The 144179-nt window shown below is 39.4% G+C and overlaps 1 protein-coding gene across 2 annotated transcripts; it reads left to right on the top strand.

Annotated features, from left to right (window-relative positions):
• The first annotated feature begins 42353 nt into the window (after positions 1–42353).
• Positions 42354–113924, top strand: LOC124545191. Of its 2 annotated transcripts, none has more exons than XM_047124054.1 (4): positions 42354–42516; positions 92022–92104; positions 107606–107764; positions 113172–113924. In XM_047124054.1, exons 1-4 carry the CDS (start codon positions 42441–42443, stop codon positions 113388–113390), a joined length of 537 nt encoding a protein of 178 aa, XP_046980010.1. In that variant the 5' UTR covers positions 42354–42440; the 3' UTR covers positions 113391–113924. The 2 variants fall into 2 exon arrangements, with proteins under 2 accessions (XP_046980010.1, XP_046980009.1); XM_047124053.1 differs by having other exon boundaries at positions 42354–42522.
• Positions 113925–144179: the final 30255 nt, after the last annotated feature.

The raw sequence follows: 144179 nt of genomic DNA, 5'->3' as shown, positions 1-144179 counted from the left end.
CTAATACCAGTTTTGATGTGGACATCCTCAAAGACATCAGGTCTACTTGCCATTAGACCCAGCATATTTCCATCATGAGTGGGTTTCCTAACTATACGATGCAGATAGTTTCCAGAGAAGGCATTTAGTAATGTTTATCAGGATGTCTTATTGTGCCCATGACTGACTAGACTGTAATTTTCCCAATTGCTGGTTGCATGAATGAAGTTTTCACCAATGATTACCGTATAACTGGCAACCTACATACAAGTGAACTGAGGTTTTCTCTAAAACTTTTGGTTACGTCAGGAGATGAGTCCAATAGGCAATAGCTGGATCCATTACCATCTTATGACCACCCCGATACTGAATCTTGTCCAAAAAATCTCACATGAAGCTTCAATTTCTATTTTGGTGAATTTGAGTTTCTTGTCTACTGCGACAAATACACCACCTCCATTTTCCATTTGCCTATCCTTTTGGTATACACTTAAATTTTCATCACATATCTCACTGCTATCAGTCTCAGGCTTCAACCAACAGACTCATACAGTAGAGATAAACCGAATGAGGTTGATCTTTTGTTAAAAGACTGGCCTGGTACTTGAAAGTACTCTAATGCTTATCAGGTTGTCCTGATTTAAATTTTCTACTTGTTCCCTAAATTTCTTCAGAAAATGTTGGGAAGACTCATACTGTAAGGCCATGATAAACTAGCGCTATTAATATGTAAATACTTGTATGTATTATTTATGTCTTTCTGTTTAATCTATAAAATCTTGACAAATCTGATAAAAGTAATCCATATATGAATAAAACTACAAAATAACAACTCTATTACTGTGACTTGAGCCATCTTTGTAATCAGTCAGTACTTGTACCCTATTTCCTTACAGACTTAAATACACTATAGTAATACCAGTCTATAAAACTGGAGATAAGCCACCATTAATTACAGACCAACAATACTTCTTCTTCCTGAGCAGAAGTTTTAACTGCTTCTCATTTTAACTTTTCAGATGATTCCCCACAAAAAAGTAGTGCAAAACCTCATCATCATCATAATCATCATCATTGTTTAAGACTGATTATGCCTTTCAGCGCTCAGTCTGGAGCATAGCCCCCTTATAAAATTCCTCCATGATCCCCTACTCAGTGCTAACATTGGTGCCTCTTCTGATGTTAAACCTATTACTTCAAAATCATTCTTAACCGAATCCAGGTACCTTCTCCTTGGTCTGCCCCGACTCCTCCTACCCTCTACTGCTGAACCCATGAGTCTCTTGGGTAACCTTGCTTCTCCCATGCGTGTAACATGACCCCACCATCTAAGCCTGTTCACGCTGACTGTTACATCTATAGAGTTCATTCTCAGTGTTTCTTTGATTTCTTCATTGTGGACACCCTCCTGCCATTGTTCCCATCTACTAGTACCTGCAATCATCCTAGCTACTTTCATATCCGTAACCTCAACCTTGTTGATAAGGTAACCTGAATCCACCCAGCTTTCGCTCCCATACAACAAAGTTGGTCGAAAGATTGAAAGGTGCACAGATAACTTAGTCTTGGTACTGACTTCCTTCTTGCAGAAGAGAGTAGATCATAGCTGAGTGCTCACTGCATTAGCTTTGCTACACCTCACTTCCAGTTCTTTCACTATGTTGCCATCCTGTGAGAATATGCATCGTAAGTACTTGAAACCATCCACCTGTTCTAACTTTGATCCTCCTATTTGGCACTCAATCCGTTTATATTTCTTTCCCACTGACATTACTTTCGTTTTGGAGATGCTAATCTTCATACCATAGTCCTTACATTTCTGATCTAGCTCTGAAATATTACTTTGCAAACTTTCAATCGAATCTGCCATCACAACTAAGTCATCCGCATATGTGAGACTGCTTATTTTGTGTTCACATATCTTAATCTCACCCAGCCAGTCTTTTGTTTTCAACATATGATCCATAAATAATATGAACAACAGTGGAGACAGGTTGCAGCCTTGTCTTACCCCTGAAACTACTCTGAACCATGAACTCAATTTACCGACAACTCTAACTGCTGCCTGACTATCCATGTAAAGACCTTTAATTGCTTGCAAAAGTTTGCCTCCTATTCCATACTCTTGTAGAACAGACAATAACTTCCTCCTAGGAACCAGGTCATATGCCTTTTCTAGATCTATAAAGCATAGATACAATTCCCTGTTCCATTCATAACACTTCTCCATTATTTGCCATAAGCTAAAGATCTGGTTCTGACAACCTCTAAGAGGTCTAAACCCACACTGATTTTCATCCTATTGGTCCTCAACTAATACTCGCACTTTCCTTTCAACAATACCTGAGAAGATTTTACCCACAACGCTGATTAAAGAGATACCTCTGTAGTTGTTACAATCTTTTCTGTTTCCATGTTTAAAGATTGGTGTGATAACTGCTTTTGTCCAGTCTGATGGAACCTGTCCGACTCCCAGGCCATTTCAATTATCCTGTGTAGCCATTTAAGACCTGACGTTCCACTGTATTTGATGAGTTCCGACTTAATTTCATCCACCCCAGCTGCTTTATTGCACTGCAATCTATTGACCATTTTCTCCACTTCCTCAAATGTGATCCTATTTCCATCATCATTCCTATTCCATTCTACCTCGAAATCTGAAACATTACTGATCGTATTTTCACCTACATTGAGCAACTCTTCAAAATATTCCCTCCACCTGCCCAAGGCATCCACAGGATTCACCAGCAGTTTTCCTGACCTGTCCAAAATAATTGTCATTTCTTTCTTATCTCCCTTTCGAAGGCTGCTAATTACACTCCAGAATGGTTTTCCAGCAGCTTGACCCATAGTCTCCAACCCATTTCCAAAGTCTTCCCAAGATTTCTTCTTGGATGCTGCAATTATCTGTTTGGCTTTGTTTATTTCTTCAACATAACTTTCTCTGTCTACCTGAGTTCTAGTATGTAGCCATTTTTGATACGCCTTCTTTTTCCTTTTACAGGCTGCCTTGACTATGTCATTCCACCAAGCTGTTTGCTTCATCCTACTTTTACACACTACTGTTCCAAGACATTCTTTAGCCACTTCTAGTACTGTGTCCCTGTACCTTGTCCATTCCTTTTCCAATGACTGTAATTGACTACATTCAACTAACTGGTACCTTTCTGAGATCACTGTTATGTACTTGTGCCTGATTTCCTTATCCTGAAGTTTCTCCACTCTTATCTTCCTACATATGCACCTGACCTCCTGCACTTTCGGCCTCACAATCTCACAATCCCAATTTCACTGCAGATTAAATAATGATCAGTGTCATCAAAGAATCCCCTGAATACACGTGTGTCCCTCACAGCCTTCCTGAATTCCTGATCTGTTATTATATAGTCAATGACAGATCTGGTTCCCCTGCCTTCCCAGGTATACCGGTGAATGTTCTTATGTTTAAAAAAGGAGTTTGTGATTACTAAGCCCATACTGGCACAGAAATCCAGGAGTTGTTTCCTGTTCCTGTTGGCCTCCATATCCTCTCCAAATTTACCCATAACCTTTTCATACCCTTCTGTTTGATTTCCAATCCTGGCGTTAAAATCACCCATGAGCAGAACCCTTTCCTTGTCCTTTACTCTAACAACTACATCCCTGAGTGCCTCATAAAAACTATCCATCTTATCTTGATCTGCCCCTTCACAATGCGAATATACTGACACAATCCTAATTTTCTTGCTAGACACTGTCAAATCTATCCACATCAGTCATTCGTTTACATACCTTATTGCAACTATGCTGGGTTCCATTTCTTTCCTGATGTAAAGCCCTACACCCCAATGTGCTATTCCTGCTTTGACTCTTGACAGGTAGACCTTGTATTCTCCCACTTCCTCTTCTTTCTCACCCCTTGCCCGAATGTCACTAACAGCTAAAACGTCCAGCCCCATCTTACTTGCAGCCTCTGCCAGCTCTACCTTCTTCCCAGAGTAGCCCCCATTGATATTAGTAACTCCCCATCTCATTACCATTTGTTAGCCAAGTCATATCTTAGGAGTCCCTGGTTTGTCAGTTAGAGGTGGGACTCCGTCACCTCCAAAGGTCCGAGCCATTTTGATCTGATTGTTGCCAGCATCATATTTAAAGTACCAGGGAAGCAGGTTGCTAGCCTTACTTGCCCCGAGTCCCATTGGGTTTTACCCCTAACGGTTGAGGGACTAACTAGTGGATTTGGTAGTCTTTGCCATATGAGCACAAAGGTGACCATGACTCAGAATACGTCTGAGATGCCCAGTCTTATTCCAAAGTAACTGGTATCCCGACTGTCGGGACCACTTACTTGGCCACTCATATGTTGCCCGTGGTTCATGAACTAGGACATGACTACAGGAACCCACACCATGAACCACAAGTACAAAACCTGAGATATTAAATTATGGCAGATTTAGAGAAGAAAAATTCTCCTTTTGGTGTATTCAGTAACTTTGCCAAATTGATTATAAGGACTAAAAAATGCTACTTGGCAATACAGAATGTTATTCCATTAATGACATCCCTTTTGCATGGATAGTCTTACTTTCATAATGAAAAACAGATATTTACATTGGCAGACTGTCCCAAAAAAAGTAGTCTCAGAGTGGGGGAGATGAAATGTGGGGTCTCTCTGATGTCAACTGCTGGACCTACTCTTATTCTGAAACTAGAGACATTATCTTCCATTGATTTAAAAGGATTATTCAAAAACTGTAACATTTAGTGCCAACACAAGTGAGCTAACCAAGAGCTCAAATACAGCCTTACTACATACACTTCAGGTGATAACTGAACAGATCAGTATATGTTTCACAGCTAACATTTAAGCCTCAAACTCATAAAGACTCTTGTTGTGTTACATGAGACAAGCATTGACACAAATGAGACAATATCTTCTGCACCAAAGAAAGATTCTTTATCCATTGCTGAGAACTGCACTATTTGAGGAGTTCTCTTGTAAAATATACCCGCTTAGCCGTCATCCAGATGATATGTCACCTTAGTGATGTAGAGACAGAATGTGGATTTAGTCTTCCCATAGACTTTAACCACAGCAAAGTCCACTGATAATCTCAGCACTTAGCACCCATAAGCTCCACGCACAGCGAAGTCACCACCCTGGAGATCTGTATGTATGTGCTGTCACTGCCCATATCATACTTGAATAGGTTTTCTGGATAGTCAATACTTTCACCTAGTGACAATCTGAAATCTGATTTGCTAGGGGACTCTCCTCTCTTTATTTGGTGTGGATGTGAGGACAGTAGATTTAAGACTCCAGCCAGTATGTTTACTTTTATCATATGCTGAAACTGCAGCTGTAGATTGTTGAATATCATTTGAAGGCCAAGATTGAGAATGTTCAAATTTATGATTGGAGGGCAAAGAGGCAGGTTCAGAGATTTCTGCAGTTGCTCATCCATATTACTTTCTGGATCAGAAGCTCTGGCTGTTTCTTTAAGGAGAGCATCGTTACCATTCTTGCTCAGCCTGTCTTAAAACACAATGAGTTGTTGTACATCAGGATCATTCATGTCAGCTACATCTATGTCCTCTTGGTCTGTCACTACAGCTGGCAAGAATACTTCTTTGATGAAAATACTGGCACCAACAGGGAAAATTTCTGTCACTCTGAACCCTTCAGTGGCCTTTTCCACAGTCACAGACTTCTGAAAAGCTTGATTTACCGGGTCAGCAATATGATACCCATTAAATGCCTGACCAGAGTGTAATACTATCCATTGATCACACAAGGCATCACAATAACTCTTAAAAGATGTGAAGAAGTTCTGGTCAACAGGCTGCAGTTTGTGACTTCCATGTGGTGGCAGAATGAGCATTTGAAGCTTGTTACATTTTTCTCAGGTGATTGCTTCTAGGGAAATGTGTGAGATATGGTTATCTAATATCAGCAAGACTGGGTTGTCTTGGTGTACTTCCTGAAGCACTTCACATACACAGGAAATATGTCTTTGTTCATGTAACCTAAGATGATTTCCTGTGGCACTCATACTGCACGTAACAGTCACTGTTTTGCCTTGCTCAGCTGAAACCTTTTTTGACAACTTTCTTTTGTCTACAGAAACAATATGTTTACTGTATTCTTTGGGACTATCTGAATACCTGTTTAATCCATATTATATATCCAGTTTGGTAGAAAATCATACTTTAAAATGGTTTATATCAAAGTGTGGAAATACGGAGGTATCTGTTATTTACTGAAAGGCATTGTCTGAGTGATACAGGTGGACATTTGACTGAATGAATCTCAGTATTCTCCTAGATAAATTGAAATTTTATGGTGTTTATGGTATAGCCAACCAGTAGATAATGTTATATATAACCAAAAGAATGCATAAGGTTATACTTAGTAAATGAACCACTGCAGTCTGGGGACGTATTATGACTGGGGGGAAATCACATACAGGGTTCCCCAAGGCTCAATCTTATGTCCACTTAGCCGAGCAGTCTAAGGTGCTGCAGTCACGGACTATGCAGCTGGTTCCGGTGGAGGTTCGAGTCCTCCCTTTGGCATGGGTGTGTGTGTTTGGCCTTAGGATACTTTAGGTTAAGTAGTGTGTAAGCTTAGGGACTGATGACCTTAGCAGTTAAGTCCCATAAGATTTCACACACATTTGAACATTTTATGTCCACTATTGTTCCTCATATATGTAAACAATCTTCCACCTGATATACAACAATCAGAATGAGTTCTTTTTGCAGATGACACTAATATTGTAATTAATCCAAGCACACATACGGAAACACAAGAAATGGTAAACAATGTTCTTAAAAGTATCATTGACTGGTTTTCTGTGAATGGTTTCACCCTCAATTTTAGAAAGACACTACATATTCAGTTTTGCACATCTAGGGGTACTACACCAATTATAAGTGTAACACATGCTGAAGAAATCATAAATAGGGCAAGGAAGTTTAGAGACTTTAAAGTCAGGCCATAAAACCTCCAATCTAGGTCTTTGTAGTGTTTGACCATTTCCCGTTCTTCCCCTGGTGTGAGTATGTGTTTGAAGTGACCTAGAGATGCAACACCTCTTCCACTTTCAATCACTTCTGAATTTTGGATTCATCATAACCAAGTGTGCAACCAATTTTCCTGAAAGACATGCCATTTTCCTTCATCAGTTACTCCTCGATGCCCATATCAGTAGCTTCAGCCTCAGATTCTTTTGTTTCTAGTTCCTAAAATGGACAGAAAAAAGTGTTAGAATCATGTCCACAAAGACCTTTGCCCCATTAACTCTGAGGGCTTTTGCCCCAAATGCAACAGTTAATTTTCATTACAAATTCTCACAAAACACCAATAGAAACTGACCTAGTGTCATGCCACAACTTTACCTCATAGTCCTACATTTTCCATGAAGTTTTGGGATTATAGACAGATTTCATAAACTTCTTGACATAGTATTTCAACTGACAACCATTCAACCATCTTCAGGCGAGTGTTTGGTAATGAAGATTGCTAGTTCAGATCACTAACAGAGACACATGTGCAAAGACAACTACTACATGAGCAACCTCTGTCAAGTTTTGTGCTCTCTTTGACTATTGCTCCATCTATGGTGTGAAAACAAATGGTTAATCGTGATCCCACATGAACACTCTTGTCAGAATGCACAATCACAGAGACAAAATTAATAAAATTAACTGGTGCAAGGCATGTCATTACTCGTAACATTTTTCCTTTCTGATGACATTAAAGACATCAGCGGTTCCTATATCTTATCCAGTTGAAAGCCACCATCATGATTAATAAGATCTTCTACCAAATGTATTTCCACTGATTCTTTAATAATTGAGTCCCAGAAGGATCTCAATGAGGCCAAGATTTCTGTGGCAGAATAATCCTTGGAATATGGAATGTTCTGTTGAGCAAGGACAAAGCCAGGATTGTATTAAAGCAATGGGAGGGGGGGTGTTGGGTCCGATTTGTGAAAGAGGATCTTAAAAAGACTCACGTTTTTCATTAACTCTGAAAATTTCCAGAAAGATGATGTACCATTTTACTTGACAATGAACTTGGGAGTTTTCAATAAGTGGTGATATAATCTCATTACTGGGGAGTGCTGTAGTTTGATAAACTGAGAAAAGTCATTTTCCTATCTGCTTTCACCTGCACGTGTAATTTAATGCTTGTCTTCTTTCAATCTGGAATTAAGGTGAGGAACTGATCAGGAGTGGATGAGTGCTAATTTTTGGGGCATTGGGATTATTAATGTTAGGACTTTAGAGTAAAGAGATCACTGTTCAACAGAAAGGCTAGAACAATTTCTGGTGGTGAAAATGCAAAGGATCTGCAATTATTCAAGCGTGCACTTTCCCAAATTTCCTCATTTAAGTATGCATTTATCACTTTTTGCAATGTAAGAAAGATCATTTTCTGCATTAAATAATGTCCCAACAGACAAAATCATGAGCCTAAAGGAGGAGAATTTGGATTATTATTTATTTATCACATGGCTTTTGTGTTGGCAGTCTCCAAATAGATGCTCGGCTTACCTTTGATGCAGCTCTTTCCAGTTACGCAGAGGGACTGCATCTTTAAAGGAATAGGAATATGCCATGAAAGAAAGGCATTTGGAAGGAACTGGCTGTGGCCTGTAGTAAGAGACCAAGTCTGGCATTTTCCTGAATTGAAAATGGGAAATCGCAGAAAACAATTTTCAAGGTTGCCGACTGATGGATCCAATCCACCTCACCTCCTGAACCCACGTATTGTTAGCACAGCAATTCAACATGCAGAGCTACTGCAAACTGGTGAATAATTTGGAAAAATAGGTTGTTGTACATTGTTTTAAAATCAAATAAGTAACGACAAAAGACAGAATTTTGACACTGCATGTTTTTCCTTTACTTGTGCATGTTTAGTCATTTATTTTATGATTTAATTGTGCAGGGAGTTGCCGGCTTCAGTTATTATAGTATTACAAGAGTGTAAACAGATTTTGGACAAAAGGCAGAGGGATGAGCATATAGTTGACTCTGCCAAATTCAAGCAGTCTGCTGAAAAAAATCTTTTAGTAACAAACAAACTATAGAACATGCTGTCCTCACATACTGCTTCCACACTCTACAAACACCTCCCCATTGTTCCATATCATAGCTGATTTTCATATCTGAGTACCATCCTGGTGACCAGATTGGTCAATATTTTGCCATCTGGGCTTCTAATAATAGGATATTGAACAAATTTTTAAAGGAAATACAACCATCACCATTTGGGCGATATTTCTGTTGATTGACCCAATCTTTTGGTCACACAGACAAATTCACTGATTTTAATTTAATCCTTTTTGTGATGAAATTTACCACTCCACTGCCATGTGAAAAACTGAAGTTCTACCAGCCCCCAAATAATGATTCCTGTGCTAACATTGAACTGCTGTAGATAGGCAAATAGGCTATTACAGTAGGGTGAACATATTTTTAACTTGCCATAACACCTGCTGTTGAATCAAAATTGGTTTTCCTCTTCTTTCTTGTTACAGACTTATCCATAATTAGAAACTATCCCAACAGCACAAAGCAATAAACATTAGCATTTACATTAGAGTCAACTACAAGTAAAAACTGAACTGATTAACAAAGCAACAACTGAGCTCAAGCAAGGCCAACAACTGGTCTTGGCTAAAAGAAGGATGGGCAATAGCTAATAGTGGTGTGGATGTATAGATAGTTTAAATATATCACTGGCCTTGTTGCCTATTGATAGTGTGTATTCCTTTTCCATTGTTTGCTTGAAAGTCAAAATATCTTCAAATTAAAAAAAAAAAAGGTTCAAATGGCTCTGAGCACTATGGGACTTAACTGCTGAGGTTATCAGTCCTCTAGAACTTAGAACTACTTAAACCTAACTAACCTAAGGACACGGCACACTTCCATGCCCGAGGCAGGATCCGAACCTACGACCGTAGCGGTCGTGTGGCTCCAGACTGTAGCGCCTAGAACCTCTCGGCCCCTCTGGCCGGCATTTAAATTCACTACATAGCAACTAGGTCATATGTAATTTCATTTAGGTGATTTGGGACAGATTTGGGGGGTGGGGGTGGAAAGGAGGTATTGAATAGGTATTGTAGGCAGGTGGAAAATGTAAATAATAATAATTGCTTGAATAATTCGAAAAATTGATTTAAAAGAATGGTTGAAAGAAATTTATAAGTAATTTATGTATCAGTACACAATCCTGGGTAAACTTTAACTGATACTAAAGTCGGCAGATCTTCAAAATTAGCAAATTCAAGGTCAATATTCATAATTTGCATTACATACTAATTCACATTAATTCCATTGTGTTTAGTCTTGATTATGACAATGTCAATGCAGAATCGCTCATCCAGAATATCGCGTAAAATTCTTCTTGTCTGCTCCGAAACTCTTGATGCAGGATCTCAGCAGTGAGTGAAATGATGAATAGATAGGAGTGGATGTCTTAAATGTGCAAATCAATTTTGCTTTTCTAATAAATTTATATAGCACTTTTAATGTATGGTTAAAATACACATTTTTTAATTATGCTGGTATGACGAATCCAAGCATACGTCGGTGCACTACCACTTATCGAAAGAAAAGGGTGAAGATACAGGAACTAATAAACTGAAGCGTGTATTTCTTATTCTGTTTCATACAGATCAAATCATTATACTTGTCAGAAAACAACTAGTTAATTTATATTTGGTGGGGTCTATAACCCAATCTGTTTACATGTAGTTTATATATAAGAAAGAAAAAAACGAAAAAAGGTGCCAGGCACAAATTATATGCTGCAACATGGCACTATGTGCCTGCGAGTTATAGATGCTGGTAAACAGCAAAGAGATGCACTTACATACATGCAGCATGTGGCGAAGGTGTACATATGTTCAATTTGCTTATCGATGTGTATTCAGTGGTAATAACACCATGACGACTTCTCTGCAGTTTAATTATCTCAAGAACTGGATTACATGCTTTGCCCAAATATAAAACCAGTATCTCCATTTATTAAATTGTTAGTTAATCTAATCTCTTGAAGACAGAATCCCAAAACAAAGAGGTGGATGTTAGAAACTTCACATCACTGAAGTTCATGGCTGACTTGTCTGGCTGTGATAACTGTGCGTATCTTCGATGTTTCACACATCTCTCATGAATGGTGCAAGTTGTTTGGCCAATGTATGACTTCTCACAATTTCCACAAGGAATCTGATACACACACACCTTACATAGCAGTAAATCATCCTTTACAGAACCAACCAAGAGATGCCAGAAGATCACCTTAACACAGTGTTTCTTGAGAGTAAAGCCTGCCTTTGAGGAAAGAGCACCCACATATGACAAAAATGCACTTGATCTATAGGAAATGCTATCTTCTTCCCCATCACATACCTGCACTCTAGGTTTTACATTGAATGCTCAATGAATTTGTTGTGGAGAAAATCCATTCACTTTAAAAATGCTCTTGAGGTATCTGAGCTCTTCTTGCAAACTATCTCTTTATTGGATAGACAATAGACAGTGTGCCCAAAGCAGTAAGGTTTTAAGGAAGCCTATGGTCTGCGAAGGGTGATGGCAGCCACTGGCCAGTAGATAAGGATTTGCATGTATAGGTGTACAATATACGGCATGTCCAAATGTACTGTCAACTTTACAGGGAATGACAACATCCAAAAAGGGGAGGCAGACATCTTTCTCAGTTTCCATAGTAAATTTGATACTAGCATGGATACAATTTATATTCTCAAGAAATCAATGTAATTCATCCATCGCGTGCAGCCATACTACAAATGTGTCATCCGAGTACCTCCAAAAGACCACTGGTTTAAAACCTGCTGAGTCCAATACCTTGTCCTCAAAGTCTTCCATTAATAAATTAGCTAACAGATGGGAGAGTGGGCTTCCCATAGCAGCTCCATCAATCTGCTCGTAAAATTCACCATTACATTGAAAATAAGATGACAAAAGTGGATGTTCAAATAAGACAGTGATGTTATTATCAAAATGTTGGCCAATAAGTGATAAAAGAGTCCTTTAAAAGTACCTTGGTATATGATGATATGAGAACATCTGCACTATTTAGCCTGACATTGCTGAGTCTCTGATTAGAATCCCTAGAATTATGAATGTGGTGACTACATTTTCCTACCAAAGGTTTTAATATGGAAGCTAAATATTTGGCAAAAAAATACATTGGTGAACTAATGGTGCTCATTATAGGCCTCATAGACAGATCCTCTAGACACTCATCCTTACCCATCTTGTGTACTTTAGGAAGACCGTAAAATGTCGGTGGTAACTGTACCTCACACTTTTAAACTTATGACATCCTTTGGTAGTGATGAATCATTCAGGAAGGCAGCATTCCTTATTGACACCTTGTTGGTAGGATCTTTGTTAGTCTTCTGGTATGCACCAGAACTAAGTAAACCACATATCTTTTCCTTAAAGACTTCTTCAGGCAAAAGGATGGTACCTTTACCTTCAACAACATGCAAGATGACTGTGTCAGTATCCTCACACAACTTGTGTATCACAAATCTCTCTTCTTTCGAAACATTACTCCTTTGTGGATGATATTTCATAATTGCTTGGTGGCTTTCATGTCTGATTTATTTAGCTGAATCCTCTGATAGCTGTCGGATAGCTTCTTCAATGGCACTGATGAAAGGCAATATCAGCAAAATCTGTGGAGTAGGGGCAAAATTTAGCCCTTCACTTAAGAAAGATAATGTAGATTAATCCAAATCCTTACCTGTCAAATTTATGACAGGACACTGAATAACAGAGACCATGTGAGAAGGCCGGTCTAATCAGCTGTACTTGGTAGTCTGTCTTTTTGTAGCCACTTCATGAACCCAGTCAGATTATCCCATGTCGTGCCATCAATCCAGTCCCATGAGTCAGGAGGTAAAGCAGCTGCTATCTTCAAATTAAGATGATACATGTGTTCAGAAACAATGTCTAACTTCTGATGAGTAAAATGAACTCTTTCTCTGACAATAGCAGAACCAGCCCTATGTAAAATTCTATTTACTGCAGTGTTCTTGACAAAGTGAACCAACCTTGCAAATTTTGGAATCATTCCATGGTCCCGGCACTTCAGCAAGAAACTCAAGGACCGCAATAATCTTACTCTCTGGTGTCATAATTTGTCCAAACTATGGACCCTTGAAACCATTTCCTCCCTGTAGAGGTACTTGATATGCATTTCCAACTTTTCGCTATGTAATGAAAACGAGATCGACAGGAAGTGCAAAATGGCTAAGCAGAGGTGACTAGAGGATAAATGGAAGGATGTAGAGGCATATACCACTAGGGATATGATGATACCACCTACAGGAAAATTAAAGAGATCTTTGGAGAAGAGAGAACCACCTGTGTGAATATCAAGAGCTCAGATGGGAAACCACTACTAAACAAAGAAGGAGAAGCAGAAAGGTGGAAGGAGTATATGGGAGACCTATTCAAGGGCAGTGTACTGGAGGGCATTATTATGGAAATGGAAAAAGGCATTGATGAAGATGAAATGGGAGATATTATACTTCATGAAGAATTTGACAGAGCAGTGAAAGACCTAAGTAGACACAAAGTCCCAGTAGTAGACAACATTCCATTAGAACTACTGATAGTCTTGGACAAGCCACTCATGACAAAACTCTTCCATCTGGAGAGTAAGATGTATGAGACAGGCAAAATACCTTTAGACTTCAAGAACAATATAATAATTCCAATCCGAAAGAATGCAGGTGTGGACAGGTGTAAAAATTACCGAACTATCAGTTTAATAAGTCATGGTTGCAAAATACTGACATTAATTCTTCACAAACGAATTGACAAACTGGTAGAAGCTGACATCAGGAAGGATCAGTTTAGATTCCATAGAAATGTTGGAACATGTGAGGCAATACTGACCTTACGACTTAACTTAGGAGATAGGTCAAGGAAAGGCAAACCTACATTTCGTACATTTGTAGACTTAGAAAAAGCTTTTGGCATTGTTGACTGAAATATTCTGTTTCAAATTCTGAATGTTGTGTGTGAAATACAGGGGGCAAGAGGCTATTTACAATTTGTACAAAAATCAGACGACAGTTATAGGAGTTGAGGGGCATTAGAGGCAAGCAGTGGTTGAGAAAAGAGTGAGACAGGGTTGTAGCCTGTCCTCAGTGTTATTCAATCAGTAATGTTGTTCAATCTGTACATTGAGCAAGCACTAAAGGAAATGAAAGAAAAATTTGGAGCTGGAATTAAAATCCATGCAGAAGAAATAAAAACTTTGGGGGTTGCCAATGACATTGTAATTCCGTCATGGATAGCAAAGGACCTGGAAGAGCAGCTGAATGGAATAGACAGTGTCCTGAAAGGAGGATATAAGATGAACATCAGCAAAAGCAAAACAAGGATAATGGAGTGTAGTCAAATTAAATCAGGTGACACTAAGGGCATTAGATTAGGAAATGAGACATTTAAAGTAGTAAATGAGTTTTGCTATTTGGGGAGCAAAATGTCTGATGATGTTCAAAGTAGAGAGTATATAAAATGTTGACTGGCTATGGCAAGGAAAGTGTTTTAAAAGAAGATAGATTTGTTAACATTGAGTATAGATTTAAGTGTCAGGAACTCTTTTCTGGAAGTATTTGTACCGAGTGTAGCCATGTTTTGCAGTATAACATGGATGATAACTGGTTAGACAAGAAGAGAATAGATGCTTTCAAAATATGGTGCTACAAAAGAATGCTGAAGATTGGATGAGTAGATCATAGAACTAATGAAGAGGTACTTAACAGAATTGGGGAAAAGAGGAATTTGTGGCACAACTTGACTAGAAGGAGGGATCGCTTGGTAGGACACATTCTGAGGCATGAAGGGATCACCAATTTAGTACTGGAGGGAAGTGTGGAGGGTAAATCTCATAGAGAGAGACCAAGAAATGAATACACTAAGCAGATTCAGAAGGATGTAGGTTGCAGTAGTTATTTGGAGATGAAGAGACTTGCACAGGATAGAGTAGCATGGTGAGCTGCATGAAACCAGTCCCTGGACCAAAGATGACAACAACAGCAACAATGAATAGTCCATTAAATTTCGGGCATGCATCCATCCAATTAAAACATATTCCACTGACATTTTGGCTGAGTACTGTCCAGCCATCCTCATAGTTAGCCACAGACTGAAGACAAGATGTCAAGTGTGGACTTATATGCTCCAACACAACTCCTCAGGAGCATTTTTAAAGCAAATAGATTTTCTCTGCAACAGATTCGTAGAGCATTCAATGTAAAACCTAGAATGCAGGTATGTGATGGGGAAGAAGATAGTAATTCCTTTAGATAAAGTGTGGTTTTGCCCTATATGGGTGCTCTTCCCTCAAAGGTAGGCTTTATTCTCAAGAAACACTGTGTTAAGGTGATTGTTTTCCCTCTCACAAAGATTGCAGCTTTACTTGGTTTTGTAAATGATGATTTATTGCTTCAAAAGGCGGGTTTGTATCAGACTCCTTGCGGGAATTGTGAGAAGTCATACATAGGTCAAACAACATGCACCACTCATGAGAGATGTGTGGAACATCAACGATACACACAGTTATCACAGCCTGACAAGTCAGACGTGGCCGAACCTTGTACTGACACAGAGCATTCCATGAACTACAGTGATATGAAGATTCTGACATCTACCTCTTTGTTTTGGAATTCTGTCTTCAAGGAAGCTATAGAGATTAGATTAGCTAATAATTTAATAACTAGAGATGTTGTTGTTGTTGTTGTTGTTGTTGTGGTCTTCAGTCCTGAGACTGGTTTGATGCAGCTCTCCATGCTACTCTATCCTGTGCAAGCTTTTTCATCTCCCAGTACCTACTGCAACCTACATCCTTCTGAATCTGCTTAGTGTATTCATCTCTTGGTCTCCCTCTACGATTTTTACCCTCCACGCTGCCCTCCAATACTAAATTGGTGATCCCTTGATGCCTCAGAACATGTCCTACCAACCGATCCCTTCTTCTGGTCAAGTTGTGCCACAAACTTCTCTTCTCCCCAATCCTATTCAAAACTTCCTCATTAGTTATGTGATCTACCCATCTAATCTTCAGCATTCTTCTGTAACACCACATTTCGAAAGCTTCTATTCTCTTCTTGTCCAAACTATTTATCGTCCATGTTTCACTTCCATACATGGCTACACTCCATACGAATACTTTCAGAAATGACTTCCTGACACTTAAATCAATACTGGATGTTAACAAATTTCTCTTCTTCAGAAACGCTTTCCTTGCCATTGCCAGCCTACATTTTATATCCTCTCTACTTCGACAATCATCAGTTATTTTGCTCCCTAAATAGCAAAACTCCTTTACTACTTTAAGTGCCTCATTTCCTAATCTAATTCCCTCAGCATCACCCGACTTAATTAGACTACATTCCATTATCCTTGTTTTGCTTTTGTTGATGTTCATCTTATATCCTCCTTTCAAGACACTGTCCATTCCATTCAACTGCTCTTCCAAGTCCTTTGCTGTCTCTGACAGAATTACAATGTCATCGGCGAACCTCAAAGTTTTTATTTCTTCTCCATGAATTTTAATACCTACTCCAAATTTTTCTTTTGTTTCCTTTACTGCTTGCTCAATATACAGATTGAACAACATCGGGGAGAGGCTACAACCCTGTCTTACTCCCTTCCCAACCACTGCTTCCCTTTCATGTCCCTCGACTCTTATAACTGCCATCTGGTTTCTGTACAAATTGTAAATACCCCTTCGCTCCCTGTATTTTACCCCTGCCACCTTTAGAATTTGAAAGAGAGTATTCCAGTCAACATTGTCAAAAGCTTTCTCTAAGTCTACAAATGCTAGAAACGTAGGTTTGCCTTTCCTTAATCATTCTTCTAAGATAAGTCGTAAGGTCAGTATTGCCTCACGTGTTCCAGTGTTTCTACGGAATCCAAACTGATCTTCCCCGAGGTTGGCTTCAACTAGTTTTTCCATTCGTCTGTAAAGAATTCGTGTTAGTATTTTGCAGCTCTGACTTATTAAGCTGATAGTTCAGTAATTTTCACATCTGTCAACACCTGCTTTCTTTGGGATTGGAATTATTATATTCTTCTTGACGTCTGAGGGTATTTTGCCTGTCTCATACATCTTCCTCACCAGATGGTAGAGTTTTGTCAGGACTGGCTCTCCCACGGCCGTCAGTAGTTGCAATGGAATATTGTCTACTCCGGGGGCTTTGTTTCGACTCAGGTCTTTCAGTGCTCTGTCAAACTCTTCACGCAGTATCATATCTCCCATTTCATCTTCATCTACATCCTCTTCCATTTCCATAATATTGTCCTCAAGTACATCACCCTTGTATAGACCCTCTATATACTCCTTCCACCTTTCTGCTTTCCCTTCTTTGCTTAGAACTGGGTTTCCATCTGAGCTCTTGATATTCATACAAGTCGTTCTCTTATCTCCAAAGGTCTCTTTAATTTTCCTGTAGGCAGTATCTATCTTACCCCTAGTGAGATAGGCCTCTACATCCTTACATTTGTCCTCTAGCCATCCCTGCTTAGCCATTTTGCACTTCCTGTCGATCTCATTTTTGAGACGTTTGTATTCCTTTTTGCCTGTTTCACTTACTGCATTTTTATATTTTCTCCTTTCATCAATTAAATTCAATATTTCTTCTGTTACCCAAGGATTTCTACTAGCCCTCGTCTTTTTACCTACTTGATCCTCTGCTGCCTTCACTACTTCATCGCTCAAAGCTACCCATTCTTCTTCTACTGTATTTATTTCCCCTATTCCTGTCAATTGATCCCTTATGCTCTCCCTGAATCTCTGTACAACCTCTGGTTCTTTTAGTTTATCCAGGTCCCATCTCCTTAAATTCCCACCTTTTTGCAGTTTCTTCAGTTTTAATCTACAGGTCATAACCAATAGATTGTGGTCAGAGTCCACATCTGCCCCTGGAAATGTCTTACAATTTAAAACTGGTTCCTAAATCTCTGTCTTACCATTATATAATCTATCTGATACCTTTTAGTATCTCCAGGGTTCTTCCATGTATACAACCTTCTTTCATGATTCTTAAACCAAGTGTTAGTTACGATTATGTTGTGCTCTGTGCAAAATTCTACCAGGCGGCTTCCTCTTTCATTTCTGTCCCCCAATCCATATTCACCTACTATGTTTCCTTCTCTCCCTTTTCCTACACTCGAATTCCAGTCACCCATGACTATTAAATTTTCGTCTCCCTTCACAATCTGAATAATTTCTTTTATTTCATCATACATTTCTTCAATTTCTTCGTCATCTGCAGAGCTAGTTGGCATATAAACTTGTACTACTGTAGTAGGTGTGGGCTTCGTATCTATCTTGGCCACAATAATGTGTTCACTATGCTGTTTGTAGTAGCTTACCCGCATTCCTATTTTCCTATTCATTATTAAACCTACTCCTGCATTACCCGTATTTGATTTTGTGTTTATAACACTGTAGTAACCTGACCAGAAGTCTTGTTCCTCCTGCCACCGAACTTCACTAATTCCCACTATATCTAACTTCAACCTATCCATTTCCCTTTTTAAATTTTCTAACCTACCTGCCCGATTAAGGGATCTGACATTCCACGCTCCGATCCGTAGAACGCCAGTTTTCTTTCTCCTGATAACGACATCCTCTTGAGTAGTCCCCACCCGGAGATCCGAATGGGGGACTATTTTACCTCTGGAATATTTTACCCAAGAGGACGCCATCATCATGTAATCATACAGTAAAGCTGCATGCCCTCGGGAAAAATTACGGCTGTAGTTTCCCCTTGCTTTCAGCCATTTGCAGTACCAGCACGGCAAGGCCGTTTTGGTTATTGTTACAAGGCCAGATCAGTCAATCAACCAGACTGTTGCCCTTGTAACTACTGAAAAGGCTGCTGCCCCTCTTCAGGAACCACACGTTCGTCTGGCCTCTCAACAGATACCCCTCCGTTGTGGTTGCACCTACGGTACGGCTATCTGTATCGCTGAGGCACGCAAGCCTCCCCACCAACGGCAAGGTCCATGATGGTTCATGGGGGGGGGGGGGGGGGGGGGGGGGAGTTAATTTGGACAAAGTATGGAATCTGGCTCTTATTTTATCATGATGATCATTTCTCATGATTGCAATGAAATGCCTTTGTTTTAATCATTGTCATTCCATTTCTTGTATCATGTTTGTGGCACTATCTTACCTATTTTGCGATAATACAAAAAGAGCTTCCCTTCTATGTACTTTTTCGATGTCATCCGTCAGTTCCATCTTATGCAGATCCCACACCACACAGAAATATATTTAAACTGCAGAGAAGTCATCATAGTATCATCACCACATTGATAAGTGAATCAAACATCTATATGCCTTCACCACATGCTGTGCATGTGTAAATGCATCTCTTTGCTGCTGACAAGCATCTGTAACTCACAGGCATGTACTGCCACGGTGGAGCTTAAAAAGCCACACTTGGCAATTTGTCATCAGTTTTGCAACTAACTCTGAGGATACCCAGACAATACGTGGCCTAAATATCAGTAGACAAAATTTTATTTGCACAGCTGCATGCCCAAAAATTAATTGACTGTTCATTACGCTGCATAAAGATGGAAATACATGTCAAGTACTTCTTTGGGGCAGCTAATATATTTTTGAATAGAGCCAAATAGATCCTCCAAATGTTTATAATTAGTACAGAATTTATATTTGTTTATACAACAACAATAGAATTTACATTAGAAAACAATTACTGATTTTGCTGTATAATGAAAGATACTAACTAGTAATAGTCAAAATAAATTAGAAAATCAATTTCATATGTAAAACTAAGCACAAAATTAGATATGGTGTTAAATTCTTTAAAACTGAGGGCCAACCTTTCTCTTCTTTGAAAATGCAGATTATACTTGCTTATGTTAATGGTAATCAGTTAAAATTGAAAAAATGAATTTTAAGAAGGCAGATGGCAAAACAAGAGGGGAAGTAGAAATATCCCAGCTTTCTTCACCACAAGATGTTTCACTGCCTGTCTTTTCCTGTCTATGATAGAGAGAGGACATGGATTTCTGTTCAGATCACTAATAATGTGAAATATATTAAATCTGATGGTACAAAGTCAATGTCACTTATTATTTCTTTATTTCACCTGGCCTTATCTCTCTGCATCACCAGCACCTTAATACTTTGGAGAAGCAAGAAATTTAAGCAGAACAAGCTGGCTGCCTTAACATTGTCTTTAAAGAAGAAGAATAGCTAAAAAATTTCAAGACTCAAAAAACTATCAAGTAGTAATACAATTATATGTTACAGGACTGGCTGGAATCTGCATCGCTGTGAGTAAATTAGCTGAGATGCATGCTCCTGAGTGAACTCACTGTTGTTGCACCTCTTGTGCAGTGCCAGTAAATTTCCATGATAATTATTATTTGACCGAGCGAGGTGATGCAGTGGTTAGCACACTGGACTCGCATTCGGGAGGACGACGGTTCAATCCCATCTCCGGACATCCTGATTTAGGTTTTCCGTGATTTCCCTAATTCGTTTCAGGCAAATGCTGGGATGGTTTCTTTGAAAGAGCACGGCCGATTTCCTTCCCAATCCTTCCCTAACCCAAGCTTGCGCTCCGTCTCTAATGACCTTGTTGTCGATGGGACATTAAACACTAACTACCACCAACTAATTATTATTTGTAAAATTATGAATTAATCAGTAGAAGATCTTTGTAAAATATTCAGCATACTGAGCAATGGAATTCTCATCATTGCAAATACACCATCTATGTGTGGCCAGGCAACATGAGAGTGTTGTTTTCACGTGGAAGGGTTGCCAGCTGTCGAAATACAGGTACTGTTGATGGTAAATGGGATTGATATGAACAGAAGTATGGATGAAGTCATCAGAAAGAAGGAGGTCAATGTGCAGGATGCTGACACATTGGATTGAGGAGGACCTGGTGAAGTTAATGGGAGAGAAGGCACTGAGGCTGTAAAGTAATGACCCTGGGGCCAGATCCTGAGGGTATCATCAGTGAACTTGAACCAGACAAGAAGTTTGGGTTTCAGTAAGGCTAGCAAGGTTCTATCCAGATAGGGAAGTAGCATCAGCAGTGATGAGAAGGGAGTCAGGTAGAAGCAGGGTGGTGATGGTTAAGAGTCAGCAAAGTAAGTGCTTTGTACTTTAATGCAGGAGGCTAGGCTGTGAGTAATTGGTTGAAGGTGTTGGTTAACAGTACCAGAGGTTCAATCAGTGGGTGCAAAGTTTACTGCCTATGGTTTGGCATACAGGATTGTTGAATTTATGGAAAGCATGTAGAAGATGAGTGTGCAAGGAGGACAGGAGTGGGGAGGAGGGTGTTGAGGTGAGGAGGGGAGATGGATTTGTAGGAGAGATTCTGGGATGGGCCAAAGGATTTGGATAATGATTGGAGGTTATGGTTAACTTCTGGGATGGGACCACTATGGCAGGTTTGCAGGTGGCAGTTGTCTTCTGTCAAGTAATTGCTGCCATTCACCACAACAGTGTTGGAGTCTTTGCCTGCAGGGGATATACTAAATTGGGATCTAACTTGAGGTTGCAGATTTCTTCTGCTGAGAGGGTTGTGTTTCTGGGAAAGGATCTGGAGATGCATGGTGAGACCAAGTTGGAAGTAAGGAATGTGTAAAAGATAACCAGGTGGTGATTAAGTGGGAGGGGTCATGATTGCATGGTGGTGTGAACTTGGAATTAGGTTGATCTTGGTTGATGGGACTGCTAGCAAAAAATTTGTTTCCACTGTAGGAATCACAAAGAGAAGAGTAGGTCTTTGACAAATCCAGCATAACTGAATAGGATATGGAACTGAATATAAAGCCTTCTGTCAGAACTAAAACTTTTGTGAGAATTAAATGTTTGGTGTATAGAGTAACCAACCCTGTGTGAGCCCTTATTTTATCATGATGATCATTTCTCATGATTGCAATGAAATGCCTTTGTTTTAATCATTGTCATTCCATTTCTTGTATCATGTTTGTGGCACTATCTTACCTATTTTGCGATAATACAAAAAGAGCTTCCCTTCTATGTACTTTTTCGATGTCATCCGTCAGTCCCATCTTATGCAGATCCCACACCACACAGAAATATTCCACAATAGATTGGACAAGTGTGATGTAAGCAGTCTCCTTAATAGACTTGTTGCACCTTCCAAGTGTTCTGCCAGTGAATCACAGTCTTTGGTTTGCTCTACCCACAACATTATGTGATCGTTCCAATTTAGGGTATTTGTAATTGTAGTCCCTAAGTATCTAATTGAATTTACAGCCTTCAGATTTGTATGACTTATCACATAATCGAAATTTAGTGGATTTCTTTTAGTACTCATGTGAATAACTTCACACTTTTCATTATACAGGGTCAATTGCCACTTTTTGCACCATACAGATATCTTGTGTAAATCATTTTGCAATTCTTTTTGGTCATCTCATGACTTTACAAGATGGTAAATGACAGAATCATCTGCAAACACTCTAAGACGGCTACTGAGATTGTCTCCTATGTTGTTAATATAGATCAGGAACAATAGAGGACCTATAACACTTCCTTGGGGAATGCCAAATATTATATATACAGTAATCCTCACCCATGAGGGCACCATATGTAGTGGCTCCACCTCCTTTATTTTCTTCATTTGCTGTCCTCGGTGTTGACGTACTGCATTGCTACACTGACTGAAAAATGGAGTTTGTAGATTCCAACACTGACTACTGTAAGTAATGTAGCCAACAGGTGCACAGTTGCATTTCACAGTACTTTAATTTCACTTTTCACAACCCCCTAACAATACACAGTAATATGGCCAGTGCACTATTGTTTAACTTTTGATAAGCCTCATTAATAGTTTGCAGGCAAACCTCCACATATGGCTACAATAGTTTCTTGTTGAACATCTACAAGCACTAAAACCTTACCACAAAGTTCACAGTTCTTGAAGAATAATCAGGAACATATGGAGCAGAAACTGTCACTGTTTTTACACATGGCCTAATTGTTTAACTCTTACTCCACAGTTAATTTGAAGCATTGTTGTTGTTCTAACCAGCACTGGTTACACATCTGAAACTCGGCCATGGACTGGCTGTCTTGTGTCCAACAACTGGGCGCATATATATCATCACAATAATAGGTGCTTAAACTACACATTGTTCAAAGTTTAATTTACAGAAATTACAATTAAAACTTAAGTCATTAACTCAACTGAATACATCGAAAAATTCTGCTTTTTTAAAAAAAATTTTTAAACAGTTTCTTCTGCTACAAGAGTTAAGCTGAATTATTTGTTTAAATCATGAAATTAACAAATATCATTACATAAACAATACTTTTGACAAAACTGTTAATTACTTTGGAATTAATTCAAGGCTAGTTTTGCTAACATGTTTTTGAATAGAGCCAAATAGATACTGTAAGATTACTAGTATTTCATCTTCCAAATGTTTATAATTAGTATAGAATTTATAGTCATTTATATGGCAACAATAGAATTCAAGTTTTAAAACAATTACTTATTTTGTCCTATAACATAAGATACAAACCAGGAATAGTTGAACTAAATTAGAAAATCGATTACATACATAAAACTAAGCACAAAATTAGATCTGATGTCATATTCTTTAAAACTGAGGGCCATCCTTTCTCTTTTATGAAAATGTAGATTATTTTCACATACACTAATGGTAAATAGTTAAAAGTACAAAAACAAATTTAAGGAGTTAGATAGCAAAACAAGAGGGAAATTAAAATTATCCCAGCTTGCTTCGTCACAGGCTCCGCTATCAACAGTACTCTACAGCAAAGCATTAAATATGTGAGAATAAAATTATATTTAAAAACAAAGATGATGTGACTTACCCATACGAAAGCGCTGGCAGGTCGATAGAAACACAAACAGACACATACGTACACACAAAATTCAAGCCCTCGCAACAAACTGCCGCCCCACCAGGAAAGAGGGAAGGAGAGGGAAAGACGAAAGGAAGCGGGTCCTAAGGGAGAGGGTAAGAAGTCACTCCAATCCCGGGAGCAGAAAGACCCACCTTAGGGGGAAAAAAGGACGGGCATACACTCGCACACACACATATCCATCCACACATATACAGACACAAGCAGACGTATTTAAAGACAAAGAGTTTGGGCAGAGATGTCAGTCGAGGTGGAAGTGCAGAGGCAAAGATGATGTTGAATGACAGGTGAGGTATGAGTGGCGGCAACTTGAAATTAGCGGAGATTGAGGCCTGGTGGGTAACGGGAAGAGAGGATATATTGAAGAGCAAGTTCCCATCTCTGGAGTTCGGATAGGTTGGTGTTGGTGGGAAGTATCCAGATAACCCAGACGGTGTAACACTGTGCCAAGATGTGCTGGCCGTGCACCAAGGCATGTTTAGCCACAGGGTGATCCTCATTACCAACAAAAACTGTCTGCCTGTGTCCATTCATGCGAATGGACAGTTTGTTGCTGGTCATTCCCACATAGAATGCAACACAGTGTAGGCAGGTCAGTTGGTAAATCACGTGGGTGCTTTCACACGTGGCTCTGCCTTTGATCGTGTACACCTTCTGGGTTACAGGACTGGAGTAGGTGGTGGTCGGAGGGTGCATGGGACAGGTTTTACACTGGGGGCGGTTACAAGGATAGGAGCCAGAGGGTAGGGAAGGTGGTTTGGGGATTTCATAGGGATGAACTAAGAGGTTACGAAGGTTAGGTGGACGGCGGAAAGACACTCTTGGTGGAGTGGGGAGGATTTCATGAAGGATGGATCTCATTTCAGGGCAGGATTTGAGGAAGTCGTATCCCCGCTGGAGAGCCACATTCAGAGCCTGGTCCAGTCCCGAAAAGTATCCTGTCACAACTGGGGCAGTTTTGTGGTTCTTCTGTGGGGGATTCTGGGTTTGAGGGGATGAGGAAGTGGCTCTGGTTATTTGCTTCTGTACCAGGTCGGGAGGGTAGTTGCGGGATGCGAAAGCTGTTGTCAGGTTGTTGGTGTAATGGTTCAGGGATTCCGGACTGGAGCAGATTCGTTTGCCACGAAGACCTAGGCTGTAGGGAAGGGACCGTTTGATGTGGAATGGGTGGCAGCTGTCATAATGGAGGTACTGTTGCTTGTTGGTGGGTTTGATGTGGACCGACGTGTGAAGCTGGCCATTGGACAGGTGGAGATCAATGTCAAGGAAAGTGGCATGGGATTTGGAGTAGGACCAGGTGAATCTGATGGAACCAAAGGAGTTGAGGTTGGAGAGGAAATTCTGGAGTTCTTCTTCACTGTGAGTCCAGATCATGAAGATGTCATCAATAAATCTGTACCAAACTTTGGGTTGGCAGGCCTGGGTAACCAAGAAGGCTTCCTGTAAGCGACCCATGATTTGGTTGGCGTACGAGGGGGCCGTCCTGGTACCCATGGCTGTTCCCTTTAGTTGTTAGTATGTCTGGTCTTCAAAAGTGAAGAAGTTGTGGGTCAGGATGAAGCTGGCTAAGGTGATGAGGAAAGAGGTTTTAGGTAGGGTGGCGGGTGATCGGCGTGAAAGGAAATGCTCCATCGCAGCGAGGCCCTGGATGTGCGGAATATTTGTGTATAAGGAAGTGGCATCAATGGTTACAAGGATGGTTTCCGGGGGTAACAGATTGGGTAAGGGGGTAAGGATTCCAGGCGTTCGAGAAAGTGGGGGGGTAAGGAGTCATTCCGGTCCCGGGAGTGGGGGGACATGCCTTGGGGGGGAGGAAGGGACGGGTGTGCCCTCGCACACACACACATGTCTGCTTGTGTCTGTGCGTGTGCGGATGGATGTGTGTGTGTGTGTGTGTGTGTGTGTGTGTGTGTGTGCGAGTGTGTACCTGTCCTTTTTTCCCCCTAGGGTGGGTCTTTCCGCTCCCGGGATTGAAATGACTCCTTACCCTCTCCCTTAAAACCCACATCCTTTTGTCTTTCCCTCTCCTTCCCTCTTTCCTGGTGAGGCAACAGTTTGTTGCGAAAGCTCGAATTTTGTGTGTATGTATGTGTCTGTTTGTGTTTCTATCGACCTGCCAGCGCTATCGTATGGAAGTCACATCATCTTTGTTTTTAAATATATTTTTCCCGTGTGGAATGTTTCCCTCTATTATATTGAGAATAAAATTATACGTTTTCCATCACTAATAAAGAACATAACAGAGCTAAGGGATTTTAGAATAAATCTAAGATCATTTCTGATAATCCACTGCTTATAAAAAAAAATACAGACATTCTCAGAAGCATTTGCACTTCACAGAAGAAATCAATATTCATTGCCAAGTGACAGACAGCATATGCTGACGTCAGAACATGAAAAATTTCATGTTCTGACTGCTTACAGTGTCATAGTTTCACCTGATGTCAGAAAGTGGTGTAACTATTTTTTTTTCTGATAGTTATTTACTGTCTTAGCTCTTTTGCATTCATTTCTTCTTAGAAAGTACATTATGATATCCAACAGGTCAGGGTGACTGATATGATTGTAGACAACAAAGAGCGCTGTGATGGCTACACTTAAGAATAAGAAACACTGTACAAGCTTCAATAGTGGGCCTTAATCTGTGAGAAAACACATACTAAAGAGCTCATAAAATATATTAACTAACGGATACCTTTAAAAAAATGGTTCTAAAGCTACATTGCTTCAGATAATTGGTTTTAATCTGAGAAGAGATGTGTACAAAGAAATTCAACTAACTAACAATATGTAAAGAAAGGAACATACACACACAAATAACTAAATAAAATCTGAACTCCAAAGACAGTATCATAATCATATTGTTCAGGTAGGTTACAGGCTTTAAGCTACTAAATTTGTATTCATTTGTTCATTTATACACACTCACATACACAAAATGAGTGGATGGGTTGACAGACATATGTCTCACATTGTTCAGACATGCTGCAGTTTCTAACAATTCCTGTCTTCTGTAAAAGCAGTAGTTTATTAGAAGTAGTATTTGATTTATTGTAAAATCCTTTAGCCCCATGATGTTCCTTGTTTGCACTGGAAAACTGCATAATTTTATTTTTATATATCTGATTCCTTTGCCTGGACAACCAGTGCATCAGAAATAATCTTCATTTAGTACCTTGTATCAAAGTGTAGAAGCCTGATAAATAAAAAGACCAAACTTATTATGTTGACACAGGAAAGTGAAAGGTCACACATACCAGAAGAGGAATCATGCTTATCAAGAAATCACTTGGAAAGTATTGAAACATTACAGGTATGTCAAAATAAATACAAGAAAATGGTATACTATTGCAGATCCCTCTCTCTGCTGCACCTTGTAAATCACTTTTTCTTCAAATTTGTTGATTGTATTTTTTAGCCCATTTATTGACATGGGGCCCTCTTTGTAGCTGTTTCTGTTGGGAACATTCCCACAATGCAGCAGTGCTATTGCTGTGTTGTGATAAAACAACATTACCAGCAGTGTGCAGTCTTTTTTCTGAACAGCATTGAATTTGTTATGTCAAACTTCAACCTGCAGTATGTCTGAACAACGTGAGCCACATGTGGCACATGTCTGTCAACTTATCCACTCATTTTGTGTGTGTGAGTGTGTCTAAATGGACAAATGGGTACGAATTTTGTGACTGTAAGTCTTAGAGCCTGTAACCTACATGAGTAATGTGATAATGATACTGTCTATATAGTTCAAATATTCTTTAGTTATTTATGTATGTATGCTCTTTATTCAGCATATTCAGTGAATGCATGGATTAATGAAGATACCTATGATGTTTCAGCATCCTGTGATGTACGTAGCTTACACTACAGCACTCAGAATACCATCAGTTTAATTATATCCACCTGGTATATTCTGTGAATATTAACCTGAATGTGCTATATGTGCCATTTACTCTAGAGAGAATATGACAACCAATGCATGTCTTATTTGTTTTTACACTTGTCTCTGTGTCTATGTAGACTACACAATACTGCCAAAATTACAATAAGAACTATACCTTAAAAACTGTATGATTCATTAAGACAGTTAAGTTGTGTATAGAATAAACTGGTCTGAACATCAGTTATCAATCAATACTTTAGTGGCAAACAACTTAAACTTAAAAAATGAGAATGTAATAAATATGCTCGACTTGAGATCAGGATGCAGTACTTCAACATTAACTACATTTGAAGTCATGGATGTGAATAGAAAAACTGTTGTGTATGACAAAACCTAGACATTACTGAAGTCATGGTGCCATTCATTTTGAGATGATTTCTACATCTATTGTATCGTGTGCCCATTGTGTTGTTATTTTATTGTTCTTCCTCAATCAAAACCAATAGCATGAAACAAAGAATATTTAAAAGTGATGTTTTTAAAAAAATCTGTTACTTAGTGTATTTTTTGAACTCTTTGGTATGTATTTTCTCTTAAGTTAGTACCCACTGTGTGAAGCACATATAGATCTCTTAAATGTAGCCATCACAGCACTCTCTGTCATCAGCCATCATATCATACAATCTCAGTTGTTGGATGTCATCAGTTGGCACCATAATGTAAAGTACATATCGTGCATACATGATCTTAGGCTTAATTTTTTGGGTATACAAGTTTTGAATTTTAATGTTAGTTTAACTACATTATGTTGCTATATTAATAGTATACATGTGTATTAGTGTTCCACATAAATTTAGTCACTTTTGTGATCTGTAGTTAGTAGAATATTACTGTTATTGCCTAGCTAAATTTTGTAAAAAAATATTGTAAACAACCATGTGTGAGAAGTGTTTGAGGTGCCATAGGAAAGTCAGTTCTGGGGTTCTGTGCAGCTGTTGTGGCAGATGGTTACATTGGGGGTGAACGTAATGGCATGGGAATCGGGGAGTAAATGGGTCTCTTCTGTGGTATTGCAGATTACGTTCAAGGGATAGCAAAATAGTGGAACAGGAAGGGAAGATTAGAACCTTCCAGGCTGAATTGGGTAGTGCTAGGAATGAAATGATGAGGTTAAGCTTAAGGTGAAGACAGGTGGGAAGTGGTAGCAAGGGGCAGGGGACACAGAAAGAGAACAGTATCAGACAGTTTCATCATTGGCACAAACAATATATTTGTCTTTCTACCTCAGTCAGCTAAGGAAGAGGCTCAAGTAGATGTAAGTGTAGTCATCACTCAACAGACTTTCACTAGGAAACCAACTGTTGAAAAAAAAGTAGAAAGTAGGAGGAAAGTTCTGTTGTTAGGTAGTAGCCTTGGAAGAGGTGTGGACCAGATTTTGCAGGAAAAGTTGGGTGACAGGTATCTGATCATAATTATTTTTGAGTCCAGTGCATGTCATAGCCAAATGATAGAGGATGTAGGATCATTGTGCAAGTGTTTTACAAAGCAGGATCATGTTGTGGTAGTGGGTGGAGCAGGATACAGTGCTGATAGGGATCAGGGCTACAATATTGAGTGTGACATGGTAAAAATAGCATCTGCAACAAACCACACAAATGTTGGCTTGGCTCTTGCTTTCATGTGGTAATACCGGCCACTATTGAACATCTCTGTCAGGAGGGTCAATATGGAGCTAGATCAGCTGCTTCAGGCAGCTGCTTTGTCAGGCATAGGTTTCGTTCCTGTTGAAGGTATTGGTAGGCGGGACCTCACAAGACATGGCCTGCATCTCAATAGGAAATGGAAGGGTAAATGGCTGGAATGATAGCAAAATCTTTAAGGGGGCACTGAAACTCATGGGAGTACTTTTTTAGGCTAAGATTAGTGTCCAATCACCCTACATTGATTGAAATTAAGCTTAATGAAAAGTTCAGACTGGCAGGTACTAGAGATGTGAAAATATCACAAGATTCTCATAAGTGAAAACTAATGTTAGTATCTCACAAGATTCACATAAAAGCACAGTGAAAAATGATGTTCTTATGTTGCACAAGAATGCCAGGGGATTAAAAACAAAGTAGATGAGCTTCTCGTTTCTTTAGAAGATTTAGAAGCTGAAGGTGGAACAGATGTACTATGTCTGTCTGAACACCATATAGTCACAGGTATGGAAATGGTAAATGTAGGTGGATATAAGCTGTCAGCACATGTAAGTAGAGAGACTATGGAGCGAGGAGGAGTTGCCATATATGTTAAAATCAGTCATAGGGTGAAAAATTTCGAAACTAAAAAATTTTGCGTAGAGCAACACATAGAAGCATGTGCATGTGAGCTTAAATTAAATAATGGCACTTTTATAATTGTAGCCATGTATAGGTCCCCACTGTGAAATTTTCAACTATTTTTAAAAAACTTGGCTTCTTAGTTGTGTTTCCTGTCAGACAAAAGAAAGCAAATTATTGTTTGTGGGGATTTCAATGTAGATTTTCTGAAAGAGTCTGATAGAAAGCTTTTCTTGAAGTATTACTTGGTTCTTTCAATTTGACATCAGTTATTGATTTTCCTACTCGGGTGGCACAGGAAAGCAGCACACTGATAGATAACGTTTTCATAGACCAAGATAAATTTAAGCAAATAAAAACTTTTCCTGTTAAGAATGGTCTGTCTGATCATGATGCACAACTAGTTACAGTATATGATATAGCTCCATACAGTAATGCAAAACAGTCCTCCAAAATAGTTCATTCCATTAACGACTTAACAAATCAAAATTTTAGGGAAAGCTTGCAACAGTTAGACTGGGATGATGCATACAGGGAACATGATGCTAATTTAAAATGTAACCTATTTCATGATCCCTTGTGAGTATATTTGAAAACAGTTTCTCTAAGAAAACAGTGAAATATAATTGTAAGAAACCTTATAAAAAGTGAGGGCTTAATAAAGGGATAAAAATATCTTGTAAACAGAAAAGGGAAATGTATCTTGTAGCTAGGAGGAGTAACGATCCCAAAAAATGAAACATTATAAAAACTACTGCACTATATTAAGAAAATTTATTAAAAAGTCCAGAAGTATGTGCATTATGTCTGAGATTAGCACATCTGATAATAAAATTAAAACAATTTGGAATATTGTGAAAAGGGAAACAGAGCAACTGAGAGCACAGGAAGACTGTATTTCTATCAAACACAATGAAAAGTTTGTTAACTAGCATTCAGAAGTAGAAAACATTTTTAATAATCATTTTTTAAGTGTTGTAGAAAAAATAGGACCTAGCTATTCATCAGAAAAAGCAAGGCTGTATGAGGCAGTAGCTATGCAATTTAATAAAATTAAAATTCAGCCCTCCTCTCCAACTGAAATAAGGTAAATTATAAATTCACTCAAAAGTAAAAGCTCACATGGAATTGATGGCATTTCCAACAGAGTACTAAAAGCTTGTTCCCAACAAATAAGTAGGATTCTCAGCCACTTATGTAGTAGCTCACTGAAACAGGGCATTTTTCCAGATGGACTGCAATACGCTATTGTTAAACCATTGCATAAAAAGAGAGGATAGATTTGATGCTAAAAACTACCGCCCAATCTCACTTCTGACAACTTTATCCAAAATTCTTGAAAAATTAATGTATTCAAGAGCAGCATCACATATTTGTAAAAATGAAGTACTAACAAAATGTCAGTTTGGTTTTCAGAAAGGCTTTTCAACAGAAAATGCTATATATGCTTTCACTGACAAATATTAAATGCAATGAATAACCATTGGATATTTTGTGATCTCTCAAAGCATTTGGTTGTGTAAATCATGAAATTCTTCTAGATAAGCTTAAGTATTGTGGTACGAGTGGGACAGTGCACAAATGGTTTGATTCATACTTATCTGGAAGAATGCAGAAGGTTGAAATTAACAGTACAGATAGTACTCTAACTGGGGAGGTATCAAGAATTGTGTCCCACAGGGTTCAGTCTTGGGTCCTTTATTGTTCTTAATATATATTAATGACTTGCCACTCTGTATTCATAAAGATGCGAAGTTAGTTCTTTTTGCTGATGATATAAGTATAGTAATCACACCCAAGAAGCAAGAATCAGCTGAGGAAATTGCAAATAATGTCTTTCAGAAAATTATTAAGTGGTTTTCTGCAAATGGACTCTCACTAAATTTTGAGAAAACACAGTTTATACAATCCCGTACAATAAATGACATAACATCATTGATAAATATAGACTATGAATGGAAATCTGTTGCTAAGGTAGAATACTCAAAATTTCTGGGTGTGTGCATTGATGAGAAATTGAATTGGAAGAAACACATCAATGATTTGTTGAAACAGTTAGGTTTAGTTACTTATGCTATTAGGGTTATTGCAAATTTTGTTGATAAACATATCAACAAATTAGCCTGCTATGCCTATTTTCATTCACTGCTTTCATATGACATCATATTTTGGGGCAATTCATCATTAAGAGAGAAAGTATTCATTGTGCAAAAGCTTGTAATCAGAATAATAGCTGGAGCCCACCCAAGATCACCTTGCAGACATTTATTTAAGGAACTTGGGACATTCACAGTACCTTTGCAATACATATATTTGCTTATGAAATTTGCCACTAATAACCCATCCCAATTTTCAAAAATAACATCGAAGAGCATAGCTACAACACTATAAGAAAGGATGATATTCACTATTTTGGATTAAATCTCACTTTGGCACAGAAAGGGATGAGTTATGCTGCCACAAAAATCTTTGGTCATTTTTCCCTGTACTATTAAAGTCTGACATATAGCCAACCAACATTTAAAAGTGAATTAAAAGAATTTTCTATTCATGATCTATGGACCAAGGATTAATGTATGTAACTTCAGAAATGACTGTGGTTTGTGTTACTTAACAGTATTTCTACTCAGTTCTTTGATTTCAAGTGCAGTTAATGTTGAAGTACTGCATCCTGCTACCATGTAGACTATATTTATTACAGTCTCATTTTTTAGTATTGTTAAGTTGTTTATCACTGCGTACTGATTGATTGCTGATATTCAAACCAGTTTATTCTACACACAATTTAACTGTCTTAATAAGTGATAGAGTTTTTAAAGTATACTTCTTATTGTAATTTTGTGGCATTTATAGATTGTATGGACTTGAAAATTGTCAAATGTAAAAGCAAATAATATAGGCATTTCTTATTATATTCTCTTTAAAGTAAATTACATGTATAGCACATTCAAGTTAATATTCCCAGAATATACAAGGTAGTTATTTTTAAACTGATGTCGTTGGAGTGCTCCAGTGTGGGCTGTATACATCATAGGATGCAGAAATAATATTTAGATTAGATTAGATTTACTTTCATTCCAATTGATCCATGGTGAGGAGGTCTTCAAGAATGTAGAACATGTCAGAAAAACAATAATACATGTCAGAAAAACAATAATACATGACAAATATTTACAACTGAAACAAATAAGCTAATGTACCTTCCACAGGTCCCAAGTGGAATGATCGTCATTTTTTTTAATGAGCACTACATGAAAGAATCATTTTACAAACTCTAATGCACTGAATTTAAAATAAAAAAAGGTTTTTTTATTTATAAGGTAATAAACATGTAATAGAACTACTATAATACTTATTTACAATGAACACATTACTGCACTGAAATGGTGCAGAAGTTAGATTGTACTTACACACACACACACACACACACACACACACACACACACACACACACACACCATAATGACAAATTTAATTAAGGAACAAATATATTGGAAAACAGTAGTTAGCATTCCTAGTTCCTAAACTGGCCTCTGCAAGATGTTCTTGAGTTCACACCACATATAACTCTTACTGCACGTTTTTGTGGCCAGAAAACTTTAGCTTGGCCTGATGAATAACCCCAAAAAATAATCCCATATGACGTTATGGAATGAAAGTAAGCATAGTATGCCAGCTTTTTCATTTGTATATCCCCTATATCAGACACAGTTCGCATTGCAAATAGAGATTTGTTAAGACACGTCAGCAGTTCTGTGGTGTGCTCCTCCCAGTTGAATTTATTATCAAGCTGTAATCCCAAGAATTTAACACTGTCCACTTCTTCTATCTGCTTGTCATCGTATGTTAGGCATATACTCGTGGGACATGCCTTACAAGTTCTGAACTGCTTGTAGTGTGTTTTTTCAAAGTTTAGTGACAAAGAATTGGCTAGGAATCAGTGATTAATGTCTACAAATATTTTATTAGCCAATCTTTCTAAGACTACATTTGATTTGCTATTTATTGCAATGTTTGTATCATCGGCAAAAAAAAACAAACTTGCTATTGCTATCTGGTAATGTTACTGATGAAAGGTCATTGATATACACAAGAAAAAGTAAGGGCGCTAAAATGGAACCTTGTGGGACCCAAAATGTAATTAGTTCCCGGTTGGATGATGCCTGATAGCTTAATAAATGTCTCTTTCCTAATAGCACAACTTTGTTTCCTGCCAAAGATATAAGATCTGAACCATTTTGCAGCATTTCCTGTTGCACCATAATATTCTAATTTACTTAAAAGTATATTGTGACTTACACAGTCAAATGCCTTTGACAGATCACAAAATATATCAGTTGCCTGCAATTTTTTGTCTAATGAATTAAGCACAACTTCATTGTAAGTGTAGCTAGCCTTCTCGATATCAGAACCCCTTACAAATCCAAACTGTGACTTTGACAGTATGTTATTCAAGATAAGATGGCTATAAAGCCAATTGTACATTTTTCTAAAATATTTGAGAATGCTGAGAAAAGTGGAATTGGATGGGCATTTGATGCTATTTCTGTATCTCCCTTTTTAAACAGTGGCTTAACTTCAGTATATTTCAACCATTTAGGAAATATTCCACTGATAAACACAGATAGCTTAATATGTTACTTAACTCAGAATCACATTCTTTAATTAACTTTGTTGATATTTCATCATACCCACTAGATGTTTTTGGTTTTAAAGATTTTATGATGGAAATTATTTCTGCTGGGGTAGTGAGGGTCAAATTAATATTATGGAAGTTACTTGAAATGTCTGGTCTGAGGTATTCCATAGCAGCTTCTACAGAACCTGACATCCCCATCTTTTCAGCAACAGTTACAAAATGTTTGTTAAAAGTTCTGCAACACTATATACATCTGTCACCAATGTATAATTACTCTTGATGCTATTTGTCCCTCTTCATGTGTAGTTCTACCAGTCTCCTCCTTCACTATATCCCATATTGTCTCTATTTTGTTATCTGATATGATAATCTTTCCCTTGTAATATATTTGCTTTGATGTCCATATTACAGTCTTTGATATTTTGCAGTAGTTCTTGTAATGTGCTATAGCACCAACATCAGAACTGTTTTGGATTGACAGATACAGGTTTCTTTTTGTTTTACAAGACACACCTATTCCTTGAGTAATCCATGGCTTCTTTGTAGACTTTGCTGTAACCTTGGTTAGTTTTGGGGGAAAGCAGTCTTCAAATAAGGTAAGCACATTATTAGCAAAAGTGTTATATTTTTCATTCATGCCATGAGCACTGTAAACATCATTCCAGTGAATGTCTCTGAGGGGTTTCCTAAAATAACCAATTTTTGGCTTATTGATTACCCTCTTCAGCTCAGATTTAACAGCTTTTATATCCTGTTCAGTATTAACATTTAACAGAAGGAACTGCATGTCATGGTCTGAGAGGCCATTGACTATTGGTTTTGTAATATAATTTTGTTCATTGGACTTTTCTATAAACATATTATCAATGGCTGTTTGTAAGCAATTGGCTACCCTAGTAGGGAACTTTACAGTGGGAATTAAGTTGAAAGATAGTGTTACTAACTCAGATAAGTTCTTATTGGGAGAGTCTTTAAGGAAATCTACATTTAAATCACCAGCAACCACTACTTCTTTGTTTTTGGTTGTTAAAACATAGACCACACCCTATTGCTGCAGAAGTTTGAAAGAGGTATGCCTAACAACTGGCTTAGATCATATCTTACTGACCACAAGCAAGTAGTAGAAATACATTTTCACAAAGAAAATAAATCAACAAGACACTATTCTGATTATAAATCAGTAAAATATGGAGTACTGCAGGGCTCGGTACTGGGTCCCATCCTATTTTTGATATATATAAATGACCTAACATCAACCAACCAGTACCATAGCACTATCCAGTTTGCAGATGACACAAGCATATTAGTCAGTGGGTAGACTGCAGAGATACTACAGACAAGACTGTCTGAGGCATTAACAAATGTTGTAAACTGGTTCAACCAAAACAAACTAATAATAAATAAAAGTAAAACAGTAGCATTAAATTTTCATGTCAAGAGAAACACTGAAGAGGATATAAAAATTCGGATGTCGGACACAGATATTGCAAGTGTGGCTAATACAAAATTTCTGGGGGTCTGGCTACAGGATAATCTTAGATGGGAAACTCACATTGACAACATATTAAAGAAGCTAATTACCATGTGTTATTTAATGAGAGTGCTAGAGAACTGCTGTCATAAGGACTGTCTAATGACAGTTTACTATTCTAATATACATTCTGTCCTAAAATATGGGATCACTTTCCGGGGTAACTCGCCATCCTGCCTAAAACTCTTCAGGATGCAAAAAAGAATAGTGAGAATCATGGCTGGAATAAAAAGGAACAAACCATGTAGACCATTATTTAAAAGGATGGGGATTCTTCCCCTTCCATGTATTTTCCTATTTGAAAGTGCAATGTTTATAAAGAAATATATAATAACAAATCCTAGTATCCTCCCCAAAAATGAAAATGTTCATCATCATAATACAAGACAGAAAACTGACTTTCATGTACTCCATACAAAAACCAGTTTGTGCCAAAAAGGAACATTACACCATGGAAAAATTATCTACAATAAATTGCCAAGAGAAATTAAAGTAAAGACTGATGTAAAAAATTTTAAAGCAGCATTAAAAGAATATCTGTTGACACATTGCTTTTATAGTGTGGAAGAGTTCCTCCAAAATTCTCAAGAGTCTAAGTGATGATTATGCAAAGACTGTAACCATTAATACTGGCCTATAAATACATTCAGATGTAATTCTCAAGTTTCTAATGGGGCTCAAGTATAAGTTGTATACTGACTTGCCCAGTATATGAAGTAAAATTCTATGAATGTAATTCTCTAGTATACATGTCAATTCATAGTGTAGAAGAGTTCCTCAAAAATCCTTAGAGCTTAAGTGTGGATCATACAAATACTGTAATCATTAATATTGGCTTATAAATGTATTCAGTTGTAAACTTCAAGTTTCTAATGTGGTTTAATTATAACTTACACATTGACTTGGCCAGTATATGAAGTGCTGTAAAATTTTGTGAACATAATTTTCTAGTTTCTAAAGTGTTTTAATTGTAAGATATACTTTGACCTGTCCAATATCTGATGTGCTGTACTGTACATGTAAGATTTACTGGACCAATAAATACAGTACAATATAAATGGGCCAGTACAGCTTCCAGGTGGTTTGTGAACAGATTAAAGTTACCTGCAGGTGCTCGATATACACTTAATATCATGAAGGACTTTTTGTGAAATTCTACTTCTGTTGAACATGCTTCCATATGCTGTTCTAGGCAAAATTTATGAATGTCTATGTTCTTAAATTTATGACAGCTCCTGATGAATGTGGCAACTCCTCCTTTATCCATTTCTGCGCTACAAAAGTAAGATGCTAACCTAAACCCTGTAACACTTAAAAGTTCTATACCAGTGGTCACATGATGTTCTGAGAGGCAAATTATGTCAGCTGGGTTTGAAGACTCTAATTCATCTGTGCAGATAATTAATTCATTAATTTTATTTCTCAGTCCTCAAATATTTTGATGCAATAAAGATAGCTGACATTTCACATGACTGAGTTAAAATTGGGTAGAGTTGAAATATCCACTGACTGTTGAAAATTCTTAACCAATATCTGTTTATGCTGATGCAATAAGCTATAATTATGTTTTTTGGTTTCTTTCTCAAACTGAAGGTTTGTCTCGGTCCTAACCTCTCTTAAAATTTGGTTTCTTTCTGTCCTCCTTACCCTAAAAAAAGGTCTTTTCTCAACCCAATAACCACTGGTATTTTATCACTCATGACAGTGCCTCCCCCTTCAACTTTCCTGCTATTTACCCAGACAGTTTATCCTTCCCTTTCCTGTTGAGGTGAATTTCATGCCTAATATAATCCCACCTATTGAAATAATCAACAGGAACCACACCAATGTGTGACCCTGCACCCAAAATAAGCAGCTGTTCCAACTCCAAATTAATTCTCTTGACAGAAGAGTTCAAATGAGGTCAGTCATGGCACTCAAGAAAAGACACAAACTCAACACTAGTATGCTTCCACTTCCTGCCACCACTGAAAATAGAGTGCATTAAGCAGTCAGAATGTGAAATTTTTCATGTTTTGATTCAGTATGCTGTTTGTCATGGGTAGTGATTTCTTTCGTGAAGTGACTGTGGGCGTAAAAGGTTATGGAGGTTGAATGCAATATCTAATGAGAAGAAAGACTGTGCACTGCTGGTAATGTTGTTTTATTAAAATAGCAGCTGTTGCATTGCTGCATTGTGGGACTCTCACAAACAGAAATAGCTACAAAGAGGCCCCATATCAATAAATGAACTAAGGAATATGCTGAAGAAATTTGAAGAATCAGGTGAAATAGTTGGTGCAGCAGGAAGAGAGGGTGTAGCAGTTCCACCTGCTTTAATTATCTCTTTGTTTGATGTACTTGGTGTTGACGTACAGCATTGCTACACTGGCTGAGAAATGGGTTGTGGATTCCAACACTGTCTACAGTAAATAATGTAGCCAACATATGCACAGTTGCATTTCACAGTCTTTTACTTTCACTTTGAACAGCCCCCCAATAATACACAGTTATATATATATGGTCACTGCATTAATGTGTAAACTTTCCATAAGCCTCATTAATAGTTTAAAGACAAACCTCCACATACCGCTACAGCAGTTTCCTGTTGAACATCTACAAGCAGTAAAACCTAACCACAAAGTTCACAGTTCTTGAAGAATAATTGGGTACATATGGAGCAGACATTATCATTGCTTTTACATGCAGCATAGTTGTTTAACACTTATTCCACAGTTAAGTTGAAGCATTGTTGTCGTTCTAACCAACACAGGTTACTTGTCTGAAACTCGGACGTGGACTAACTGTCTCGTGACAAAAAACTGGTCCCTTATAATCATATCCTCACAAAATTAGATCTGGTGTTACATTCTTTAAGACTAAGGGCCAACCTTCCTCTTTTATGAAAATGCAGATTCTATTGATGTGTGTTAATAGTAATCGGTTAAAATGGAAAAAATGAATTTTAAAGAGGCAGGTGGCAAAACAAGAAGGGAATTAAAATTATCCCTACATGCTTTGCCACAAGAGGCAGCCCATTCCCATGTGTAATGGGACATCCTCCTCTAACTTTATTTTCCCCCAACAGTAGTTGTCGATACCAGTATTATTTATCAAATTTTGTACAGGTCAATGTTCTCTCAGTTGATTTTCTGAAAACTTCCATATAATTTTATTCATAGTATGTTTATATTTCATGCTTAAATTTATGAAAAGGAACTTCTTTATAAAATATTTTGGTTTCAATGTCATAATTGATAAGTACTAGTTCTGCATGTACAATTAAAATATTTTTTTAGAAACATTTTGAAATTATGAATTATTGGCACATTTAAAATTTCTATTATTGAATGCGCAATCCTGTACTGTTTACTATGCTTATTTCTGGACTCATATATGAAATACTAATCAAAATTAATGATGTAACATAAAATAGTAGGAATTCATTTGTCAAGAAAAATTGTGAACCATTTGGAATATTGTTATTTCTGCAGAGTGTGAAAGTCATAAGCTTTCTTCTGATGTGATCAGATGTATCTTTGTATAACATGTTGAACAATGTAATTTCAGCTTTGTTAATGTGAAAAACCAAATTACTGTGTGATATAATTAAATGTGAGAAAGTATATTTATGTAAAAAAAAATGCTGCAACAACAGTCTTCAGATTTATTTAGTTCAAACCAACTGTGAGGACGTAATGTGAGATTTTCAGCTTCAAGAATTGGACCCCTAGACAATAAGAACTGGAGCCATCTCAACACAACAAGCTAAGTAAACTTGAAAGTTTATTGTAATCTTTGCTCCTCTCAAATCTTCATAAAAGACTTTGCTTATTAATTACTTAGACTGAGCATTATTTAATGTGGATGATAGATGGAAGAAGGAAGGTGTGGGGAGATTACACATGGCAGTTTATGCTGAAGTTGCTGTAGGTACAGCTGAACATACAAATTCTGCAATCCAGTGCTCGAGCTGTGTCATGAGAATTATCTCTGCCCTGGTCAACATTTCGTAAGATTTTGTAGTGCATTTTACTCTGGTAGCCCTACAAGATTCAGGATGTGCACCAAATGAAGCCCCAAGACAGGCTACAACACCATGACTTTGCTTTCATGTTTGGGCATGCATGGAAAAAGATGGCATGTAGCTGGGGAATATACTTTGGATAGAAAAGGCGTGTTTTACTCTGCATGGTGCTGTGAATACACACAATTGTTGTATATCAGATTCTACTCCACCACATGTTGTGCAGGAACATCTGCTGCACCCAGCTTATGTGACTACATGGTGTTGTTTCATGAGCACCTGCATTCTCAATGCACATTTCTTTAAGTAGGTGACACTTCATGGGCCTGTTAGGTGTACACTGACATGTGCATCTTATGAGGACCTCCTTGTGCAAATGTGATTCCAGCTCTGCAAGAATACAACTGTGTCCACATAACTATTTTCTTGCAAGATGGGGTGGCAGCACATGTTACTTGCCAGGTGCAAGATTTGCTTAAAAAAATGTTCAGTAAGATGCACACCATCTTTAACCAACTTCAACATATATGGCCTTTCAGATTCCCCCCCTCCCCACATAAACTGATGTGTCTTGTGGTTGTGGGGATGTCAGAAAGATGGTGTCTATCAGGACTGTATCTAGACTCTTACTGATCTGAAGGATAGCATACAGTGCTATATCACTCTAATTACACTGCATATGCTGCAAGCAGCTGTCAATCATGGTCTCATATGGATGCAGTATGTAGCTGACTCAAGAGATCATACTGGACACATTGTGTAACTTGTAATCAGATTCCAATAAATGTGCTAGAATCACCATCATCAGGTATTTGGTCAATACTCCCCATTTTCAGCTCCACACCACATTCTGACTGCTTACAGCATAATGATGGTTATTCCTCTTTTCCTGCACCCACACCGTATTGTGACTGCTTACAGCTTCATATTTTCACCTGTTGGCGGAAAGTGGGACAATTAGTTTTTCAGCATACTCCACATGTACACAGATTAATGAACATACTGATGATATTTGAACACTCTGTGATGTATACACTGCAGCAATCAGAACACTATCAGTTTAATCATTACCACCTGGAATAAACAGAAAGGAAGACTATGTTGTGACAAATTGTGCCAGACTTGGTCTCAAGCCCAGATTTCTTTCTTATTTCAACCAGTCCAAGTCCTAGTCTGGCACAAATTTGCAATTGGCTGCTACATACTCATTACTATAGGTTTAGCATATCAGAATGGTTTGTACTATCATAATACAACCAATATCATTGCATCACCGCTGATATCATCCCCAGCGCTTGATTCATTTTATTCAGTGCATTTAATTCATTACACAGAAGGAAAGAAGTTCAGTTGCAGTAAACAATAGTAAGGAAGGGAGTTCAGATCAATGAAGACAGAATATTTTTATATTGTAAGTGTATTAACACCGAAATAACCAGTAAAACATAATACTTATTTGAGAATCATGACTGCAGATTGTCTTCTAGTAATGTAACAATCTTGTCTTTTATACATAATATAGAGTGTACTACCATGGAAGAAAAGAAGATTGTCACATTTTTATATTACAGATTAGTTTATGTATGAAAATGTTCTGATAAGTCTGAGTGGGAGGTAGAAAATCAGTATGTGTCTTAACAATGAATTTGTTACAAAGTTTCTCATTATGCTATAATTTATATCAATAATTCTGGACTGCAGTATTTCACAACTTCAGCTTTGCATTCTTCCCATGTCATGGATGTTCCTCTCAGTGAGACCTAATGAATATGATTCATGGAAATGTAATTTTACCCAGTTTTCTTGTTATTCAGAACATTTTTCTTTGCTGTAGATAAATGCTGCACAAATCTCATATACAGTATTGGTTCCTAAACTGATAAGAACCTGTTATCAGCAATCTGTCTTCACAGCTGTGAAACATTCTTATCAGCCTGCATTAGTCAGAGCTGATGACAGGCTCGAACAACAGTGAGTCAGATGGAGAATCACGTATGTATATAGTGATTGTTTTATACATATACATATTATGTTCAGTTTGTATGGGATAATATCAATCTTGTATGTAGACTGATTCTGCACCCATGCAATATAATTAGCACACAGCTGGACAAATAAGTAAATGATAACCAACAAAATATTTCATTTACATTTACTTCAATACAACCCCTGTTGGAATATGCAAGAAACTCTTGTTGGTACTAGTAAGGATTTTATTTTTCTCATTTTTCACAAAAGATTGATCTAATTTGCCACAATGAAAATATGTATGAACTTTGTTCCTGAGTTTTTCATATAATTTTGTATAACTGATTCATATTAACCATAAAACAGATATTTATTATACAGGTAAACTTTTATAATTATTTTGAACTAATACAACGCATATACCATTAATGAAATGTTCTGTCCATTTCAAGTTAAAATACATGTTACATTTCAATTTCCCTCAGATTATGAAAGGTATTACTTTTTGTTTATTTGCTTGGTAAGACATATCTGCCTTTGCACAAGATTTCTTGCGTTGTCATTTTTATTGACATAATGCTATTCTAATCATATCATGTAACTTGAGAAAATACTTAAGTAGGTGAATAAAGTCTGTATGTATGTCTCTCTCTCTCTCTCTCTCTCTCTCTCTCTCTCTCTCTCCCTCTCTCTCTCTCTCACTCACTCTCTCTCTTCTCTCTCTGTGTTTTGTGTGTGTGTGTGTGTGTGTGTGTGTGTGTGTGTGTATTGGATTTGGATCTCAGGTGGCTAATGATGTGATACAATAGAACTGTCTTTTGATCCATGTAAATTTATTTCTAGTGGCTCTTAAGGATACAAAAGAGGCAGGAACTCAATAATTTGTAATAAAATATGTGGATAGAAAATGGACAGCAAATGCATGAATTATAAGCTATATTCCCTAATTATTGTACTTGTAACTGCTCATAAAATCCCACAGTCAAATATCATATCTCTATTTTTTATTTACATACACTACTCTCTCATTCTGTGGTCCTCAAAATTTAATAGCTGTAGTAATTTGCTAACATCACAGTTGGAGAATTCTTCTGATTAAAATATACCTTTACACAGACTTATTATAATTACTGTAAATAGGTGACAACTGTGAATGAAATAAGTGTGTGTGTGTGTGTGTCAGTCATCTATTTTTGACGAAGGCCTCACTGGCCGAAAGCTTATTTGTGATAGTCTTTTTGTTGTGCTCATCTGCTACTCTGCATCTCTGCTGTATGGTGAGAAGTAATTTTCCTTTCCATAATATTGTAACAGTAACCAACTGTATGTCATAAAAATAGTGAATGCAACTAATGAGAACATTCAATACAGAATATAGATAACTAGATAATATGTAGGGGTGACTAATAGTGTACATTCTTAATTTTCTTTTGAATTTACAAGCATCATCACTATCTTGCTTTATTTCAAATGGAAGCTTCCTTAATACCTCTGCACCAGACTACACAATTCCACTCTGAACCCACATCAAGAAGCCAGTGTCTAGATGAACATTATTTCGGGGCTTTGCATTGAGGTTGTAAATTCAAATTCAACTAAAGCTGACTAGGTAATGCTGCTTTCTTTTTCTGAATGAATGCTTCCTTTACTTGGGGAGCATTTCCCCAGAAGATGAAACAGTAAGTACTCAAAATAAGCTGACACCATAGTTTTTAAGTCAACAGATTGAGAAGCACTTTTAAGTGTAAATTACTTTGGACTGAGGTTCTTGATTTCAATTTATTATCATGTGTCTAGTTTTTTTCTTACATCTTGAAGAATATCATCATTTGTCTTATTGAGTTTATACATTTCATATCCAATCATCATTGTCATTGTACAGTTCCAGTTTCCCGGATACTGCTAATGAGCCTCATCCATTTCTGCCTGTCCATTTAAAACCTTGTCACAGAGAATATTATGCATTGTGCTTCCTCTGGCAGTGACAACATACTTGATCTTGTCCATTCATTCTATAGGACATTTTCTTTCGCTTCTCAGAGTTCTTGAGTCTGGCTTTCTTCCTCACCTCCTCTTCCTTAACTTATCCATCTTGGTCTTCTGGATTGTGGATCTAATGAATTTCGTTTCATTTCCGAAGCCCAATAATGATATAAATTGTTTTTGCTTTAGTCTTCAAAATTTTTGTGTGTAGTACATAGTTTTGCTTTTTTGATAACAACATGAAGAATTTTGCACTACCATTTGAAGCATATTTTTGACTAACACTAGTCCTCTGTATTAAATAAAGTTCTCTCTTCCCAGAACAAGATACTTTGATTCCTTTTTCCTCACTTCTATTACAGTTTTCCTTTATCTTCTGCAAATGACATTTGGTTTCATAATGTTGTAAGAATATTTTTTAGGAAATAATTAAATTTCTGATTTAGCAGCCTTCCCTTTAGTGAGGAATGTCTTCTGAGCCAGTGCTAGTTTTCTATTTATATCATCATTGTATCATACATCAGTCATTATTTTGTTTCCAAGATATCAGAATTCCTTCACTTCATCTAGCATATTCTTCCCAATTCAGATGTTGAGTTTAATGCTAAACTTGTTATTTTGCCATTTTTTTAGATTTACCCTGAGTCTATATTCCATACTCCTTATAGTGTTCACTCCATTCTGTAATTCTTCTTCTCTTTCACTAAGAAAAAAACTAGCACCTGCAAATTTTATCATTGATATACCTTCATCCTGAATTTTAATCCTGCTCCTGAAACTTTCGTTTATTTCCATTACACATTCTTTAATATGCAGGTTGAATAAGAAGTGAGAGCAGCTGTATACTTGTCTTATGCCCTCTTTAATCTGAGCACTTTCATCATGATTATTTTATTATTATTTAGGAATCAATTATAACAATAAATAAAATACACATTTAAACAAAAAACACATATGTGCAACTACTTACTTGGGATAAAAATTAAATGATCCAGACCATACACAAATATAGTAAATCCCTTCTTTCATATGTGTCTCCAAAACTGATATCCATTTCTTGTTCTGTTACACCAGCAGACACTTCTCTCCCCCCCCCCCCCCCCCCCCCCCCCCCCCTCCTCATAGAAGTTCTCAATGTACTCTTTCCACCTATCCATCCTCTACTCTGCACTTAACAGTGGCATTTATTTTGCAGTTTTAATGTTGACACCTATTTTTTTTTATTTCCCTGAAAACTATTTTTGCCTTTTCTGTATGCTGAATGACTTCTTCCAATGACCCTTTCCATTTCAATTTCACCATACATTTTTCTGTAGCTATTTTAATTTAGCTCCACTGTACATCTATTTGTATTGATTTCATTTCCATATGCTTTATACTGCAGTATTCCTTCTTTTCTGGGACATTTTTCTGCTTCCCTCTTTCATTGATCAACTGCAGTATTTCCACTGTCACTCAAGTTTTTTTGTTTTTTAATTACCTTCCTCATGCCCATATTTGTTTGTCCAAATTCCGTGATTTCAGTACTTCAACATTCCACCACCTTACACATAGATTTTTATTGACAATTCTCTTCTTCATTCTACTCTTCATCATCATTAAATTGTGATCTGTCTATATCTGGTCCTGAGTACACCTTGCAGTACAATATCTGATATTGGAATCTCTGTCTAATCATGATGTATCCACCTGGCATCTTCCTGTACCACCACACATCTTACTAGTATACATCCTTCTCTTATGATTCTTGAACAATATCTTTCTCCTCTCTCACATCTATTACTGAGCCCAGATTCTATCATAACTCCATCTTTTATCCCTTTCCCTAAAAATCTGTTCCCCAATATTATTAGATTTTCATCTTCCTTTACATAATGAGTTACTCATTCAGTTCTCATGAATTCCCTCTCTCTCTTCATGTGACACTTGCACATATAACTGAAAGATTTCTGTTGACACTGAGATTCTGGCAATTCAAATTAGAGTAATTCTATCACTGGATTGCTTAAAGTAACTCATTTTTCGCCCCGTCCTCCCACTTATAAAGGCGGCCGCGGTGGTCTAGCGGTTCTGGCACTCAGTCTGGAACCGCGCAACTGCTACAGTCACAGGTTCGAATCCTGCCTCGGGCATGGATGTGTGTGATGTCCTTAGGTTAGTTAGGTTTAAGTAGTTCTAAGTTCTAGGGGACTGATGACCACAGATGTTAAGTCCGATAGTGCTCAGAGCCATTTGAACCCACTTATAAAGAATCTCTCTCCCATTATACTGTTTTCTGTCAGTGTTTATATTACCTTGTACTCATTTGAATGGAAATTCTTATATTCTTTCTATTTTAACTCACTGATTTCTAGCATTTCTACATTCAGCCTTTGCATTTATTGCTGTGCTTTTTTGCTGCCATCTGACCATAGCAGTCATATAAACCTGTGGCGATGCAAACAGTCAGTCATTAAGACAAAAATTGTGGAATGGTTGATTTATTTACTTTGGAGTTCTTTCCAGTTCCCACCTTGTCTTTGTGTAACCTGTTTGCTTAATGTGTATGCTTTTGATGTGTTACATGTCTGTTATCAATAACATAATATAGCATTTTGTATTAACACAGTTCTTATTTAATTATGGATTATCGTATACACAACGACAGATGATAAAAACATTAAAAGTGATATTACCTTAATGGTAACTGTGGATACCACTGCTTGAGAAGAGCTATTGCATGCATCAGAGATAACACTACAGTTCCACTGCTGATGCTGAATTTCAGGCAAGTGACAGGCACTTTGGACGATATGGAGCCTGCAAACAATCCGCTAACAAGCTGCATTGTTTTTTACATTCTGCATGTAAAATTCATCACCCTGCCATGCCTCAACAACCCAATCTATTTTTACAGCTCCTAGAACTTTCTTTAGAAGACTAAACTGTTTTGGATAACATCGTGCAATTCGTTGTGACGATCAGAGTACTAGACAGTCATACGTTGTTATTATTGTGTGATGTCATGCACAACATGCTGAAAGTGAACAAATATACACACCTTAAGGATGATGTGCTTTGATGGTTGCGTAAACTGACAGACCTTCTTGTACAACAAGTTTTAAAGACTGAAGTTATCAGTGAAAAATCACCTTCTGTAACCTAGTGTCATCTCTGGGGTCCGATTTTTGAAGCTGAAGTGTTGCAGATTAGCTTGAAGCAAATGTGAATTTACCAGTTACCTTTAGCAGCTAAGAGTGCTGTGGTTGCAAGCAACTCCTCAAAATTTGATTTAATGTAGGCTTACAGTTACTTGTAGTTGATCAAATGCACAACCTGTTGCTATGTAATAAAGAAATCAGGGCCCCAAGAACTTGACACGGCACTGCAAGTGTAGTTACAGAAGATGCTGGTAGAGGAGGGCAGCTTCCACTTATAGAACTAGGCAGATCACTACAACATGACCTCAGTGGACTCACAAAACAACTCCGACAAACTCCTGCACCTCTCAACACAATCTGCATGCCAAGCAATACAGCGATCACTGTGTTGTCGCCCAGCACCTCATAGAGTGTTGGTATCACTTCTGTCTTGGTCAGCTAGCTCAAAAATGCACCCCTCTGTGTAATTACTCAAAGGCAGACAGCAATAAAAAAGGTATGATTGACTGTTTTGAAGTAAAATGCTGACACATGACTGCAAAGAGTTGTCCGTCATATGACCTGATGTGTGCAGTGAATCCTGCATCTTTAAAAAGAGGATCTCATCCATGTTATTGCCATTGACACAGCTGACAGATGCTGTGCTGTTCACATCTTTCCTATATCACACCACTTTATCTTCAGAACACCTGCAGTGCCCCAAAAGTATTTAATCAATGTAGGATTTGATATTAGTGTCCTACCAGCAATGTTCAAAGACCTGCAATGAGGCAGTGTATTTGGGTTTCATAAAAAAGTTCTGGTGGATCTTCCTGATTTGGATGTTGCCAAGCCTCTCCTTGGTGCAGACTTTCTATTTCATTTCCTCATTGGAGTGTCCACACGAACAGTACAACTCAGACTGAATGATGAGACTATTTTTGGACATTCTGCATATTCACATGACATGCACAAATGAGCACATACTTCTCCTGTTTGTGCCTCTGTTGGCATGAAATCACCATTATTAAATAGTCTTACCATATTGAACACCATTAATAACTTACTGGGAAAGTGGCAGCCATGGAAGAAGAGAAAACTTGCACTATTCCAGACAATAATGCGTTGCACACACACTAAAGACTGCATCACTGCAACTGAGACAGCCCAGTTTCACATAGGTAAGCTACAGAATGATATCACTCCTGCAGCAACCTTGGATAAAACAAAACAGCTGTCTGTGTTACTGCCTGGAATATGGCAACATTGCCCACCACATCACTACTATGCCGGGACAGCTGGTTGCTTGTAAAGCCAACCAGTTGACAGGTTCAAAACATACCACAGTGAAAAAGAAATTTGAAGAATTACTGGGTGAACAGATTATTCAACATTGAAATAGCCTGTAACCACCCCCCCCCCCACCCCCCCACCCCCCCCACCCCCGTCCCCACCCCGCCCCTTTGTTTAGCAAAGAAGAAAGGTGATTCCTGCCATGCTTGTGCGGAATAACATTTCTTAAACATGCAAATTATGGCTGACTGCTATTCCATTCTGCATCTCCAGGATTTTACACTTACATGAGCAGGTGATCAGTTGTTCAGCACATCCTCTCCCTTCTGCACCACTAGCTATTGTCGTTGATGCTTGCCCAACTACGACTAGAGCAACTCTACAACAGCAAGCGAATGATACATGGTAGCCACTAGGGTTCTTTTCCTATAACTTGACAGAAGCACAGACAAATTGGAGTTCCTATAATAGAGAACTTTTGGCTGTCTATGGAGTCATTAAACCTTTGATAGGGTATAGAGGCATGCTATTTCACGCTTTTTACTAATTATAAACCAGTTTTTCATGGTTTTCAAAACCTCTGAAGACTCTTCCTCATCAATTCTGCCATATAGAATTCATCACTCAATTTACTACCAACTTTCATCACTTGTGGGTGCTGCTGATGTTGTGGATGATTATTTCTTCCAAATAAATGCAGTTTCCACATACGTCAACTTCACCCAATTTGCTAAGGCACAAGAAACTATCACAGAGCTACAGGAGTTTACAAACAAATCAAACACAGGATTGCTCCTGCAGAAATTACCAATGGCTAACTTTCTTGTGTGGTGTGATTTTTCCGAAAAACCGATCATGGCTGTTCATTCCTTTGTGTTTCTGGAAACAGGTTTTTAACAGCAGCCATGGACTTGCATTTAGTAGCTAATGCCTCTATACTAATGATAATGGGCAGATTTGTGTGTTTGGGTGTGCAGTATGGTTGTCAGTTACAGGTTAAAACTAGATTGCCTTGTCATTCAGCTAAAGCAGGATGTCACGTCCACAGTCCAGTTGATACATTCAAGGAGCATACACAGTTTTCTTTTTATCAAGCCTATAAGTCAGGGCACCTCTGTGCGAGGTTTCAAGTATGTATTCATTGCAACTGATAAATCCACCTGACGGGTAGAAATTTCACCCATCTATATCTATACTGAAGAGCCAAAGAAACTAGTACACCTGTTTAATATCATGTAGGCCCCCATGAGCATGCAGATGTGCTGCATGGACTCAATTAATGTCTGAAGTAGTACTGGAAGAAATTGGCACCATGAATCCTGCAGGGCTGTCCATAAATCCGTGAATATGAGGGGGTGGAGTGTCCTTCTGAACAGCACGTTGCAAGGCATCCCAGATATGCTCGATAATGTTCATGTCTGGGAAGTTTGGTGGCCAGTGGAAGTGTTTAAACTCAGAATAGTGTTTCTGGAGCCACTCTGTAGCAATTCTGGATGTGTAGGGTGTCACATTGTCCTGTCAGAAATTCCCAAGCCTGTCAGAATGCACAATGTACATGTATGGATGCAAGTGATCAGACAGGATGCTTACATATGTGTCACCTGTCAGAGTCATATCTAAATGTATCAGGGGTGCCATACCACTCCAACTGCACTTTGCAGAGCCTCCACCAATTTGAACAGTCCTCTGCTGGCATGCAGGGTCCATAGATTCATGAGGTTGCCTTCATACCCATACACTCCATCTTATTGATACAACTTGAAATGACATTCATCTAACCAGACAACATGTTTCCAGTCATCAAAAGTCCAACGTCAGTGTTGATGGGCCCAGGTGAGGCATAAAGCTTTGTGTCATGCAGTCATAAGGAGTATACAAGTGGACTTTTGGCTCCGAAAGCCCATACAAATTATGTTCTTTGAATGGTGCACATGCTGAAACTTGTTGATGGCACAGCATTGAAATCTGCAGCAATTTGTGGAAGGGCTGCACTTCTGTCACAATGAAAGATTCTCTTCAGTCATCGTTGGACCTGTTCTTGCAGGATCTTTTTCCAGCCACAGCTATGTCGGGGATTTGATGTTTTACGGGATTCCTAATATTCACGGTACACTTGTGAAAAGGTTGTATGGGAAAATCCCCACTTCACCACTACCTCAGATATGCCATGTCCCATCACTCGTATGCCTACTATAACACCATGTTCAAACTCACTTAAATCTTGGTAACCTGCCATTGTAGCAGCAGCAAACTTAAATTTTGATGACCTGCCATTGTAGCACCAGCAACTGATCTAACAACTGTGCCAGATACTTGTCTTATATATTTGTTGCTGATTGCAGCACCATATTCTGCCTGTTTACATATCTCTGTATTTGAATATGCATGCCTGTGTCACTTTCTTTGGTGCTTCAGTGTATATACATACTCCATGGATCACCATAACATGCATGGCAGAGGGTACCTCATTCCACTACTTGGCAGAAACTGTTTCACAAACATTTCTAAATGCATGGATAGCATCATTTGGTTGCCCTATAGGTGTGACAACAGAGCAGGGCTGACAATCTGAGTCAACCTTGTTTTGCAAACTGGCAGAAAAAATGTGGTTTTATACATCACTGTACCAGCTGACCAGCAATGGCATTGTGGAACATTGGCACCAGAACTTCAAGTTAGCCCTACTATGTTACAACTCGTCTTGGGTGACTCCCATGTCCCTTGCATTATTTTGTTTACATGATGCATTCAAACTGCACTGTGGTGCATCAGTGGCAGAATTTGCAAATGGTGAGACTGTCAGGCTTCTGTCAGAATTTTTTCAGTTGGAAATGAGGCTACCCTTCTTGAGATGCACCCTTCATAATCCAGCTTTTCAGAAACTAGATTTCCAATTTCTGTCCATCCTTAGAGTCACCTCACAAAGACCCTCCCATTTTTATGCACGAAGATCTATCTATGTGCACTCATGTGATACAACACACAGATTTCATCTGGCCCCCTTTACAAGCACCTCATATGGGTTGCTACCTGGTTTTGAACCATATTAGCCACATTATAATGGCCTTAATTAATGATAAACCAACCATAATTTCTGCTGGGCATGTAAAGCTAGCCTAGCTGTTCCAAGTGGACAATGTTGTGGACCATCCCATCCACTGTCATACAGCACCTACATTGGAACATGCTGCAGCCACCCTACCTACACCATTGCCAGATGGAGCCATTCTCTCCTACCTACGCCAGCAGATGCAGCTTCTGACAATGCTGTGCCATGACAGGAAGAACACTCCCAGGACACTCACTCCGTTTCTCCATCACTACACCCAGTGTGCACCAGGGCTGGGAGAATCATCCAGCACAAATATCCATTTATCTTGGAAGCTCCACTCTGTGGGAGGGGGAGCTGCATGGCAACACAATGGTTGAACATTCATATAAAAAGTGTGGAATGTCCTCACTTTAAGTAATATACTAGTCTTTTTCCACCTTACTTGCTTAAGGTCTATGCTTTTGGTGGGTTACATGTGTTTTATCAATAATATAATAAAGTGTTCTGTGTCAATACAATTCTCATTTAATTGTCAACTGTCATACCTACAAACCATTTGTTATGGGCCTCACATCCACTTCACAAAACACAGCTGGTCTCAGAAATAAATTATCAATCATTGTTGCACTATGTCCTTTTATTTCCACATTATTAATGTATACATATTAACAGATCATATCTATCTATTTGTTTAACACTGAAAAGTAGGAGTTTTTGTATGTTTAAGACTTAAACTGTTCACTGTGGACCATTTCCAGACCTGAACCTTCCTGGCAGATTAAAATGAGGTGCAAGACAAGGCACTTAAACTTGTAACATAGCCTTTCACAGGCAGTCTCCTGGCATTTTTAAGGTAATAGAGATGTACTGGCAGGATTGAAACTGAAGGCAGGTTGTGAATCATGAACCATTACAGAGCACAAGCTCATTTTGAAGTTGTAGATCTTTTTAGATATTGCATAGGCTGTGTCTGGTAGAGATCTGGTCCTTGATTAGTTAACTTCTATTTGTATATCTACATCTACGTCTATGTTTACATCTATACTCTCCATACCCTTATGAGATGCATAGCAAAGTGTATGTCCCATTGTGCCAGTTATTAGGGTTTCTTCCCCTTCCATTCATGTACGGAGTGTGGGAACAATGATTGTTTGAATGCCCCTATGTATACAGTAATTATTCTAATCCTATCCTTACAATCCCTATGTGAGCGATACACTGTGAATTGTAGTATATTCCTAGAGTCATCATTTAGAGCTGGTTCTAGAAATTTCGTTAATGGACTTTCTCAGGATAGTTTATGTCTATCTTCAAGAGTCTTCCAATTCAGTTCCTTCAGCATCTCTGTGACACTCTCCCATGGATCAAACAATCCTTTGAACAATTGGGCTGCCCTACACTGTATATGTTCAATATCCCCTGTTAGACCTATTTGGTATGGGTGCCGCACACTTGAGCAGTATTCTATAACTGGCCACATAGGTGATTTATAAGCACTCTTCTTTTTAGACTGATTGCACTTCCCCAGTATTCTACCAATAAACCAAAGCCTACCGCCAGCATTTCCCACAACTGAGCCTGTGTGATCATTCCATTTCACAACCCTACCAAGGGCTACACCCAGGTGTTTATGTGCGTTGACCGATTCCAGCATTGATTCACTGATATTATAGTCATAGGATACTGTGTTTTGTCATACTTTGAAGTGCACAATTTTACATTTCTGAACATTTAAAGCACGTTGTCAATCTTTACATCACTATGAAATCTTATCAAGATATGACTTAATACTTATGTAACTTCTTTTAGATAGTACTTCATTATAGATAATTGCTTCATCTGCAAGAAGTCTGAGTTACTATTAACACTTTCTGCAAGGTCATTAATATATAGCATGAACAGCAAGAGTCCCAACACAGTTCCCAGCAGCACACCTAAATTTACTTCTACATCTGATGTTGACTCTCCATCTCCCTACCAAAAAGTCCTCAGTCCAGTCACAAATTCCACTTGATACCCCATATGATCGTACTTTTGATAATAAGCATATGTGTACTGAGTCATATACTTTCTGGAAATCAAGAAATACCACATCTGTCTGGCTGCTTTGATCCAAAGCATGCAATGTGTCATGAGAAAAGAGTAAGTTCTATTTCACAAGGTTGATGTTTTCAGAATCCATACTGGTTGGCATTGAGGAGGTCATTCTGTTCAAGATATCTCATTATGCTTGAGCTCAGAATATGTTCTAAGATACTTCAACAAATTTTTGTCAACGATATTGGGCAGTAGTTTTGTGGATCACTTCTCCTACCCTTCTTGTAGACAGGTTTGACTAGTACTTTTTCCCAAGAACTGGGCACAATTTTTTGGTCAAGAGACCTACAATAGATTGTAATTAGAAGAGGGGCTATCTCAGCCAGAAATTCAGTATAGAATCTGACAAGGATTCCATTGTGCCCTGGAGCTTTGTTCATTTTTAATGATTTCAGATGTTTCTCATCATGACTGACACTAATACTTATTTCTTTCATCTTTTCATTGGCAGGCTGATTAAATTGGGGCAGTTCTTCTGGGTTTTCCTTTGTAAATATTTATTTGTTTATTCCATGTGACCTGATGGTACACAGTGTGTTGCAGATGTCGGAAAATATCAGATAACATTGTTAACATATATTAACATAGGCCTATAGTATCCTAATGTATTATATTGCTCAATGTTTTCAATTTAACACAAATAGCAAGATTACTGTTCTAAGTATTCATTTACAGAGTAAAAACAGTGACGCAACAAATATGACTTCACGACTTTGCTAAATTTTACGTTGTCTTCGATGGACTTAATATTAGTGGGAAGATTGTTGAACAGTTGGAGGCCCATGTGGAAAGCTCCCTTTTTACACAGTTAAGTGTTTGTACGTATAACATGCAGATTTGCCTTTTTCCTGGTGTTATGTTTGTGTATTTCATTATTTTTTACGACTCTGGGGTCAGTTGGCACTATGTGGTTTCTGAAAAATTTTAGTCTCGAGAATGCAGAGGCAAGGCAGTGTAAGGGTGTCCAACTTTCTGAAGATGGGTTTGCAGGAGTCTGTGGGTTTGCTCCTGGTAATAATTCTCATTGCTCTCTTCTGGATTCTGAATGTGCTCAGAGTAGTTGGAGAATTTCCCCAGAATATTACACCATATTTTAGGTGGGCTTGTATGTAAGCATAGTATGCACTGGTTAATGTTTTCAGGCTAGCACATGTTTTCAGTACACTCAATGCATAACAGCCAGTACAAATCCTGTCATTTACCTTTCCTGTATGTGTATTCCATTTCAGGTTATCTTGAACCCACAGACCCAGGAATTTGAAAACAGTGTCAGTATCTATCGGCTGGTTATGGCTGGTTATTTACAGTGACAAATGGCTGAGAGGAATTTGCATTTTGTGTTGTGTGTAAGTTCGTGGAAGCTGTCTTTTTGGTGTTGATAGCTAATCTGTTGATTTTAGCCCAGTTGCTGAGTTGTTCAGTGGGCAAGTTCACAGCTTTTTGCACAGCCTCTGTATTCTCCCCTTTGAGGAGCACAGTTGTGTCATGAGTAAATATAATTGTTTTGTGTGCATCAACATTCTGGCTCAAGTCATTAATATACAGGAGGAAAAGTAGGGGTCCCAATACTGAGCATTGTAGAACACCTTGCTTTACAGTTTTATTACTTGATAGTATTTTGGTTATTGAGTTGCTTTGTCTATTAGTGTATTTCATGCTGACTCTCTGCATCCCATTGGTTAGGAAAGTAGAAATCCAGTTGTTTGCAATTCCTCTGATACCATAGTGTTCTATTTTTTCCAGTAATGTTTTGTGGTCAAAAGCCTTCGACAGATCCAGAAATATGCCTGTTATGGGTTGTTTTCTATCTAACAGTTCTAATAGCATATTTATGCAATTATATACTGAAGTTTCAGTAGATTTTTTGCTTCTGAACCCATGTTGAGCTGAACTTAGTAAATCTTTTTTTTTTTTTTTTTCAGCGAAGTCCATCATTTTTTTACACCATTTTTTCAAAAACTTTAGAAAAGAAGGATGAGATTGAGATAGGCCTGTAGTTATTCATATCTTTATTATCACCTTTTTTGAAGACAGGAATTACTTCAGAAAGTTTCAGAGCTTCAGGGAAGATACCTGCCTGGAAAGAACAGCCACAGAGGTTAGTTAATGGTTCAGCAATTGTGTGTTCACAATTTTTGATTACAGCTGCTGGGATGCCATCAATTCCAGGTGAATATGAGTTTTTTAACTCTCTGAGGGCTTTTGCAACATCATTTTCAGTGACTCCGGTAATGAAAATTGACTCTGCATATGTGTGATATTTTTGGTTTGCTGGTTGGTAATTTGTGTTAGGATTATTTTTGACCAATCTTTCAGCTATGCTCATAAAGAAATTGTTGAAAGAGTTTACCACAACTTCGGGATTAGATATAGATTCATTGTTGAGTTTGACTTCTATGTTCGTGTGTGAAGCTTTCATTTCCCCTTTTTCCCTTTTTATGATATTCCACATTGCTTTTACTTTATTGCTGGATTTGTCAATGCCATCCTTTTTGCTCGTCTTATCACTCTTCTTAGGATACATGTGTAGTTTTTATAGTATTCTGTTAGTTGGGGGGAGACACTACTTTGTTTACATAACATGTGGAGTATTCTTTTACGTTTGCAACAGATTTTTATAGCTGGTGTAATCCAACTCTTGTTTCTACTATTATTATTATTATTATTATTATTATTTATTCTTACTGGTTTTTTTGGAAAAGCCTCTTCAAAGTGGTGGATCATTTTGTCCAGATTCATGTTGACATAATTGGCTGTGTACATCTCTGTCCACTTTTCTTTACTAATGAGGGCATTTAGCTTGTTCAAGTTCTCTTGGGTGAAAATCCTTCATAAAGTTTTAGGTGGGACTGGGTTTGAGGCATCTTTGCTAACATTGACCTTTAGAATGACAGCTTGGTGGTCACTGAATCCTGCATTGTATACTTCTAGAGTTGGGTTAAGTTTATTTCTATTTGCAAAAATTTGATCTAGAGCTGTCTTGGATGTGGGTGTTATTCTAGTGGGCTCATTTACAAGGCCTTGCAGATTATAAGTTTTTGCAATTTTAATCAATGTGTCCCTGTTTCCGTTGTGGGTTAGAAAGTCTATATTAAAGTCACCACATATAATCACATCCTGTTTCCACTGACTTATTTTGGATAGAAACAAGTCCATTTGTAACAGAAAATCATTAATGCTACTGGAGGGGGGACGGTAAATTGTAGCTACAATTAGATTTAGATCTGTAAGCTTTATGGCTGCACATTCAAAGATCTTGTCTGTTCCTATTTCCTTTAGGGTAGGAAGTGGGCTATATTCAATGTGTTGTTTGATGAAGATGGCAACCCCACCATGTCCATCATTAGATCTGGAGTAGTGTTCACACAATTTGAGGTTTGGTAGTGAGATTAACTTAACTACATCAGTGCAGAGCCAGTGCTCTGCTAGGCATACTACTGAGATATCACTGAGTTCACTGGTCAGCAAAATGCTTAAATCATCAGTTTTGTTGCTCAAGGATTGGTCATTGTGATAATAGATTTTCAGGTCTGAGTGGGGTTTACTCAGGCTGCTCGAAGTCATATTTACTGTGTCACAGACCTTTAGTTTAAATTGTGCTGTACTCCAGGTATGTTGACTTCCGAGCAGTTGTGCTGGTTCTGTTGGTCACCCTTGGCAGCCGACTCATCTTCCAGGTGGGCCTGAAAAGTATCCACATGCACTTCACACTGCTGAGGCATCACATTGACATTTTGGAGGGATGTCTCGATAATGTTCACCATCACATTATTCATCCTTTCAGGTTCCTGACCTTTTTGAGGGGTCAGGGGGTTTGTGTTTTGTCTCTGTGACTTTGTGACCCATTTGTCTAGTGTAGTTTCCACAGTACGGCCACTATTAAGCTTTTTATTTCCCATCTTGTTTGTCTTTATCCAATTGCTTATCAGCATCTGTTTATGATTTCTGACTTTTGGTTTCTTATTTTCCCCCATAGTTGTCAGGAAGGCCAGTCAATTGCAGATAATCTCCTTGCCACATTTGTTTAGGTGTAAACCATGTGTTGTGAAGTGGTTTCTGGCTAGTCTCCCTATTTCAAAGTTCACAGCAATTCTTTTTTGTATGCATGTTTTGCTAAATTCAGTGCCTGTATCAGGTGGAGGTTTGCAGTATTAATTTTACTATTTAAATTTTGAACATCATATCTCCTGGGTACAGGATGGATAATGATATTCATTTTGTGACTTAGAGCAGGTACTGGTTCCAATGGTTCTACCACATGTTTCAACATTAGATTGAGAGGTTTGTCTATGTCATTAGAACCCCCTATTACAATCAAAGTATCACATGTACTAAAGCTTCTTGTCAAATTTTCTGCATTTATTATCACCTCTTTTAGTGGGGCACCAGGTTTTACTATGCTTTTTACCTGGTATGATGGCCCTAGTTTGTCTTGCAGTATTTGAGCACAGTCTCTTCCATGACTGTCACTTAATGTTAGTACTTTCATTTTTTCTGAGGTTTTCTTACTATGTAATGTTCTGGAATTTCTTTCGTTTTTGTCCTGCACATATATTGGTGCTTGAGAAATTATGTTCGTTGGCAGATTACTCATACACTTGGAACTTTGGCGCCACTAACAGCCTTTAATATAACAAAAATTTCTCTTGGTTTTCTAAATTATCATTTGACAATATTCTGTTACAGTAGTCACTGAAGGCAGCACACATTGTTCTCTTGACAGCCAAACACATTTCATTTAGCATCTCTTTGTCTGTAGACCTATGCTTCATTGTGAACCTATACATAGTAGTCTCTGTTTCAATAGAAATATATTTATGTTGACTGTATATCATGGAGGCATCCTCCTATTGTGCATAGTCAACTATTCTTTTAAAGAGACATGGTTCTTCTACATGCTCCTACCCTGTGGTGAAAGTTTCAAGTTCTTCATTGAGATATGACACTTATGATTTTTTTTATCTAGTTTATTGAACATATATTTCTTTCTGCTTGTTTCAGTTGTTCTGTGTGTTTTGGTACTCATTGTTGCAACAACTGTGTCATGGTCACTGATACCAGTTTTGACATGAACATCCTCAAAGAGGTCAGTCTATTGCTGCCAATAGATCCAATATGTATTCACATGAGTGAAGTCCATAACTATCTGTTCTAAGTAGTTTTCAGAGAAGGCATTTAGTAATGTTTCATAGGATGTCTTATCATGCCTACTAGTAACATAGCTGTAATTTTTCCAATTAACTGTTGGATTATTAAAGTCTCCACTCATGATTACAGTATGATTTGGAAACTTACATACAAGTGAACTGAGGGTTTCTCTAAAGTTTTTGGCTACATTAAGAGATTAGTTTGCTGGGAAATAGAAGGATCCAATTATCATTTTATGCCCATTGAAACTGAGTCTTGCTCAAAAAATCTCTCATGTAGCTTCAATTTCTATCTTGATGGATTTGAGTTTCTTGTCTACTGCAACAAATAATCCACCTCCATTTCCAATTTGCCTATCCTTTTGACATACATTTAAATTTTACCCAACAATCTCACCAGCAGTTAGTGTCAGGTTTCAACCAACTTTCTTTACCTAGTATTATGTGAGTTTCATTGCTTTTCATGAGAACTTCAATCCCTGGAACATTATTGCAAATGATTTGGCAGTTTACCATTAGGATTTTAATACTCTCACTTATGGGAGACATTTCTTTCAGTCTTATACTGATACTTCTCAGTTTCTACAGATTTCATTATCTGGATTGGATGGAGGGTCATCTAATTTAAAAGACTTAGTTTGCCCGCCATACCCAGTTAGCTACCTCATATGTAGTGCACACCTGGTCCATTTAGGGGAACCCTACAGTTCTCAGCCCTGTGGTGCAAGTCCAGGAAGTTGCACCCTAGCTTGTCACAAAACCTTTGAAGTCCCTGGTTCAGTCCTCCACTCACCTTAGAACCAAAGGGCCTCGATCTGTTCTGGGGGCAATGCTGCAAAACTGTGAGCTTCGTTGAAACTCCATGCACAAGGCTGGTCTTCCCAACTTCTCTGCCAGTTGGTGGAATGACTGAAGTATGACTTCAGAGCCCAGATGACATGCATCATTTGTTCCAATGTCCACCATGGTCTGCAGTTGATTGCATCCTGTTCTCTCAATGGCTGCTGGAACAGTCTCTTCAACATGGTGAATGAGACCACCAGGCATAAACACTGAATGCAGCCGGTGTCCTTTTCTGTTCCTTGCTGCCATTTCCCTAAGGGGTACCATCACTCACTGTATGTTTGAACTGCCAGTGATTAAGGGACCTGTGCCCTTTTGTGCTTGTCTGCTCTTGACATTGGAATAAAACAGGTTTCCCCAAAACAAGTTAAGTGAGTCCCCAGTTTCAATGAAAGACAGCACCTGAAACTTGTTGGTTAGGGGGATTGATACAACACCCTGAGTCCACCTCATACAGGACACCCAGATCTAACACTGAGATGCCATTTGCAGCCAAGTATAAAAGTAATGACAAATCCTGTACTTTCGGTGAAGGAGACAGGATACACAGGAGAGGATAGTACTTGAAGTATCTCTGGTACCGGTATCACAGGTACATGACTCACAGGAGCTCTTACAACACACCAATTCACAGCAGCTGCCAATTGTTTGACACTAGTCTGGGTGATTTCCAGCTGTCTAAGAACATAAACCAACTCATTCAGTGTTTGAGAACAGCATTCAAAGTGGGGCTGCATTTGACTGGTGCAACATATTATGCCATGACATTATCAAATTACTGTTTTTACTCTATTATTTAAAGTCATTGAAAGGTCATTTATGTACCAAAGGAATAATAATACACCAAGTTCTGAACTTTTTGAGACAGTGCATTGTATGTTTCCCCATTTCTGAGATTAGGGTCATTCATGTGATACAGTTAGTCAATATGTCTCTCTAATTTCTGTTATGAACACTTCCATGCAAGAGGAACATCATTAATGCCATATAATATTAATTTCTGAAGTATAGTTTACATTTCTCATAATTAAGGACTACATCAAGATAATAGAGCATAGGAACAGGATATTTTCAGTTATTTAGTTCTACCAGCACTTAGTATGTGAAAGTGTATACAGCTTTCTGTACAGACAATCATGAACCTAAACCCAAATTGAAAGGCAGTGTACAAGCTATATGAAGTCGGTACCAGTAATGAATTGCAAGACATACTCTCTCTCTCTCTCTCTCTCTCCTTCTTTCTGTGAAATCTCAACAAGGACTGAAGTGGGCCTGTAATTGCTGCAAGTCAAGTGCTTATCTATGTCTTTTATAAACAGATTTCACTATTGCACATATAAGGCAAACAGGAATATAAAAAAATAACATTTTCCCAACAGATTAAGCTTCATGTGTTAAAGACATTTGCAATCTGTTTTTATCTAGAAGACCAGTGACCAAAAAAAAAAAAAAAAAACAACAACAACAACCAGAGAGAGAGAGAAAACAGAAATGTATTCTTACAGCTTTATTGATAACTCAGATACAGGCATCAACTTTGCATTTTGCATTTTAAATTCAACTATGCTATTTTTTGCCACTACGATAGCAGATATTGATGAGTCAAATTTAGTGATATAACACTTTGCAAATCATGAAGTACAAGAACACTGAATACAGGAATTTTTGTGCCATGCTGTGGATGTTTAATGGCCTGCCACCCAGAAGTCTACATCAATTCCTCAGGGAAACTTGCACCACCAGGTTAAGAAGCAATGTCACTCTTATGCATTACATTTTAAAATGGTTTACACAGGTTTTGTACCAAAGAAAAAGTTATATCACTGGAAAGTCATTCAGTTAGGGTTAGGATGAGACTGTGGCAGATTTCCCTAAATGGCATAAGGAGATGTACCATTAATGTAGCCAACACAATATAGTGTGATACATCTTTATTGATACAGAGAGCACTACAGCATCACCACATTACACCAAGCTCAAAACCAAACTGTCTTGCTCATACTGCACACAGATATTCCACACTGCCATGGAAACTCTAGTGATGATGTCCCCACACAGCTTCCCCCCAACCCCCCCCTCCCCTTCCCTTCCCCTGCTCCTTGCCTTAGTGCAGAGCACTGGTGGAAGTGATGATTGGATGGTTGATAAATGTCATCAGTCATATCAGTCATGGGAACCATGTGCAGATGGGTGTGACCAGTCATGTCATGGCCAGCTGCAGAGCAGGATATAGTTGGGACATTTCTTGGTGTCTGTTACCTTGTGATGTTTGTGTAGAGATGATATTGTGCCAGTTGAGATCAAGGCCAATGGGGATAGCCAAAGTGAGATGTGCTAGGCACAGGCAGTGACTTTGGATGAACCACTGGGGGTGGTGCTTCGGAGCATGGTGGAGGTGGAGTCAATGGCATGGTGTAAGGAAATAACCAAAGAGAAGCATATGCTGGCATAGTAATGGTGAGCATACCATTTGCTGACAATCATGATGATATAGCTGCATAGTCCATATGTGGCAGCAGTTGACAGACGTGGGTGAGAGGCCAGCGATCGGTGCAATAACTGCATCACGAACATCACAGCATGTTATTACTATGATGTCATGGTCATCAATGAGTTTGACATAGATATCTTTAGGATCACAGTCATGGACATTGAGGGTGATGACTGTCAGGTCACTGGTCTGTGAAATAGCTGGTTGACAGTTAGAACTTTGGTACAAAACATGTAAAAACCATTGTGAAATGTACTGGATAAAAGTGATATTGCTTCTTAAGCTGGTGCCGCAAGTTTCCATGGAGAGGTGGTGAAAATGGTGTGTTGACAGGAGAGTGGTTGTCCTGATTCTTGTGCGGGTGTCAGAATTCATGGGGCATGCAGTGAAAGGGTCACGATGAACCCTTGCCTGTCTGAGCCTGTGTAAGGAAACTGTAGTTGTTTTATCACTGAGCAAGATGTCATTCTCGACAATGTTGTACAAGGTGGCAGTCAGTCAAGAAACATTTAGTGAATTGGTTTAAAATAATATTTCAAAGGTCCTAGTTCATGTCTTTATAGGTTTTCTCCCAAGTGATTTTGGCTGTCCCTATGTGACCTAAACTGCCTGCCTTTCAGAACTGAGGTCTGGTTAAAGCTGCTGACAAGAGACACCTTCAGCCCTCTGCTGAAGTTGCTGGTGAATTCACACTGTCAGTTTAGCTAATAGTGTGCTTGGAAGGAAGGTCATGTGAGTGGGTGCTGGAGGCATCTGCAGAGCAGAACACAGTCACTTCTCTCTCTTGTAATCAAGACATTGAGCACAACAGATGTTTTTCTTGGGAGGCAGTCAAGTCTTGACTGCTTGACCACTTATACGATGGTTACCAAACCAGAATAGAGCAGTTGTTAGATTGGTTGGATTGTGTCATCATACAGCATTTAGTAGTTGCAGTCCAGCAGAGACTTGTGCAGGAAGGTTCTCAGGGCAGTGTGTACAGTAGGTTGTGACACCTGCAAATTGTGGATGTGACACTTCACCTGCTGCACTAATGCTGGCTGGACTGCTGGGCTGGGAACTGGTGTAAGGGGAGTTATGAACTCCATGGGAGGGGGGGGGGGGGGTGAGGGGGGGCGTGCAGTAGCCCCCAGAAAGATCGCGGGAGGCACACATCGGCACGGTGCGTCACGGACAGTAGTTGCCGCAAGTAAAGTCCCATCCACCAGAGGACACGCGAGAATTCGGCCGCACCCTCTGCCGGTGGAACAACAACAACTCAGGCAGCACGGGCCGTGCCCAGTCAGTTCACATCGGGCATGCCTAGCAGACAGTTCCTGGTCTACACTAGGTGAAGTGCAACAGAAACGTGAGTTGTGTCACTACACAATTGACAACGAGTAAGATCGTTCTTTCGCGTGTTGCGTCGTTGTTCCGGTTTCACAGCTGATCCACAGCATGGAGGATTTAGTGCGGGTTTTGGTTGAGCAGCAGATGGAGCTCAAGGCAACCATGAAACAAGTGCTTTTGGCGTTGCTCTCCATGCAGTCTGCTCCAGTGCCGTTCCCTCCTCCCTTTCCCCCGTATGATGAGACTGCGGAGGATTGGGACGCATATGAACATCGCCTTCGGCAGCATTTCCAGGCGTTTCATGTTTCCAATGCGGTGGTATGTCGTGCTCTTTTCTTGTCTTGGATATCTCCCTCGCTGTATCAAGTTTTGCAGCAGCTAGTGCTGTTGCAGGAACCCTCATCCTTGTCTTTTGACGTATTGTGTTTATTGCTGTCTTCGTATTATTGCCACTGCACGTATGTTGTGGTGGCTAGGGTCGAGTTCTATCAATGCAAGAAACACCCCCATCAGTCTTACCAGGCGTGAGCCGCTACCCTGTATGGTCTTAGTCGCAAGTGTCATTTTGTCATGGAGCAGTCGCGAGAGTCGTATGCCCACATTATGGTGCACGACGTCATTGTTCGTTTGGCCCCTGATAGGGAGGTCCAGCAACGGGCCTTGCAGTTGGAAAACCCTTCCCTTGAGGAAGTCCTGTCCATTGCTCAATCGTATGAAGTCTCTCACACCACAGGTCAACAGTTGGAAGTGTGGTGCAATGTCGCATTGGTTCAGGGCGGCGCGGCCGCGTCCACTACGTCCGGGATGGACGACATGCGAGCGGTACAATCCGGCCGTTATGGCCGCTCCCGCACGGCACATAAACTGAGTTCTGGCTGCCAGCCCCTGTTATCGTCCTGTGCGTCGTGCTATATGCACAACCTTCGAACCCTCTTTCTCAAATTCAGGTCCGTTGGTCTGTGCTGCGTAAGTCGAACTTGTTCCAACTGTCTACTGAGTATGTGGGCTACACCATCTCGCAGCACGGTGTCCAGCCACTAGGAAGTTTGGTCCAAGGTATCGTTGACCTTCAGTGGACCACTTTGCTGAAAGAGTTACAAGCTTTTTGAGGCAAGGTTGCTGGTTCATTCCCAGGGCTTCCAGCATAGCCCGCCCCCTGTACTGCCTTCTGCACAAGAGTGTTCCTTTTGATTGGTCACCTGCATGTGAGTGAACGTTCACCTCGTTGAAGGGCCTCCTCACGTCAGCACCTTGTTTGGCTACTTTTGACCCCAATAAGCCATCGGTCCTGGCTATAGATGCTTTGCAGCATGGGGTGGAGGAAGTCCTGGCCCATTGCAATGCGGATGGCTCCAGGCGTTTGCATCTAAAACTCTTAGTCCCGTGCAGACCCATTACTCCCAGGTGGAAAAAGAAGCTTTGGCCATTGTCTACGCTGTTACCAAGTTTCACCGTTTCTTGTATGGCATGAAATTTCAGTTAATCACTGACCATAAGCCATTCATATCGTTATTTGGCCCCACCTCTCAGATTCTGGATAGGGCGGCCCACAGACTGCAGCATTGGGCCTTGTTCCTCTCTAAGTACCATTATGACATTCATTTTCGCCCTACCGGGCAGCATGCCAATGCCGACACTCTTTCCCATCTTCCGGTGGGCCCGGATCCTAAGTTCGATCAGGAGGAGATTATGTGTTTTCATTTGGATGTGGTGTCCCGCCAAGCGGTTGATGGCTTCCCAATCACTAGTTCTAGAGTCGCCAGGGAAACGGCAGTAGGGGTGGTCATCCCAACCTCCAGGTTGAGCCTCGGACCCTCTTCGTAACTATTTTGTTCTACGAAACCGCCTCTCAGTCTTGGAAGGAGTTCTCCTTGTGGCTACCGATGATACAGCTCCTCGCGTGATTGTTCCTGCAAGTTTGTGAAGGGAGGTCCTCACATTATTACATGAGGGGCACTGGGGTGTCTCCCATACTAAAATCTTGGCTCACAGGCATGTGTACTGGCCCAGTATTGACAGAGAAATTGAGAACTTGGTGGCCGCCTGTTCCCAGTGTGCAAGCCAACAGGCGTCTCCCAGGTCAGTGTTCTCTTCATGGCCACCTGTAACCCAGGCATTGGAGCGTGTTCACATAGATTTTGTAAGCCCGTTTCTCAATGGCTTTTGGCTCATTGTCATTGATCCTTATTCCTGATTCCCATACGTGGTTCACTGCTCCTCAGCCACTTCAGAAGTTGCAATCCAGGCACTAGCAAAAATCTTTTCTGTGGAAGTTCTGCCAGTCACCCTGGTGTCAGACAATGGACCTCAGTTTATTTCGCACAAACCTTCCAGGATTTTTGTCGGTGCTTCGGTATTCGGCACGTTTGCTCTCCCCCCTTTCATCCACAATCGAATGGGGAAGCCGAGCACATGGTGCCCACATTTAAAATGCAGATGAAAAAGTATGTGCATGAATTTCCTGCAGAGGAGGTGTTGACCTTTTTCCTGACAGCATACCGGACCACACCAATGGGAGAACACAGCCCTGCAGAGTTCCTCCACGGGCACCAACTTAGGACTCTGTTCCACCTCCTCTGGCCTGGTCCTCACCAGTCTTCGCAAAACAGGGTACCCGGCTTTCCACTGGGTATGGCAGTCTGGGCACGGGGGTTTGGTCACAATCCACATTGGATACCGGTGGTGGTCCTGCACAGCAATGGCCGCTCACTCTATACCTTGCAGGCAGGGGACGTGGAGGTGTGTCATCACCAAAATCAGCTACGTCCACATTTGGCCACCCACCCTCCGACCCCTCGGGCGCCGGCTTCCCCATTGAGGCACCCATGTTGTTTTCTCAGGGGACGCTATTGTCCCTCCCACCTGTGACTCCGCCACACTGCGATGGCTCTCAGCCTTGGCAGCCTCCAGTAGCTCCAGCACTGGCATCGCCATCATGAGAGATGCCCCGGCAAGAGCCGGCCCCCCTCACAGGCCCGGTTTCTCAGGAGGCTTGTTTCGCCTGTGGTCGTCCCTTCCCTGTCGTCCCCATCCTGGGTCTTGCCCCTCCTGAGGTGGACCGGGATCCAGAGTTCGACGGCTTGTCACCCTTTCTGTCCCTGGCTCTGGTGGTGGGACGGCGGGGGCCTCTTCGTGTGGGTCACTTCCAACCATATTCGAAGGTTCCGGCTCAAGGGTTGGCAGATCCCCCCGACTCCAGCTTTGCAATGGACGTGGAGGTCATTGCTACTGCACGACACTCCATCTTATGATGCAGTGGATCACAGTGGCTTCACCCCCCAAAGGAGGAGGAGTGCAGTAGCCACCAGAAAGATCATGGGAGGCGCACATCGGCATGGTGCATCACGGACAGTAGTTGCTGCAAGTAAAGTCCCATCCACCAGAGGACACGCGAGAATCCATCCGTGCCCTCTGCCGGCGGAACAACAACAACTCAGCCAGCATGCACCATGCCCAGTCAGTTCACATCGGGCATGCCTTGCAGACAGTTCCCGGTCTACACTAGGTGAAGTGTGATGGAAACGTGTATTGTGTTACTACAGGGAGCATTAAGGATTTGCAGTGCAAGACTTCCACAAGGGTAGCCTGTTGGTTCTCCTTCAATTCCATGTGAACACTGAGCAGCACCCATAGCAAGGCCTCTGTCTATAACCTACCATAGCACATGAATGTAGTCTTCAGGGTGTGAAGCCAATTCTCTATGACCCCATTATTCTGTGTGTGGTTCACAGTTGTACAATTCTGGGTAATGCCCTGGAGGTGGCAGAGTGCTTCAAACAGATAAAATTTGAATTCTGCCCTTGATCTAATGTTATTGTTTCCTGACAACTGATGCAAGATGTCCATATGTTGATGAACACTTGGATTTCTCTGTGATGTCTTTCAGAGGCACAGCTTTGCCCCATCATGAGACTTGATCAGTTATTGACAGTAGGTATTTGTAACCTTCTGACTCTGGGAATGGATCAATGGGGTGAAGGCACACATGTCAAAATCATGCCCTCAGAACATCAAAGCAACGGAGAGGAGGTTGCATATGATTGCCAACCTTGGTGCATTTGCATGCCAGCAAGCCTGCAACCAAGCATAGCAGTCACATTTGATGTTCAGCCAAACGAATCATTTTGATATGATATTACAGTGCCTGTGTTAATCTGATTTACAATGTGGGACATCTGGGTTTGAGTCCCTGCCTGGCACAAATTTTTGCTGTCATTATCCCATATGTGCTTAATATTTGCAACTGTGAATACATTTCATATATTTCATAATGGCTGTAGTTACCTGTTCATTACACCACAATTCAGAATAACACAGCATTGCAATATGATATTTATCCACTGATACCAGAGAAATGACTTTCAAATACAATGTTTCCTCTGTATGGGATAATACATAATGGATGTTTGAGTACAGTTTGTAGACACATAGTTGACGGCATGTGTAATTTTGAGCCTGGCTGTGAGTTGCCTAAAGGTTAGGTGATTGCTTGTGGAAAGCCAGAAATCCGGGTTCGAGTCAAAGTCCAGCACTAATTTTCATTGTTGTCATCCGATCATACAGCTGATGGGTGTTCATATTCCAAGGGTGTATACATTTCATGTAAATGAATAATTTGGTTATGAGCCATACCACTGGTCAAATCCCCAAGTAAGCCAGTTTGCAAAGCTGGTGAAAGATAGGGCTGCTCATGGACATGGGGATGAGAGGTCAGATTCTGTTGTATGAGACATCAAAGAGGATGTGGGCATCAGTGCTGGAACTCACTCACTGTTTGATGTGGAAATTGGAGGCATAACTGCTGAGTAAGTCTGTAATGAATGGATTGTGGACTTGTTCATCTGCCAGCTTGGAGTAGTCAAGGTGGAGTGAAATAGTACTGTTGCATAAGAGGTAGTCAAATGGTATAAAAGATTTACCTAAATGGCATAAGAAGACATGCCATTAATGTAGATGACTTGATATTGTGTCTTACACCTTTACTGAGACAGAAGCACTACAGCACAACCACATTATTCCAGGTTCTAAACTGAAATGTCTTATTCCTCATCAGCATGAAAACTCTGATCACTGATATCGCTAGTACTGATGTCCTCACAAGACAATTTCTTTTGCTTGAAAAGGAATGCTTGTTAAGGGCAAATTTGTTAAATTTTGAGGATAAATTTTATTATTTTAAATGGAAATCATTTTTTTACAGATGCTGTGTCATTTGCACTCTGGTAAAAACATAATGACTGACAGTATTATGAAAAGGATAGTTGCTATTCACCATATAGCAGAGATGCTGAGTCGCAGACAGGCACAACAAAAAGACTTTCGAACAAAGATTTCATCAAACCAACAGGCTTTCATCACAACAGACAACATACACACATACACTCAAATAAATCCAACTCACACACATATGACCACAGTCTCTGGCTGCTGAGGCCAGGCCTTGGCAGCCAGAGACTGTTGTCATGGATGTGTGAGTTGCATTTGTGTGTGTGTGTGTGTGTGTGTGTGTGTGTGTGTGTGTGTGTGTGTGTGTGTTGTCTCTTCTGACAAAGGCATGTTTGGCTGAAAGCTTTGTTTGACTGTCTTTTTGTGGGGATTATCTGCGACTCAGTATCTTCGCTATGTGTTGAGTAGCAACTATCCTTTTCAGTATATTGTCATTATTCCATCCTGAATTTTCCATTGTTTAAAATACTGACTGAAATAAATAAATCCAAATATTTTGAACAAAACCAATCAGGACATTATTATGTGCTATCATACTGATGTTGGTAAATTTTTTTAAAAAGAATATTCAAAGTGAGAACCATTTGCATCATGAAATTTTTATGTATGCTGCATCATTGGTGAACTCACTGCAGTCAACATACTTGCAGTAATCACTTTACATGCAGCAGTAATTTGATCTGTCATGTCCTCCACAGTAACTGGAACATCCTTATAGATCGTATTTTTTGCATGACCCAGAGGAAGAAGTCTAATGGCATCAGTTCAGGCAATCACACCAGATACCTCTGAACAGGACTGCCTTTTCCCATCCACTGGTTTGGAAATGAACAATTTACTGCATCTTGAGCTACTAAAGTATTATGGACATGATACCCATAACGTTAATACCACATCACTTGATGAGTTCTTTGTTGTGACTCGCCGATCTTTCAAACTGCTGCCGCGCAGTTACGTGTGTCCTCTACATGCGGCGCTGTCTGCCAGCCATGCAGCAGCCATGCCACCTAAGCACCCAGCCAGCCAGTGGCTGCTAGACTTGGACTCAGTGCTGATTTGACTGTTACAGTGTACACACGTCTTACTTTGTTTACTTGATCTGTGACTTACATGTATTGTGTCGTCCTAGAAATATATTTGTTCAACTTGACGTTACAACAATTGGTGACGAGGTCATGAATTTTTCTTTTTCATTGTTGACAGACAGGTTTCCATTCTTCTTTAGAGCAACTATTGCAAGGTCTCATTGAACAGCAAATGCTTCTCACCTCTGCGATTCATGATTTCGTCGTGGCATCCAATGCGAGGCATCTATCATTGTGGTCTCTACCTCCTTTTCCTCTTTACAACGAGATGGCAGAAGAATGGTCTGATTCCGAAAAACATCTTTGACAGCACTACTTGGCATTTCATGTCACGGATGACCAAACATGTAAGTCTCTGTTCCTTTCATGGATTTCACCTCAAATGTATTGGTTGTTGTCGCAGTTGGCTCCCTTGAAAGATCCTGTGTCTTTGTCCTTTGTTGAAATGTGCTCACTTCTGTCCATATATTTTCAAAAGCATATGCATGTGGTAGCCTCTTGTGTTGCCTTTTATCGTTGTCAAAAACAACCGAATCAATCCTATCATGCTTGGGCTGCTGAACTTCACAGCCTCAATCGAAAGTGTCAATTTGTAACTGACGTTCACAAAGAATCCTACGCCGATTCCATGGTACGGGATGCTATTTTCCGGTCAGCACCCAACAAAGAAGTTAGGCAACATGCCCTTCAGTTGACAAATCTGACTCTAGATGAAGTCCTAATCATCGCTCAGCCTTGGAAATTTCTCACACCGCTGGAGCGCATATAGAGGTATTGGGTGACGTCGGGGAAGTTCAACCTGTGTGTGCCATTGACGACACGTGCGGCATGTCCCTGCTGGCCGACGTGGCTGCAGTATGCTCCCAAGCACAGCCTCGTCCTAACCATAAACAAACCTCTAAGCAACTGCAGAAAAACCCACGGCAACTTCCTTCATGTCCGCGGTGTTTTGCTAAACATTCAATGGGAGGATTATCCCCAACATTGGGCTGTGTGTTACAAATGCAAAAAGAAGGGTCATGTGTCATCCGTTTGCAAATCTGACTGCATACCTGACATTCATGAACGTGACACTGATTCTGCTTCTGTGTTGTCTGTCAATGGTACTTCTTCCCTTTCAGGGAAGTTATTCCTCACTGTCCAAATCCTTGGTTGGGATGTTCGCATGCAGGTGGATACTGGTTCTGCTGCCACTATCATCAATTCTCAGACGTATCTTCAGTTGGGTTCTCCAATCCTATCACCTGTCACTAGGCAATTACGGACGTACAATAAACAGAAGATTTCTCTCTTGGAACAATTTAATGCTGAGGTATCTTACAAATCCATTGTTCGCACTGTTCCCATATTTGTGGTCGACCATAGTAATGCGGAGAATCTTTTTGGTTTCGATGCCTTTTGCGTTTTTGGGTTCTCCATAGATGACTCTGTCAATATCGTCTCTGATGCTATTCGTTATGGTCAATTGGATTCCTTGTTGACGACATTTTCGTCCCTTTTTCTCCTGGGTTAGGCTGCGCAAACTACTTTGAAACTCATATCACGCTCAAACCCACTGCTTGGCCTAAGTTTTTTCGGGCTCAGCCCATTCCTCTGGCCCTTCATGATTGGGTCAAATGGGAGCTGGATTGTCTCACTACTTCAGGGGTCTTGCTTCCTGTCACTTCCAGTGAGTGGTCCTCTCCTGTCATTGTCGTTGCTAAGCCCGATGGTGATATTCGTCTCTGTGGTGATTTCAAAGCCACTGTAAATGCTCAATGCCTCATCGACACTTACCCTATGCCCTGACCTGAAGAATTGTTCACTAAACTTGCTGGAGGCCAGTATTTTTCTAAACTTGACCTGTCAGAACTTCCTCTCAATGCTGCTTCCCGGCAGTTCCTGGTCCTTAACACGCCTTTCAGCCTCTATCATCAATACCAACGATTGCCATTCGGGGCTGCCAGTGCCCCTGCTCTCTTTCAGCGATTCTTGGAACAATTATTGCTCCCTGTCCCTGGGTGTATAAATTACATAGACAACATTGTTGTCACTGGCTCCACCACTGAAGAACATCTTCAGAATCTCCACACACTTCTTCATGTCTTACAGACTGCCGGTCTTAAGTGTAATCTTCAGAAATCAACATTTTTTCAGGCACCCATCACTTACTTTGGTTTTCAACTCTCTCGGGATGGTTTTTGTCCGCTTCAGCAAACTGTCACTGTGATCGATGCCCTTCCCCGCCCTACATCTGTTAAGGAACTGCAGGCCTTCTTGGAGAAAATAGCATACTATCACAGGTTTTTACCATCTGCGGCTTCGGTGACTCAGCTGCTGCATCGCCTGTTGCATAAAAACATGCCCTTTCACTGGTCCGCGTCATGCGATGCGGCTTTCCAGAAATTGAAGACTATGCTGAAACAGGCCCCGTGCCTGGCTATTTATCGACCTGGCCAACATCTTGTTCTTGCCACAGACGCCTCTCAATATGGGGTTGGTGCAGTCCTTGCTCACCGTTTTCCTGATGGTTCTGAACAACCCATTGCTTATGCTCCAAAACGCTCACGGATGCCCAATGAAAATATTCTCAAATTGAAAAAGAAGCTTTGGCCATTATTTATGCTCTTCATAAGTTTGGTGTTTTTATCTATGGATCCAAATTTCATCTTGTTACGGACCACAAACCACTTGTTTCCTTGTTTCATCCATCGATGCCGCTTCCCAACAAGGCTGCACACCGCCTCCAGCGTTGGGCTCTTTACTTGTCTTGTTTCAATTATGAGATTCATTTCCGGCCGACGATTCAACATGCAAATGCTGATGTACTGTCTCGCCTTCCTATGGGTCCTGATCTGGCATTCGATAGGGACGAACTTTTGTGTTTCCACCTGGATGTTGCCTAGCAGTGGGTTGTGGATGGGTTACCCATCACCAGGGACCAGCTGGCGGCTGCTACGGGTTCTGATCCTACCCTCTCCCAGGTTTTACACTGTATTCACAAGGGTTGGCCAGATCGTCCATCCGCTAAGACTTCTGATCTGTTGCGGAACTACTACACTTTGTGTTACCGCCTCAAGGCTAGGGATGGTGTTGTCCTCCTTTCCACCAACAATGCTTTGCCGCGTGTTGTGGTACCGGCATCTTTGCGTGCTTCGGTCTTGTCCCTCCTTCACCAAGAGCACTGGGGTGTCTCTCGCACAAAACCTCTGGCATGCCATCATGTGTACTGGCCCAGCATTGACTCTGAAATTGCACACATGGTCGCTGCCTGTGGCCCTTGTGCGGCACAGGCCGCCGCCCTGAATTCATCTTTGTCACCGTGGCCTTCGCCTGAGAAGCCCTGGGAGCGTATTCATGCTGACTTTGTGGGATCTTTTTTAAGTACTTATTGGCTACTCTAACTTTCCTTCATTGTCCGTTGCATGTCGCCTACCACCGCGGCAACCACAAATACTCTAGCTCGCATTTTCTCTTTGGAAGGCCTTCCCTCTACTCTTGTTACTCATAATGGTCCACAATTTGCCTCTTCTGATTTTGCAGATTTTTGTGCCCATCACGGCGTCATGCATGTCACGGCCCCTCCTTTCCATCCACAGTCAAATGGTGAGGCTGAATGACTGGTCCACACATTTAAGGCTCAGGTGAGGAAACTCCTGACTTCTTCTGCTGCTGGTGATGCGCTTCTCCAATTCCTGGCTTCTTACCGTTTCACCCCCATGGGCGACCACAGCCCGGCTGAGCTCTTACATAGCCGACAGCCCTGCATGCTACTTCATCTTCTGCAGCCTTCCACCTCATGGCCGCGGGTGCCTTCGCTTGGCCGGTTCACCATCAGCAACCTTGTATGGGTCTGGGGATACAGCAGGCGGCCGAAATGGAGTCCTGGCCACATCTTACGACACAGTGGCGAATGCCTGTATGAAATCCAGACTGACATGGGTGTTGCAGTGCGTCATTTGGACCAGCTTCGTCCTCGTGTGCCGGCAACGTCTGTTCCGAATGCTGCTACACCACCTTTGGCTCTACCTGATGCTTGAGATCTTGGAATCTCTCATTACTCACAACGCAGCCCTCTCACCACCATCTCAGTGCCAGCACAAGAACTGACGCCACCAGGAGACATGCCCATGCAGGAACCAGATGACCATCATCTGTCGGAGCAACTCTACTCGCCTCCTTTCCTATGGATGCCGACACATCGCCCATGTCTCCTGTTATAAGAACTGGACTTGCCGCAATGGGCAGATTGGGGCATGGGGCCCCAGCAGATTCGACCGCCGCATCTCCTGTCATTTCGACCTGTTATCATGGGGGACATTTCCGTCTGTACGGGAAGCCTCCTCCTCCAGATTTTATGGCAAGTCAAACAACACCTATGGACATTAGCAATCTACAGGCCACCATTGCAAAAAATTCAAAGGGGGGAAAAGTGTTGTGACTCGCTGATGTTTCAAAGTGCTGCCACACAGTTACATGCGTCCTCTACATGCGGCGCTGTCTGCTAGCCATGCAGCAGCCATGCCACCTAAGCGGCCAGCCAGCCAGTGGCCGCTAGACTTGGACTAAGTGCTGATTTGACTGTTACAGTGTATACACATCTTACTTTGTTTACTTGATCTGTGACTTACATGCATTGTGTCATCCTAGAAATATATTTGTTCAACTTGATGTTATAACCTTCTTAAGGGCACATTTTCTAATAACAAGGGTAAAGTTATCAAAAATTGTGTCTCGTTTTCCAGGTTTAATGTACCATCAATTTAAAAAAAAGCCATTCATGCATTGTCCAGTTAGGCACTCTACACATTAACACATCACTGTCATTGGTTGGATGCATAATGAAGCCAATGTAGGTTTTACATTAATTAACTGTGCAAGTTTTACAAATTTACATTCCCATGATTTGTGAATGCAGCCTCATCATTAATTAATAATTTCCCATAAAATTACTGTTTTCCTGAAGACCACTCTGACAGTATTCAAAACACTGTTGAAAATCACTGTCAAGTAGCCCTTGACATAGAGAAATATGGAAGCAGGAAAATATGTAATAAGTAATATTTATATGTATACAAAATATGCAACTTCTTTGGTTGAAACTAACCTCTCTTTGTATTTGACAAGAACTGGCATGCAGATTTACTTCACCAGCTACTTCTGTAGCTCTTTTGGCTGCATTCTTTCTTCACATACATTTTATTTTGCCAAAACCTGGAGTCTTGTAAACTGTTGTGTTAGTTTGAATGAAATTGGGACATGTTGGACGGTGTATACTTTGAAACCATTCTTCTTACAGTTGTGCAGCTCTTGATACAATCTGATGATATTTACCATAAATTAAGAGCATTTCTGCCAACTCTTCATTAGTAAATGGCTTTGCCCTCATGAAAAAAGTTTATGCATTGCTAACAAATTGATTATGTGGATGTTTTACAAGCAACATTCTGTGGATTAATTGCAGCATTCATTATAACAAACTTGATCTATGCAGGGAGTCATTCCACTGCACTTGACTTACAGCCTATAAAGGGTAACACATAACTGATGGCGTATCTCTTGCCTAAGCGACACAGGTTTTATTAAGAATAGTGTAAAAATTATGTATCTATTGCATCAGTGATGCAAGTTTCTTGGGAGAATAGGATAAATTTCCAGATTGCAAGCCATTCAATGGCCACAAAAGCATACAAAACCCCAATATTCAATGTATTTTTGCTCTGTGACTCTTTGTTTGATTTATAAAAGTATTATATCACTGAAGTTGTCTCATTGAGAACTACTATTCAATGGCAAAAAATTGCATAGTTTCACTTAAAAAACAAATTTGATGCCTGTATCTCAATTATTAATGAAATGTGAAATTGCACTGCTGTTTTGCTTCATGTGTCACAGGCCACTGTCCATCTAGATGAAAATAGATTACAGATGTCTTTAATGGCTCAAAAGTAATTTGAGAACAAAAAGTTAGGCACTTAATCCTGCTTCGATTCAAGATAATGACATGTTAAATAGTTTCAATGAAAGGAAAAGAGCATTGATTTTATGTACACAGTAATTGGTATTATTTTGTAGACATTAGAGGTTAATATATATTGAGTTGTACAAATTTTTCATGGTGTGCCACAACAGTGTCTGCAAACATAAAACCTTACACTAACAACAAGTTATAGACCACTAGCAATGAACATTTTAAGTTTCATCAGGCAGTTAAGTGGCAGTGTTGATAAGGTTATGCAGACTCAACTGGAGACTGATTAATTGTGCTTACTTAAATATCTATTCCCAGGCAGACAGTTTTATAAGCATGCTCCTTGAACACACAGTTCCTGACTCTTCTTGAAATACACTCAGCAAAATACTTCTGCAGCAGGTTACCTGTTGGTCAGGTTGAGTTTTGTTGAATAACTTACAAGTTACTGCAGGAGAATACTGCTGTATATTCAACTGGGAAGCACTGGGATATGAATTATGCTATCAATGCAATGATGTGCTGTCAGTTCATTTGCTGAAAACCAGCTGACAGCTGAACAGTGAGTGAAGGCAGTACCATACTGGGCAGACAGGAAATTCTGTGTGCTAGCCACACATCAGCGGTAAGTAGCAACAAGGTCCAAATCACAGTCCAGGAAAAAACACACTTAGCATGGGGTTATCAAGAATAAGAACACTGGAGAGCATACTATAAACATTGTCTGATTTATAACAAGTCATGTCTTGACTGTCTTCAGCAGCCCTTAAACCTATTGCAGATGTTTTGCAATATGGCTGAGTGCCAGTGAATTTATCCTAGCAACCTTGCTGTACACATCCATAACTATATCAATTGATTTATCAATATATACAGTGGGATTTGGGATTACAAGATATGTCTCCCCTTTAATCAGTACATAAAGCCAGAACCATACTGGTTAGTGCAGGGGATGAGATGGTCATGATGTGGACTACTGCAAAGGCTTGTGTGCAGCTTCAGATGCTACTGGTGGTAGAGAAGCTGCTCCCAGCTCCAAGGTTGGAGAGGCAGGAGGCAACAGTGCTTCTAACTTGTTACTTGTTGATGGTTCTGAGGACACTTTCTGTGTATTTTCCAAGGCCAGATCCATTTGGGTGATGTATGGCAGCTGGAGAACTGGGAATGCCAGGTGCACACAGTTTGAACCATACTTCACATCTGCTTTTGTTGTTCTTTAAAGGGGATGAGGCAGGCTGCCACATGTTGGCGTGGAAGATCTGGAGGTGGAGTCTGCCCTGGGTGGTGCAAACATAGTTAATTTAGATGCCTGCAAAATATGCTTATACAGATGCCAGCAAAAGATGCTTAGATGTGTGGCCCCCTGAACCAGTTGGCAATGTCAGTGGGTGATGGTGGAGTCACATATCCAGCCAGGTGTGTGTATGAATGTGTGTGGCCGGATGGGGTCAACCACCTTAAAAGATGTGGCTGATCCTCTTCTTGTACTGAAGTAGGATGCAACAGATCTAAAAAGGAGCGATGAGGGCTTCCACAGAAAAGCTGTACCAGGCTTTGATTGTGGATCATTGTTGCCCAGTAAGAGAATAAAAATGAAAGTAGTGCAGAATCAGTAGACATGGATCTCAATTGTTTTTTCATCTCCATTTTAAACTTCACACTTTACATTTGGCCATGTGATTAGAGCCAGGGTGAAATGGAGGTACAGTAATATGTTTGATTCCTCTCAAGGTGCAACACCATTGAAAACCAGGGTGTTAAGAACTGTGGTCCATTATTGGTGACTAGATAACCAGGGGCTCCTTCATTAGAAAAATATAGTGCACATGGTCTTTGTTGTATCTCTATCATGGGCTGTCGTAGTCCTAATAATGTACGGAAAATGACAACATACATGAATTAAAATCAACCATGTGGCCCCATGGAATGGACACACTATCCACATGCACCCATTATCATGGCTGGGTAAGTGTAGGCCAGGGCTGGTAGACTTGGAACAGTGCCTCTTGCTGCCTCTGACAAGCTTGGCAGTGTTGAGCCATGTGCATTATATGCTCACTGATTCATAGCCATCAGACATGTTGCCATACCAGAGTCTTCATTGTGGAAATTCTCACTGGAGTGAGGCAGGGGTGACAATATATGGGAGCACAGAACCTACAGAATCACCACTCAATACTCTACGTCACCTTGATTCAATAATAGGTAATTGTTTTGTGTCAACTAACAAACCTGTCTCAAGAACTGATCCATATGTGTGGCTGCTGCAACCTGGAAGTGATGTTAAAAATTCTACTGGCTGTTAAAATTGTGAATCAATGTGAAAGCAAATTTCTCCCTGGAATCCTTAGGGAACCATGACAGTGTGTCTACATTTGTGTGCTATGCTGATGTACAATAATGAATGAACTGCAGGTAATTTGAAGGTCCAAATATCAACAAAAATTAACTGTAACCAGATAAAATTTGTTGTCATATAGGAAAATGCAGAATTTCTGGATACCAAATAGAATTACCAATGCCATCTCTATCTGGAAATAATTTTCTTGTGATACAGTGAGGATTTCAGAGGTGAATGGGATAAGCTGCTGTGAGCTATTCAGGTACTTACCCCCCCCCCCCCCCCCCCCCCCCCCCCGTGTACTTACCCCCCTCCCATCTTTATCTTTTTTTTTATTTGCTTTTTGCGTCATCATTGTTTTGACTGGTCTGATGCGGCCCACCACGAATTCCTCTCCTGAGCCAACCTTTTAATTTCACAATACCATTTGCAACCTACACCCTCAATTGTTTGTTGGATGTATTCCAATTTCTGTCTTCCTCTACAGTTTTTACCCTCTACAACTTCCTCTAGTTAGATTGAGGCTATTTTTTGATGTCTTAACAGGTCCCAACAGCCTGTCCTTTCTTCTTGTCTTCACTGATCCTGCAGGGCAACCTCCTCATTCCTAACCTTATCAGTCCATGTAATTTTCAACATTATTCTGTAGCACCACATCTCAAATACTTTGATTCTCTTCTGTTTTGGTTTTCCTGCAGTCCATGTTTCACTGTCATACAATGATGTGCTCCAGACATACATTCTCAGAAATTTACTCCTCAAATTAAGGCTGGTGTTTGATACCCATAGACTTATGTTGGCCAGGAAGGCCCTCTTTGTGTGTGCTAGTCTGCTTTTAATATCTTTCTTGCTCCATCCACCTGAGTTTATTTTACTGAATAGGTAGCAGAGTTCCTTAATTTAATCTACTTCATGACTCCCCATTCTGGTGTTAAGTTTCTCATTGTTCTCATTTCTGCTACTTCTGATTACTTTCATCTTTCTTTGATCTGCTCTCAATCCATCTTCTATACTCATTAGACTGTTCATTCCATTCAACAGATCCTGAAATTCTTCTTCACTTTAGCTCAGAACAGTAGTGCCATCAACAAATCTTGTTACTAACATCCTTTGACCCTGAATTTTAATGCTACTCTTGAAACTTTCTTTAATTTCCACCATTGCTTCTTTGATGTATAGACTGAACAGCTGGGCCAAAAGACTGCATCCCAGTCTTACACCCTTTTTAATATGAGCACTTTGTTCTTGGTCTTCAGTATTAATGTTCCCCTCTTCATTGTTGTACATATTGTATGTTACCCATCTTTCCCTATAGTTTACCTCAATTTTTATCAGAATTTTGAAGATCTTCCTCCATTTTACATTCTCAAATGCTTTTTTTCAGGTTGACAAATCATATGACTGTGTCTTGATTTTTCTTCAGTCTTGCTTCCACTATCAAGCACAACATCAGTGCTGCTTCTTGGCAGCTTTACCTTTCCAAAAGCCAAACTGATCATCATTGAGCACATCCTCAGTTTTCTTTTCCATGCCTCTGTATATTATTCTTGTCAGCAACTTGGATCCATTGATTGTTAAGCTGGAATCTTCCCATACCTTCCAGCTGTTCCCAAGTATAGTTACAGATCCTTTATGTTCTTTGGTACAGGAGAATTGGAAATTGGTGCTACATTCTCTGACATTGGTTTAAGGCCTCTCAATAAGGATATATCCCATATACTTACTGGAAAACTTAAAAGAATATTTGAAAGAATCACACTTTACTTCAACTTGCAAAAGGGTGGAAAATATTCATCTGAGACTCAACATATGCTCCTGTTGAATCTGTCCTATAACCACTAACTAAATCATCCAGATAAACGATGTACTGTTGAATGCTTGCAATTGTTTGTTAAAAATTTATGAAAGATTACTATTACCATGGTGATGACAAAAAGTAACCTATTAAATTGATATAGACCATAAGGCATATTTAACAGCATAACAGTTTTGGAAGTGCCTTACATGAAAAGTAAAAATAAGCTTCTGAAACAAGTTTTGGAAATAATTCAGAGTTACATAGAAGGGGGGTATGAGTCTACAATTGACTGAATGTCTATCATGTTTTTGAAGTCCTCAGATTTGTATAATGCACTAGCTGGGTTGTGAACAATGTCTAAAGGTGATGCACATTGACTAAAGTGACTGGGTGAAAGTATTTTTGACTCCTCTAAGAGATCCAGTTCTACTTTATCCTTGTCTCACAAGTGTTATTGATATCAGGCCAACTCTTTTAATGTAATGTTGCAAAAATTAGAAGCCAGTCACAGGCCTAGAGAAAACAAGAGAGAATACTGGAGATACAAGGAATCCACTTCTGCACATGGACAGGCATTCTGAGTTGGTTAGACTAGCCATGGAAAAGAAGACATGAAGGCTGTATACTCATCCAGGTCAAAAATATTTTCCAATGGTGGTTCCACTACTACAAAGAAAGGAAGGGTTTGGTTATTTACTTGCATCTTAAGTCTGTAACTATCTGGTCTAGTATCAAAATTTCATAATGAGATTAAATCTACAGCTTAGTTGTTACTGATTTTAAGGGTGGAGACCCCCAACAGCAGGTTTGTAGGCTGATTAAAAATTAAAACTGAAACCCTTGTATCAAACAGGAACACAATGGGATACCACAACCATTAAAACAGTGTATGACAATGTGGTGGTATCCTTGACTCTGTGATATTTACTTGCATAAATGCTTTCACAGTTGACAGCACAGCTGGCTCTGACAAAATTCTGCTACATGCTCCTGATGAAAAAACTTTTGACAGACATAATTATAATGTGGAAAACTTCATCTATCATGTACAGAAAATTTCTTCAAGGTTAAGTGGAAAACTTTTATGGCATTGAGTTTGACTCCAGTCTGGTCAAGCAGGAACCACTCCAGTGCAGACCTGGACTGTGCGCAGTTTCACCATCAGATGGACTAGATCAAATTGCATCTCTGATGTCTCTCAGTCTGCAGAAATGGAAGCCTGATCTTCTTGAGAAATCTAGGCATAGCATACCCAAAATTTCAGCTAAAGAAGAATCTGACTACTTTAATACTCGAGCACACACTTCATTGTCTGGTGCTAATCTAATAACCATATCAAGCTCCAATGATTCTGCATGTGATAGTCCACATGTAAACTTGCATTTTCTACTCAGGCCTCACAGGTCTGCAATCTGCAATGTACAGGTATCCAATGCTGTCCTACAGTGTTGAAGTACCTCTAAATAAGTGGCCACTATTTGAATTTTTGTAGAAAAATGTTCACTTAAAAGCAAATTAACAGTGGTGAGGGGGAGCACTGACAGGTTAGATAAAGGAGCCAATTTTTGCACTAGGTAACAGAGCCATGGGTTTGTAGACAATAGAAAGGCTTGTGTCACTCAGGGAACTTAACAGCATTTGCCTGGAAATGAAGGACTAAACGCTTTTGTTTCACTTTCCAGTTCTCTTGAGCTTCTTTGAACAGGTGGAAAACCAGAATTGCCAGAAAAGAATGTAGATGTACCAGATCTATCAGTTTCTGCATGAGCTCATGCTGCTGTTCAAACTGCTGTTTTCAGAGCTTGATAAACGCTTTTTCCACTGTGTTTGAAACATCCATCAAAAGGGTAAGACAATTACTATTCTGGGAAGAGGTTGGTTACAGTTCCAAAAAATCCTTGTCACCTCTTTTGTAAGTGTACTTCTTCAACAATGTGGAGTTTATTAAGCACAAAGTATTTAAAAATAAACCACAAAGTCTAATAGTTGCTGACTCTTCTGGAAGTATATAAAATAAAAATCTTCTGTTGGTCAGTACCTCTTGTTCAATACAGTACTCTGGAAGTTTGTTGAATAATTCATAAGCAAGTGTAGGAGAACACAGTTTGGAAGTTTGATTGGGAAATACTCAAATACAAACTGCACTGTTGTTGCATCCGTTTGCCATTGATTCATTCATGGAGAAAAAGAGCTTGTGCTCGAATGGTGGTGAAGACAGTACCATATTAGACAGACAGGCAAATCTGTGTGCTAGCCAAACATCAACAGTAGGCATCAACAAAGTTTTATTTCTTTATTCTGGTGTTCCATAGATGCTTGATGCAAATGTACTGCTAGGATGTAGAACTTGTCAGATTATTACTCTAATAACCATATCTAAATGGTCATGTGGCTTACAAACTGAATCATATATAAACAGCTACATGATGTTCAAGTGTTTAAGCAACAACACAGATTACAATAGTAATAATGACTATACAAACAAATTATAAGTCTTACATTCTAATACATACAAAAAGCATTCTGACATCAACTGATATGTCAGTGCTACATAATCAGTTCTTATAGGAATGATTTAAATTAAATATGTTGCACTAATTGTTCCACATCATCAAAAAAATTGTGCAAACAATAGAAAGAACTAGTCAAAAGACAAAGTTTCAGCTTTTTAAAAAAAAGTTTAGTCACATCTCTAAGGATTGTTTTAATATGAAATAGAAGTTTGTTGTATACTTTTGTGCTTGAATAATGTACTCTTTTCTGTGCCATGCTGAGATTTTTTATAACTTTCTGAAGATCATGTTCACTTCTTGTATTATGATCATGATATTCACTGTTTGTTTTGTAAATTGTATTATTATTGTACATAAAGCACATTAGTGAAAAAATGTACTGAGATGGTATGGTGAGGATCCTGAGCTGTTTGAATAAGTTTCTGCAAGAGCATCTGGGGTGCACTCTAGCCATAATTCTGATGACTCTTTTCTGCACAATAAAGACTTTGTTTGCTTATGACTGGTTACCCCAAACTATGATGCTGTGTGTCATAAGTGACTGGAAATATCCTAGGTATGTAGCTTTAATTGTTTCCAAGCCACAAAGAGATGAAATTGAGCGAATGCTAAATGCTGTGGAATTCAGTCTTTTATATCCTGTAGGTTGTTGATGTGAACTGACCAGTTTATATTGTTGTTTATGTGTAATCCCAGGAATTTGGAAAACTCAACTCTCAATATTTCTTTGTCACCACATTTTATTTCAATATTTTCCTGTTTTTTATTTGCTGTTTGAAACTGTATGAATTGAATCTTGTTCATATTGAGTGACAGACCATTTGAAGTGAACCAATCTAGAGCTTCTTTGAATACAGTGGTTGCAGTGTTCTCCAGGCTGCAATTGGCTATTTTGCCAATCGTAATGGTTGTGTCATCAGCAAATAGGGTGAAGAGTTCTTTTCGTGTCATACAGCATGGCAGATCATTGATAAAGATGAGGAAGAGTAAGGGACCCAGCACTAAGCCATGTGGCTCCTCACATTTTACTGTTACCCAATTAGAGCAGGCAGGTGCCGTTGCAGAATAGTTCAGAACTACCTTCTGCCTTCTGTTGTATATATATGACTCGAGCCACATCCTTACTTTATCATTTAATCCATAGTGCTCAGCATTCGTAAGTAAAATTCTGTGATCTACATAGTTGAATGCTTTAGACAAATCACAGAAGATTCCAACTGGTAATATTTCATTGTTTATGGATTCAAGGAGTTGGTTGACAAATGAGAAAGAATGGAAATGTTGTGTGGCTAGGGCCTCCTGTTGGGTAGACTAGTCGCCTGGTGCACGTCTTTTGAGCTGATGCCACTTCGGTGACTTGTGCATCAATTGGTACGAGATGATGATGATGAAGTCAACACAACACCCAGTCCCTGAGTGGAGAAAATGCCCAACGCAGCCGGGAGTTGACCTCGGACCCCTTGGCATGAGAGTCCTTTACGCTGACCACTCAGCTATCGGGGGGGACGACAAATGAGAGAGAAAGAATGGTGTGTTTAGTTGAGGTACCCTTTCTGAATCCAAACTGATTTTTAATAAGGATTTTGTTTTCATTGAGATGATCCACGATTCTCTTGAATATCAGTTTCTCTAGGATTTTAAAGAGAGTTGTTAACAACGAAATTGGCTAGTAGTTGGAAACATCAGCTCTATCACCTTTTTTGAACAGTGGTTTCACAACTCCATCTTTGAGTCTATTACGGACAGTAACTTTTTTTAAGGACTCATTAAATATATGACAGAGAAGTTCAATAATAAATTTGCAGCAGTGCTTCAGTACTTTGATAGCTATAGTATCAACACCAGTGGAATTTTAATTTTCCATTTGCCTTGTTACCTTCTCAGTTTCTTCAGTTTTAGTGTAGGGTACATGCATCTGAATAATTGTCTTCTGCACTTTTTTTTTTTTTTTGTAGAAGACTCATAGCTTCAAATCTAGACCCTTTATAACCAATTTGGTCTGCTACCAGCAAAAAATGGTTGTTGAGTATATTAGCAACTATATCACCTTCATCTACCATGCTTCCATTATGACACACTTCAATACTGTCTGTATCTTCTGTAATTTTTCCAGTGTCCCATTTGACTACCTTCCAAATAGTTTTTATTTTATTATTTGAATTGTTAATTTTAGATTTAAAAACCATGCTCTTGGATTTTTTGATGACATTCTTTGAGATGCTACAGTATAATTTGTAGTGCCCCCTATCCAGGGGTTTGATAGAATTTCTGACTGAGACATAAATCATTCTCATTGTTTTACAGGATGTTCTGATTCCTGCAGTGAGCCATTGTCTCCTGTAATCAATAAGATTGGAGTTTTTTGAAATTCTCTTGGGGAAAAAATTGTAACGAATTCATTCAGGAATATGTTAAATTTGTCATTGACATCTTTAGCCTGATATATTGTATTTATTTATTTATTTATTCATCTGTGGAACAATATATATTGTATGGATGTCATCAGTTTATAATAATGTTCCATTCCAACTGCTGCAAATGTCTGCTAAAGTTTTCCAGATTCTCACTATTTCATTTCATTTCATTTATTATCATCCTTTTCATCATTTATATGATATAGGAATTGTCATAATACAGTCCAGAATATGCACAGCAGAATATTACAAATTTCTATCAAACACATAAAATTAACATTACGTTGAAAATTAAAACATTAAATTAAAATACATAAAATTAACATTATATAATATGTTGAAAATTAAAACATTAAATTAATGTGTTGTTCTTTTACATGCTCCTTTAACATGTACTGTATGTGATGGATTTATATATATTTAGTACATTTTGGAAAACACATATTACCATAATTTTAGAGTTAAAAAGAGTATAAATGAGACATAGAACTGACAATGAGAACATGATATTGACAATACAACTATCAGTTAGTGATTTAAGGATTCAAAATATTCCTCTATGCTATAAAAACATTTATTTATCATAAACTTTTTTAATTCTGACAAATTTTCCTTCATCTTCTGTTCCCCTGATGCAGAGTGGTAGAGCATTATAAAGCTTTATTCCATAGTGGCTATCAAGGAAAAAGTTGTAAATGACACCACAAACTAAGTTCTGACTGAGATGTCCATATTCATATCCATATTCATTCATCAACTATAGGTCGCAAACATGATATAGGTTTCATCAGATACTCTCTGCTAGGTCATTTATATATATTGTGAATAATAGCAGCCTTGTCATACTACTTGGAAGTACAATGAACTCTACTTTTGCTTCTGATGATGCCTCTCTACATATTGCATTCTTCCTGTTAGGAGGGCTCTAATACAGTTGTGATGTCAACAAGTACAAATGACATATCTCCGCCATCTCAAGTTCTTTGACTCTGTAACCTAATGGCCCACACCATCTTACTTATTCAGTTCGCTGTATGACTTCTTGTAATGTTGATCTTTGTTCAAAACATACCGAGTCTTACAGTATTGAGTGTGTTTTCCTTAGGCTACAACCCAACAGAAATCTCACAGTGGTGACCCTGAGTAAGAATTCACATGCCGTTTCCTTGTAGTGCAAGTATTTTCGCATCTACTGCACTGGCTTTGTTTACGCCTTCATTCACTCCACTTGGTCATGCATCCTGATGTGCAGCACATGGAAATCAAAGCTCCTGCACCTACAATGGGACATTTCATTGCTTCACCACGACCTGGATTCTACAACATGTTTCCATTTCATCGCCTCAACACTTTCTCCACTCGAAAGTGCAACATGTGATTTCATACTCAGGCTGTTGCCTCTCCAGCAAGTGTGCATCAACATACGCATTTTGAATACGATAATGAAGAGGACAAAATTACTGCATTTCATCATGCTAACATGGGTTCTGCATATTGTGCACAAACTATGTATCAGACGCGAGCTGCCTGGGGAACCATTACAACAGTGCCATGTACAACTTGCCTTTGTTAGGACAGACCATGTGTATCAATCATGCCCCCGCAATGCCAGAGTGCTTTACTGCTTCATTGGTTAACGAAGTGAACAACGCCCAGTGTATATCACAAACATTTCTAGGTACGTTTCGACCCCCAGCGACCGTTTAGCACATCAGTGCACTTTACAGGCCACCACCTGATGTGAACAATGTGCTGTGTAGTGATACTAACTGTGGTTTCTGCCCCTCCAAACACACCCTGGCTCATAATGTTGACAGCCCGGTGGGAACATTTTACTGTGCTCCTCCATGCACGTCTGCTCTTCCACCAACCCCTGCCACCACAAGTAAATTTTCAGGGGGTTTCAGCTGCAGCCGTTCACCTGCTCGCTTTTCAAATGGCACCGGCCATGTCTTCTGTGTTGGACTTCTGCACCATGAATGTTGCATCAGACAGTTCTACAGCATCATTTCCTAGTGCCCTTCTCACCTGTTCTGACAGACTGCTCACTCACACCCTACACAGTGCCGTCTGTGTTGACCATGCTGGTCCAGTATTAACATCGTACAAGTGATATGAGGGACTCAGATACAGAACTAACTGCATCACTGTTGCCACCACCAGGCTGCTTACTGACCCTGCCCCCACTATCTGAGGACAACCCAGCAATGTGGTTTGCACTGGTGAAAAACTTGTTCAAATTGTACCACACCATCAATGACAATTCAAAATTCCTGTGTCTCATGATTCATCTGCACAGGCACACAGACCTGTTCTGTGACTGACTTCTGATGCTGCCGCTAACTTTGTAGTAAGATTTCACAAAATAGACTATCATCAAGCACCTCCCACATTCCCCATAAGAGATTATTCCATAAATACTGTATGAGGAACATCTCGGCGACCACATCACGATCCAAGCTTTGGTGCTGGCAGCACCACCTGGTCAGTGAGCAGATGATGCCAAATGAAACCATGTGGTTGGTGTGGTTATCAAAACTGCCTACAGATCTCCAGGTTCATCTCCTCCCCTGGAATCCATTGCTTTGCATCTGTGGATGGCTGACCAGTCTATTCGCTCAAACACCAGTGGCACCAGCACGAGCTCATGCAGCTGGTTTGCACTCCTGCACTGGTAGTTCACCGGGCCGCAGGTTGGGGCATGCTGTGCTCCACCCCCCCCCCCCCCCCCCCCCAGACTGCTGCACCACCTGTCACCCAACATGCACACTCTCCTCCCACCGAGCCACTGCATATCATGCCTGCACCATCTGCCCTGGCGTACGAACCCGAACACATGGAGGATGATTGACCACCTCTTCTCCCAACATACCCTCACTATTGGTACCACACCATATTTGGCAATGATACAGAAAAGTTCTGCCCCTCGTGACCAAATAGCCAATCATACAATAAGCGCAAACCCACACTGCATTCTGTTCATGCCTCTGTCCCGCTGTGCAGTTACCTTTACATCAAAGACTATTCTTTGAGTTGCAACTTCCACATGGACACCTGCGCTGACATCTCAATTGTACCTAAACCAATGGTCACATGCCCCCTCACATGCACAAGTGCTCTCCTGCGACCTGTGAACTCATCTACACTTCATACCTGCAGCTCCATTGAGCTTCACCTCCACCTCCCCTGAATCTTCCACGTGGTGGACATTGCAGAACAGGACATCGACAATGAAGGGTGGCTGAACACCACAGTGCTTAACTAGGCTTGGTTCTGCTGGAGTTGGTCTGCCTTGGCTTACTCCAGCCTCCAAACTGACTCACCCAACTGATTTTAGGGGACCTCTAGTTTATTGGGGCCACAAAGCCATAGCGAAACTCAGCATTTTTCACATTATCAAACACTGCCATAGCTGAAAGAAGTGATAATCGAGAGATAAAAATTTTAGGACTGACAAGAGGATTGAACTCAATGTGCTAAAATTTGTAGTTCGGCACTTTATCACTGAGCCACTTCCTTTTTCCCCATGATACTAAATAATACTGAAATGTTAAGTACATCTCACTGAATGGCAGAAACACTGAATCAACTACTTCTTCGTTCAGGGGAAGACATATAAACCACTCTGTGGCATGACTATGGACACTTGCATGGCACCCTTTTGTATCATTTTGTTTCTGGGCCATCTAGAGGAAACTTCCTTAGTCTCTCAAAAACCTCAAATCTCTTGTCTGGCTTAGGTTCATTGCTCAAACAGGATGGAATGTAACACTATTATGAAAGGGATAGTTGCTACTCACCACATTGCAGAGATGCTGAGTCACAGATAGGCACAACAAAAATACTATCACAAAATAAGCTTTTGGCCAACAAGGCCTTTGTCAAAAATAGATGACAGATGTACTCACATACTCATGCAAGTGCAACTCACAAACACATGACCTCAGTTTGTGGCAGTTCAAGCCACAGTATGAGCAGCAGCAGCAGCAGTGCATGACGGAAAAGGTAACTGAGTGGGAGTAAGGAGGAGGGTGGGGCTTCCCCACCCCAGCATCCTCGTTACACCTACCCAGTTGCCTTTCTTATCATGCACTGCTGCTGCTGCTTGTAGTATGGCTTCAGCTGCCACAGACTGTGGTCATGTGTGTGAGTTGCACTTGCCTGAATGTGTGTTAGGTTCATTGACGACATTTACATAATCCAGGGCCAAGGCACACTGTTATCATTCCTCCACAGCCTCAACAACTTCTCCCCATCCTCCTCACCTGGTTCTACTCAGCCCAATGTGCCACCTTTCTGGATGCTGATCTCCACCTCTCTGATGCCTCCATCCACACCTCTACCCACATGAAGCCCACTAACCATAAAGAGTTCCTACATTCTGACAGCTGTCATCCTTTCCGTACCAAAAAATCACTCCCTTTTAGACTGGTCACTTGTGGAAAACATATCTGCAGTGATGAGAATTCATAGACAAATATTATTCCCCAAACTAATCTACAAACAGATTTCCCATGCCATATCATCACACACCTAATCCTCCTCCACCTCTCAAAATCAACTGCGAAGAAGCTGCCCCCTCTTCAACCATCATCATCCTGGGCTGGAGCAACTGAACCATGTCCTTTATTAGGGCTTTGACTATCCATTGTTGTGCTCAGAAAGGAGGGACATTCTACCCACAATCCCTCCAAACCCTTCTAAAAGTGGTAGTCAGCCACCCACTCAACCTACTCAACATCTTGGTCCATTCCTATGACACCCTGACTCCCAACCCTTCACCACATGGGTCACATTCCTGTGGAAGTCCCAGGTGCAAGATATGTCTGATTCAACCACCCAGCACATCCTAGCCTAGTCATGTCACAGGCTTATCCTATACCACCTGAGATTGAGCCACACATAAAAGCAGCTATGTTGTACACCAGCTCTGATGCAATTTCTGCACAGCATTTAACGTGTGCATGACAACCAACCAGCTGTCTATCATAGTGAATGACCATTGTCAAACTGTGGTCAAGAACCAACCATTACAAGAATATACTGGAGAGCACAACATGTTTGGGTTCAATGGCTGCTGCACTACCTGTGCCACTTGGGTCCTTCCCAAAACATCCACTTTTATCAACTACAAGGTGTACAACTTTGTTTCCGCCATTTTTCCCCAACATTTGATGTTTTAATGAAACACATTGGTTACACATGTATCATTCAAAGTATTTTCCATCGTTGGCCACTACTTTCTCCCATCTTTCAGGCAGTGTACAAATCCTGTGTTGAAAAAATTGTTCATCTTTTGAAGTGATCTACAAATCGATCCAATTTGTGACTTCTTCATGAGATCAGAAGAGTTGGTCAGCCAGGCCTTGTGCATTGATCTAAACAGGTGATAGTCAGAGGGAGCAATGTCTGGAGAATACAGCAGGTGGGGTAGGACTTCCCATTTTAACGATTCCAAGTATGTTTTTATCTCTTTCACAATGTGGGTTTGAGCGTTGTTGTGTTGCAAAGTCACTTTGTCGTGCCTCTTGCTGTATTGTGGCCATTTATCTTTTAATGCTCTGCTCAAATGCATTGGTTGCATTTCATAATGAGCATGTGTGATTGTTTCACTTGGTTTTAACATGTCATAGTACATGATGCTGAGCTGGTCCCACCAAATGCAGAGCATGATCTTGGAGTCATGAATAATCAGTCTGACCATCAATGTGGAAGCATGGCTGGGATATTCCCATGATTTTTTGCATTTGGGATTATCATAATGAACCCATCTTTCATCCCCGGTCACAATGCAATGCATAAATCCCTTCCGTTTTTGCCTCTGAAGCAACTGTTCACAAACACACAAACGTCGTTCAACGTCTCTTGGTTTCAGCTCACACGGGACCCATGTTCCTGCTTTCTGAATCATGCCCATAGCCTTGAGACATTTTGAAATGACTTTCTGTGTCACTCTCACTAATTGTGCGAATTATTCTTGAGTTTGATGCGAGTCTTCACTCAGCAATGTCTTTAATTCTGCATCTTCGAAAACATTCTCTCTTCCACCACTATGCCTGTATACGACATTAAAATCATTGTTCTTGAAGCGTTGAAGCCACTCATGACATGTTCTTTCACTAATAGCATCCTTACCATATGTACTTGAGAGCATTCGATTAGACTCAGCTGCTGTTTTCTTCATACTGAAACAAAACAGTAACACCTCCCACAAATGATGAGAATGTCATAAACTGACATTTTCAATCAAGAAGAACTTTATGATGCAGACACAAATTGACTAATGTTTGAATGAGGTTATGTGAGGTCCAAGCTAACTACCTGATGTCTGCGATCTGTTTCTTTTGACTGCTACTTACCGTTGTCACCACCTATCAGCAAACGGCGAAAGCAACGTTTTACACCTCATACATACATGCGCATTATCCTTGCAACACATCCTATATTGCCATAATTGTCATAGTCTCAATCTCGACAAAGCCATTGCTTCCACACCATCTAACTTACAGTAGCTCCTTCGTCTATCCTGTCATGCCCTCCCAATCCACTCCTCGACCCCTTCATCACCATGTGCCACATAAACTCAGTGGTTCTGGTGCCCATGTGTTGCATTCCTATCCCATATGTGTACAGCCTCTCCCTCCTACATTCCTATCCTGAACATCTGTTGCCTCTCTCTGAACCATGAGCCACACTTCCCCCACCCCTTCTCCTACTTACCACCTCTTTCCTTGCTCTAGCCACACTATTTGACACAAAACCTCACCCCAGTCTACCTACTGAACTGGAGTCCTATCACTGCATATTCAGCTGCCACAATGTAGCTGCACAAGTGTGTGACCTAGTTTGTTAAAGCATTTATCCAAAAGCTAGTGAAGTTTTAACTCTTTTTTGTGTGCCAGACAATGACTCAATGCTTCTATTAGTCAGTGAGTTGTCTCATTTATTCCTAAATCATTAAAATTCTGCTGTAATTGTACTTACCATATTTAAAATGTTACATAATACAGCAGTGTAAAGTTAGCTTATTATGCCATTTTTTGCTTTTTTTCAGATGATGAAAGTGATTTAAGAACAAGAGGCAACAAAACAGCACTTTGTACAAGGGTGCATTTTTTTATGAAGATTACTGAGCTGGTTAGTCCAAATTAACTGTAATTATATTCCTAACAATTTTTCTTAATGAAACATACGACTTTTAATGTGGCAGCATTAGTAGCTCCAAAATATAATGTGCTCACACGGAAAGTATGCTCATGCACTATGTTGAATAGACATGAGTCTCCAGTCCAGCTATAGGTTGTTATTGATTTATTAATTCAAACTAATGCAGGCTTAAGTGTAAATCTAGAAGAACATTAATAAACACAAACATTACTTATAAATTAAAGCTGTGCACTGAACTAGCACCCAGTCAAGGACTATACAGTTTTTAAGCAATGTTCTTACCATTTGAGCCATCAAACCATGCCACATGATTTGAAACTTCACTATGCCCATGTATATTTATTATAAATGTGAAAGGGAAGATAAGTTATTTTTCCCGACAAAACAAAAATTATTGCATACTAAGAAAAGAGGCATCATAAGAAAAATGGTAAATGACATTGTTGTTGAAGCTATTGACTGGTTTCACACAAATGGTCTAGCTTTAATGTTCAAATAAATACAGTAAATCCAATTTTGTATGTCAAAAATACTTCACTTATTATCAACGAAGTATACCAACAAAACATAATATAATGGGCAGAAAGTTCTAAGCTTTTAGGTTACCATAATGATGGAAATCTTAACTAGAAACTCCACATAGTATACAGATCAAAATGTTTATGTTCATCTACTTTTTCCGTAAGGATAATTGTGAGGTTTGGAGGTAAAGAAATCAGTAGCATGTTTTCATTCACTAACTTCCCATTTGATAATATTCTGGAATAATCCTTCATTCAGCCAAAATTTATTCATTATATGGAGAAAATAATTAGAATTATTTGTAGGTCTACAAACATACAGCTTGAAGATATTCATTAAAGCAGCTGGGATTATTTAACCACAACCTCACAATACATATATTCTTCGATTAAATTTATTGTTAATAACCCACTGCAATTTGAGAGTAATAGAGGTATTTACAAGTAATTTCCTATGACATAAAGGTATCTGCACTTCTAGATGCTAATTTTAATGCAGAAATGAATGAAATACAGAAATAAAACTCTTTGATGATTTGTGCAGGCAAAAAAAAAAAAAAAGTTTTGCAAATAGCATATGTGTATTCAAGTGAAAACAATATAGTTGTACTTGAATAGCAAACTGTACCATCAGCCTGATGGCCTAGCGATGGGTAACACACTGGCAGGCATCTTCACTGATATTTTCATCAATCTGCTGGAAGAGAAATTCTTTAGAAGTTTTTCAACTGCTGATCTGAGTATTTTATCATATTCTTGGTATGTAAACAACATTTTGATCACATAAAGTGGTTCCCAGGAAGGAATTCAACATTTGTTTGAAATTTTTGATAGTATTAATGAAAAATCAGTTTTAATGTGAATTAGAAAATAACAATCATCAGCTTAATTACTTGGACCTCAGTATTGTTATTGACAATGACAGACTTTCTATCAGTATTTTTTTGAAAAACCACTAATACAGATCAAACTGTGCTCAATAGTTCAGTGCATCCGCATTCACGTAAGAAAGCATTTTTCCATTCAGCCATTCATCATGCAGTAATTGTACCTTTATCACCTGACACGCTCAGCAGAGAGATGAATATAATAAAAACTATTGCAGTTAATAATGGCTGTGATCTATTGAGAGTTGACAAGATCTTCAAAGTTAAAACTGACTCTTAAGTGACCACTTTAGGCACCAGTGCTGTTTCTGATACTAACAAGTAGAAAAATGTTTTCTTCATTCCATCTCTAGACTTTATTTATTATAAAATTCGTTGTCTTCCAATTAAAAGATATGGATGCAAAATTAGCTTTTCCACTAACAATAACTTGCAAAAAAATCTAATTTTCAATCTTAAGTCCACAGCTGCTCCTATACACCATTCAGGTGTTTTTAGAACCATGTGTGATACATGTCCTGTTCCTTATATAGGACAAACTGGAAGATCTTTCTGAGAATGATGGTCTCATCCTCAATGAACTGATACTGTTATGCAACAAAAATTTTTCTACAATTTTCATTCACCACTCACAGAATTTTGATTCCTTTATTTTTTACTATATTTTCCTGCCTCTATTTCCAAAACATTATTTTCTTTGAACCTCATAGATGTATGCTACTAAAGTTACCTTCATGCAGATATTTTTTGGATTTTATAGATGTTTGCACAAAATTTTCTATATTATTCTGTGCTTTAGATAATAGTAATTTCTGCAAAGCCAGATAGATGGCTCTTAGTTATCCTTCATCTGCTTGACTGCTGTGTATTTTCAAAAATATCTTAAGCTCTCTTCCTTTGTATTTTATTTTTATAATTAACTGTTGTTTTTTCAGTTATTTATATTATAATGTTTCAAATGGGCACTTGTTGCTGGCCACGTCCAATAGGCAGCACAGCTTGTGTTGTTTTCATGGCAGCAATGTAAGCCTCTGGGCCAAACAGTCTGATGTTGTTCCTGCCTAGGAATATGAGCATATCTGCTTGAAAATCTGACCACTGCCTTCTTGCAATGCAATTTTATGTAACTAATCATGACAATTGTCATCTTGTTTAATATTTTTTGTCATAGTTAATTTCCTATGTATTATTTCATAGTGTATCTCAGAATTTTGTTCTGATGAAGATATCCTTAGAGGTGTCAAAACCTAGCTCAGTGTACCAAACAGTTATTTGCAACCAGTTGGCTGTGTGATTCCTATGTTTGAAAATTTGTGAAGTGTACACAAGCTAGTGTAGAGTGTGTATGTATGGTGTAGTATTACATGCAAGTGATGGTTCCATGCAAGACCATTTCTGGCTCAACCTGTGATGTATGTTTACTCTTTGTTTTTTCTGAGATATTTTCCTGATGTTTTATTTCTGGCTCAACCTGTGATGTATGTTTACTCTTTGTTTTTTCTGAGATATTGTCCTGATGTTTTGTTTGCTTTGTCACTTTAATGTCATTTTGTGTTATGGGTTATTTTAAGGCTAACAAAACGAGTTTTATTAACCTGAAGCAGTTGGCAACCCTGACATGATACATGACGGTCACAGGCATTAAAAATGCTATGTTTTGCACAGTTAGAAAGCCAATTTTCCTGTCATGATTCACTGTGGCAAACACAAAATATACTTATTTATTTACATTTTCTTTGCATGGAGCCATCGTAATGATGGCTTTTGCAAACGCCAGACTTAATACTATGGTTATATTTACACTTATAAAATACACTATGTTTTGTAGCTGTTGCTTCTTATATCTATTTTTTTATATTTATCAGACACACAAACAAACACAAACATACACACAAAATTCAAGCTTTCGCAACAAACTGTTGCCTCATCAGGAAAGAGGGAAGGAGAGGGGAAGACGAAAGGAAGTGGGTTTTAAGGGAGAGGGTAAGGAGTCATTCCAATCCCGGGAGCGGAAAGACTTACCTTAGGGGGAAAAAAGGACAGGTATACACTCGCACACACGCACATATCCATCCACACATACAGACACAAGCAGACAAATATGTCTTGTATGTTAAAGCAGGGCAGAGAAATAGATTGGTTCCACCAATCAACATTTATGAGTAAATCTGCAGAACAGTAAGTTGTCTAATTTGTCTCGACTGAAATACAGGGTTTGAATACTAGCAATGTCTGTGAGTGGAACTTTGCACAGTGCCACCAAGGCTGCAAGTAAGAGATGCAAGGAGTTTTTCACACTCAACACAGTCTCTCATCTCCAGTCAAGCTGAATGACAGATCAAGGGTGTGTATGTTTCTGTGAATCTATATTTTGTATTAGTCAACTCTGAAGAACAACATTGTTCCAAAGCTCGGCATGTATTATGAGCATTCAATAAGTAATGCAACACTTTTTTTCCTGGCCAATTTCAGTTAAAAATATGTGGAATTTGGTGTGGGACATTGAGCAATATTCCTGCATAAACCTCTATAGTTTCATGAAGTTCTAATGTGTGGAAGCCCTACATGTAGCCTAGAAAATGGTGTCAATGACAGAGGTGCGTTCCAAGCAGAAAGATGTCATTGAGGTTATTTTGGTGGAAAACCAGAGTATTGCAGATATTCATAGGCACTTGTAGAATGTCTACGGAGACCTGACAGTGAAGTGAAAAAAAGCACGGTGGTCACTGGGTGAGGTATCTATCATCATCACACATACCTGTCCTATGTCCTGTGTGCCGGTTGACTGCAAATCAGACACCTTGCTGCACAGCAGGACATCCCTGTTGGTAGTGCTGACACACTTGTCCACCAGCTGGGGTAGTCAAAGGTGTGAGTAAACACTAAGTTCCTTGCCACCTAACACAAGAACATAAAGAGCAACAAAGGACCATATGTGCTGAATTGCTTGCTCATTACAAGGCTGATCATGACAATTTTTTATCAGACATCATCACAGGTAATGAAACAACTTTGAACCAGAAAGGAAATAGAAATCCATGGAGTGATGCCTTTCCTTTGAAGAAGTTTGAAACAGCACCCTCAGCCAGTAAAGTCATGACAGTCTTCTGAGACGCTGACGGGGTTATTCTGTTCAGTGTTCTCCCTCATGCTGCAATCGTCAGATCAGAGGTGTAATGTGCTACCTTTAGGAAATTGAAGAATGACTTCAGTGTATTTGTTGCCAGAAAAATACAAATGCACTTCTCCTTCTCCAAGCCAATGCACGGTCTCATACAAGTCTGCAGACCCGAGAGAGCTCATAAAACTTCATTGGACTGTTCTTCCTTATCCACTCTATAGTCCAGGTCTTGCATCTTTTGACATCTGTCTGTTTGGCCTAATGAAGGATGCACTCCACATAAAGCAGTACATGGATGATGAGGAGCTTATTGATGCAACAAGTTATTGGTTGTGTTGTTGACCAGTAAAGTAAGAGGCTATACACCATTTGGGTATATAGGCCCTCCCAGTAAGGTGGAATTAGGCTGTTGCATTGAACAGGGATTATGTTGAAAACTAGGGTTTTGTAGCTGAAATATTGGGGAATAATATGTTGTATTGGAATCCTGAATAAAACCAATGTAAATAAAATGTTCTCAGGTTTCTAACCGCGTCAATTGCTTAAAACTCCACGAGCTTTCAGCCGAGCACTCCCTGGACATTGTCAAGTGTTATGACTGCCAGTGGGCTGTTGGTGCACCCTTATATATGCTAGCTGCCGGCTGTGATGTCACTGGTGCCCGTGACATTGCCATATATGGGTATGTTTTGAGTCAGCGTTCGATGTGCCCTCTTCAACCATGTGATCGCTGGATCCCACACAGCACTGAGCTACAAGCCACTGTCTCTGTTCAGGGTGTTTGCAATACTTTTTATTTTAATAGTTTCCTTTATTAAACTGTCCCAGAAGCCATTAGTGCAAGCCATGACAGAGATATTGTCAAATTTTATGTACTGACCGTTTTCTAACACATGCTCAACTAAAGCAGATTTCTCTGGAGAGTGTAGGCGATAATACCTCTCATGTTCTTTCTTGCATTGTTCTACAGTGTGCACTGTTTGTCCGATGTACTTCTGGCCACACTCACAAGGTATTTCGTAGACGCCAGGTGTTCTGAGACCTACGGCATCTTTAACTGGTCTCAGTAATTGATGGATTTTTGTTGGAGGCCTGAAGATTGATTTGATCTTGTGTCTTTTCAACAGGCGGCTTATCTTGCCTGACACAGAGCCACAGAATGACATCAAATCAAGTTTCTTTTCCTGCTCTTCATCGGTGGTCTTATTCTGATATTTCCCAGAAATCACTTCTTTCACTTGATGGGCACTGTAGCTGTTATTCCTGAAAACCTTGCATAGGTAGCTCAGTTCATGGTGCAGGTTATCGTCGTCTGATATTACTCTTGCATGATTCACCAAAGTTTGTAATACTATGGGCTTCTGTGCTGGATGATGATGGCTGGTTGCATGCAGGTACAGGTATGTGTGTGGAGTTTTAAGCAATTGACACAGTTGGAAACCCAAGAACATTTTATTCAATATTATTGCTGTGAGACTCTGCATTCATACAAAACCAATCTGCTTTCAGTAAAAAAGTGTTACATTACTTGTTGAATGTCTCTTGTATTTGTCAGTCACTCAAAAACTCAACTACAGGGTGACTAGTTACCTTTCCTTCTTATGCTATTTATAAGTATGAGATAGAATGTAAGTTCTTCTATTGAAAACCTAGATCAGATGTCATTAATAGTTAGGAGGGCCAAATGAACTTTGGGATTTCTGTCTTCAAAATAAACATTTCAGCATCTATAGGGTTAGGAACATTCACTTGCCTACTTAGCACTCTGTCTTCAGGCCACAAGTGGCCCACCGGGACCATCCGACCGCCGTGTCATCCTCAGGTGAGATGCGGATAGGAGGGGCATGTGGTCAGCACACCACTCTCCCCATCGTCATGATGGTTTTCTTTGACCGGAGCCGTTACTATTCGGTCGAGTAGCTCCTCAGTTGGCATCATGAGGCTGAGTGCACCCCGAAAAATGGCAACAGCGCATGGTGGCTGGATGGTCACCCATCCAAGCGCCGGCCACGCCCGACAGTGTTTAACTTTGGTGATCTCACGGGAACCAGTGTATCCACTGTCGCAAGGCCGTTGTCCACTTGCCTACTTAATGTGCTTTAAATTAAAACAATGACAATGAAAGGAAGAAGGATGAAATAAACATTACTGTTAATACTTGGTATTGTGGTCCATTTCATATCTGCATATATTCAAGTTTTTTATTCCACATCCTCTAGTTATTCCAGCATTGACAACAGCTTACTTTAACAGTCAAGAGATTAGTGATACAATTACGTTTGTATATGGTTTTAATGAAAGATGCTGCTCCTATTTACAGATGTCACACTTACTGGCTTGATGTTAACAAACTTGATAAAACCTGTAATTTAAGAATCATTAGACATTTTCTACATCACTTTGCACAAAGATTTGCTTCCTGTAAGTGTTCACTTGTTTTCCTCCTATTTTTTTAAGGTTTTCCTCAAAGAAATGAACTATTTTTTGGTGTTTTAGTACCACTACCACTGTTATTTGCATGTTTTATGGATATAAACCCCTTGACCATCTGATCTGTTAATTCATTCATATATTCATCATGTTCTGTAATACTTGTCAAGCAATGATACCTTGAAGGATGTGCAGTGATCCACGTATACATTAACAAAAGACAAGAATATCATAGAAACTTAATCTATATACTGTATTGACAATAAACTGTCACCATACTGCTTAATAGTAAGAAGGCCGCCTTTTAAATTTTTAGCAAAACAATGAAAGAAAATCACTTTTGCACAAATCATTTTATCGTTTCTCAAAATATTTCCCTTTAAAATATTTTTTCCCCCCTTTGATATTAAAGACCAATTTTTTTATATTTCTATAATTTTTTTAATTGTCTAAAAGTCTAAAACATTGGTTGCAACATGTCCAATGTAAGCAAAGAAAAAAATGGTCATGTTTTTGGAAATTCATTTTGATTGAACCATTTATTTTGGTTTTGGTTCATCTTGGAATGCCCAAACAGTTTATTGCTGCTTAGTTTCTGGATCATGCAGACATCTCCAAGTTTTGACTCTGCTGTTTTACTCAGGTTCTGAATTTTCTCAGTTGAATTTATTTTAGCATTTACAACCCTGTTTCTGAGTGTCAGTTAAATTGCACAGAATCCATTAGGAGTGGATCTTTTCATACATAAATATTAATGCAAAATGTTCTGCATCTTCAGTCTTCAGTATCCCTAAAGACTCCTCTGTATTGTGGAAAGCTACATACAGATCCTCCTTAATCATGCTGCATGTAGAGCTGATTTGTATTTATTTATTTTTTGGAGCACCAATCAGTTCCCCCCACTCTCACAAAATTCACTACTTTTGGAAGCAAGACCACAAAATAAATGCTGCAAAACAATTATAAACAGTTTCTCCTGAAGGTAAGTGACATTTAAAATTGAAAAAAGTGTTTGGAGATATTCTTAGATTAAGCCTTTATGAGATCTGAAAAAAAAATCATCAGATGAAAAATTCCTTGTAAAATTTTCATTTTCTTTGCTGCACTGTTACTTTACACATTCACTGTAAACAAACTACTTGGCCAATTTCTTCACTGCCACTTTTGGAACAATAACAAATGACAAGTTTTAAAACAATATCAATGTCACATCTCACAGTGTTGTCTACTGGCCTTCTGTAATAAGTTAAATGGTGGCTGTCATATTTGTGCTTATACCAACTAAAATTGAGCAAGTAAACTAGTAAAAGTTGTTACTTCGGGGGAAAAAAAAGAAGTATAAAGACGACAGATGGATTTAATTTTAAAAGCTTCTGCTAGTGGTGTATATTTAGCTACAGCATGTTTTCTGGAGTTACCAGCCTCTGTCCATAACTGCCAAATATGTGATAACAGAAAGTACATACATCTATCTGAATAATGCCTGCCTGGCAGCAAAATAACATGTAAATACAGCAGCAAGGGCAGCAGCAGCTTCCCCCGCCCACCCCCAAATCCTACAAAAATAGAATTATGATCTTGGCAAACCAAACTTGCATCCTGGCCTACCCCACAATGAAAGGTTTAATGAAGTATCTGTTTGAAGAAAGCCAGGACAGATAATGAACACTGACTAGTAGCAAATGTACCCATGGCCATTATTTATGAATCTCAAAACTATTTTGCGATTTACTACCATTCCCTTGCAATGCTGTCTCTTTTGTGCTGTGTAATAATATAAGTACAAGAATTGCCTCCACTTACAATGCTGAACCAAATGCAAAATGTTCTTACTCCCATGGGTACTCCAACAGCCAAAAGTTTCTTTTGTCTATAACAGTGATTTTCAAACTTTGTGAGTCCACAGCTACCTTGACCTTAACATTACACACATGACACCCATTAGTTTACTCATATTGAGCTTGAAGGGGTGATCTGTAGTGATTACTTAGGAGAAGAAGAACTACTTAGCTGACATCACCATAAAACTTTATTGTAGATAACTGGTTTTGGTAAAACTAAATTACTATTTTCGTATCTTCCATAAACAGGGTGCCAAAAGACTAACTGTCAATAGCCAATGCATGAATTTGTAAGACTAACTGTTAATAGCCAATGCATGAGTTTGCCTCTTGCATTAGCTATTAACAGTTAGTCTTGTGGTGCCCTGGTAGGCATGATATCTTATATGCAGGGAATGATGTTTTGGTGAATTGTGATTCACATAGTAATTGTTAATTTTTTAATTTTTGATATGACAATACATTGCTTATTTCATGTTGAAGTACCTGGGAATTCAATGAAAAGATTTTCTGTGTAGCTGGCACAAGATGTTTGCAATAATCTTTATGAAGATCTGAAGATGGTAACTTAGTTTTACCAAAACCGATTGTCTACAATAAAGTTTTTATAGCGATCTCAGCTAAGAAGTTCTTCTCCTCCTAACTACATGACACCCAATATGAAGTGGGGGGGGGGGGGGGGGGGGAATAATCTTAACCTTAAAGAAAATGATTGAGAGTAGATATTTATTTCTTGATTGCTGACATAACACATTTGAATCTATTTTTAATGCCATTACATCTTATTGTTGCAATGAAATCAATGTAAAGGATTAACTTGCTTCTTCATCATTAGTTCTTCATCATATTGGCACAAGTTTTGATATTGCAACTTCTATCTATTTCTCTACATTCCACCTTCTACTCTTGTCATAACAATAGTTACAATAGTATCTTTATTGCATCAAAATATTCGAGGACTGAGAAATAAAATTAATGAATTAACTATCTGCATAGATGAATTAGAGTCTTCAAACCCAGCTGACATAATCTGCCTCTCTGAACATCATGTGACCACTGGTATAGAACTTTTAAGTGTTACAGGGTTTAGGTTAGCATCTCATTTTTGTAGATCAGAAATGGAGAAAGGAGGAGTTGCCACATTCATCAGGAACGGTCATAAATTTAAGAACATAGACATTCATAAATTTTGCCTAGAACAGCATATGGAAGCATGTGCAACAGAATTAGATTTTCACAAAAAATCTTTCATAATATTAAGTGTATATCGAGCACCTGCAGGTAACTTTAATCTGTTTGTAAACCACCTTGAAGCTGTACTGGCCCATTTAACAACCAAAAACAAAGAAATAGTGGTTGCTGGTGATTTCAATGTAGATTTCCTTAAAGATTCTCCCAATAAGAACCTATTTGAGTTAGTAACACTATCATTCAACTTAATTCCCACAGTAAAGTTCCCCACTAGGATAACCACTTGCTCACAAACAGCCATTGATAATATCTTTATAGAAAAGTCAAATGAACAAAATTATATTACAAAACCAATAGTCAATGGCCTCTCAGACCATGACATGCAGTTCCTTCTGTTAAATGTTAATACTGAACAGGATATAAAATCTGTTAAATCTGAGCTCAAGAGGGTAATCAGTAAGCCAAAAATTGATTATTTTAGGACACTCCTCAGAGACATTCACTGGACTGATGTTTACAGTGCTCATGGCATGAATGAAAAATATAACATTTTTGCTAATAAAGTGCTTACCTTATTTGAACACTGCTTTCCCCCAAAACTTACCAAGGTTAGAGCAAAGTCTACAAAGAAGCCATGGATTACTCGAGGAATAGGGGTATCTTGTAAAACAAAAAGAAAACTGTATCTGTCAATCCGAAACATTTCCAATGTTGATGCTATAGCACATTATAAGAAATACTGCAAAATATTAAAGACTGTAATACGGATGTCAAAGCAAATATATTACAAGGAAAAGATAGTCATATCAGATAACAAAATAAAGACAATATGGGATATAGTGAAGGAGGAGACCGGTAGAACCAGACATGAAGAGGAACAAATAGCATTAAGAGTAAATGATGCATTGGTGACAGATGTGTATAGTGTTGCAGAACTTTTTAACAAACATTTTATAACTGTTACTGAAAAGATGGGGTTGTCAGGTTCGGTAGATGCTGCTATGGATTACCTTAGACCAGACATTTCAAGTAACTTCCGTAATATGAATTTGACCCTCACTACCCCAACAGAAATAACGTCCATCATAAAATCTTTAAAATCAAAAACATCTAGTGGGTATGATGAAATATCAACAAAGTTAATTAAAGAATGTGATTCTGAGCTAAGGAACATATTAAGCTATCTGTGTAACCAGTCGTTTATCAGTGGAATATTTCCCGAATGGCTGAAATATGCTGAAGTTAAGCCACTGTTTAAGAAGGGAGATAAAGAAATAGCATCAAATTTCCGTCCAATTTCACTGTTGCCAGCATTCTCAAAAATTTTCGAAAAAGTAATGTACAGTCGTCTTTATAACCATCTTATCTCAAATAACATACTGTCAAAGTCACAGTTTGGATTTCTAAAAGGTTCTGATATTGAGAAGGCTATCTACACTTACAGTGAAAATGTACTTAATTCATTAGACAAAAAATTGCAGGCAACTGGTATATTTTGTGATCTGTCAAAGGCATTTGACTGTGTAAATCACAATATCCTTTTAAGTAAACTAGAATATTATAGTGTAACAGGAAATGCTGCAAAATGGTTCAAATCTTATATCTCTGGCAGGAAACAAAGGGTGTTATTAGGAAAGAGACATGTATCAAGCTATCAGGCATCATCCAACTGGGAACTAATTACATGTGGGGTCCCACAAGGTTCCATTTTGGGGCCCTTACTTTTTCTTGTGTATATCAATGACCTGTCATCAGTAACATTACCAGATGCCAAGTTTGTTTTGTTTGCTGATGATACAAACATTGCAATAAATAGCAAATCAAGTGTAGTCTTAGAAAGATCAGCCAATAAAATATTTGTGGACATTAATCACTGGTTCCTAGCCAATTCTTTGTCACTAAACTTTGAAAAAACACACTACATGCAGTTCAGAACTTGTAAGGGGTGTCCCAAGAGTATATGTCTAACATATGATGACAAGAAGATAGAAGAAGTGGACGGTGTTAAATTCTTGGGATTACAGCTTGATAATAAATTCAACTGGGAGGAGCACACCACAGAACTGCTGAAGCGTCTTAACAAATCTCTGTTTGCAATGCGAATTTTGTCAGACATAGGGGATATAAAAATGAAAAAGCTGGCATACTATGCTTACTTTCATTCCATAATGTCATATGGGATTATTTTCTGGGGTAATTCATCAAGCCAAGCTAAAGTTTTCCGGGCACAAAAACGTGCAGTAAGAATTATATGTGGTGTGAACTCAAGAACATCCTGCAGAAGCCTGTTTAGGGAACTAGGGATACTAACTACAGCTTCCCAATATATTTATTCCTTAATGAAATTTGTCATTAGAAATATATCACTTTTTCAAACCAACAGCTCAATTCATGGAATCAATACTAGAAATAAGAATAATCTTCACAAGGATTTAAAGTCACTTAGTCTTGTACAAAAAGGTGTGCATTATTCAGGAACACACATTTTCAATAACTTGCCAGCAGCCATAAAAAGCTTAACAACCAATGAAATTCAGTTTAAGAGAAGCCTAAAGGATTTATTGGTGGCCAACTCCTTCTACTCCATTGATGAATTTCTTAGGAAAACCAACTGATTTGTATATAAGTACAACATAACTTCTGCACAATTTCAGTGCAGTAATGTGTTCACTGAAAATTTGTGTGTGTGTGTGTGTGTGTGTGTGTGTGTGTGTGTGTGTGTGTGTGTGTGTGCTTGTGTGTGTGTAAGTGTGTAAGTATAATCTAACTTCTGCACCATTTCAGTGCAGTAATGTGTTCATTGTAAATAAGTATTACAGTAGTTGTATTACATGTTTCTTACCTTATAAATAAATAAAAAACTTTTTGAAACTTCCTGGCAGATTAAAACTGTGTGCCCGACCGAGACTCGAACTCGGGACCTTTGCCTTTCGCGGGCAAGTGCTCTACCATCTGAGCTACCGAAGCACGACTCACGCCCGGTACTCACAGCTTTACTTCTGCCAGTATCTCGTCTCCTACCTTCCAAACTTTACAGAAGCTCTCCTGCGAACCTTGCAGAACTAGCACTCCTGAAAGAAAGGATATAGCGGAGACATGGCTTAGCCACAGCCTGGGGGATGTTTCCAGAATGAGAAATTCTGGAAACATCCCCCAGGCTGTGGCTAAGCCATGTCTCCGCTATATCCTTTCTTTCAGGAGTGCTAGTTCTGCAAGGTTCGCAGGAGAGCTTCTGTAAAGTTTGGAAGGTAGGAGACGAGATACTGGCAGAAGTAAAGCTGTGAGTACCGGGCGTGAGTCGTGCTTCGGTAGCTCAGATGGTAGAGCACTTGCCCGCGAAAGGCAAAGGTCCCGAGTTCGAGTCTCGGTCGGGCACACAGTTTCAATCTGCCAGGAAGTTTCATATCAGCGCACACTCCGCTGCAGAGTGAAAATCTCATTCTCAAAAAACTTTTTTATTTTAAATTCAGTGCAATAGTATTTGTAAAATGACTCTTAGTGTTCATTAAAAAATGACGATCATTCCACTTGGGACCTGTGGAATGGTACATTAGCTTATTTGTTTTAGTTGTAAATATTTGTCATGTATTGTTGTTTTTCTGACATGTTCCACATCCTGGAGGACCTCCTCACTACGGATCATTTGGAATGAAAGTAAATCTAATCTAATCTAAACTTGCTGGCATGCTAGGAGTAACTACTAGTGCACAAGTTGTTCCTTCACTCAGAAAGCAAATAAACCAAACAATTTTTGTTATGAAAGCACCACAATGTCCCCACTGCCAAGTCTGCAATGTCCCTACTGTTAAGTCCACTACATCCCTGGGAGCCACAATTCACTGTTTGAAAACCCCTGGTATATAAGTTATATAAAGGAATGCACATTATTTACCCTGATTTCTAGACTGTAGAAGCAAGAGTGTACCCAGGACCTGACTGGTGAGGTGGCTTGAAGGAGGCAATTTGTATTAGATTCACAGAGAAAGACAAAGTAAGGGGGGTGGGGGGGGGGGGGGGGGGGGGGAGCTGCAAACATAAAACTCGGTGATTGTTTTAGTCCTCCAATGAGACAGATTTATTTTTCCCAATGGTGAAGAAACTGTCTTGATCTAACGAGTAGAAGTCTTCATTTTGGCTATTCAGGAAATATTTCACCTAGAAAAGTGCTTCACCATCATTCTGGTAATATTTCTAATGTAAAGGCATCTTCACCCAATGAAGAACTCATTGAGTGACTTGTCACATTTGATAGTCAAAATAAGTAGCAGTCCAGTGGAGAATGAGCTAAGACATTGTCATGGACCAAAAACATCCCCCTTGTAGCTTCTCATGACACTTTGTTTTGAAAGCTTCCTGTAGCTTCATTGGGCGAACTTGGCAGTATGCTCTTGTGAAGGTATGCCCGTTATGGGCATAGTCACACCATGGCAGTCTGAATCACCTTGCCCAATGATGGTTGGGTCTTCACATTCTTTGGTGGTAGTGAATCCATGTTGCTTGCTTTGATCTTTTTTTATACTGGTGATGGGACAGCTAAAGAAGTATTGTTCTGACACAGGTGAAATATTGCCACTGCTGCCTCAGTTCAGCAGGCTTCTTTAATGGGTGTGAGCAGTTGCAGAATAGAGTGGGAAGCTTTGTCATCTTCAACATGTCATGCAAGATGCTGAAAACTGATCCATGCCTGATTTTTCATGTTTTCTACCTTATCTTGTTTGTGGTATGTATGCCTTTCTGCACCAGTGACTCTACTTCTCTTGTTATTTATGGTTCTTCAAAGAAAGACGTGTCAGTTGGACTTGTTTAACAACACCTCATGCATCCACGTCATCCAAACACTGTGCCATATGATTAAGTGTGTTGATGTCCCTAACTTCCACCAACTTACTGTGGATTGTTGCAGCATTGATCCTCCTCAAAAGAAGAAAAAAATTACTACACAATACTTTATTGAAGGGCTGTGCTACTTTATGTAGGCTTCTCTAGAAACATGGTACAGTAAGAGGAGGCATGGGGATTTCAGTGTGTACCAGTACTGAAGACATGTACTTGCAAATAAACAGGAGCTTAATTATATGACTTTATGATTTTAAAATCACAATTAAAACTTTATGATGACTGCTTGCAGTTTAGATATTGCTGAAGGTGAACATACTACTAGATCAATATGCATAAGATGTTCTGGCTTTCTTTGAACTGATACACACTTAATATGTCTATTGGACAGGGCAAGATGCAAGTTCAATCTCTGAAAATTTAATTTAATTTTTTTTTTTCCTGGGGGGAGTTGGTGAGTACACTCTCCTACTTCCTGGTGCAGTAGAAGCAGGTACAATGTAAATCTGGATAGAACATAACACCAACAACATGCATGCTATGAAACTATTTTGTTTTTTTTACTGTGCTGATTGCTAGACTTACAGGTACAACAGTTTATTTACACATAAACAGCTGATATTGACCAAATTGATGCATTTCAGGTGTTTGCATGCTTGGCTGCTGGATTGCTGTCTGAAGCAGAGGATATAACAAACACCATACTGAAAACAGAAATAGTACATGGAACAACAATTGGTTTTATTATGATCAATGGACTCATAGTTTTTGCTGAACTTACACAGCCAATAGGCAAAGCACCGGTACAGTAATAAGTTTTTTGAAACAGAGATAAGGGATAATGCTTTTATAATTAATAAACTTGACAAAGTTATATATTTATAAGTATTTTAAAAAAAGTATTTTACCTACCACTATGAGGATTCATTACCTTTTTGTTATAAAAAAGAGGGAAGTTGTATTAACAGAAAATTTTATGAAAGTTTCAGACTGTTTGTAAATTAATGCAAAAAGTTCCCTTGGGAGATGAGTACTCTTCCCAATTAAAATATTAAAAACATGAATAACAGTTTTACGTTTTCCTCTAAGTTTGTCTTTGCACAAAACCAACAAACAACAAACATATGTAATCATGCCATTTTTATATAACTTTTCACAATAGTATATCAATTTTATATTTCTGTGAGTTAAATATATCATGTACAAACACATATTCGTATACTATTAGAGATGATATTGTTCATAACTGTACTTCATGAGTTATTCTCTTCTTAAATCCAAGTGTAACAGATGTATTCAATTGTATGTATGTGCTTCAATTAAGAAATGTTAAGTAGCTTGCATAGAAGAATATCACTGGGCATATTCATCAAGGAAAAGCTCACTAACAACCAAATACAAGCACTGACTAGCTTGTTAGTTAGTGTGATCTCGTTACTCAGTAGACAAGCAGCTATTAAGAATTAACATATAATATACCTGTTATAATATTTGCATCCCCAAACATAAACAACAATTCAGATTGTGTAATCCTAATACATATGAGGTGGATGTTTGGGTGAGATGCACCAAACAACACCTTATAATCAGGAGTTCATTTATTTACCCTTCACACAAGTAAGGCTTACAGAGACTGGTTGGTGGAACTACACAAAGATAATGTTTTGCTTAGTTCAAAGATGATGCTCAGATTGATACTGGTGTCGATCTCATCGGCACCACACGTACTTTTATTTCTTTTTGTATGCAGTCATCAAATGATGGCTTTTGCAAAAGTAATAATGCTACAAAGATATAATACAGATCACATTTGTGTACAAAGGTTTAGTAACAACATACTTAACTACAAAGGTTAATAAACAACAGTTATAGCTTAGAATTCTTTCAATGAACCCAGATTTACTTACAAGAAAAGTTTTTTAAATTTGTTTGAAATGGATCCCCAGCACATAGTCCTATCGATTCTGGCAGTTCGTTGTACAACATTGAGCCACTAATATATGGATGGTGATCTATTACTTATAATTTTCTTCTTTGTCTGTAATAACTGTTCTTATTTCTTGTGTTGCAATTATGTACATCATAGCACAGTGAGATATTTATTTTTGACAAGAGAATCACAACAGGTTTACCTATATCCCAGACCATGTACCAGCCTAACATCTCTCTTCAGTTCAAGTGCACAACAGTAGCACACCCCTACAACTCTATCCCACAGCTTATAAATGGCATAGTACACTGGTTTTTAATGTTTTATTACATACAATTTTGGACAGTTGGCTAAACAAATACAATGCACTGTTTATTATCCCACATATGTAGTTAACATGGTTTTCCCACCAAAGACTGGCATACAAGTGTAGACCAAGAAATTTACTGTCTTTGAGGTCTGTAGATGAAATTCCACAAATATCTCTCATAAGTTTGACATGAATTGCCTTATTTTAACTCCAGTACCTCTGGTTTTGTGCTACTTGCTCTTGGGCCTTGGTTACTAAAATATTTAATCGCCTCACATATCCCGTATGTAGAAAAATATGTTATATCCATCTCATGGTCACCATAAAACAGTAGAGATGTGTCTTCAATGTGAGTAGTTATATGGGAATTTGAAAGATGCATATCATTTACATACACAATAAAAGCAAATAATCATAATATTGACCCCTGTGTCACACCCTGCATTACTGTTTCTGTCATATGCTGAGGCGATAAAAGTCATGGGAGAGCAGTATGCACATATAAAGATGGGGTAGTACTGCATACACAAGGTATAAAAGGGCAGTGAGTTGGCAGAGCTGTAGTTTGTACTCAGGTGCTTCATGTACGAGGTGATTATGGCCACACGATGGGAACTAACAAACTTTGAAAGTGGAATGTTAATTGGAGCTAGGTGCATTGGACAGGCAGTTCGGAAATCATTAGGGAATTCCATATTCAAAAATCCTTAGTGTCGAGAGTGTGAGTACCACATTCAGACATAACCTCTCACCATTGACAATGCACTGGATGACAGTCTTCACTTCATGACTGACAGCAATGTTTATATAAAGTTGTCAGTGCTAACAGAGAAGCATCACTTCATCAAATAATCACAGGAAATAATGTGGGCTGTGTGAAGAACTTATACATTAGGACAACGAGGCAAAATCTGAAATTAATGGGCTATGGCAGCATATGCACAATGGGAGTGCTTTTGCTAACAACATGACATTGCTTACAGCACCTCTCCTGGGTTCATGACCATATCAGTTGGATCATAGATGACTGGAAAACCATGACCTGGTCAGATGAGCCCTGATTTCAGTTAGTAAGAGCTAATGGTGGGGTTCAAGAGTGATGCAGATCCCACGAAGTCATAGGCTCAAGTTGTCAACAAGGCACTTTGCAAACTGGTGGTGGCTCCATAATGGTATGAGCTGTGTTTATATGGACTGAACTGATCATTGACTGGACATGGTTATGTCTGGCTATCTAGGAGACCATTTTCAGCCATTGTAGAATAATACAATACATGTTGAACAGACACTATCATTGTTTTAACACATGGCCTATTTGTCTTACACTTATTTCACAGATAAGCTGATGCATTGTTGTTGACCTAACCAGGATGGGTTCTCATCTGAAAATCAACAGTGGGCTGACTGTGTCGAGCCCAAAAATTGGGCCTTTATATATCATTACAATAATAGGTACTGGAACTAAACATTGTTCAATGTTTAAGTTACAGAAATTACAACTGAAACATACTTCATTCAATTAACTGAATATATAGAAAAATTCCGTCTTTTTAACAATTTCTTCTACTACAAGGGTTAAGCGGTATTACTTGTTTAAATCTTGAAATTAACAGATATAGATACATGAACAATACTTTTGAAAAAACTGGTATTTACTTTGGAATTAATTTAGGGCTGGCTTTGCTAACATGTTTTCGATTAGAGCCAAATAAATACTTAAAGAACGCCATTGTTTCATCTTCCAAATGTTTATAATTAGTACAGAATTTATATTTGTTTATAAGTCAACAATAGAATTTAAGTTATGAAACAATTACTGATTTTACCCTATAACAAAAGATACTAACTAGGAATAGTCAAAATAAATTAGGAAATTGATGACATACACAAAAAACTAAGCACAAAATTTGATCTGGTGTTATATTCTTTGAAACTGAGGGCCAACCTTTCTCTTTTATGAAAATGCAGATTATATTCACGTATGTTAATCATAATTGGTTAAAAAATGAAGAAATTAATTTTAAGGAGACAGATGGCAAAACAAGAGAGGAAGTAAAAAGATCCCAGCTTGCTTCATCACAAACATTCTGGAAAATTTGAGGAAATGAATTGCCCATCCAGATTGTACAATATGAATCCCATTGAATATTTATGGAACATAATCTATAGATCAGTTTGTGCACAAAATCCAGCAGGGGTGACACTTTTGCAATTATGGATGCTGTAGGGGTAGCATGGCTCAATAATTCTTAGAGGAACTTCCAATGACTTGTTGAATCCCTCCCACATCTCGTTGCTGCACTACACCAGGCAAAAGAAGGTCTCATATATTATTATCTACATATTATTACATTTGTCACCTCAATGTGGACTGAATGTCGATTTTTCTGATCCCATTTTGATTATTTTGTGTTTGTACAAAGTTTACAGTTTTTTAGGTAAGTTGACAGGAGTTCAAGAGATGTGTGCATGACAGTGTGTGCCCTAAGTTTCTGAAAGAGATTTGCATGATTGATGAGGTCAAAAGCCTTTGTGAGACCTAAATTATGCCTAAAGTATGCTTTCCTTCATCTATATAGCTAGAGTTGGTGCAAAAATTCTGTGACAGCTATTGTGGTGTTGAGATCTTTACAAAATCCACGTTGGGTCTCTGCAAGGACATTCTTTGTAGTGGAAACACACTAAGATGTCCTAAAATCACTGATTCAAAAATCTTACTAAATGTAGGAGTCAGAGACATTGGTCTTCCACCTTTAATTCTTTTTAATGTATTGATCTGACAATGCTCCTTTAAAAGCATACCTTCTTTGATGCTACAACTGACAAGATATGTAATTGATTTAATTACAGTGTTTGTGCATTCTTTGAGTTCTGTGCTGGAAAGACCATCCCAACAACCTGAGTATTTGTTTTTTAGCCATAGAATTATTTTGTTGATCTCTTGTTATTTTACTTCCATCAATTCTGAGTCCTTATCTGCTATGTAGCAGAGTATTAGGATGTTGAGTGGATCTGTGTCTGGAGTTATGGTGCCATTTGGGTAGGTAAAATGGTTGTTAAGAATGTTACAAATAGTTTCTTGGTCTTTTATCAGTTGTCCAATTTGCTGGTAATAATGATCAGAGATGTGAGCCTAATAATATCTTCATCATATTTGCTATTTATTGCATGGTCCATCCTATTGGAGGTTAAATCTGTTACTCTGGTGTGTGAAGTTGCTACATTTCCTACAATATATGAATTCAATAAATTTGGTAATTTTAAATTACCCATATAACAAGCATTTGCATTATTATTTAAATCACCCAGTATTATGAGGTTATTGGGTAAATTCCAAAAAAGATATATGATTTTTAGTAAAGAAGTTATTCTTTCAGCACATAATAACTGGAAGAAATGATGATTTGGTGACAGTGACTTGGGAATATGCACTAAAAGTAGTTGTTTAAATCACTATTAATCAAATAACACATTAATTTCTTGCTTCACCTCAGATTTCTAATAGCTGGGGGTGACACAGTGAAACATGGAATAAGAAACACGGAGTGTTTGTGCATTTTTATGTACATAAACATAAACTATTGAGCATTTAATAGGCATATTAACAAAACTGAAAACATTACTGAATCAGAAAAAAGTGTAATGACAACAGGGAATCGAAACCTTCTGATTAAATTTAAATGAGAAATTTGTCTAGGCATCCACAGTTTGTCTCTCAAATCCAAAGTGATTAAACAGATTATCATATTATGTGAAATGGATTAAGCACAAAATACTGTTTCTAGTCATAAGAAAATTGGCAATGCATGATGCATATGTAGTATAAAAATTTCAAGTATTAAAAAAAGTTTTGTGTTTCTCTCATAACTATGCTCTGATTTTAAAATGCATAATCTTACACAATGTAGTTTTTAGAAACTGTGGTGTTAATTCATGAACTAAAGTTAATTCTTACTTTTATGTGTTCCAGATGGTACTGTCATCAGTATTTGGTTGCATTATGTTCATCACTTCTGGAGTGTGTCTGCTACAAGTGAGGAAGACTATTGGTGCTGTGTGTGCAGGAATAATCTCAATACTAGAAGGTGTACTCTTCTTCAGTGATATTTTTGTTGCCTGGTGCTATAGAGAGGATGTCAAGATACAATGGTCACGCCAGAGCTTGCGTTCCAGAGCTGTATTTGTCTAGATGGTCATGAAAATCAACCAAAAGTTCTTCTACATAGACTGTCTCACATCACTGTTAATGCTACTTCACTTAGTACATTCATTTTATCTGAATATGCCATACCTACCAAAAACTGAAGGAGAGCAATAAGTGCTGAAGCTGACTGTGTTCTTCCAAATATTCCAATTTGATTGACTGAAGCTCTGAAGGAGTCATCACAGTTGTAATATTTATATGACACAGAACAAGATTCTATTCTGATAACTTTGTAATACAGTACTGGTCATGGACCCTCAAGACACATTAACGAATTTATGCAAGCAATACATATATCTGCAGGGTTAAAGGTACTCTACAGGAGGAAAGCAGGTAATTTGTAAATATAACTTATTAATGTATTATTTACAGTGGAAAGTTGAAGAGCTGTGAGTTCATAATTTATTTTGTTATATTTATTGTGAATAAAATGCATAAATATGCAATATGGTAATATATTGTGTAAGTTTGAGTAGCTGTGTTCTCATCATTTTTTAAGAATTACATCTAATAGCAAAATCTTATGTTTTCATTTGTGATTATTTATATGTATGCCCCAACTCGATTTTCATAATTAATGTGTAAAAACCATTGAAGGGTAAGTAAGTTTCTGTTTTCTTACAATATGCTCATGATTAAATCTATTGCTGCACCTGAGAACTCCTTATTCATTGGGGTTGAAAAATGAATAAATGTGCTTACACAACAAGGAAACATTGTGCTATATTCCAATATTCCACCAATAAAGGTATTTTTCTCTTTATGTAGGATGTAAGGACAGTATTCCTGTAGTCTATGCCTGTAAAACTTATTTTGCAGCATTTGCATCACAGTATTGGCATCACTTTTTATTTTATACTATTTCTTAATTTTCTGTTGCAGTTGCATTCATGTTTGAGTTGATGATTACCAATTAAAATGTACTTGTTCATTTTCAAACTACTTCCTGAGCTGTTCTTGTGTGACTAATGAAATAACTTCATAGTATAACATTACCACATATCAAACTGTTATTCACATTTGAACATTTTGTACCTTTATGCCACTAACTATTATATGATGAGTCATCTCTTAGTGAACAAGTATTAACATTTATTGCACTGTAAAGTTCCTTGTGTTAAGTATAATATTTTCCTTTGTATGGATGTTACCATGATTTTAGCTGGTTGAGGACACTGTTGATTATGGAAATGCAGAAATTTGATTATTTTTCTCTTTTTACTTAAGTCTCTTTTTACTTAAGTCTACAATCCTTCTAGCAAGATACACAAAGCTGATTTTGTGTGCAGTGAAAAGGGGAAAAATACTTTTGTAAATGCAGTAATCTTCTCTGAAGTATTTCATAATCTTTACTTGAATGAAATTTCAGGAGGAGGAGGAGGAGGTGAGAAAGAGAGGGGGGAGGGGGGGGGGGGAGATCAATGAGCAAAGCAAGCTCTGGCTTGCGTATGAAGTCTGCTCAAAACATTTTGGAACATTCCTAATTTTATGCTAATTGCATGTTAAAGCGAAATACAGTTGGCATACCTAGACACACCTACGTTTAATGTGTAATGGGCAGAAGAAATGCATCTGCATTAAGGAAGCCTGCAGTGATAAGTGATTAAGCCATATTAGATGTTACAAATGTTTCACATGGTTTAAAAATGACCCCACAAAAGTTGAAGATGACCCTCATTCAGGATTCCCTTCAATGTCTTGTCAGGTTGGCTCACATGTCAAAGCCATGCTGATAGTTTTCTTTGACTTTGAAGGATTATTTCATCATGAATTCATGCCACACGGACAAACTGTTAATCAGTGGTATATCATGATGTGTTGCAACGCCTGCAAGAAAATGTGAGAAGGAAACAGCCTGAAATGTGGCAAGCCAATTCATGGCTCTTGTATCATGATAATGTGTCCACACATTCATTCCTGTTGGTGCATGACTATTCCACAAGAAACGAAATCACTGTGCTGCCTCATCCTCCATACTCTCAAGACATGGCTCCTGTAGACTTTGTTTTTACTTGCAAAGTTGAAAACCCCATTAAAAGGATGAAGATTTGCAATGAAGATGAGACAAAAGAAAATTCATAGATGGTGCTTCACATAATCCAGCAAGAGGCTTACCAAGACTACTTCCAGAAGTGGAAACAATGTTGGGAGCAGTGTATTAGTTGTGGTAGAGAGATTTGGAAGGAGACCATGCACAATAATTAAAAGGTAAGTGCAGAAAAATTTTGTGAATGAAGTTCTGGAATTTTTTTAACAAACCTCGTATATGTTATAGGTTGTCACAGGCAAAGGAGCAAAGCATAGGACATAATATTAGATTCCTTCACACACTGAACCACAAAACATATTTTTCACATCATACCAATCACCCATTATAGTTGAAGTAATACACAGAGGTAACACCACATACAGCTCCATCATTATCCTAACCCAAACAATCTAATCACAGTACATTGAAATGAATCACAACATTCACCAAAGACTGTTACAATGATATTATAAAACAGTTTTTAGTCTTTGATACTGAATTACTCTACACTCTTGTGCTGAGGTTGCTGCCTGTGGGCTCTCAGAATTTCTGCTATTCTACAACTTTGCATGCTCTTGTTCATTTATCCTTAGCTCACCAATGTCTACCACAGAAAATATATTTGTATGAAACCTCTATCAATGTGTCTGATTCGTAGACTGGAGCATCATATACAGGGCCAGAAGTTACCCACAGAAATAGATTAATATCTACATAAATTTAGAAGATGCTGTTAGTTGGAATTTCAGATGATGCAGTTATTGATTTGGAAGTGTTATCTGATAAAAATTGTAATAGATCTTGACACAATATCAATTTGAAGCAAAGACTGGAAACATTCTGATAGACAAATTAAATTGTGCAGTTCATAAAAAGTAGAAGAACAGTGTCTTTGAATACATGAATAATGAGTCACAATCAGACTGAGCCATGTTATGTGGATACCTCAGAGTAACTCAAATATGAAGTGTAACTATAGTTGAAGTTGTAACAAAGCAGGTGGATCCCCTTCATCTGTTATATTTCTCTCACACACAAAAATTATTATTGCCATTTTAAAATATCTTCAATATTATCATTTGTATGGAATGGGCACAGTACCTAAAGAGTTTGAATATTGAATCAGAGCTTATTCAAATTAATTTTATTATCTATGACATTTGTTCCATTATCTCTTAGTGTGATTAGTTTATATGAAAACTGTGTTAATTACACAATACTCATAATCTCAGTTTATGCTATCATTGTTCATTTGTAAACACACATCTGATTACTAACTTCCTGATAGAGTAGCTGAAAAAGGCATATAAATAACTATAGCACTTATACAGCTAATAGTGAGAATATGTTAGCAACTTTTGCTCTCATTTAGTTTCAGTGTAATTAGTTTCTTAGCACAAACATTGTTACAGAAATAAAATTCCATATTTAGGTAAACTAGCTTGCATAATTCAACATAAATTACAATATATAAAAGTACTAGTTAAAATGAATATCCCCCCCCCCCCCCCCCAATATTCAATTGCTCAGAAATGTAGGTCTACAATTGTAAACTATGAAAATCCAGCAAACAACAATAGCCAGCTTATAGGTATAATTAGTGTAAGTTTGTATAAGAGGTAGGGTGGACACCATTTTAATTAAATTTTCATGTCCAGAAGTTTATTCCAGGATTTTTTGACTGTTTAAATGATTAATTGAATTGTGAAGGTGTAACTGTTATAATGCTCACTGTGGCAAAGGTATCAGACATGAACTATGTTATTTCCAAAGTATATATACAGGTGCACATCATTTTCATTCTGATTTGACTGATAGTGTAGTACAGATATAGTTCTGTGACTATGTTAAATATTTGTTTGCCACACAAGAATTTTTGTGTCATTTTAGTGTTTGCTTACAGCAATCAAAAAATCAGATTATAGGACAATAACTGAGTGTAATATGTGCCTAACTGATTAGATGTGCATAATTTAAGTAAATGAGACTCAATCTTCTAATAAACTGTAGCTTGGTGTGAAAATATAATTTAAAAAAGCCTTCTTTCAATAATCACTTTTCAGCTAGATTCAATAGAGGTGCAGCTATGAAAGGCATATGCGTATGCATAAAAATAGTTACATTTCAAAGCAAGTGGCACAGTTTATCAGTGGGGTAGATCCGCTGGTAAACTACAGATTCCCTATAAAAGAGGACTGAATCTATAATATTTTCTTCTTCATAAACTTATAAACAGGTCCTTCTACTGACCACCAGACTCACTCTGAGATGAAACTGAAGATTTTAGAAGGAACCTCAGTTTACCAATACATATATTCCCTAATCAGATTGCAATGATTAGAGTCAACTGTAATCATCCAACAATTGAAAGAGATAATCACAGTTTAGTAAGTGGTGGGCATGGCAAAACATACTGCTAAACAATGCTAAATGCTTTCTCTGAAAATCCACTAACAGCAAATAGTTTGGAAATCTACTAATGACAGAAATATATTAGATGGCAATAAATAGTTCTAATCTCTTTGAGGATGTCCAAACCAAAAATCAGTGACCATGAGGCAGTTGCAGCAAAAATGACTGCCAAAGTTCAAAGGGCATTTAATCAGGTAGAAAGACTTAGGTGTTCAAAATAGTAAATAAAGAGGCAGTAATGTCATATCTCAGGGAATAACTTAAAACCTTTAGTTATGGGCATGGGCTTGTGAAATAGCTGTGGTTCAAATTTGGAAATGTTAAACCTTATAAATAACAATGACTGCTGCCTAATAGATGCAAATCAAGGCATGGGACCATATGTGTAGAAATGTTAAATGAAATACTTTCAGATGTCAGAAGGACAAGTGTGAAGCAGCGAGTGATTATGTAGGAGAATCTTACAAAGACTTCTCACTAAATTCAAGGAAATTGTGATCGTATGTCAAGCTCATCAGTGGCACCACATGTAGTGTCCAGGTACCCATGGATGAAACAGATACTGAAATTAATGGCAGCAAACAAAAAGGATGAACTTCTCCCACACAGAGAAAAATTTAAGGATATATATAATTTCTGAAAAATTGTTATACATATCGGAACATCAGATGGAAATTACTGAAATTTAACAGATTCATCTTGACAGAAATAAGCTAGTATCATACTACTACACAACCAACAAGAAGAAAGAGGGAGTGGATATAAATGAAAAAAATCAAGTCAAGTTTCAGGCCCTTGAAATTAATGGGTGTTGTGTTGAACAGCTCGTCACAATAGTGTGAGGCTGTATCACCATTGTGGATCATGAAACATACAGGGATTGGACAAAAATATGTAAACACCAAGAGAAATGTATGCTTGAACATAAATACAGATCCCCAGATCCCAGTGAAGAGCTGGTTGTGCTGTTTTATTTGACTGACTGACTCCTGTGCAATGTCCTAAACATGTTGCAAGTGTCATTCATGGTCAGAATAGTGATCTGTGCAGCTGTGAGTGCATTATGTCAGATCTAAGTGAATTTGAATGTGGACAAATTGTTGGTGCCCTTATAGTGGGGGCTCCTGTAACCAAGGGAGCAGAAGAGTTTGGTGTTTAAAGAGGCACCATATCAAGGATTTATGCTACATACAGAGAAAGAAGAAAAGCATCCTTTGCCAAGACACTATACAGATAAATGTGTCGAGTGGTCATGACAGTGCAAAAATCACAGCAGAACTGAAACTCATACTCACGAAACCCGTCAGCACCAAAACAGCATGAAGGGAGCTGGAAACTGCAGGGTGAGCTGGAATTCCAAAACAACTTATCAGTGATGCAAATGTTCCATAACAGGAAAATGTAGTGACAAAGCCATAAAAACTGGACTATGGAACAATGGAAGATTGTCATTTGGTTGGGGGAGTCTAGTTGAACACTGTTTTCAACTTCTGGCTGAGTTTACATTCCAAGAGTGAAACGTGGTGGGGGTTTGGTAATGATTTTGACAGCCTTATTGTAGTATTCCTTGGGCTCTGTGGTTACTCTGCAAGATCTCAGTACTGCTTAGTATTTTGGCTGATCAGGACAATCCTATGGTTTAATGTTCCAAGATAAGAGGGCTCCTATCCACCCTACTCACATCATCCATCACTGGTTTTCTATGAGCATGAACATTGTATCTACCCTGGCACCACAGCCATCAGATCTGAATATTATCGAGTGTTTGTGGTCTACTATGGAGAGAAGGGTACATGATTACTATCCAACCACATCATTGTTATCTCAAGTTGTCACTATTTTACAGAAAGAATGGTATAAGAATCCCCTGAAAACCATACTGCACCTGTATTTATAAAGTCTGAGATGACTGGAAGCTGTTTTTAATGGCATCAATGTTCTTATACTGTATTAGGCATTGTAATGTGGTGCATTTTTGGTGTTTTGATATTTTTGTCCACCAGCTATGTAAGCCTGAGTACCAACTGTTTAAGGCCATCAGAAGGAAGTATCATACAGTTCACAAAGCAGATGAAACATTTTCAGTAAGATTATGCAGATATAATTGGAGAATCACTGTTTGTAGAGACTTTAATGTCAAATAGTAGCATATTGGCTATGTGTACATAGAGCTGTTACTGTTCAGCCTTGGGTTATTTTTCACAGTAAAATTTTATATGAGAACTGAATGACATAGGGTAACATCTATCGACAATTTATTTCAAGCTCAAACCACCTGCTGTGGTTTTGATGTAAACCTAATTCTCAATAGTTTATCTGATTATGATCCTCAAATGTTAACAATAAAATATACTGATCAGTTAGGACAGATCATAGAAGAAAAATAATGTATCGCACAATCATAAACAATGACTCAATGACAGCGTTTAGAGAGAAATTAAGGGAAGTTTCTGGGGAGAAATTTATAAAAGAGACAGTGTTGGAAAACTGAATTCTTTCTTAAACATATTCTTACAGCACTTAATTTCTTCTAAAACAAATAGCAGCAAGAATAAGAAGTGAATAATTCCTGGGAATAAAGTACATTTTGTGCCAGAAAGAGAGAGCTCTGCCTAATTCAGGGGAAAAACTATAGTCAAGTTTTGAACTCAGCTACCATCTGTATTGTGAACTTCTCCATGTGTTGTTAAAACAGAAAGATACATGCAATATGCCCCTAAAATGAAACACTAACAATAAGGGAAAAAGTTTTTGGAACATCATTTAACAAGAAACAAACAAAAACAGTGACTCAAATAAAATGGAGTCCCCAGAAAATAGCTATGGCAGAAATTATGACACTATCAAAATATTGATCACCAAATGCAATGATTAATTCCTGACAGTGGCCATAAACACTGGACTCAGAAATAAACAACCAAATATGAATGTGTAACATTTGTTTGTGCAGACACTGTGTGCACCACCAACAGGTATCAGTTACAAAAACACAAGCCATAAGGAGATTACAAATTTTATCAGTTCACTCAAAAGTAGTAATACTGCCCTCAGCCCCTGTTGGTGGGGAGGCTTGTGTGCCTCAGTGATACAGATAGTTGTACTGTAGGTCCAACCACAACAGAGGGGTATCTGTTGAGAAGCCAGACAAATGTGTGATTCCTAAAGAGGAGCAGCAGTCTTTTCAATAGTTGCAATGGCAACAGTCTGGATAATTCACTGATCTGGCCTTTTAACATAAAGCAAAATGGCCTTGCGTTGCTGGTACTATGAACGGCTGAAAGCAAGGGGAAACTACAGCCATAATTTTTCCCAAGGATATGCAGCTCTACTGTATGGTTAAATGATGGTGGAATCCTATTGGGTAAAATATTCTGAAGGTAAAATAGTCCCCCATTTGGATCTCTGGGCAGGGATTATTCAGGAGGACATCATTATCAGGAGAAACAAAACTGGCATTCTACAGATCGGAGCATGGAATGTCAGATCCCTTAATAGGACAGTCAGGTTAGAAAATTTAAAAAGGGAAATGGATAGGTTAAAGTTAGATATAGTGGGAATTAGTGAAGTTCAATGGCAGGAGGAACATGACTTCTGGTCAGGTGAATACAGGTTTATAAATACAAAATCAAATAGGGGTAATGCAGGAGTAGGCTTAATAATGAATAACAAGATAGGAACACAGGTAAGCTACTAAGAAAAGCATAGTGAATGCCTTATTGTAGCCAAGATAGATATGAAGCCCATGCCCAACACAGTAGTACAAGTTTATATGCCAGCTAGCTCTGCAGATGACGAAGAGATTGAGGAAATGTATGATGAGATAAAAGAAATTATTCAGGTAGTTAAGGGAGACAAAAATTTAATAGTCAAGGGTTACTAGAATTTGATAATAAGGAAAAGGAAGAGAAGGAAAAGTAGTAGGTGGATATGGACTGGGAGAAAGGAATGAAATAGAAGCCACTTGGTAGAATTATGCACAAAGCATAATTTAATCATAGCTAACACTTGTTTGAAGAATCATGAAAGAAGGTTGTATACATGGAACAAACCTGGAGACACCATAAGGTGTCAGATTGATTATATAATGGTAAGACAGAGATTTTGGAACCAGTTTCTAAATTGAAAGACATTTCCAGGGTCAGATGTGGAGTCAACCACAATTTATTGGATATGAACTGCAGATTAAAACTGAAGAAACTGCAAAAAGGCAGGAATTTAAGGAGATGGGACCTCGATAAACTGAAAGAACCAGAGGTTGTAGAGAGTTTCAGAGGGAGAGTTAGGAAATGATTGACAAGAACAGGGGAAAGGAATACAGTGGAAGAAGAATGGGTAGCTTTGAGAGAGGAAAGGCAGAGAATCAAGTAGGTAAAAAGACAAGGGGTAGTAGGAATCATTGGGTAACACAAGGGGTATTGAATTTAATCAATGAAAGGAGAAAATATAAAAATGCAGTAAATGAAGCAGGTGAAAGTGAATCAACGGGAAGTGCAAAATGGCTAAGCAGGACTGGCTAGAGGACAAATGAAAGGATGTAAGGATGTAGAAGCATATGTCACTAGGGGTAAGATAGATGCTGCCTACAGGAAAGTTAGAGAGACCTTGGGAGGAAAGAGAACTACCTGTATGAAATTCAAGAGCTCAGATGGAAAACCAGTCCTAATCAAAGAGGGGAAAGCAGAAAGTTGGAAGGATATTGGAACAAATAAGCCCTCGGTCACAAATATTAAGTCAAAATTGACCTGGTTTCGATGTTACTAGTCGTTTCTGCGGTTACTAGATGGCGCTCATAGCAACACCATGTTTACTTGCCCACACTTTCTAAAGTGGGCACCTCAGTCTCGTTGCAACCCTTGTTCACTGTACGAGGAGCCCTTAGCGGCTCGCCATCTCATAACTGTTCATGACGTCGCCTTTCCGGCTCAGATCTTTTTTAATATGTGACTTGTAAGTACTGCATCTTTTCCAGTCAGTACAAACTTTAATTTTATTAGTGTACTATATACCTAACATGTTTTGGAACAGTTACTCTAATTCTGAAGACAACGCTCATAGTAGCGTCAAAACCAGGTCAATTGTGACTTAATATTTGTGACCAAGGGCTTATTTGTTCCAATATAATTCTGACATGGTCACTGAACCTTAGCAGCTATGTTCAAAGTTTTAAGGTGGAAGGAGTATATAAAGAGTCTATACATGGGAGATGTACTTGAGGGCAATATTATGGAAATGGGAGAGAACATAGATGAAGATGAGAAGGGAGATATGATGCTGCATGAAGAATTTGGCAACGCACTGAAAGACTCAAGTTGAAAGAAGGCCCCAGGTGTACACAAAATTCCATTAGAGCTACTGATAGCCTTGGGAGGGCCAGACATGGCAAAACTCTTTCATCTGGTGAGCAAGACGTATGAGACAGGTGAAATACCCCCAGACTTCAAGAAGAATATAACAATTCCAATTCCAAAGAAAGTAGGTGCTGACATGTGTGAAAATTACCAAACTATCAGTTTAATAAGTCACAGTTGCAAAATACTAACTTGAATCTTTTACAGAACAAAGGAAAAACTGGTAGAAGCTGACCTCAGTTAAGATCAGTTTGTATTCTAGAGAAATGTAGGAACACGCAAGGCAATATTGACCCTACAACTTCTCATAGAAGATAGGATAAGGAAAGGCAAACCTACATTTATAGAATTTGTAGACTTAGAGAAAGCTTTAGACAATGTCATTTGGAATACTCTCTTTCAAATTATAAAGTTGGTAAGGATAATTATGGAGAGGGAAAGGCTATTTACATTTCATACAGAAACCAGCTGGCAGTTATAAGAGATGATGGGCATGAAAGGGAAGCAGTGGTTGAAAAGGGAGTGAGACAGGGTTGTAGCCTATTCCAGATATTATCCAATGTATATACTGAGCAAGCAGTAATGGAAAAAAAGAAAAATCTGGAGTAGGAATTAAAGTTCAGGGAGAAGAAATAAAAAGTTTGAGGTTTGCCGATGACACTGTAATTCTGTCAGACAAAACAAAGAACTTGAAAGAAGTGCTGGCACTGCTATAAAATATGTTATTCTGTTGGTATGATCTGAGAGCTTCCCAAAGCCATTAACCATGTGGATCACAAAACTATATCTGATACACCGAAGTCCACTTTAAGAAAAACAAAAAAATGCACCATGAAGATATTACCTAAATGGGATAGAAATCAGAAGATGCGATGTGGATGTACAGACAGACAAATTATTACAGTTTCAGAAAAAATGAATGATTTATTCAATAGCAAGAACTTCACAAACTAAGTCAGTAATGCATTGGTCCACCTCAGCCCTTATACAAGCAGCTATATAGCTTGACAATGATTATTAGAGTTGTTAGATGTCCTGCAGAGGGATATCATGACAAATTCTGTCCGACTGGTGCATTAGATTGTCAAAATCCCATGATGGTTGTTGGGCCCTACCCATAATGCTCCAAACGTTCTCAATTTCTACATCTACATCTACATGATTACTCTGCTATCAACGACAAAGTGCCCGGGCAGAGGGTTCAATAAACCACCTTCAAGCTGTCTCTCTACTGTTTCACTCTCAAATGGCACACGGGAAAAACGATTACTTAAATTTTTCTGTGCAAGCCATAATTTCTATTATTTTATTGTGATGATCATAATTTGGGAGAGACTGATGAACTTGCTGGTGAAAGTAGAGTTTGGCAAGCATGAAGACAAGCAGTAGAAACTCTTGCTTTGTGCAGTATATATCATATACTGATACATAGTGAAATTCTGCCTAAAAAATTTCAGGAACCATCTAGGGTGGAAATTATGAATATTCTTCAGCTGTCTCTGTATCAATCACTTGAATACTGTGAAAATAAACAGGTTTTTGTTTACAAAACACCTACCATAACATTCATTCATTTGTTCACACATTGTGTTCCATCAATCCCAGCATAAAACAGAGCATTCAGGGATGCAAACATGGTCCAATTTATACATGGACAGGCAGAGGCAACTGTGATAGCTACTTATGTGGAGTATGATAACAACAAAATATGACTAGTGATAACATACTCAAAATGATAATTATTGTACTTTCTCCTCCAGATGTGAAAATATTTTGCTGATGTCTACCTACTTGGAGAGTAATGATCAGCATCATGAAATAATAGAAATCACAGCTCACACAGAAAGTTTCAAATGTCTTTTTTTCCCAGGCACTGTTCTTGAGTGGAATGGTAGAAAAATAATTTGAAGATGATTTGATGAACCCCCTACCTGGCACCTAAGTGTTGATTTTGACTTGGTAACAGGCATATGTGGATTGTGGAATTCATCCCGCAAACATTTGTAGAGCATGTGTTGCCACTCAATGTTTATTATTAAGATCAGACAATGCCAGTACAGCCTCAGTAGACTTGCTTGAAAATGAACTTGTAAGGGTTTGAAACTAGCTGCCTGATAAATACTGCAAGTGTTGACGGAATTGTAAAATAGTTATGAACATGTGCATATACAGGGTGTTACAAAAAGGTATGGCCAAACTTTCAGGAAACATTCCTCACACACAAATAAAGAAAAGATGTTACGTGGACATGTGTCTGGAAACGCTTAATTTCCATGTTAGTGTTCATTTTAGTTTCGTCAGTATGTACTGTACTTCCTCGATTCACCACCAGTTGGCCCAATTGAAGGAAGGTAATGTTGACTTCAGTGCTTGTGTTGACATGTGACTCATTGCTCTACAGTACTAGCATCAAGCACATCAGTACATAGCATCAACAGGTTAGTGTTCATCATGAATGTGGTTTTGCAGTCAGTGCAATGTTTACAAATGCGGAGTTGGCAGATGCCCATTTGATGTATGGATTAGCACGGGGCAATAGCCGTGGCGCGGTACATTTGTATCGAGACAGATTTCCAGACCGAAGGTGTCCTTACAGGAAGACGTTTGAAGCAATTGATTGGCGTCTTAGGGAGCACGGAACATTCCAGCCTATGTCTCGTGACTGGGGAAGACCTAGAATGACGAGGACACCTGCAATGGATGAGGCAATTCTTCATGCAGTTGACAATAACCCTAATTTCAGCGTCAGAGAAGTTGCTGCTGTACGAGGCAACATTGACCATGTCACTGTATGGAGAGTGCTACAGGAGAACCAGTTGTTTCCATACCATGTACAGCGTGTGCAGGCACTATCAGCAGCTGATTGGCCTCCACGGGTACACTTCTGTGAATGGTTCATCCAACAATGTGTCAATCCTCATTTCAGTGCAAATGTTCTCTTTATGGATGAGGCTTCATTCCAACGTGATCAAATTCTAAATTTTCACAATCAGCTTGTGTGGGCTGACGAGAATCTGCACGCAATTGTGCAATCACCTCATCAACACAGATTTTCTGTGAATGTTTAGGCAGGCATTGTTGGTGATGTCTTGATTGGGCCCCATGTTCTTCCACCTATGCTCAATGGAGCACATTATAATGATTTCATACGGGATACTCAAACATGTGCCTTTACAAGTACGACACAACATGTGGTTCATGCACGATGGAGCTCCTGCACATTTCAGTCGAAGTGTTCGTACGCTCTCAACAACAGATTCAGTGACTGATGGATTGGTAGACGCAGACCAATTCCATGGCCTCCACGCTCTCCTGACCTCAACCCTCTTGACTTTCATTTATAGGGGCATTTGAAAGCTCTTGTCTACGCAACCCCAGTACCAAATGTGGAGACTCTTCGTGCTAGTATTGTGGATGGCTGTGATACAATATGCCATTCTCCAGGGCTGCATCAGCGCATCAGGGATTCCATGCGATGGAGGGTGGATGCATGTATCCTCGGTAATGGGGGACATTTTGAATATTTCCTGTACCAAAGTGTTTGAAGCCACGCGGGTACATTCTATTGCTGTGTGTTTCCATTCCATGATTAATGTGATTTGAAGAGAAGTAATAAAATGAGCTCTAACATGGAAAGTAAGCATTTCCGGACACATGTCCATGTAACATATTTTCTTTCTTTGTGTGTGAGGAATGTTTCCTGAAAGTTTGTCCGTACCTTTTTGTAACACCCTGTAGATGTAGTTACTTCTATTTCATTTTATATCTGTATGTTAGGGGAAAAGCAGCTACTCTGAAACAAACCACTGCTGCTTCCCCTATACTACTCATCAGCTGTGATCTCTCTATACATAAATGTAAGTTGCCTCCTTGCTTCCATCTGTATGAGCAGGCTAATCTCAGGAAATGCTGTTGTGATTTTCATCTGGTTTCCACCAATATATACAATGTTTCAGAAGAAGGTTTTTTTTATATGGTATATAAATATTTCATACAAAGTATCTGAACTGTAATGACTTAAATTGTGAAAACAATGCCACTGCCACCATAACTTGAGAGAGCAGCAGTTCCTTGGGGTAGAAGAAAATGTGACCAAATTTGTATTTGGTGTGATGGTTTAGTGGACCAGTGTTTGGGTAGAAACTGAAAGACTGTGGGATTGAATCCCAGGTTGGTCACTTTTTATCACTCTGCCTTTTAACCTAGCATTACCTCTCAATGATGTGGATATGCACCAGGAGGAAACATGGCTTGGGTTCCACATTACACTGTACCCACCATTTTCCTGGCAGGATAACTAGTTAGAAACAAGCAGGTCACCTTGGTGACATACAGTTGCCTGCAGTTGTTTCAGAACAACTCCAAAGCAGAAAAACATGTGAGTCCAGAACCTGTGGTTTTCATTTGCCTGTGCAATGGTTGCAGCTCTGCTTCGATTATGCAAAGAAAGTTTTGCAGCAGTGCAGCAGATGTCTCAATCTTCCCCATTTTCTTTCCTTGAGTCAAACATAAATACATGGTTGAATGAAACAAATTATTTGTTTGGACATTTTCATTTCCATTTACCCAGAAACTGGCAAATGAATCTCCACTGACAAGAAAGAGACTTAGGCCTTTTAGAGATCATAAATACATGGGCATGGTTTTATTATCAGAATTCTCTTGCTAATGGATACACAAGATTTCAAAATACTTCTGCAGATGGCTGAGGGCCGAATTTTGAAATGTGCTGACAATTTCAAACTGCCGATACTATTTCCTCCAGATTATCACTCACAATACACACTCTTAATTCAATACAAATTCTTTAAACTATGGGCAGTAAGTTACTCAACTTTGAAGTACTGTAATAACTATCATCAATAACAAAATGATAACCACTTCATCATCAGGCTGTGATGTGAGACCTGCAGCTTGAAATAATCAAATATTTTCCCTGGAGTTGTTTGAGAATAACCATACTGCAAAAAATAATGTTAATACAAAATATGTGCTGTTTAATTTTTTATGCTTCGAGTAAAATGTTTTCTGAAAAAAGCACTTCAGCAACTTTGCTTCATTTGCATACAATACTAGTACATTCTGTCAGCAGTGCAGCAGATGGCTGAACTTTCAGCTATCTACTTTCTTTGAATCAAACCTAGATGTGGTCATGATTCTTTGCATGGCATGGTGAAAAAGTCTGCCATAAAGAGTCCATGACAAAGAATTGTTGCAAAGAGTTTTTAATGATGCATCACAGTGCATACTATGCTTCATAAAGGAAGTTGTGTAATTTGAACTAAACATGCAGATCACACGTTTTTTCATATCTTTTTCCTTTTATTTGTGCCACATCATACAGCCTCTGATATACAGGGTGGTCCATTGATCGTGACTGGGCCAAATATCTCATGAAATAAGCATCAAACAAAAAACTACAAAGAACGAAACTTGTCTAGCTTGAAGGGGGAAACCAGATGGCACTATGGTTGGCTTGCTAGATGGCACTGCCCCATAGGTCAAACAGATATCAACTGCGTTTTTTTTTTTTTTTTTTTTTTTAAATAGGAACCCCCATTTTTATTACATATTCGTGTAGTACATAAAGAAATATGAATGTTTTAGTTGGACAACTTTTTTCACTTTGTGATAGATGATGCTGTAATAGTCACAAACCTACAAGTACATGGTATCACATAACATTCCTCCAGTGTGGACAGTATTTGCTTCATGAGTCATCACCCATGATAAAATGGACCGTTTTACAACTGTGGACAAGGTCGATATCGTGTTGATGTATGGCGATTGTGATCAAAATGCCCAACAGGTGTGTGCTATGTATGCTGCTCGGTATCATGGATGACATCATCCAAGTGTCCGTACCGTTCGCTGGATAGTTACGTTATTTAAGGAAACAGGAAGTGTTCAGCTACATGTGAAATGTCAACCATGACCTGCAACAAATGATAATGCCCAAGTAGGTCTTTTAGCTGCTGTTGTGGTTAACCTGCACATCAGTGGCAGACAAATCGTGCAGGAATTGGGAATCTCAAAAACCTCGGGGTTGAGAATGCTACACCAACATTGATTATACCCATACCATATTTCTATGCAAAAGGAATTGGATGGCGATGACTTTGAACATCGTGTACAGTTCTGCCACTGGGCACAAGAGAAATTACGGGACGATGACAGATTTTTTGCATGCTTTCTATTTAGAGAGGAAGCATCATTCACCAACAGCAGTAACGTAAACCAGCATAATATGCACTATTGGGCAATGGAAAATCCACGATGGCTATGACAAGGGAAACATCAGCGACCTTGGCAGGTTAATGTATGGTGCGGCATTATGGGAGGAAGGATAATTGGCCCCTATTTTGTCGATGGCAATCTAAATGGTGCAATGTATACTGATTTCCTACTTAATGTCTACCAATGTTACTACAAGATGCTTCACTGCATGACAGAATGGCGATGTACTTCTAACATGATGGATGTCTGGCACATAGCTCGCATGCGGTTGAAGCAGTATTGAATAGCATATTTCATGAGAGGTGGATTGGTCGTCGAAGCACCATACCATGGCCCGCATGTTCACTGGATCTGACGTCCCCGGATTTCTTTCTGTGGGGAAAGTTGAAGGATATTTGCTATTGTGAGCCACCGACAATGCCTGACAACATGCATCAGCGCATTGTCAATGCATGTGTGAACATTACGGAAGGCAAACTACTCGCTGTAGAGAGGAATGGCGTTACACGTATTGCCAAATGCATTGAGGTTGACGGACATCATTTTGAGCATTTAGGCCTTTTGCACTGATGTGGTATTTACAGGTAATCGCACTGTAACAGCATGCTTTCTCGGAAATGATAAGTTCACAATGATACATGTATCACATTGGAACAACTGAAATAAAATATTCAAATGTACCTATGTTCTGTATTTTAATTTAAAAAACCTACCTGTTACCAACAGTTTGTCTAAAATTGTGAGCCATATGTTTGTGACTATTACAGTGCCATCCATCACAAAGCGAAGAAAGTGGTCCAACCAAAACATTCATGTTTCTTTACATACTACACGAATATGTAATGAAAAATGGGAGTTCCTATTTTAAAAAAACACAGTTAATATCCGTTTGACCTATGGCAGTGTCATCTGGTGGGCCAACCATTCCCCCTTCGAGCTAGACAAATTTCGTTCTTTGAAGCTTTTTTGATTGACAGTTATTTCGTGAGATATTTGGCCTGGTCATGATCAGTGGACCACCCTGTATGTTGAATTACTCTTACACACTTGCACACATGATTTGTGCACAGTATTTATTTTGATTTTAGACACATTACTTACATCACAGTGTATTCTCATCATTGCCACAACATCTAATTCCAAACGCTAATTCAGTAGGGTATCACTACACCACCCTGGCCCAGTTACTTTGCACAACTATATGTACTAATCTAGCATGGCTCAGGATGTTGCTATTGTTAGTGCATCTGGCTAGTTAGCAGGAGACGTGAGTCCAATCCCTGCCTTGATACTAATTTTCATTCATTGCTTCAGTTTGCATACATACATCAGAGATGTCTGAGACTTGAAAGGTCTCCCAAAATGTATAGATTCATTTGATAAAGCAGCTATCCCAAGGTTTCAGGCAAGATCCCACATTTCATTTGAGGTGCTATTCCAATACAGCGGAAGAGTCTTTGCAAGACTGCTAGAGTATAGAGGGAATACAAAGTGGGCTGAGGTGTGAATGGGAATCTGGACTGTGAGGGGGGCATGCTAGGGTAGTCTGTGCAATTGTGCAAAGCCCAGGGGCCAGGGTGGCATATTAGTTATTGCATCTGCTTAGTGAGCAGGGTACTAGTTTCAAATTCTGGTCTTGGCACAAATTTTCATTCCTCGCTTCACTCTGGATATATACATCATGCATTTATAAGTTAAAATTTGATGCCAGAAGTTTCTACAACATTCCATTTTTTAATTAGAGCCATTTTATAATTGAAACATAAATATAGCAGAAGTGCACATTTTCTTTTACAGAAAAATCAGAGAAATCAAACAGTTATTTTTAATAATTAGACTGTGTTTTTTGGTTAGAACTTCCAGAAAACGTGAGTTTTAAAGTCCAGTTACTTTTGAACAATACAATAATATGATAGTAATCTTTTCATTTCATGTGTGACAGTTAATTTTAGTAACCTTTCTATTTTGTGTAAATCTTACATAATACATTGTGTTTACTTTTGATTTTCATTCTGATTGCTTTAAAAGCAAGCAATCAAAGCTCCGTATTCTTGCCCAGATGCTCAATCAAGCACAGACTGACTGCCTTGTCATCCTGTGCCAAAGTCGTCATTTAGATGCGGTATGGAGGGGTGTGCTGTCAGCTCACCACTGTTCTGGTCACTGTCAGCTTTATTGACTTTGGATCCTCTACTTCTCAATCAAGCAATTCCTGACTTGCCCTCACAATGGTGAGTGCACCCCCCCACCAAGGAAAAATGCCTGACAATAGTGGGAGCCGAACACAGATCCTCACAGAGCTGCCAGACGTGCTGACCATTGAGTGAAGTAATACAAGGACATAACTGGGACATATAACTATCTTCCCTCGAGGTCACTGATAAGGAGTTCTGGTGTCAAGTTACACACTTGGGCGACATAATCTAGGTCAACCCCATGAACCCTTCCCCTAGAACCACTGAGAATTGACCAAGGTCACTGAGGGGAACCCCAACCCCTTCCCTTTCCATCTGGACCAATGAGATTAAAGCACCCTTCACCCCATCTTCATCTTTTATGATTGTGACACTTGCATAGGTGGTGTTCACCTTGGAGTGGGGCAGCACAGGGAGAAGATCAAGCTTTATTTATTTGTTAATAACAAATTGTTGTACTTACATTAAGTCACATCACTTCAGTTGTGTTGGATAATAACAATTTCAGTATTTCGCCATTAAAGGCTCCAGCAGAGACCACACCTGGTAGTTTATAGGTACTATCATTCACTCACAATATTACAAATTTTCCCACAATTTTTCAATACTTGTATGTGTTTTACACTCATTTTCGTATTTTTTCCGTATTTTCCGCAATTTCATGTATTTTTCCACATTTTCCAAATTTTTCCAAGCTTTAATGCAGTTATGAAAGTTCACCACACTGCTGCTGGTGACATGTCAAGGTCACGATATTCTCAGCCAGTTATAATGTAGCACATGCCTGAATTATTTATCACTGCTAAGCCATCCCTACATTACTAGTGTGTGTATGACATCATAGTGTACGTATCAGAAACGAACCTGCTGGTACAAATAATGATGCCATAGGTAATTCTATAAGCACTATCAACTTCCAGCCAAACATGCTGTATGTAAAAGAAATACCACACTGCAATAGATAATTGCTAAGCCACCACTAAATGATCTGTGTGTGATGTCATAGTTTATGTATTAAATGTGTGTGTTGATAGAAATAATGACATCAATAAATTTATGTTGTCATAGCAAATATGTGAGGTATAGTGATTTCCAACCAAAGTTACTGCGCCTGTAAGTATTAGCTGCAAAACACACACCTAGAGAGGTGACCGGTATGTCCAACCACTGAGAGTCATTTGAGGTAGATACATGTAAGCAACAGAAGGACAAGGTGTATACCGCAGGGTAGAGAACTCCTCTAACATGGACCTGTTGAATATAGTCGTGAACATTGGTAAGACACTATGACAGTGTCCACGCCTCGTGGTCTTGCGGTAGCGTTCTCGCTTCCCACTCACGGGGTCTTGGTTTCGATTCCTGGCGGGGCAGGGATTTTCTCTGCCTCGAGATGACTGGGTGTTGTGTGTCTTTTATCATCATTTCATCCTCATTCACTCGCAAGTCGCCATACTGGTGTTAAAGAACTTGTGGAGCAGCGGCCGAACCGCCCCGCGAGGGATCTCTCGGCCACCAATGCCATACGCTCATTATCATTACTATGACAGTGCTGTGTGTGGCCAAATCAATGATGTCACAATAGATAATGCAAAATGGCTGGAAATACTAGCGTAATGAAGTGTGTGATAAATTAATGATGTCACGACATATTACGCAAAAATGGTGTAAAAATGTGTCCAGGAAGGTAGAAGACTAAAATATGTTCATTACAATGGAAGACATTGTTTCTAAACTTGGTTCTTGCTGGTTATTAGACTTTTTTTTTAGCAAAGTGACAGTCTGTCCACGCTTCCAGCTGAACTGTGTGTGTCTGTCAGCTTGATGAGGTTAGCTTATTGGGATTGATATAAATAATGATGTCACGGGATATTCCGGTAAATATTAATAAACTACACTCCTGGAAATGGAAAAAAGAACACATTGACACCGGTGTGTCAGACCCACCATACTTGCTCCGGACACTGCGAGAGGGCTGTACAAGCAATGATCACACGCACGGCACAGCGGACACACCAGGAACCGCGGTGTTGGCCGTCGAATGGCGCTAGCTGCGCAGCATTTGTGCACCGCCGCCGTCAGTGTCAGCCAGTTTGTCGTGGCATACGGAGCTCCATCGCAGTCTTTAACACTGGTAGCATGCCGCGACAGCGTGGACGTGAACCGTATGTGCAGTTGACGGACTTTGAGCGAGGGCGTATAGTGGGCATGCGGGAGGCCGGGTGGACGTACCGCCGAATTGCTCAACACGTGGGGCGTGAGGTCTCCACAGTACATCGATGTTGTCGCCAGTGGTCGGCGGAAGGTGCACGTACCCGTCGACCTGGGACCGGACCGCAGCGATGCACGGATGCACGCCAAGACCGTAGGATCCTACGCAGTGCCGTAGGGGACCGCACTGCCACTTCCCAGCAAATTAGGGACACTGTTGCTCCTGGGGTATCGGCGAGGACCATTCGCAACCGTCTCCATGAAGCTGGGCTACGGTCCCGCACACCGTTAGGCCGTCTTCCGCTCACGCCCCAACATCGTGCAGCCTGCCTCCAGTGGTGTCGCGACAGGCGTGAATGGAGGGACGAATGGAGACGTGTCGTCTTCAGCGATGAGAGTCGCTTCTGCCTTGGTGCCAATGATGGTCGTATGCGTGTTTGGCGCCGTGCAGGTGAGCGCCACAATCAGGACTGCATACGACCGAGGCACACAGGGCCAACACCCGGCATCATGGTGTGGGGAGCGATCTCCTACACTGGCTGTACACCACTGGTGATCGTCGAGGGGACACTGAATACTGCACGGTACATCCAAACCGTCATCGAACCCATCGTTCTACCATTCCTAGACCGGCAAGGGAACTTGCTGTTCCAACAGGACAATGCACGTCCGCATGTATCCCGTGCCACCCAACGTGCTCTAGAAGGTGTAAGTCAACTACCCTGGCCAGCAAGATCTCCGGATCTGTCCCCCATTGAGCATGTTTGGGACTGGATGAAGCGTCGTCTCACGCGGTCTGCACGTCCAGCACGGACGCTGGTCCAACTGAGGCGCCAAGTGGAAATGGCATGGCAAGCCGTTCCACAGGACTACATCCAGCATCTCTACGATCGTCTCCATGGGAGAATAGCAGCCTGCATTGCTGCGAAAGGTGGATATACACTGTACTAGTGCCGACATTGCGCATGCTCTGTTGCCTGTGTCTATGTGCCTGTGGTTCTGTCAGTGTGATCATGTGATGTATCTGACCCCAGGAATGTGTCAATAAAGTTTCCCCTTCCTGGGACAATGAATTCACGGTGTTCTTATTTCAATTTCCAGGAGTGTATATGAGATCAGGACGTGGCGGTCAAAGGAAAATTCTTAAGCACCGCAGTTTTATTGATTTCCAAGCCTTTCACCCAAAGACAAGTGTAAATACGGTAAGTATAATTGGCACAGTGCTAGAAACGCACACCTAGATTATGAGGAACTCTCCCTTGCATGTGCCGGGCCAAGTGAGATGCCGAGCCAAGTGAGTGGTCGGCATGGTTATGGAACTTCTCAGGCAGCTGCGGCCGCCACCAAATCTCTAGACGCGAACAAGAGTGCCCCACATGATTGCCCAACGTTACACCAAACTACCTCTCCAGGAATGGCAAAGAAATGTGAATTATCAGTATGCATGAACAGTAAGTAAGCTTAACAATTTGTTCCAAAACGTCGCTCATAAAAACGAGATTTTCCGGGGCTCATACCGCGGATTCTTTGGTGGTAAAAAGGTAGGGTCAAGTGTTTAGGACAGCCCTTGGGTTAGGGACCATTTCTATGTCCAACAGAAGGTTTGTCTTAGTGTTACTATCCTACAGTGAAAGTTCAAAGTACGAATATTACACACTTGTTCTGTTTAGGCAAATGGAACAAATCGATTGGTTCTTTTTGCATGTGGCGTGTTCTGTTGTTGGACTGATGGGATTTATCGAGGCACCATCAATTCATGGGCGGTTCCTCGGAAAAACCCTAAAAAGGGTTTTTTACCATATTTTCGTTGTCACTAGCGAACCAAAACCCACCAGAGGATGCACAGGAAATGGCTGAAATTTTTACTGTGTGTTCCTAAGATACCGATCTCGAACAATCCCGAAAACTTCCCAGATGCTGAGGTTCAAAGTTACCCTACTCTACATGTAAGACATGCACACAAAAGTTAAACAGATTGGTTGATGAGGGTATAGCCGTGAAAAAATCCTGATTTAATTAAACAGACAGGTATACCCGTGAATGAATGAATAAAAGAGTGATGCATTTACGTAAATTCATGGGTAGTTCCTGACAAAACCGCCAGAAATATGCTTTTCTGCTGTCAGCAGCAGATCACAACCCAGGCGCAGGTATCAAGACGGCTATGCACAGTAAACGATTGAAATTGCTACAATGTGTGGTGTCACCGCCAGACACCACACTTGCTAGGTGGTAGCCTTTAAATCGGCCGCGGTCCGTTAGTATACGTCGAACCCGCGTGTCGCCACTATCAGTGATTGCAGACCGAGCGCCGCCACACGGCAGGTCTAGAGAGACTTCGTAGCACTCGCCCCAGTTGTACAGCCGACTTTGCTAGCGATGGTTCACTGACAAATTTCGCTCTCGTTTGCCGAGACGATAGTTAGCATAGCCTTCAGCTACGTCATTTGCTACGACCTAGCAAAGCGCCATAACCAGTTACTATTGATGCTGTAAAGCATGTACCGTCAAGAGCGATGTTCACCATTTACGGATTAAAGTTAAGTATTGCAAAAGCTACGTCCTTTTTTGCTAAAGTTTAACTTCCTTGTCCTGTTCCAGACCTCACGCCAGCCTGCGTGAGCTAAAACGCATGCCTTTCGGCTTCATCTCATAGTGGGTTGGCTCTCTTGCCAATCCACAACACAATGTATACCTAAGATCCAGATCTACACTCCTGGAAATTGAAATAAGAACACCGTGAATTCATTGTCCCAGGAAGGGGAAACTTTATTGACACATTCCTGGGGTCAGATACATCACATGATCACACTGACAGAACCACAGGCACATAGACACAGGCAACAGAGCATGCACAATGTCGGCACTAGTACAGTGTATATCCACCTTTCGCAGCAATGCAGGCTGCTATTCTCCCATGGAGACGATCGTAGAGATGCTGGATGTAGTCCTGTGGAACGGCTTGCCATGCCATTTCCACCTGGCGCCTCAGTTGGACCAGCGTTCGTGCTGGACGTGCAGACCGCGTGAGACGACGCTTCATCCAGTCCCAAACATGCTCAATGGGGGACAGATCCGGAGATCTTGCTGGCCAGGGTAGTTGACTTACACCTTCTAGAGCACGTTGGGTGGCACGGGATACATGCGGACGTGCGTTGTCCTGTTGGAACAGCAAGTTCCCTTGCCGGTCTAGGAATGGTAGAACGATGGGTTCGATGACGGTTTGGATGTACCGTGCACTATTCAGTGTCCCCTCGACGATCACCAGTGGTGTACGGCCAGTGTAGGAGATCGCTCCCCACACCATGATGCCGGGTGTTGGCCCTGTGTGCCTCGGTCGTATGCAGTCCTGATTGTGGCGCTCACCTGCACGGCGCCAAACACGCATACGACCATCATTGGCACCAAGGCAGAAGCGACTCTCATCGCTGAAGACGACACGTCTCCATTCGTCCCTCCATTCACGCCTGTCGCGACACCACTGGAGGCGGGCTGCACGATGTTGGGGCGTGAGCGGAAGACGGCCTAACGGTGTGCGGGACCGTAGCCCAGCTTCATGGAGACGGTTGCGAATGGTCCTCGCCGATACCCCAGGAGCAACAGTGTCCCTAATTTGCTGGGAAGTGGCGGTGCGGTCCCCTACGGCACTGCGTAGGATCCTACGGTCTTGGCGTGCATCCGTGCGTCGCTGCGGTCCGGTCCCAGGTCGACGGGCACGTGCACCTTCCGCCGACCACTGGCGACAACATCGATGTACTGTGGAGACCTCACGCCCCACGTGTTGAGCAATTCGGCGGTACGTCCACCCGGCCTCCCGCATGCCCACTATACGCCCTCGCTCAAAGTCCGTCAACTGCACATACGGTTCACGTCCACGGTGTCGCGGCATGCTACCAGTGTTAAAGACTGCGATGGAGCTCCGTATGCCACGGCAAACTGGCTGACACTGACGGCGGCGGTGCACAAATGCTGCGCAGCTAGCGCCATTCGACGGCCAACACCGCGGTTCCTGGTGTGTCCGCTGTGCCGTGCGTGTGATCATTGCTTGTACAGCCCTCTCGCAGTGTCCGGAGCAAGTATGGTGGGTCTGACACACCGGTGTCAATGTGTTCTTTTTTCCATTTCCAGGAGTGTAGAACCGTCTTGAAAATTTTCTTGATGTCTTTATCCGTTCCCAAGATACAGAGGCTCAAAATTACACTACTTGTACGAGTAAAATAAGCACGTAAAATTGCTAAATAAATCGATTGGTGATTGATGGTGACGGCTATATCCATGATATCGCGTAGTTTAAATTGATGGGTATACCCATGATGAATGAGTTAATAATGTATTTTGCGGAAACCATTCGCCAAAGTTGTATTACCTGCAGGCTTAAAAATTTGTTGCAATGATGATTTTTGGATACCAAACCCCAGCCTCGGATTCCAAGATGGCTATGCACAGCAAATAGCTGAACTTCTTACGATGTATTCCTAAGATCCCGATCTCTAACAACCATGAAAATTTTTTTGCTATCTTTATCCCTTTCCCAGATATAGAGGTTCAAAGTTATCCTACTCGTACATGTAAAATATGCATGTAAAAATTAAATTGATTGATTGATGACAGATATACGTGTTATAAACCCATGATTTAATTAAATTGACGGGTATACTAGTGAATGAATATGTGAATAAATGAATAATGCATCTGAACTCAAGAGATCTTCTTGAGGAAATAACCAAAAAGCGTTTTTCGTCATTTTTTCGCCGTCAGGAGCGGCCCAAACCCCGGTCGTGGATACCAAGATGGCTGTGCACGGCAAATTGATGTTATAAATGATGGTTAATCAACAAAACCTGTCGGCAGCTGAGGGTTTCAATCAGTCATCATTTATTCCAGAGAAAAGCTGCACGATCATCTACAGAATCTGTTCTTTCGAGAACAGTTACTGTCTTCATATATATAGTTAAAGGCTACCCAGCCATTGACCTTCGAATGCGCACAGGTTGCCCAAACTCTTACGGGAATCGCCAAAGCGTGCGCGAGTAATGAGTGAATGGGCAAATGTCTATAAGGTACATTACATAGGTAGAATTGTGGACAGTTGGGAATGTCTCACGGGAAGCGTGCAAGGAATAAGCCCCTGCAGTCGCGCTATTCATCTGTGTCCTCGGTGGCTCAGATGGACGCCGGCACAGTAGCTCAGCGTGTTCGGTCAGAGGGTAACGTGCCCTCTGTAATAAAAAACTGAGTTAACAGATCAACAACTAACTTAAATGGATGTCTTACAACGTCCGCTCCGAGCAGATACAACGAACTAAAGCGAACAAAATGAAAAAAAAGATGGATAGAGCGTCTGCCATGTAATCAGGAGAGCCCGGGTTCGAGTCCCGCTCGGGGCACACATTTTCAGCTGTCCACATCGAGGTATATCAACAACACCTGTCGGCAGCTGAGGGTTTCAATTAGTCATCATTTATTCCAGAGAAAAGCTGCACAGTCATCTACAGCATCTGTTCTTTCGAGAACAGTTACTGTCTTCATATATAAATTGATGTTATTTTTTTGATATACTCCTAAGATTCCGATCTAGAATAAATTTGAAAATTTTTAGATATTCGTATCCATTTCCGACAGATAGAGGTTCAACGTTACGCTACTTGTGAACGTAAAATATGCATGTAAAATGTGGTGTGAGGCTTAAACGTAGTTTACAAAGTGACACAGCACGGAGGAGTGTCAAGTGTCTCAGTTATCATCAGAAGGGTTATGGAAACTCCACGCTGTAAAATCCCGTCTGAGTTGTAAAATTAGTTTCAGCTTCAAGTAGATAAACTATCAAAATTCTACTGATACATCAATTTTTTTTAATGAGTGCCATGCCCAACTGTGGCAGGGAAAAGAGGGAGACTAGCGAAAAAAATGCCCCTATTGTAACACACGTTGAGAGGGAAGGTGACAGTGGCAGCAGGAAAGAGATGGAGAGGTAACAAATACTGGAAGATAGTAGACAGTGGTTGTTTTATAAAAAGAGCGAATGAGACAATAGCAGTATGTGTGAGAGAGGGACATAGCGGCAGCAGAGTGTAGCAGATAGTGAGAGAACAATTCTAGGAAAAAAGTGAGGGAGACAGTGCCAATGGAAGAGGAATAAAGGGAAGGAGAAAGTAGAGGTAGGTGAGAGCTAGTGATAATGAGAGACAGAGTCTATGACAATGACAACGAGGAAGAGAGATATAGTGACAGTGAGAAGAGACAGCAGCAGTGGGACGGAATGAATGAGATAGTATCGGTAAGAGACAGCAAGGGGGAGACGGGAGGAGGAGGTACTAGCAGTAGGACAGAATTAAGGTGACTGGTGCTGTGAGACAGGAGACAGTAACAGAGAGACACAAAGAGATAATTACAATGAGTTGGGCCAAATGAGTGAGTGAAAAGCAGCAACTGGGAGTGGATGAAAATGAGAGACTTGACAGTGATGGACTAGGGAGTGTGAGCGAGTTACAGTTAGGGGCGCTTGTGGGAATTCGAGGTGAGTTGCAAGTTCATTCATTCATTCTGTATTGATCCGCTGAATCATTTTGTGTACTGAGAGTACTACATGATATGGGACAAGTCATTATAGTAGCTAAACATTTAAAAAATACAAAACACCAAATTAAATACACCTAGACTTACACAATTGTATAATAGTTATAGATTACAAGATATAGTATTCGTATACTCACAAGATGTCCAAAATTAAGGCAAACAAGGCCTAATTAAAAATAAAATTTGTGAATACATTAAAAATCAAATTAAGTAGAGATAAGCATAACTTATAAAAATAGTTAAGATTTGCTAGATACATTTAATAAGTACATACAAGTAGGTCAATTTATAACAGTCGGTTAGGCCTTACAGAAATTTACATTTTGAAGATGAATTATAGTACAGAAAGATAAGTGTGCAAATCTATTACATAGAAAAATCACATTCAAAATATTAATGTAAGTTATAAAAACAATAGTTTAATAATATCGATTTAAGCCTTATTTTTTTAATCCCCATGCATTTTACACTAACAGCGTGTAATTTGGAAGAATGGGGAAACTGTGTCAGCAGGTATTTCCCTGTAGTGCCGTGCTGGTGACAGTCCAGATTCTGCTTCAGGCTGCCAATATTTAGCTTGGTAAAACTTAGTATCTCCAGTATGTACTAGCATGGAAGTGGAAAAGTACCTAGTTTTCGAAATCGTTGTTTATACGAGTCTCTCTGCTTTTTAAATAACATTATCCTGACAGCTTTTTTTTTTGGATCTTAAATATTTTGTTGGAGTCAGGACTGTGGCCCCAGAATATGAAGCCATATGTTATGATTGAGTGAAAAAGAGCATGGTACACTGAATTTAGGATATTTATAGTCGTCCTTTCCCCGACTGACAGAAGCATAAAACATACCTGTAAAAAGAGTGCGACTATGTTTGCACGCCAATATTTTTAAGAAAATTTTTGAAGTTGCTGGGGAAGGTAGAACGAGGTAGCTGGTACCCCACTTTTCAGTCAGAGTGTTTTAATAAAGAGGAGCGTATTCGCATTTTTGTGATCTGATAGGGGCATTTTTCCGCTGCTTTTAACAAGATGTATGTGTAATCGTGTCCAACTCTGTGGCTGGTGTAAAAGGCACTCATACGAAAATTAGGAATTGAGCGGAGGGATGGGGGGGGGGGGGGGGGGGGGCATCCCACCACAGCAAACAGTTAAAGTTGTAATTCGCTCACACATACATGTTCACCTACGGAAATCTGTTGAGCAAAGGCTCTGGAGCTCTGGACCAATAAGAATGAATCTTTCAAAACAAACGATTTTTCGTGGGCATGTCAGTCTCGGCCAGCCAGAGCTCCACGTGAGACAACATAAACACCACAGATAGTTAAATGTTCCATAAACCATTTGAATGCTTATTTTACCAAAATGATGTGGAACGAGCTAGTCTACAGGATATGTTTACATGATTAGTCTTAACATCAATGAAATCATTATTTTTTTAATCCTACATATGCAATTACACTTTTTTTTTTTTTTTTTTTTTTTTTTTTGCTGGCTATCAGTTTTGAAGTAGAAATAATTTTAAATTATATTTAAAATTTGCTTCCCTACCTTTGAAACACTTTATGCTACTGTGCGAATGAGCAAAAAATTTTGTTGCTGCTTAATGCACTCCTCTCTGAGTCATTGACAGCTTAAACAGTGGGTAATACAGACAATTTTTCCTTCTAGTGTTCTAGGTATATACATCACTGTTCTTCTTAAATTGTGATGGGTTATTAATGACGAATGTCATTAGCGACTATACGCACCGTGACAGCGCAGTTAAAATGCACTGTAATATTTGCAAATTTATACAGAGTACATAACCCCGCCATCGAAAATGAGACTGAGCAAAGACCATAGTGCAGAAAAAGTAAATTATTTCTACATGCGAAGTCATCGACACACAGGAGCCTCGGTACATCTCTTGCTGTAATATAGAATGCGATCTTAGAGAGCTACAGAGACTGCGCAACGTCTGTCGATAAATCTGTTCTCCTAAGATTCACCCCCGCACCCCTCCCCCTTAATAACAATTATCCCTCCACCAACGTCTTAATCTGTAAATAACAGATGCGCTATGACTACTGAAAAACTGTCTGCTCATACCTGATAACAACAGAAGAATCACAGCCATTTCTTCTCGATTCTTGGAGATTCTTCGAGTGAACGCTGCCTGCACCACCACAAGGCTCCACGTAGCTCCGAAGAATAAATCTGTCGTCGCAACGGTGCTCGTCGCGTGAATGAAGCGTTTATGCCCGGGAAGAAGCATCACAGCCTCAACGTGCAGGCATTGGTAGATAGTAACCACTGGGAAATGTCTTGCCCAAACTGATAGATGGAGGGCAAAATCACCGACCTATGCGACTGTCTTTTTAATGGTTCAGAATTCCTTTCAACTACTTGGAACTGCCTACGCCAGATCACTCACGCCGCCTCTTAAGAAGGCTGCCAAATGGTAGAACCCGCAGACTTACGAGGAACTCCTTGAGTGCGAGGTCGCAAAAGGCCAGTGATGCTTACGGCATTCGACGCCCCACATATTGCTACCGTGCAACCACAGTAGTGGTTGACAATGACAACAGTGGGAGGGATGGAGATTTCCAATGGCGTACTCAGCATGAGACCATGAAGCGTAGTTTCACTGTCTATTTGACGAACTGTACACAGTTGTGCTACATTGTTAGTGTTGTTGATACAAAGCAGAGCAATGGAAAACACTGCAATGGTATATCTACAAAAACAAATGCCGAAGTCGATATTTCGTCTGAAACTAACTCAACGAATTTCGCATAGTGTGAAAGCAGTGGACGATGAAATATTACGTTTCTGCAAGATGATTCAGTGAAGTGTGTGGTGTTGTATACGCTCGACTGCGCAGACAACATACATGAGGATTACAGCGATGACGAACCGCAAGACCGCTACGGTCGCAGGTTCGAATCCTGCCTCGGGCATGGATGTTTGTGATGTCCTTAGGTTAGTTAGGTTTAATTAGTTCTAAGTTCTATGGGACTAATGACCTCAGAAGTTGAGTCCCATAGTGCTCAGAGCCATTTGAACTATTTGAACAGCGATGACTGTAGGTGCTTAACAAGTGAAACTGATATTGGAGCATGTGTCGACCCATGTAATTCATCATCCTTGTCGGACAGGTAGCCACAAATCCCGTCTCCAGCGGTTACTAAACATAATTACGTACATGGAACATCATTCGCAGCATAGTAAAAGAAACGAGTATGAACAGATTTCGAATAAATCCGCAGCAACATGACCGTGTGGTGTTTAAGGAAATCTACGGATATTCAAGGGAGTACAGGGCGCACTTGTTACAAAACTGGTGTTTGCACGTTTCAAGGATGCTCGATACAATTTACATGATGTGCACGTTAGTGGCCTACTACGTTATGCACACCACACTGCGCGCGACATAGATTACAGTGAAACAATTAAGGCTTTCACGACCGGATGATACTGTTGTTCATCATTCTTCCGGGTTATATGGCCGTGGTCCACGGAATTCTTCTATTCCTAACGTTCCGTCCAATACTACGTTGGACATCCCCAGAGGTATAGCTGGTCCTCCTGAGTCCTGCCGACTGACGGGTCGGGCATCGGACAGCGGCCTAAATACCGAGGAAAGTGGGCGTGGTCTAGCTTGCACATAGTAGCAGAGAGAAAACTAGTCAAAGATAAAATGTAACTATCGATAATAGTCCGTCATAGATAAAAATCACTTATCGATTCTGTAACGCCACTGTCCATATCTCGCTTAATTTCAAGGCCTC

Source organism: Schistocerca americana, chromosome 8 (genome assembly GCF_021461395.2).
Source record: "Schistocerca americana isolate TAMUIC-IGC-003095 chromosome 8, iqSchAmer2.1, whole genome shotgun sequence".
In the NCBI taxonomy this organism is placed as follows: domain Eukaryota; kingdom Metazoa; phylum Arthropoda; class Insecta; order Orthoptera; family Acrididae; genus Schistocerca; species Schistocerca americana.
This window is presented reverse-complemented; position numbering and strand designations above follow the sequence as displayed.

Bases quoted from the DNA above. Each gene is read 5' to 3' on its own strand.
- LOC124545191 (XM_047124053.1), top strand. From the start codon at position 42,441: ATGATAACCAACAAAATATTTCATTTACATTTACTTCAATACAACCCC. The intron at 42,523-92,021 runs GTAAGGATTTTA...GCTTTTTTTCAG, and splicing joins AGAAACTCTTGTTGGTACTA to ATGATGAAAGTGATTTAAGA. The intron at 107,765-113,171 runs GTACAGTAATAA...TATGTGTTCCAG, and splicing joins AGCCAATAGGCAAAGCACCG to ATGGTACTGTCATCAGTATT.